Here is a 137,671-nt window from a genome sequence, read left to right as displayed (position 1 = left end):
GCGTGGGGTGGGGCCCTAGGGGCCACCTCCTCTAGGGGGTGGGTGGCTGGGATTCATCCCCCTCACCTGGAGCACTCAGCCCCAGCGCCCCTCCCGCGCCGTCAGGGCCTCCTTCACCACCTCTGGGATTCCAGGCTCCTGGGAGCCGCCCCAGAGCCACCCCATTTGGCTTCTGCTGTCCCCACCAACCGCCCTGCTCTGGATCGGGGTGGTCCACAGGGTGGCCATGGAGGATGCCTTCTCGCCTGGGGCCCAGCAGCCTCAGTTCCCACGGCAGCCTACAGAGCAACATCATGGCTTTCTGGCATTCCGGAGGGGCCAGGACACGGCTGACTCAGCAGCCCCTCCCTGTGGTAACGCATCTCTCGGCTTTAAGGGGCTGGGGTCTCCACCCAGTCTCCTAGTGCTCAGCTCTCTCAGGCCACGGCATCTGAAGGCCAGAATCCGCAAACATCAGCCTGGGGCCGAGCTGCAGGGCTCCCCCGTTTCTCTCCCACCATCTGCCCCTTGACGGCTGGATGGCCAAGTGGAACACAGCATCCACCCGCCCGAGTGGCTACAGGATTTGGGATTTGGGGAACAGAAGCAGGACTTGAAGGAGAGAGACAGAGGGCAGCCCTACGCCCAGGAGACCGGAGGCCAGCATGACTCTGAGTTCCTTGCAGCCTGAGTCCTGGCTCGCCCTTGGTTATGGTCCACCAGGGTCTCAGAGGTCTCCTGGCCGAACAGAGGTGTGAACGGGGGGGGGGGGGGGTGCCCCTGGAGGGGCCTCCTGGGCCAGCTACAGACAGCTGGCTCCTACCCCCAGCCAGATCCCCTGGAGGAGAACAGGGAACCCGATGCAGGGAAGGGGCTGCCGGAAACCCTGGGAGGGTAGGACCTCACTTGGCCTGGCCCAGCCAGGGAGCAAGGCAGATGGGATGCCAGGCTCTGGGAACCAGGCTGAGAAAACCAGGACAGAAAATGCTCCAGGGGAGCTCCCCGGCCTGGCTGGGACGATGGCTTTTCCATGCCCCTGCAGACCTGGAGCAAGTGCCTGGTGGCTGTGCTGGGGCCATGGAGGGGCGGCTGGCCCTGCAAACCGTGGGGAGCTACCGCTGGTGGCGGTCAAAGAGAGGGTCCGTGTTGCCGGAGGGTTCATGGGGTGGCAAGCAAGGGGGAAAAGGGCCCACAGACCGGGGCCCAGCTTTCCCGCAGCATCACCTGTCAGTTCAGCCGAGGGAGCTGCTCGGGAGTCTTCTCCAGGGGCCCAGAGGCTGACCCAGTGGCCTGCACAGCCTAGGGAGTACCGGGTCTTATGGCTTTGGGACCTGTGGCACAGGTTGGTTTTGGTCTTTTGGGCTCGGTGGCGGGGGGTGGTTTGTTAAGAGATCATTTAAATCCCCCGCCCCATTTCCAGGAGATCATTTAAATCCCCCGCCCCATTTCCAGGAGATGATAGCATCCACCTTCTTCCTCAAACAATCCAGAACGTGCTGAGGAGAAGCTCGAGGTCTCTTCAGTGAGTGGGAGGAGAAGGAAGGACACGTGTGAGAGGACCCGGAAACTCAGGACCCTCAGCTGACCTGGGTCACCTGCTGCCTGGCTCCTGGCCAGCAGTTTGACCCTCCTGCCTTCCAGAGGTTTCCCCGGCAGAGTGGGGGAGGGGTGGGTGGCTTTCCTGAATACCGAGGGGAGAGAGGGGAGAGAGGTCTGGCGAGCCAGCACCGGCCCCCCTGCCAGCTCCCCGGGACCAGCCCCCTGCTGCCGATGGGCCGGATCCCTGCTGACTCCCTGCGGCCTGCAACTGGCACTGGCAGGTCAGAGCTGTCCCCGAAGGCTGACGGAGCCCGGGGCCCACCGCACCAGTCCCGCCGGGGGGCCAGAGCCATGGCAGGAAGGAGCAGATGCAGACGACGTGGGGCTCAGGGCCTGCCCCCTCCCCACTCCAGCCACGAGCCCCTCACACGGTCACCCCCTCACATGCACACCCCTGCATAAGCTTCAGCAGACCCGTGGTGGGGGGGCACATGTCCCCTCTCTCTGCTTGGCACTCAAGAGGAGATTACATGCTGTCGGAGGGTCGGTGCGGCCCGGGAGGGTGGCAAGAAGCAGCTGGGAATGTAGCCTGTTGTTTGAAGCTGGTCCCTGAGGGCTTTGGTGGACAGAGGAAGGGGGGGGGGTACCCTGTGCTGCCTGTCCCCCTCCCAACCCTCTGCATCCACATAGTCCTAGGGCTTTGGCAGGGGTAGACGGTGCTGTGCACACCAGAGTTCAGGTCGGGTTGCTCAGTGGGGCCAGACACCCTGGGCTGAGGCCTCGGGACAGTGTCCGGCGTCTGCAACTTGGCAGCGGCGGGCCACACATCTGCAAGCAAGCTCCCAGCGTGCACCAGACCTTAAGCTCTGCTCCCGCCGCCCTTGGCCTGGCTTGAATGCCTGGCACAGCCCCTCCATGTTCTCAGAGGCTGCCAATGCGTCGTGTTTGGCGCTGACCGGGAGCAGTCCCGCTCGGAGGACTGCGCTGCCTTTCAGAGGGCGAGACAAGGAAGGCCCTATGGGTCTGGCAGCGCGGGCTCCGGGAAGCCCAGCCTTTTCCCTTGCTCACACCTGTGGGCACCAGGCTGGAGGCCTCACAGCCATGACCACTTCTTTCCTCTGCTCAGAGGGGGAGGGGTCCAGCAAGCTCCAAGCACGCTTCGATGGTGCTCGAGGCCCGCCGTGAAGTCCTCCGGGACACCCCCCAGGTCCACTGTCCAGCCAGCCCCCTCCTCCCTGGGCGACTCTCCCCGCTGCATCTGCTGCCAGCTCCCGGAGTGGAAATGAGGCTCTGCTGGGAAGCCTGCCCAGCCCCGACCCTGCCAGCCTGTCCGCGGCCCGGGCCCAGCCAGGAGCCGGCGGCGGGAGAGCCGGCCTCACCTTGTCCTCAGCCTCTGTCATAGGGCCCCGGGTGGAGGACCCCCAAGCCCTCAGCTTTAGGCCTCCCACCACAAGTGAGCCCCTGCGGGAGCCCGGGCCGCAGCTCCGAGTCTCTGTGGCCCCCAGACACAGTGACATCAGGCACAGCTGATCTGAGCTGATTTATCTCCTCTACAGCCCCCGTCCCCCTGGGACAGGTCCTGGGAGCCCATGTGGAGCCGCCATGGCCAGCTTCCCTGGCCATCCTCTAGTCTGGCGGGAGGGCCAGATATGGGGGCTGAGATTCCCTGCAGAGACCCCTCCCCCCCAGCCCTCCCCAGCCCTGACAGGCCGGAAGAGGCCTGCTTTTGTCCACCTCGCCCCACAGCCCCCCTGTGCCTGGCCAGACCACCCCAGCCACCCCCACCTGTCCAGGTGAACTGGGGCTCCCGAGGCCGTCCAAGTCTCCCACTGGGCGGTCCAGCCCTGACTCATCCCGCCTGTGAGGTAGCGGCTTTGGCAGGGGTGCCAGGCAAGAAGGGAGCAGGCTCCTCCCCCTCTCCCATCCCATCTTGCTCTCCTGCCTCCGTCCTCCCCTTCCTGTTCTCTCCCGCCACTCCTCCTCCTCCCAGCTCTGGGCGTCCAGTGGCTCCCAGGCTAGGGCCCCAAGCAGCGGCCCAGGCCTACCCTGCTCTGCCCTGGAGGTCGCAGAACCAGGGGAAGAAAGAGGGACACACTGCCCAGGTAGGCAAGCACAGGCCCTCCTCCCTACTCGGTCCCGTGACCTTCTGGGGCTCCCCTGGGTCCTGCCTGGCCAGTCCGGGGCTGGCAGAACCTGGGGTATGATCATGGGGTGTTGGGGCTTGAAGGAGCTAGGCAGACTGGGTGCTCCCCCCGGACATGGGGGTCCTTACTTTACTGTGTGACCTGGGACAGGCACGCAGCTTCTCTGAGCTCCTCACTGCGGGCCACACTAAGGAGGGCTGTTGGGAGCTGCTAGGGGCGCTCTGGGGTTGGCCGTTCAGCTGAGTCCACTGAACCATGTCCTGGGTCCGTGACCTGCACCAGCCAAGCACACCGCAGCCCTGGGTGCCAGAAAGGCTGCTGCATGCTCTCCTGCTCTGTCCTCGGGAACGGTGGGAGCCAGGGCAAGCTCCATGACCCACCGAGGGGGTGCCCGAGTGTGAAAGGGGGCGGCAAGACTGGGCTGGACGGGAACCCGGAGCATAGAGCAGTTGTACCCAGACCCAGAAGTGGTGCTAGACCCCTGGCCAGGTCGGGCAGCAGCCAGCCCAGCCTCACACCAGCACACCAGCTGGGCTGGCCCAGGAATGCAGCAGGCAGGGGCTTCCACTCGCCGGGGACCCCTTCCATGTTTCCACCCAGCAGGGAGGCTCAGGGGTCACCCAGGCCCACTGAAGCCCCTCACCGCTCCTCCGCTCTCCAAAATGGGCCCCAAGTGAGGAGGGTCCCCCTGGGGCGGGGCCCCGTGTGGGTCTGCAGGGAGCCCCTGGAACCTGGCCAGTCTCACCGCCCACAGATGCCCCCAGAACAACCCCAGACACCAGAGTCTGGGAGGGAAGCAGGGCAGGCCCACTTGTGCCTGTGTAACAACCAGGGAGATCAGGCTGCTGGGACTGTCCCGGGAGGTCTGGGGAGGTGAGGCTGGTGGGACCTTCCCACAGGGGGCCGCTGCATGGGAGAAGGAAGGAGGTGGGTGAAGACGGGCACCTGGGGCAGGTTTGGGCAGGACAGCTTCCCCCTCACGCCCACCCCGCTGCCCAGCCTGGGGGAGCCTTCAGACAAGCCTGAGCCCGCCTGCCACCTTGGCAGGAGCCTGGTCCCCTCTGGGGGCCTCTCCAGGGGGCTGGGCCACGGGCAGAAGGCAGGCAGGAGCTGAAGTGCGAGCCCTGGGGCTCTGCAGGCCAAGCCAGGTGAAGTGCTGGGGGCCAGGAGAAGGTGCCGCGGCCCTGGGGAGCAACAGGGAGGGTGGCAGAGCCCTGCTCCCTCCCCTCAATGACTTTGCCTCTCTCTCCCCCCACCGCACCACCTCCGCGGCTAGCCCGAGCCTCAGCCCCGCGTGCCCAGCCTGGTGTCTTGGCCTCTTGACTTTTCTTCGAAAAATGTGGGTGTGTTGCAAGGGGGAGCTCAGGAAGGGAAGGAAGTGACTCACGGTGGTCTAGCTCAGTGCTGACTGCGCCCACATCATCCTGAGCCACAACTGAAAGCCAAATTCTTCAAGGCCAGTATGGGGCAAAGAGTTAGTTGCCTTTCTGTCCTCCGTCCGCCTCCTCCCCTCCGTTCGTTCCCCTCACTGACCAACCCACCCTGGGGCAGACTGCCAGCTGACTCAGTGGTGTGTGGGGGACAGCGGGGGAGAGGGCCAGCGCTGCCAACTCACCGACTGGCAAGACGATGCATCGCCCATGAAAGCCAGCATCCTGCCTGGGATCAGAGGAGAGCAGAAGGAGGGGTCCCTGCCTGCCCACATCCACTCTCTCTGCTGCCCCCTTTCCCGCCGCTCCTACCTTGAGGTCCATGGAACCTAGGCTGCTGCCGTTTGGAGGTTTGCCGGGACAGGGCCCGGAGAGCAAGTACGAGTGCCGAGTGCCAGCTGGGCCCTCCTGACAGCCCTTTCCTCCTCCCAGGCATGCCCACCATGCTGCCCCTGTGGCTCCTGGCATCCTTGCTGGCCGTGAGCCAGAGCCTGCCCTTCGAGCAGAAGGGTTTCTGGGACTTCACCCTGGATGACGGGCTGCCCATGCTGAATGATGAGGAGGCTTCAGGTGCTGAGACCACGTCAGGGGTCCCGGACCTGGACTCCCTCACGCCCACCTTCAGCGCCATGTGTCCCTTCGGCTGCCACTGCCACCTGCGGGTTGTTCAGTGCTCTGACCTGGGTCAGTCCCGGGACCAGGGGGAAGGGGGGCATGAAGGCGCAGGCCCAGCCTGAGTGTTCCATCGTCCTATGGGAGGAGCCTGAGAGGGTGGGGTCCGGGATGGGGTGAGCCCACACCGGCGTGGGGGTCCTTGTTTCCACATGGAATGGTGTCCAGCTGTCTGGCTGCAGGCAGGTGGGGAGTGAGAACGGCCTTGCTCTGTGGCAGAGCCCCTGCGTGTGTGTCTGTGTGCGTGTGTGTGAGTGTGTGTCCCCGTGCTCAGAGTCACTCACGCGGGCGACGGTGGCCCTGGCCCCCAGGTCTGAAGGCTGTGCCCAAGGAGATCTCACCCGACACGACGCTGCTGGACCTGCAGAACAATGACATCTCCGAACTTCGCAGGGATGATTTCAAAGGCCTCCAGCACCTCTATGTAAGCCCGGCCCGGCCCTGAGGGGCTTCGAGGAGGTGGACCGTCTTCCCCTAATGAGTTGGGTGCTTACGGGTGTGTGCACGCATGTGTGCAGTGTGAGAGGGGCCTGGGGGCTCATGGAGTCCTGAGAGAAGTCTGCACAGCTGCAGGTCCCAGGTCGCCCTCGAGGATGCCAGCAGCCGTCGCAGCCATAAGCCCAGGGCAGAATTGCTCAGCCCAGTTCCCTTCGCAGCTGAAAACTTTCCGTTGTATCAGGGCATCGCAGCGACCCGAGAGGGACAGATTTCGTCATAGCCGGGGTGCAAGTAGGGAAGTTGAGGCTCAGAGAAGGGGGGTGCCGTGCAAGGCAGGAATGGTACAGCCGGGCCTGGGGGACCTCCTCGAGGCTGCACTGGCAGCTCCCCACTGATCGCCAGCCCAGGGTGGGTAGGCAAGAGAGAAAGTGAGAGAAAGTGAGGAGGGCGGGGCATGGGGGGGGCACGGGCACCTTCACTCGCCACACCCTCCCTGTCCCAGGCTCTCGTCCTGGTGAACAACAAGATCTCCAAGATCCACGAGAAGGCCTTCGGCCCCCTGCGGAAGCTGCAGAAGCTCTACATCTCCAAGAACCACCTGGTGGAGATCCCTCCCAACCTGCCCAGCTCCCTGGTGGAGCTCCGGATCCATGACAACCGCATCCGCAAGGTTCCCAAGGGCGTGTTCAGCGGGCTGCGCCACATGAACTGCATAGGTGAGTGCAGCCAGCAGGGGGCACTCGCACAGGGCCTCTTGCAGCTGGGGTGGCTCCGGGCCCCGAGGCAAGCCTGGTGGGCCTCACAGACCATTCTGGGAGCCTACCCCGGGGCTGTCTCAGCAAGATGAAGAGAAACCTGGGGACCATAGAGAGAGGGAAGGAAAAGGGCCAGCCAGCCGGGGACCATCCGGGACCCAGCCAGAGGAGCTGAGCAGGCTGGGGTGGAGCCCCACCTTGACCTCTGGCTCCCCTCCCTTTCCTACTGCTTCCCCTATCCCCGGAGGCCTTGCCCCTACCTCCCAGCACCCTTGGGAGGTAATGGTCTCGAACAGTCAGGAGTCTGCAGTCAGCCCAGTAAGGTAGCTTTCAGGGCCAAACTGGGGAACCAGGGCCCATCGGGCCAGCCCAGGCCAGGAAGCTCACAGGACCTGGGGCTGGGCGGGTGGCCGCCCAGATCCGGCACAGGGGCTGAGCAGGGCCTCTCTCCTAGAGATGGGCGGGAACCCCCTGGAAAACAGTGGCTTTGAGCCTGGAGCCTTCGATGGCCTAAAACTCAACTATCTTCGCATCTCTGAGGCCAAGCTCACCGGCATCCCCAAAGGTAGGAAGGTGGCCCCTTTACCCCACACTGCCAGGCCTCCAAGGCACAGATGGGCACAGATGGGGGGCGGGGTGCTGGAGACGTCTGGAACCATCAGTCAACTCAGGGAGGGCTTTGGTAGTCCTGTGCTCATGTCTGCCCCGCCCCCACCTACAGACCAGCCCACACACGTGGCCTCCCCTCTTGCACTCCATCAGAGCACCCTCTCTTCTTGGCAGACCTCCCCGAGACCCTGAATGAGCTGCATCTGGACCACAACAGAATCCAGGCCATCGAGCTGGAGGATCTGCTCCGATACTCCAAGCTGTACAGGTGCGCTGGGGGTCCAAGCAGGGTGCACTGGCCCCTGCTCTTTTTGCCTCTAGCCCTTTGGTGCATCTCACCTGCCCTCTGCAGGTTGGGCCTGGGCCACAACCAGATCCGCATGATCGAGAACGGCAGCCTAAGCTTCCTGCCCACCCTGCGGGAGCTGCACTTGGACAACAACAAGCTGTCCAAGGTGCCCTCTGGCCTTCCGGACCTCAAGCTCCTCCAGGTGAGTGTGTCAGCCCCCCGCGCCAGCTGCTGTGGTCTGGCCAGCTCCTCCCGCTCTCTCTGCCTCCACCTCTGCATCTGGAAAGAAGCAACTGCAAGGATCCGTGCCGAGGAAGGAGGGAAGGCGAGCGGGGACTCCACTGTGGATGGCAGATAGAGCAGGGCGTGGGCGGAGAGGTGTGAGGCGTGAGCAGGAGTCGGCCTGGTAGAGATTGTAGCTCAAGCGCTCCTAGGCGGGTTGGACACCAGAAAGGCGTGGCAGAGCCTGGGAGGTCAGGGGACAGTCTGGCCATGGGAAGTGGACAGATTAGTGGCAAGATAGGTTCAGCTCCGGGCAGGAAATAGACTGATGCGGGAGGTGCAGGGTCTTGCCTGGGGTCCTTTCAGGGACCCCTGTCCCTGGCTTGCCTTCCCTTCTCTTCCTCGGCCCATTCACACTCTCCAGGACACCTGCCATTCTCACAGGCTGTGCAGCCAGAGCCAAGTCCCAGACCGGCCCTGCCCGGGTGAGGGCGTGGGAGACGGGTCAGCCCAGAAGCAGCCGCAGGGAGGCCCAGGCCCGGCTAAGCGCGCCCTCTAGCGGCCGGTGTCCTCTCTGCCTCTAGAGGGCGCAGTTGCAGCGTGAGCGCCTCACCACCGTCACGGCGTTCCCTGCTTCCCCTGTCCCCCCCGCTAGAGAGGGGCTTCAGGAAGTTAAGGGCTGCTAAAAAGCAAGCACCCCTGGGGACTGGAAGGAAGAGGAGGCCATCTGCTGGCTCTTTCTCCTCTCACACCTACGGGTCTCTGGAGGGAGAGGCTGCTGCCCAGAGCCAGGCCCGGAGTTTGGGAAACTCAGAGAGAGGGCCAGAGGCCAACCATGAGCCCCAGGAGCCATATTCCCTGCACGGAGACTCACACCCCCAGGCCCCTCACTTCCCACCCACCACACACCACGTCTGGGTCCCTCGTCCCAGCCCCCGGTCACACACCAGCACCCGAAAATCCCCCCAACACCCACCTGACACCCATACCCAGGCCTTGGTTTGCTGCCTCCAGCCTTGGAGGAGACACATTCTGGCCCTCAAAAGGGCAAGCCCTACAATGAAAGCACCCCCAAGGGGTTGCCAGGCGGGACCCAGCTGGGCGGGAGGGCCCAAGCCCTCTGATATCTACCCTCAACTTGGTCCAACCAGGCTGGACCAGATTCCAAGCGCCGTGGTGGTGGGGGGGTGAATCCTCCGCCCTGGCACTGGGCCTGAGCCACGTCCCTCTGCCCCCAGGTGGTCTATCTGCACACCAACAACATCACCAAGGTGGGCGTCAATGACTTCTGCCCCGTGGGCTTCGGAGTCAAGCGGGCCTACTACAATGGCATCAGCCTCTTTAATAACCCTGTGCCCTACTGGGAGGTGCAGCCGGCCACTTTCCGCTGCGTCACTGACCGCCTGGCCATCCAGTTCGGCAACTACAAAAAGTAGGAGCAGCCAGCAGCCGCCGTGGTGGCCTGGGCGGGGTCTCTAGAGAGCCCAGTGGACGTCCTGACGGGGAGGGCAGAGCGAAGGAGCAAAGCCAGTGCCCAGCTGCACCCACTCCAGCCCCGCCCTCGATCCTGGACCCCAGCTCCCTGCCTCCCAATGCCCTCATCCTGGCTCCCAAGCATGCAGATGGGGCACAAGACCCAGCCTCCATCATATGTCTCCGGCTTCAGAGCTGTCCCTGTCTCCGCACCCCCAGCATAGCCACTCAGAGGCACCCTCATAAAGCTCTCTTCCCACTCACCATGAAATCAAACTGCCCGAGGCTCCAGCCCAAGAGAAACGGTCCCTGGGTCAAGGGGCCGGGAAGGGGCTAACAAGGATGGAGACAGACCACCCCACCTGCCTGGGACACATTCCTCCTCGTGTACTTGCAGCTTCCAGCCATCCTTGGCCTGGCCTGCTACCCTGGGCCTCCCATGCTCCCCTCCAACCCTTCTGCAAGACCATGGCCCATTCATCCGGGCCTCCTTGCTCTACTGGCCTCTAGACCAGTATTTGCTTCTCTGGCACTCCGGCTCTTTCTCCCCCTCTCTCTGTCTCCATCTCTCCTCTCTCACATCTCTGAGCTGGGTCGGTGTCTGTCTCGACGGGCTTCTGCCCAGCCCCTACCCAGGCAAGCTAGGGGACAGAGGGCAGCTGCCTCCCAGCCTGCCCTGCCCAGGCCTTGCGCCCAAGTCTGGACAGTTCTGGAGGGGACCAGCTGCTGGAGGTGACGCACCCCGCATACACCTCATAGTCTGAAGGGGAGCATTGGCCCTGGCAAGGTCCTGGCATCCTACTGGAGCCCCAGCCAACTGTCCTTGTCCCTTCTGCCCCCCCATGACAGCTAGTTCTCCCCTCCCTTCGCCTTCCGGCCCCCTAGTACGGTGGGGCTGCTTCTGAGGTCGGTTTTTGTCTTTCAATTAAAGAAACACTGTGCAGTATGGCTCTGTGTGCTGCCGCTCGCGGGGTGGCCCTGGGGACCGGGCGGAGAGGGGAGAGCCACAATGGGCCATGGTGGCTGGCTCTCAGGCTCTGCCCCTCCGTGCCCACTCCGAGCTGCGGGCTTCCTCTCTGTTGCTCTCCCTGCCCGCAGGCAAGAGTCCTCAGTGCCTCCAGACCTGACACTGGGAAAGAGGGCCCCTTCCGCTTCTTTCGAGGTGCTTCCATTGCCCTAGTTGTCCTTAGACGGGGCTCCAAAAGCAGGCCCGGCTGAGGGAGACTCTGCCCTTCCAGAGCAGAGCATTTGCCAAGCGCCTGCCATCTTCAGAGCCCCAGATTAGACCGTCACTCTGAGATCCCAGGGGCCCTGCCAGCCTATCCTGATGGGATTTGGGGGCTCAGAACCATGAGAGATCCAGGCGGTTATCAAAAATTGTGCACAGCACCCAAGTCAGCACCAGGGGGCGCCCACCTGGCAGGACAGGACTCAGAGACCAGGCAGCAAGCTGGACTTGCCCACCCTCGCTGGCCTGGCCTGGGCCCCACGCAGAGCCTCCCCCACAGCGGATCCCAGTAGGTGCCGGCAGAGCCAGGCCGAGGTTGCCACGCTCTGTCACTGGCTCCCAGGAAAGCATCCGGGATGGAGCCTGAGAAGCCTACCCTCTGGGGAGACAGGTCTGGCCCAGAAAGGGCAGCATGGGCCTAGGAGGAACCGTCTCCAGAGCAGCGTGCCCTCCGACGGCAAGGCCAGCAGACGGACGTGGTGGCAGGCTAGTGCCTGCTGCTCGTCCTCCGTTCCCCACAAGGGGCCCTGGCCTCAGGCAGTGGGGGCCGAGGCTTTCCCGGGCAGCCAGGGGCCGCCGATGAAAATAGAGCAGGCAGGGCCCATGAGGAGTGCCAACCCAGGAGAGAAGGAGCTCAGAGGCTCCACGTGCTGGCTCCGAGCACAGAGCTGCATGCCCTTCCGCCTGGCCTGGCACCAGGGTGCCCGGCGTCCCTGAGTTTCCCCTTTTGGGGACAGGAGGCGCCACTCAGCATGGTGGCCCCGTGACAGAATGTCAGCCGTCGGCATCATAGCACTATTCTGGGCCATGTGCTCCACAGCCCAGCAATCTCTGCTGAGCTGGGCAGGCTCGGGGCAAGGGCACTGGCCAGGGGCCAGGAGACTGGGCCTCGTCAAGTCCCCTCACTGGCTGGGAAGAGGGACAGCCAGAACTGGGGCCTGGAGGACACAGAGACACGGAGTCCTCAGGCCATTTGTCTGTGGGCCGGTCTGGGGCACTGAACTGTGTCAGGCAGGTGCCACGCAGCCCCCAGAGAACTCCATCTTCCCTCCCAGCCTTGTGGGTCACCCAGCACAATAGGGGACAGTGCACCCTGCAGGCAGGACCCACACTCTGCCCAGACCGGAGGCCCCCGAGGCACCCAGGGGACAACTTGGGCTCTGCGGCAGGAGCCCAGGGCTGTGAACAGGGCCACACCACAGAAGAGCTCATGAGTCCTGGTTGGAAAATGGTCCACGCCCACAGCAGGGGGCACAGACATGGTCTCACTCCGCTGTCAAGTGTGCTGCAAACTATTAGATGATGGCGACAATGACCATACCCAAGCTGGGACTGCTTGGGCTCAGGAATAAAAGCCAGGGCACCATGCAGGTGATCCGGCCTGGTGCCCCAAGAGGGCCCTCCTCGTGGAGCTCGGAGCCTGGCTGCAGTCTCGGGGAGACATGGGGTGAGCTGCAGGCAGATGGAGGGGCTCAGGGGGCCCAGGTACAGAGCCTCCGCTGTGCCCCCAAAGCCACAGCAACCGAGGGAGGAGGAGCCAGCTTCCAGCCTCTAGACTGGGGGACAGATTGGACGTGGGGTGACAGGCAGCAGGCAGGCTGAGGGTGTGGCAGCCCCCCCTCCCCGGCCTGAGGCCCCTGGAGGAAGAGGAAGGGGCCGCAAGGAACAGGACCTGAGGGTCAGGAGACCCCAGAAGCTCTGGGGGTGTGGACGCAGCTCAGAGGACGCGTCTAAGAGAGAGAGAGAGCCAGAGCAGGCACAGGTGCGCGAGCACACACACAGGCGCACACACAGGTGCACACACACGCGCACACACACAGGCCCTGAAAGTCACGGGAGCAGCTCACTCAGGGAGGGCTGTCCTACGGGGGAGTGGCTGCCAAGGAGACACGGGGCTGGGGTGGGGGTACATTTCCAAGTACTTACTGCAGGTCAGGTGCCTTCTGGCCGTAGAGGGGGCCCAGCTGGAGCCTAAGCCGAATCCATTGCTTCGGTTTAGACAAGTTAGGGCTTGTCGGAGGGGCGGCCCGCCAGGCGTCCCCAGACCATGGCTGGGGAGGGGGGCAGGGCACCTCAGAAGGTCAACCCCTCCTTGAAGGGCCCCAAGGGGCAGCTGGAGGGGCTGCTCTGAGAACTTGTTCATTCACTTCTGGTCCCCCACCCTGGGGTCTCCAGGCCCCCTCCCCGTGGGCTCTGGGCTCTGGTCTCGGGAGGGCGGGGGCTGTGGGAAGAGGCAAAGCACGGAGCCACCACGGCCCGCGGCCCTGGAGAGCCGGGGCAGCCCTGACACTGGGGGGCCCGGGGGCCTGCTGCTAGCCCGGGAGACCAGAGCCTGGTGGCAGGAGCGGTCATGCCCAAAAGGCCATCTCGCCCTTGCCAGACCTGAGCTGCTCCTGAAAAGGAGAGAGGAACTGGGGTAGAAGCTATTGAGACCGAGTGCCTGCAAGGTCCTGGGGGAGGTCTGGGGGCGCCCGGGACTTGTTGGGGGCCAGGTCAGGGGCTGATAGGAGTTTCCTGGAAAATCAAGGTGTCAGCAGGACCGTGCTCCCTCCAAAAACTCAAGGGGAAGCTCCTTCCCACTTCTCCCAGCTTCTGGTGGCTCCGGTCCTTCCTCGCTTCTGGCTACCCCTCCGGACGCCGCCTGTCTTCACACGGCTTCCGTGTGTGTGTGTGTGTGTGTGTGTGTGTGTGTGTGTGATCTCTTTCTGCCTCTCTCTTATAAGGACACTTGTCACTGCATTTAGGGCCTACCCAGATAATCTGGGATGATCTCTCCACGTCAGGATCCTTAACTTAATCCCACGTGTGTGCGGGGCATTTCAGCCTGCCGCAGGTGTTGGCTGATCCGGAGGCCCCAGCATGACGGTGGCCCCCAAGGCCTTAGAGGAAGGGAGAAGGAAGGATCTATGCTCTCAGTCGGGGAGACAGTGGACACTCAGAAAAGAGAGGGCCCTGGGGATGGGCCAGAAGTTCCCCTACTTCAAGGCTGGGCTGAGGAATTCCTGTCCCCAGAGGAGACTGTGACAGCCACACCAAAAGTAGCAGGAGGGAGACCAGGCAGGGGGGAGGGGAGGCCGCTGCTGAGCCCAGGAAGAGGGGTGTGGTGAAGTGGTGCCAGTCAGTCGCTGAAGAAAGCAGGCGGCAGTGGGGGAGGGGGAGCACTGGAGGCAGGTGACAAGGCGGGGGTGGTCAGTAGGAAGAGGGAGTGTGGGTTCCTCTTATGCAGTGAGTGGGCAGGCTGGAGGGAGACGGGCCTGAGGGCGGGCCTCTTGTTCTGGGCTTTGTTTCTTGGGCCAAGAGCACCTTTGAGACGTCCCGGGTGGAGGCAGCTGACCATGTAAGAGTCAGGGGCACCGACCAAGGCCTGGGGCTCCTGAGGGGGCAGGAAAGGGTAACAGCACAGTGGGGACTAGGTGTGGGGCTGGAGGAAAGGAACAGAAGAGGGTTCAGGGAAGCAGGGAGGTCTGGGCCGCTCAGCCAAACACCTTCTCCTGCCGCACCCCGGCCGGCCCGAGTTGCGAGTTGCAGGCCTCCCTGAAGCTGCCCCATTAGCATTTTCAGTACAGGACACAGGCCTTGATGTAGGGAAGAACTTTCTAGAACTTTCTCCCCACCTACCTATGTGCAGATGGAAAAACCAAGAGGGGCTGGCCAAGGAGCAGAGACCATTGATGACAGTGGGAGAGTTTCCCTGGCACCCAGGCTCCCTCACTTCCCAGGTCTGAGACCTCCCTCTTGGCCTCAGGCCACAAGGCTGGGGACCAACAGTTTTGAACCACAGGAAGGGGGCCATCCCCTGTCCTGGCTCATTAGCTCTTTGGGGATTGCCATTTGCCAGAGACTGGGCATTTTCAGGACATCCCGTGGAGCTGTGGTCCAGTCCCTTCAGCTCTCCTGAAGGCCACATACCTTGTTCCTTGGCCAGCTGACTTTGGCCACAGTGGGCCTCATCACAAAGGCGTGTGGCACAGCCAACTCTGGCCTGGGCTAGCCCTTGGCAGTACCCCTAGGAAAGAGATGAAGGGGTGGCGGTGAGTGTTCCTTGCCTCTGACTTTTCTCCCCTTGACTCGTTTCTTCCCTCTGGGTGTTCAAGGGCAACTCCAGCAAGAGGTGGGAGCCAGACAGACTTCACGTGATGGTGCCAATGCCCCCACGTGGGCAGCCATCGGCGATCAGTAGGTTCCCTGATCCCTGAAGGAAGGTGGTGATCCCGTCCCAAGGGAGTCCCGGCTCTTCTCTTCGGCCACTCCCGGACCTGCGCGTGTGAGCCTCTCCCCTCCCTCTAAGCACCCATTTCTTCCCCGCTTCTCTCCTCCCCGGGCTGCCAACACATGTCTGCCCAGAGGCTGACCAATAACTGCACGTTTGCCAGCAGCCAGGGACCTCAGGCCAGGGACCAAAGGACACGCCACCAGGCTGGACTGCAGGAAGCCTGCCACACCGGGCGCGGGGACCCAGCTTGCACCTGCGGGGTAGAGGAGGCCAGAGGCTCTCGGGCGGTGTTCCCACCCTCACCCACCACTCTCCCCCTTGGCAGATGCCCCGGGAGGGGGGCCGGCAGCCCAGCGGCACGATGGGCTTCAGGTGGGGTCCGGGGTCGCTCCGAGTGTGGGGCGGCAGGAAGAGCAACTCCAAGACGCTGGGAGGCTCCGCGGGCAACGCTGAGCTCGAGAACAGAAGCTTCGGCTCTGCGGCTGTGGGGCCAAGGGAGCCAGACTCGCTGCTGCCGGCCGCACCCGCTGGGGCAACCCCCCACCTGTGGGGACACCTGCAAACCCACAGGAGAAATGCACAAGTCGTGTGAGCGAGCGTGTGAGCGTGTGTGAGAATGAGAGTGTAACAACATGGGCGGACAACGGCGTGAGAGCTCGGAGCGTGAGTGTGCGCGCACAACTCAACCGGCGCGCGTGGGCACGAGTGTGCGTGTATGTAAATAATTGTGCATGAGTGTGAAAGCGGTCGAATGCGGTCGACTAAGTATACGAGTGTGTACAAGTGTGCGAGCATGACAGCATGTGACTCTATGTGAATCGTTGGGTGTGAATGTCTGCACGTTGGCACCAGTACGTGTGACTGACCTGTGAGCGTGTAGCGCGTCAGCGAGAAGCGTGGGCTAGATGAATACGGTCTTGTGTGCGATTGAGCACATATGCAAACTCTGGGGAGCTATGACAGTCCCCTGGCCCAGGGCAGACCCTTCGAGTCCTATAGGTCTCTGTCACAACAAGCACCTCCTCCTGGAAGGCTTCCTCGAGCCCCGCCCCCCCCCCCCCCCCCCGCCGGGCACCATCTTTCGCTCCCCCATCAATATTCCCTGAGGGCCCTTACCCCACTTTTCTGACCGCACATTCACTCTGCCCACCAGCTCCCTGTTCTGTGGCCCCTACTGTGTCCCCAGTGCCCAGCACGGCCCTTGCACACAGGACACCCTGGGACTCTGCTTGTCCGAGGCAAGAAAGAATTTGTGGCTATGTCCAAGTGTCTTCTTGCGCTCTGAGCCCTGCCTGCTCCGAGGTGCTGAGGCCTACTGTGGGCCTGTCACTTCTCTTTCCTACGCTCAGCCCTCTGGGGATTCTGATGCCCTCAGATGGTGGCAAAGGCCTCCTCTGAGTTTGGAGAGGAACTGGGAACTTGGGAACTGGGAAGCTTGGGACCCTAAAGACCGGTGACACGGGCCAGCCAGCTTGCCCCTGGCTGCAGGGTGTCCATGGGCACACTCGGTGTCTGCCCGTGGATGTGCAATGTGTGCTGGTGCGTATGGTCTTCCCTACATCGGGGCTTGTCTGTGTCTGTCTCCACTGGTGCCTGGAACGTCTGTGTCCCTGTGCGTCTGTCTCGGGTGTCCACCTGTGTGCAGTAGCTCTGCGTCCTGTGTAATGGTGTTTATGTGATAACCTTTTGGGGTCACAACTTTGAAAATCTGCCACAAGCTCCAGTTTCCTCCCCAAAGACGCTTTTAGTTGTCAGACTCCCAATAGCAGGGTTAGCTAACCCCCTGGGAAACCTCAGGCGCCCAAGAAGCCCTCGCTACCAATCAGCAACCCCGCTCCGCACTCCACCTGACTGGGAGGGAGAGGACCCCGAGGACAGGGGTCTTGAGAGGGAGCGGCAGTCCCAGTCCGGGTGCCCCAGTCACATGCTCACCGCTCTTTCCCTGCACTCCCAGGTGCCAGGGCCCGCACGTTTCCAGCCAAGCCCACCTCTCATCCGCTAGCGCCCTCCGGGGGCACTGGCAGACCCGGAAGGACAGGCACCCCCGCGCATCCCAGGGGACAGAAGGGCGCGCTCCAGGAGCGTGGCTCTGGAGCCCCGCGGACCCCGCGCGGCGCGCCGCCCCCCGCGCCCGCTCCCTCCTCCCTTCTCCTCCTCCCCCCCCCCCCCCCCCCCGCCTCCTTCCCCTCCCTCCCTCCTCCCTCCCTCCGCGCTCAGAGCTGCGGCTGGAGCCGAGCGCGCCGCGTCGCCCGCCGCCGCCGGTGCGGAGCGTGAGGAGCACTCGGCCGCAGCTCTCGCCTGCCGCGGAGGGTCGCGCCCGGCGCCTCCGGCCAGGTCGCCCTGTGCCCGGGCCTTTCCGTCCTTGGAGCGGATCGCTGCCCGCCAGGCGCCCGTCTGCAGCGACAGCAGCCGCTGGAGCCGAGGCCGCGGCGTCGGCCGTGCCCGGGACCGGGTAAGTGGTGCCTGGGGCGCGCAGGCAGGGGCGGGCGGGGCGGGCGGCCCAGCAGGTGGCGCGGCCGGCAGGTGGGGGGACGCGGGTCCCCGCCCACCGCACCTGCGCCCCGCGTCCGGCCTGCGTGTCCTTGCGGCGCCGCGCGTCACCCCGGGAGCCCTGGGCTGGCGGGCAGCGCCCCGCACCCCGCGCCCCGCATCCCGCGCGCGCACGCGCATCTCCGCCGGTGGGGGTGGTGGGAAGGCCGCCGGGGGCTGCGGGCGGGGTCCTGGGCGGGCAGAGCCTGGCCTCCCGGGCCTGGGCTAGAGCCAGGTTGCGCTGTGCACCTTCCCAGAGTCTCTCGACACCCCCTCCCCCCGCCCCGCGCCCTCGCACTGTGTCATCTTCCCCCAACACACTGAGAAACCCTCACGCGTTCCTACACTGTCCCCCGCACGCCCACACAGCTGCCCAGCAGACCCTGCCACCTGCCCGGGCAGCGCCAACAACAAGCCTCCCAGGCCACACTTGGGTAACTCCTTTTCCATCCCTCCACGCACAGCTGTCCTCCCCCTCCTCACCTGTGTGACCTTGGCCAGATGGCTTCTATTGGGCCTCAGTGTTCTCTGGGTTTAGGATTCTGGAATTTGGAGGCTGGTGCGGCATCTCCCAAAGGAGGGAGCCCTGGGTCTCCGCCTTGGACGGGCAGAGTCTGTCTTTAGGACCTGGTCCCTTTCCTTCTGCTGGTCCCTGCGGGCTTAGCAGCTGGCCCTCTGAGGAGGGGTGGCAGACAGGACAGAGGCATGTAGGGAGTCTTGGGGTGGGGGCTGGGAAGAATGTGTGGAAACAGTACCTCAAGGGGCAGGGCAGGACCAGCACCCCTCAACGAGGAGCTTGGCTCTCCCCGGGGACAGGCAAGTGAGTGTGCCCCCTCGGTATTTCAAAGATGAGGTCATTGAGCTTCGGACCTAAAGTGGGTTCCCGCTGGCCACAGGGACGAGTTCAGCCTTGACCCTGGCCAACCTAATCTCCCCTGGCTCCCAGCCTGTAAGGCAAACCTCCCCCCCGTTCACCCACTAGCTCTGTGTCCCCTTCATTGCCATCACCCTTCAGTAGTCCGTGAGCATTATAAGGCAGAGAGCCCTTGAGTGCCCAGCATAGGCCTGACTCCAAGTGGATACAGGTTTCTGTGTGGCACGTTCACGACCTTGACCTCACTGAATCTGCAGAATCACCGGATGAGAGAGGCAAGGCTGGGCTCTTTGTTCCCATTTCTCAGTTGGGGTAATTGAGGCCTCGAGAGAAAGGACTTGGCCCTACCTTGACTGGATGGATGGATGGATGGATGGATGGGGACACGGCCAGGAGCCTGGTGGGGCAGAGCACCTCCCACATGTCCCAGCACCATTCTGAGCAGGTCCCTGGAGCCCCCTCCTCCCCCCACCCCCGGCTGAATCTCTCTATCCACATCACATGTAAGGTGTGCTTTCACAGTCGAGGAAACCAAGGCCATGTGGCTGGGAAGCAGGGAGCTGGGAGCCCCGACCAGAACTGGCCCACAGAGGAGAGGGTTGGGGGGCTGCCAGGGCCTTAGGCTGGCAGAGTGTGTGCGGGTGAGCTGGCCCCTGGAGAGCGAGCCAGTTGGAAGGGGCTGGACAGCTTCGGTCCCAGGGCATTGATTGTCCCTGCTGTTGGCCTGGAGGAGAGGGACGGCCAAGGACACAGCTAGTCTTGATCAAATCAACCTGGTCCCTGCCCAGTGCTGCCAGGTGGTTCTAGCAAAGGGGCAGGCAGTTCTGGCACAGAAGTGTGTGTGTGTTGGGGGGGGGGGGAACGCAGGCAGATGGAACTGGGGTGGCGTGGGAGGGGGCTTTGCGCAGAGCCAGAAGGAAAGCCACTCCTTGGGGAAGGAAGCCCCCAAGGTTAAGAGCGCCCTGGGGAGAGAGCTACAAACAGCAGGGGTGCGGCAGCAGGACCCTGGCGGGCAAAGGTGGCTGGAAGGGGGCGTCTTGGCCTAACCAGGAGCTCAATTTGGGTGCCAGCTCTGGGCTTGATGGTCTTTGTGACCTTGGCCAAGTCCCTTCTCTGCTCCAGGCCTGGGGAGGGTAGGGGTGGGTCTCCGAGAGTCCGCTGACATTTCAGGATTCTAAGCTGGAGCTTCAGAGGTTGAATCATTTGCGAGCGAGTGGGGAGAGGCCAGGCCCTGAGTCAGTGAGCACTCTCCGTCCCCGAACATCTTCTCCCAGCCCAGGAAGGCAGCCAAGGGTGCTGGGGTCAGCTTTGGTCCCTCTCCCTCCCCCAGCGTGGCTTATAGAGGGGGCCCCTCCTGATCCCGGTGGATAGGACAAGAGTGCCCTGGTGGGTCGCTGGGGGCTCTGAGAGCTGGTGCCCTTGAAGCCGGCAAAGCCAGGCCTGGCTTCCTCCTCCCGCTTACAGACCAAGTTGTCGGCACGCATGGGGGCTATGCCCATGGCACACCCTCCTTCCAGTTTTAAACTGAGGGCTGCTGTCTCCAGCAGAGGTTACGAGCACATCCGATTATCAGCAGTAACGGCAGTAATACAGACGGCACTCGCCTTGGGCCAGCCGCTCTTCTTCCCAGGGCTTTGCAACACTCCCTCGCGTCACTGAAACAGCAACCCAGCGAAGCAAGGGCCGTTACTATCCCCATTTTACAGATGAGTGGACTGAGGCCCAGGGAGGTTAGGCAACTTGCCCAAGGTCATGCAGCCAGCAGGTGGCAAAATCGAGATGGGAAGGCAGGCCAGTAGTCGTACACGTGAGCTGAATATCGAGGGCACCTCTAGCCCGGGGGAGACCCTGCAGCTCCGGAGCTGAGCCAGCTGGGCCCCCATCTGCCCACTGAGAGAAATGGACAAACCATGGATTTACAGCGATCCAAAGCAAGTTGGGGGGGTGATCTACTCTTCAGTAAGTCTGCGTGGCCCCTCCAGGTCGCCTCTACGAAGGCACAGTCTCGGTGTGCATAAATGGCAGCTGACAGACGGGGACCTGGGCTGTGGCAGCAAATGTAGATGCTCAAATCTGACGGCAGGCCGCCCGAGAGCGTCATCACTGCCGTCTCCGAGTTGGGCCCAGGAGCCAGGCTCTGGTTGTACCTTTGCTGGGCAGGGCGGGCAGAGACCTGGAACGTGCACATGTCTCCTCCGCAAACCCGTCATTTCCCAGAAGGCTCGTCACTGCTCCTCTCTTCCCTGCCCTGCCTGGCTGGAAAGCCCTCCCCTGCCTGTGCGCCTTCTGTTGGGTGGGAGGTGCTGGAAGGTGGCCTGGGGTACCGCCTGGAGAGCGGGATCTGAGCCCACACGTCACCAGGATGGAGGGAAAGGGGAACTCAGATGCAGGAGGGAAGGCTGGGCATCCTGCATTGCCAAGGTTGGGAAGGGGATGAGGTCAAGGGCCAATGGCTGAGGTCGTGGCAGAGCCCACCAGAGCTCCAGGATGAAGTGGTCCAGGTGGGAGGATAGTGCTGGAGAGTTCTCCTGATTCCCACCTCGCTGGACTGGCAGGGGGCTTGGAGCACAAGAGGTTTCCAGAGACTTGGGCTGAAAGCAGAGGTGGGTGGGCGGGGTGCTAGGTCAGTGTTATTGGAGAGCGCCTGATGTGAAGTGGTCCTGAGCCTTGGGGTCTGTAGGCGGGTCCCTCGGTAAAAGGAAGCCCCTTTTATCCAAACGAGTACCAATCTCGAGGCACCGTGTGGGGCTTCGCAGTCCAACACGGTACCACTCACCACAAGGGGTAATTTCATTAAAATTCAGCAAAATTTAAAATTCAGTTTCTCGGCCTCACTAGCCACACTTCAAGTGCTCAGTAGACACACGCGGCTATTGTGTCAGACAGGGTAGATTGAGAACATTTCCATCATTCCAGAAGGTTCCGTCACATAGCGCCCCTTCAGAGCTAGGGCAGACTCCAGGCCTCACCCAGACCCTGAGCTCTCTGCCCTGCCTGTCCCCCCACGGCTCCTTGAAAGGGAGTGGGCCAGTGGGTATGGATGGCTCTGGGCAGCCTGTCTGTTCCCTGGACAGGTTGGGGGCCTCTGCCACCACTGCCAAGGGCTGGCGCAGGTGCCCCCACAAACATGGTGAGAGAGCAGACCTCCACGAGGCCCTGGCACACACTGGCTTGGGGCCAATGTGGATCTGGTCCCGCTCCATTCTGATTACGCTCCTGCCATGTGCCTCAGGCTCGCTCACCTGGAACACGCCGGTGGGGCCGTGCAGCTCTGCACAGATGGGTGAGGTTCTTGGGTTTAAAACAACAACAGCAAAAATAACGTTGACTTCCTTCCATTTAAAAATAATGCTCTTAACATGAAGATTCATAAAACACGGAGAAGTAGAAGATGGAGGAACCCCCCCATTCCATCCCCATCTCATTTCTTTGCAGAGTCCATTTCTTTTCACATCACTGTAATTACACCACGGGCAAGATTGTGTGATCTATTTTTTCCTTCACAGAAGCACTTTCTTTACTAATATAATCCCTTCCTAAATGATCTTGTTCAAAACGGATATAGTTTAATTTTTTTTTTTAAGATTTTGAAAGCAGTGAAGTGCTTATTGCAAAACTCAAGACAGAACTTGGCCTGGGCAAAGAAGGGACTCCAAATTTATCCAGCAGCCGGGACGTACCGAGGCAGTCCTCGGGGCTGTCATTACCATTTTTAATGGCCGAATAATATTCTCTCAAGAGATGACCATTTGCTTAACTCTTTGGCTATCTGCGAAGACCCAGGCAATCAGACCCGCTTTGGGGTCATACGTGAGGCTCTGCCGAGCATCTTGGTGGGTGATATTCATCCTGTCCCGAGGAGCGAGCGCCCAGACAGAAGCTCGTTCTGCCAAGCTGTTCTCCAGAAGGGCTCTTTAGTACATCCGAAAGACTGACTCACGGAAGCCTTGCCAGCGTTACATGTTATAAGCAAACAGCCGGGCAGGAGTATCTGGGGCCAAAATTTCTGCTTCAGTGTCTGTTTCTTTAATTGCTCATCAGAGTGAGCAATCCCTCCCCACGTTTATTTCGTTGTCCCTCTCTCTCACTCTCTCACTCTCTCTCTCTCTCTCTCTCTCTCTCTCTCTCTCTCTTCTAGTGACCTGTCTTTTCTCACCTTTGTTTGTTGAGACACTAGGGTTTTTCTTGCAGGTTTAGACAAACTTTACTCGTGAGCGATATTGACAACGTAGCATACTTGTTGCAAGTGATTTTGAAAATTCTTTGTTCTTTGCCTTTGATTTTTTTTTTCGTGTATGAGATAAATACTTTCTGTGTCACCCATTTTTGTGATTTCTTCCATTACTTCCGGGCCCACAAAATCCCTTACAAAAATCTGAGAGCCATCCATTTCTTGGTTTGCCCCGCATGTGTGCGTGCGTGTGCTGCTGTGTGATCTCTCCTTAGTCGAGATGGGTTCTGATGTGGGGTAGGGCCTATTTCTGAGCTGCCCATCTCGTTCCATGGACCTGTCTGTGGGCTCACACCTTGCATCTTTTAATACCTGACCTACAGGTCACACCTTAGCAATCTTAAAGCAGAGCAAACCTCCTTTTCTCTCCACAGACACTGTGGGTCTCCCTAACAGACACACACAGTGCGGGCAGGAGAGCGTGCTCAGAAGCAAAGGCTCACAGATGAGGATGGCCAGACAGCCCAGGAGCACCAGAGCCTCCTGATTAAGAAACAAAAACAGAGCTGGCAAGCCGGGAACCGGGGAGCTGTGGGAATTGCCGCCCTCGCCGGGGCTGCCGGGACTCGGGACCCAGACGGTCTTTGGGCTACTCTTCGGGAGTCATGTCTCTGGCTTGCCCCCAAGGCAGGAGTATTCCAAAGAGCCACGGCAGTCCGTTTTCCCCTCAGTGGCCTGGGAACACCAGCAGTCCCTGAACCATCCCGACCCTGGGCATCCACGGACGCTGCCGTTTGGGCGCAAACCCTGAACCGGGGTCGAGACGCGTGGAGCGTCGGCTCTCTGCCGACCCGCCGTCTGCACGATCGATCGCTGACACGGGCCTGATGGTGGCGTGGGTTGTGACCGGACACGGAGGACCCTTCTCCACAGTCAACCAGCCCGGCAGAAAGCGCTCAGTGCCCTGGGTGCGCAGCGTGGGGAAGTGTTGGGGCGAGTGAGTTCCGGGCCACGTTCAAGCCTCCACCTGCCACGCCAGGTCCAGGGGACCTTCCCTGACACCCTCCCCTTAACGGGCTTCAGGTCTGGTCCTCCTGGGAGAACTCAGGGGCCGAATTTCCCATCTTGGTTTGGAGCCACAAGCCTAGGAGGGAGGCTCTCAGTCTAGACATAGGCAGTCTGGGCTCCTCGGGCTGCTGAGGTCCCTGAGCCCTGCCCCGTGAGTGGGGTCACCTCCGCGGTCAGAGGAAGGCTCGAACCTGATTAGCCCAACACCTGCAGTGGGACAGGAGCATAGGGCACAGGCACGGGCACAAGCCGGGGCAGGGTGCCCCCCACCCCATCTGGTTCCTCCTTCCCACGACCCCCGGGTTTTTGCCAATGGGTGGGGGTGTGGGGTATGCTGGGGGGAAACTCAGGCCCCACCACGTTCTTGTCACAGTAGAGGTGTCCCAGCATGAGAAGGGCCCTGCAGGATCTTCGTGGAGTCCTCGCAGGCCTTTGCAGGCAATGCCTTCTGGCTTTGTGTGCTGGGGTCCTCCGCCAGAAACAGACTTTCAGTCTCTGGCCGGGCTTGATCTTTCAGGAGATGACAGCCAGGCCCTTGGTGACCTTCAGGTCCTGCCAGAGTCGCCAGTCAGGGCTGGTAAGGTGGCCTTGCAGATAGCCCTCCCCGTCCGTCACTCTCCTCTACCAGCGCCTTTGGCTGCAGGTGCTCCTCCAAAGTTAGCCTGGAAAGATGGTGCGAGCGTATTGGTGTCCGGGTCCTAGACGGCCAGCTCGACTCCGCTCCCATCTTTAGTCTGAGCACGGCTTCTCTGCTTCATCCAGCACCCTTGCCACTCCCCTCCCGAAGGAATGGCCAAGGCCAAAGTCTTTCCTAAGTGCTTGGAGTGACCTGCACCTAAGCTCCCCATATGGTGACAGTCCTGGCCAGCCCTTCCTGCATGTCCTGTTGGCTCTATGAACCTGACTGGAGCCTCCAGCCCAGTCAGGTCCTACAAGGGTGGAGCCCAAGTTTGCCCCCCACATCCCCCATCCCCCATCCCCCACTGGCGCCTGGTCTTCCAGACTCTCGCTGGCCACAGGGAAGTGGGTCTCCTTCCCTGACGGTCCTCCTGGCCCCTGACCTTGACCCAGTGAGTCTCCCCAAGACTGTCTTCCCAAGGGCTTCAGCCTATTTCCAGAAAACAGATCCTCTCCCTGCCAGGACCCACAGTGGGGCCCCTGTGGAGCCTGTCCCCAGGAGGGACGTGTGTGTTTCCCGGTCGTCTCCTTGTTTAGTCACCCCTGGGCCTGCAGTGACCCGTGGCCGTCAGCTGCCCATAATTCCAGTGGTTTGCAGCTGGCTTAGGGGATTGGAAGCTGGTGGGGGGCAAACTATGTGGTAGCACAGACGGAGTTGGGGAGACTTGGGCAAGGATTGGGATTAGGGACCCCCTATTCTATCCCTGTGTCCTCTATGAAAGCCAGGAGGACGGAGTTCTGCTACCTCCGAGACCCCACTTGGAGTTGGAGGCATGCCCCAGAGGCCAGCCACAGTGTTCCTGGGTCTCCGCCCACCTGCCCCTCCTGAGGCCACAGGCCAGGCCCCCCCTCTGTGCTCTGCGCTCTGCGGGGCAGGCCCGGGACCCACCAGCTGCTCACGGGATAGAGCCGGAGGGGTGTAGGCCACCATGAGCCAGACCATGGGTATGGGGGGAAGGGGTGCCGGCTCAGGCTCCCTGCTGCAATGCAGTCCCCTCCTGAGCGGCTGTAATTGGATAATTAGTGTCATTATGCTTCCTGCCCGTCAGCTCTCGGCTCCTGCTCTCTAGCACTCTCCTTCTCCAGCTCTCGCCTTCTCTGGCAGGAAACAAATGACTGCCTTCCCCAGGCAGAGTTGCGACCCCTGTAATGACTCTTCAAGGCCCCAGCTGGAAAGGGCCCTCTGAGAGCCACCCGTGGGGGAGTGTAGACTTCCCTTGAGAAGCAGCCTGGGGCGCTGGTGGTCCCCACGGCGTCCAGCACTCTCCAGGAAGGATTCATGGCCCTGGCCAGCTTGAAGTTGACCCCAGAAATGGGGAAGCCTCCAAGCATCTCCCAGTGCCAGCCCCTGACCAAGCAGAATGTTCTGGCCTGGCTAGTGGAGTCCGGTTTGGACCTATGAATTCTGGGATCTAGGTGGGCTCAGAGAGAGCTCAGGGCTTTGGGCAGGTGGAGGGCAGGGGGCGTGGCAGAGGGAGGACTGGATAAAAGGCATCCCCTATCTCATCTTCTTTCTGGGGAAGCAGGCACCCAGGGGACCTTGCCGGGTGTGCGGGTGTGGTGGCACCCTGTCCCCAGAGCTCACAGCAACCCAGCCAGCAGGAAGAAGAATCCAGATGCGAGAGTGGAGACCCAGGGAGGCCGAGTGCCTTGGGCCGGCAGGGACAGCCAGCCCTGACTCCGGTGGCCTCACTCCCGAGCCCTGAGGTTTATGGGGACAGATTTCCTGTCTCGCCACTTCGTTGAACTCTTTTAATTGGTTCTAATCATGTGTTCATTGCTTTTCTGGGGTTTCCTGGGCAGTCAGTTGGCAGAGGAGCAGTGTAGAATTCTCTGGAGCCAGACCACTTGAGTTCATGTTGGCTTCTGCTCCTTGCTGGCTGTGTGACCTTGAGTGAGCTCAACCTCTCTGTGCCTCAGCAGCCTCAGCCCTAAAGCAGGGCCAGTAGCACTGAACAAATTGGTTACAGCGTAACTCCGTCCAGCATGGAGAACAAGGTTTCGTGCCGCCCAGGTGCTTGGCATTGCCTGTGACCAGACTGTTATACTGTCTCTTTCAATCCTCTCACGGCTCTGTGTGCTGCCTTAGCTAGAACTTCCAGGACAGTGTCTTCCCGCTGAGCAGGTGAGAGGGAACCCCGCTCTGGGTCCCAGGGAGCCCACAGAAGTGTGGACCTGTCTTGGGTCGTGGAGACTTCAGGGAGGCATGGCGGTGGTGAGGCAAGCAGCTGGTGACATTCCTTCCCTTTAAGGACACAACACTGCCATTGGCCCTATCGCCCTTCTGTCCCATGTGTGGTCCCAAGTGTAGTCCAAAAGGAAGCTGCGTCCCTGTCCCTTTGCTTGAATCCCATCGGCCAGGACCTAGTGTCACATGTAGTAGCACCCGAGTTGGACGAGTGTAGTCATTTTGCTGGATGACAAGATGCCTGATTAAAAATTAAAATACAACGTTGGCAAAGAGGTGCAGAAATCGGGGAATGTCTAGCAAGTCTCTGCCACAAGGTCCTGGGGGTTCGTTGGCGCTTCCTAAAGCCATCTCGCACAGACAGAATGCAGACGTGGAGGCCAGGCCTTCCCCAGGTGTTCTGGCTCTCTTCTGGTCTCTCCTGAGGACAGGGTGGGCTCAGTACCTCTAGAAAATTCACGTGGAGAGTGGGGCCGCACTTCTTCTGGCTAGAAGAGCTGGTGGTGGTGGCCACAAGTGAGCCCAGCTGCACAGCTTCTCTGCGTCTCTGCCACCTAATGGGAGGACCACAGAGCTGCGGCAGGATGTGGATGGTGTCAGAGGTCACCGAGCGCAAAGGGAGGGGTAGGGCAAGCGTGGAATGGTCCGCTAGGGTTTCCATTTCAGATAGTGGGATGCCTGCCATCACCGGACCCAGAGCAAGAAGGGCCGTGAGACCCGCTCAGTTTTTTGATTGTGGTTAAATACAGAGCCCATCCAACGTGCCCCCTTGGCCACGCGCAAGCACACAGGTCCGCGGCACGAAGCGCATTCCTACGTCGTGCGGCGCGGTCGTCCCCACCGTCCTTCCCCAGAACCTTCCCATCTTCCCGGACTGACGCTCGGCCCCCGCTGGACACCGGCGCCCCCTCGGTGTCCCCCAGCCCCCCGGCGCCCGCCGTCCCGCGCCCCGTCTCTGTGCGCCCGACTGCTCCGGGCGCCGGGTCGGACCGGACTCCCGCGGCACCTGCCCTTTTGCGTCCGGCAGAGGAATCGCTCCCGGGCTCACTCCGGTCACGGCCGGTGTCCGAGCTCCTGCCTTCTGAACACGGAAGAATGTTCCGCTGCGTGGAGAGACCCCGTTTGGCTTCTGCGTTCATCCCTCGATGAGCCCTCGGGGCCCTTGGGGCTGCTACTGGGACTCGTGCTGCGACGAGCGGGGGTGCGCATCTCGCCCCAGACCCTGCTTTCACTTCTTTTAGGTACAGACCCGGACATGGAATTGCTGGCTCCGATGCCAAGTGTCTCGTTCTTTGAGGAATTGCTATACCGCCTTCCTTCCCAGCTGCAGCACTTTACATTGTCCACTGGGGCTTGTTGGAACTGGAGAATTCTGGGCCCCCCCGGGAGCCGCTGAAGGCAGGCGGATGTGTGGCATCAAAGCCGGCTGGGCCCTGGGATCCCCAGGCTGAGGGCTTTGTAGACTCCCAGTGCCACCCGCTCCTGACTATGATGCTCGGACTGGGACTGAGCATTTTTTAAAGGCCCCTGGGGCAAAGGGGGCCCCTCCACATCTGGCACCCACTGCTGTAGATTCAAGTCCTGGGCCATGAGCTAGCCAGGGTACTGTAGAAGTTCGCCCACCTGTAGGCAGGGGCTAAATCATGGAGGTTTCTCTGGCTTCCAGAATCCTCTTTGGCTCAGCCCGAATTAACAAGGACTTCCAATGGATGTAATCTGTACATCTGTCTTTCTCCTGGCCTCAGACGGTCCTTTGAGTCTGGACTAGGCACTGGATGGGAAACATCCTTTGCCCTTGCTGGCAGCCCCCAGGGAGTCCCCGAGGTGGCCCTCTGGCCTGGCTATGGCCTGACAGCCCCTCCCTAGGGGCAGCCCTGCAAGTGCAGGGGGCCATGGAGGTGGAGCGGCAGTGAACTGGGTATGGGCAGGCATGTGTGCGTGAGTTCATGAGTTCAGGAGTTCGGGGAGAGGGTGCCCCGGGGCTGGCGGGGAGTGGGGGAGGGGGGCTGGCCCTTTTCTGCCCTTACTGTTTTTTCCCAAAGCTGTTCCCCGTGAGAGCTCCTTGGCGTGCGTACAGATTGTACCAGGAACAAGGGGGAGGAAGGAACGGGGGGGGGGGGGAACTGTCCCTTTAAATCTGTTTTCTCTGTTTTATTTCCTTCTTTCTACCCATCCTCCTCCCTGGGCTGTGAGGGCTCAGGAGCTGCAGTGACGGTGCCTCTGAAATATTAATGAGGCTCTTCTCTGCCTCAGCTCCCCCCCTCCCCGCACGGGCTCCCTCACTGCTCTGCTGAATGCAGGCCTCATCGTGGGAGCCCTCCTCTCCCCTACCAGGTGCCCAGCCGAGGTGTGTCATGCACAGGGAAGGGGCGGAGCCAGGCAGTAGGGAGAGGGCCTGGCCAGGGCAGGGGGGCGGCATGAGAAGGGGTGCCCAGCCGCATCTTCACCTGCCTGAGATTAAAACCAGGCCCAGGAGAGGGCAGGGCTCTGCCACTGGCATTTCCAGGGGGCCCCTGCACCCACTCCTCACCTCCCCACTAGGGGCCCGCAGCCCACATCTGGGCCAGCCTCCGGTTGGTTGGTGGGGGGAGGCTTTTGCTCTTTTTTTTCAAGAAATCCCCACAGCAAGTCACGTTGCTGAGCCATGGATCCTTCTGGAAGGCATCCCTTCTCGGTGGATCTGTCAGGAGCTAGCAACGGGCAGTGTGCCTCAAGGAGGGCCGGGGTGGAGGGCGCGTGGCCACGTGGGCCCTCAGGCCCACATCTCTCGCCCTCTGACCCCACCTCAGATGTGACTTGGCTCTGCTGGCTTGCATTGGGCAAGCACAAGGAGAATGTTCTTGTCACCAGTTTGCTGACCCCAGGGCTGAGGGCACTGTGACTTGGGAGTGACGCACATGCTGGGACTTCCCGGCTTCCAGTTGGTGCTGCCAGCCATGCTGCGCCCATCCTGGGGACACATGCCCACTCGGACCCCAGTGACTGCACACTGGTGGCAGTGAGCACTGGCTTCCAGGCGGACCGGGCTGCCACCTTTGGCAACAGGCTGAATTCTATTGCGTTGCCCCCTGTGACTCATGGGATTTCATTCCCCATTCCTTGTCCCTTCCATAAAGGTGAGGGTGGGCTGCCCACATGGAGGAGGCGGCTGGGTAGAACATGGGACCAGGCTCCCTGGGGGAGCACAAGTCTTCTCTCTCCTGGCAGCCAAGGGGCTTAGTTGCTACCAGTGACATGACTCTCCTCAGGAACACGGCGAGGAAGGGCCAGCAGGTTTGGGATCGTTGAGCCTCCCTGAGCCTCAGTATCCACATCTGTGAAATGGAAAGCTGTGTTCTTGCCCCCTTGCTTATGAGTTGCATAAAGACTCGTGGGTTTCCCATCAGATCCATGAGAGTCTTGGGGCCTGGGGACAGGCGGCGTCAGGGTGGCAGCTGTGTGACAGGCCTGAAAGTCACAGGGCAGGAGGGAGGCAGGCCAGGGAACCTGCCGCAGATCCGTACACTAGCCTTGTGCCAGGAGCGAGCAAATTTCAGGAGGCACGAGGCCGTCTCTGTGGAGGGTTGCAACTCAATTAAGCCAATTAAGGTCTGGAAGATGAAAGAGTACCAAAATGGTACGTTCCCTTCGCTTTTGTGCCTACAAACCGTTCTAGGCAGCCAGCCCAGGCCAGAAAGTCTCTGTCAGGCCTGCAGAACTGATAGGACCAGTCACTTCTGTTCTTGGCCATTCCAGTGATGGCTACTGTCCTTATTCAGAATGAGGGAGGCAATTGCCCAGGCTTAAAGAGAACCCAGAATAGTATATGCCATTTGGTCTCCACACCAGCCAACAGTCACACAAGACAGACTTTGATTTAACTGATGGCTCCTGTCTGCCCTGTTGCCTATAGAGTGAATGAAGACGAGGAATATTAGCATAAGCACGGTGTTCCCCGAGAGGGGACCCCCACGCCCAGACCTGGGTGGAGCCCCTGGGCACACGGAGAGTGACCTGCTGGGGGCCAAGGCATTCCTGAGCCTCGTCCCTCTCTTGTGCTCTTCAGGATGGCGATCCCCCATAAAAGGCCCCTGTTCACTGACTCCTCCAGGGCCCGTCCCTGCCTAGGGCTGACCGTGTAATAGACTTCCTGCCGGTTCAATAACTGCCTGTCTCAAAAAGCTTGCGACCCCAAGAGCAGGGAAGACACGCTCACAGGTTACTGCGATGCTGAGCAGAATGGGATAGGGACAGTGGCCGGATTACAGACTCATCAGCGATCGGTTTTGGCAGAGGCTCTGTGGAGAATGTTCTGTTTGCACTGCCGCTCAGATTTGTCTGTCAGAGGTCGTCAGGTAGAGCGGGGCCAGAAGGCCGTGCAGGGCAGGGTGCGTCCGGAGCGCAGGGGGCTGGCTGGGCCGCGCACTGGGGCAGGGCGGGTGGTGCCACGGGTATGCCAGTGTGAGGCCCCGGCGGAAACAGGGTGTGGGGCTTTCCAGAAGCCAGTGCAGCTTGGAGGCAGCGAGAGTGGCAGTGCGGGAGCCAGGAGAAGCAGTGACTCAGAGCAGGGTGGTGACAAACCGTCCGACAGGAGGGAAACCGATGAGGTGGGAGATGGAGGGGTCGGGGGGGCTGGGGGCGAGTGGGTGGGGTGCCAGGGGATACCGAAACTCAGAGGGGCAGCAGCGCCAGCTGAGAGGAAGTGGTAAGGGCAGGAGCGCCCTGCGTCCCACAGAAGGTCAGGCTTCGCCTCCCTGCCTGGTTCCCTTACCATGAGTCACCACAGGCCCCGTAGGCCCAGTGATGACAGCACAGCAATTCGGAGCAGTTCAAGGACCCTGCGGGACTGTCTGGGCCACTGCTGTTGCTTAACCGAGGGCAGGGCCGCGCTGGGACCACGGTAGGGCCCAGGAGGGGAGGACAGAACTCACCTTCGGGGAGCCCTGTTTGTGGGAGGGGTAGGGGAGGAGAGGGCTGTGCCTCGGGCATGAGCAGGTGATGATGGTGTGAGCTCCACCCGCATCTGCCCCTGAGCCCACCCACCTCCGGATCTTTTCCTCTGTCACCCCCCGGAGCCCTCGAATGCCATCTGGGTGGGGCTGGGCACCCTCCAACCGAGTCTTCTCCAAGTGGGTATAGAGGTCAGAAAGCTAAAAGGGTTCCAAAAAGGAACAAAATCATTCATCTGGCTTCGCTTCTCGAAAGAACCCCAGGGAGTCCCTAGGCAGCTCTGTGGGGCCACGCAGGCACCTAGCTGGCCCCTGGGGCCTTGGGGCCCGAGTGGAAGGTGTAGAATGTAGGCCAGTGGCCTCCCTGTCAGATGCATTGGAGCCTGGGGTGAGCGTGGCCATTGCCTCAGCCTGGGAGGGGGCGCCCACCTCCTGGGCTGACAGCATTGGGACTCGGCTCGGGGACAATTGCCGCACATTCTTGCTAAATGCCCCCCTACCCCCAGCCCTGCCTGGACTCACACCTCACACAGCCCATTGGTTGGTCTTCTCCCAGCGGCCCTGTTGGACTGGGGCCTTCTTCCAGAGCGACCTGTGCCTCTTGGTGGGCTGAAACCAGTGCCTGCACAGATGAACCAGACCCTGTCCCCTCCGCTGGGGATGCGGACCCAGCACTGCTAGTTCCCCCAGGTCGTCGCGTTGGGAAGGGAGAGACATGGCAGCGGCGCCCGCGCTCAGAGAAAGGTGTGCCCAGCAGGAGCACTGTCCCGGCTTCTGCCCCTCCAGTCTGTCCCTACCTGGCAGCCCTGTGCTCTGTGATGGCCCATGTTACTGGTGGCCCCACGGGATCTGCAACCCCCGGCTCCCTCCGACCTGTCCCTTTACCTGCCTTCTCGCTAGCATCGGGCTCTCTTCTCTCAATGTGCGCCTTCCACGAGGCCTTCCCTGGCCACCGCCTCCCCTGCAGTGAAACCATTTTCTTTGTCAGCTCCTTCCTCCGCTGGGGACCCGTGTCCCAAGCAGAGAGCACAAGAATCCATTCAGTCCTGTCACCTCTCGGTCCCCAGACAGACGGCCAGTGCAGGCGCATAGTAGATGCTCAGTAAGGATTTGTCAGATGGCAAACCGGAAGGACGGGCTGTGGGAAGATGCACGGGACTGGAGAGGACCGTGTGTTCTCTTGTCTGCCATTTTGTTCCCACATCTTCTGGCCATGAAGGCTGCTCCATGGGGAGAGCCTGGAGGATTAACACTTAGGTGCCCAAACTTAAAGAATGTTGACCACTGTGTCATTTTCTGGGCTGCCTCTCTGCGTCCCAGACCTCACAGGTAGGTGCTTTTTCTTGACAACACAGAGCCAGTGTCTAAGGGAACTGAGGCCCCCATGTGTCCTGAGGCTCCTCGGGGCTATAGGCATATGGAAATGGTCCTATGAGTCCGTCATTGGCGGGGCAGAAGGCTATGGAGGGGAGCAGATGGCTGCGTGCTGTGGAGTCACCGGTGACCTGTGGCTGCTTCCCACTTTCTCCTATGTGCCCTGTCCACCTTCTCCCTATTCCTATGTGTCCTCTCCTCCTTCTCCCTATTCCCCCTCTCCCCTCCCACTCCTGCCCTCCTTCTCCCTCCTTACTCCTCTCTCCAGGCCACCCCACCTTTCTGACCCCAGCCCACCAGGCACCGTCAGGGCAGCAGAGACACCCTGCACACTAAGCCTTGACCTGGCTCCCAGCTGGCCCTGTCCATGGCGGCTTGGCCTGCTTCCCAGACCCCGCGCAGCCCCAAGCCTGAAACCATGAGCCACAGAGGCTGAGCCAGAAGACCGCTGCCACCACCATTGTAGGGGATTTCTACCTGCCATGGTGGGCCAGTCCTAATCAGGCGAGAGCAGGGAGTGTGAAAGCTTTCACTCAGGATGGGGCAGAGACATGGGGAGAATTGTGGCACGGATAACCCCCCCACAACTGTGCTACCGTTCAACCCCAACACATCACTTCTGCTTCAGTGGGGATTCCTAGAGGGATTCAGAGGTGGCTGCAGACCGCTTCTGGGAGATACTAAGGCTTCCTCCTGCCCCACCTAGGCAAGTCCTCCTGCCTTGGGTGCTCATGCCGGGAAAGACTAGGGGTTGGCCTGCCAGGTGGGCCTGGCAGGGCATGAGGGCCACCAGCCCAGCCTCGGAGGTGAATTTTGCAATCAGCAACTCATGGCTCAGGCTGAGTGCAGATCTGCAGAGAATTCTGGAAGAGTGGACCTCAGTTTTGTCTCAACTTCACCCCTGGCTTCTCACCTCTCTCCAGGTGTCCGTGTTCAGCCACGTCCCCACCACAGCTCCCTCCACAACACTTCACCCAGACCTTAGGACGCCTGGTGGCCGCCTGCCCCTAGCCAAGGCTGTGCCTGTGACGAGGTCGGCACAACAGGCAGGATGGGCGACCTGGCCAACAGTTCCATCGAGTTCCACCCCAAGCCCCAGCAACAGCGGGAGGCCCCCCAAGCAGGTGGCTTTGGGTGTACCCTGGCTGAGCTGCGTTCCCTCATGGAGCTCCGAGGGGCTGAGGCGCTGCAGAAGGTCCAAGAAGCCTACGGGGATGTCAGTGGGCTTTGCAGGAGGCTGAAGACCTCGCCCACAGAGGGTAAGACTGCCAGCAGAGCCCCAGCGCAGGCCGCGTGTGTGCCAGGGACATAGGGTCATGGCCATCTGACACCCCCGCCCCTGTCTTCAAGGGGCATCCTGAAGATGTTCCATATCCCCTCTCCAGGGCAGGCCTGGCCAAGGTGGCGCTCCTGACCCTGACTGTGCCCTCCCGTAGCAACCGTGCCCTACCCCCACCCCCAGCAAGAGATGCTCTGTGTGGGACGAGGAGGTCATCCTCTGCGCACCGGGGGTCCTCGAGGAGCTGTGGCCTGAGCCCCTCCGTAATCAGCAGCTCCTTGCTCTCGCCTCTTTGGATTAAACAGCACGGTGTCGGCATGAGCATGCGGGCTGGGCCCCCAGCTGGAACCCCAGAAGCTCTTCTGAAATGGGGTGGGACAGCCTCCCAGCGCAGAGGAGGAGGAAGACAGGGCCCCTGTCTGTATGTCCCAGGTGCCCTGTGTGCTCAGCCCTATGTCCAGTTAAGTGGCACAGGAGGAGGCAAGTGTGTAGGGGGATCTCTCTGGAAAGCAAGCGAAGCCGAGTGCTGAGCACAGTGGCCACAGAAAAGCAAGCCTGGGGCAGTATGGATCTGAGGGGAGCTCCTGCAGGGAGTTTAAGGAGGCTGAGGAACCTCCTCTAGAAGGTTCCAGAGGCAGAGGCTCAGTGGCCATCTTGGGTCCCTGCCGCTGCCCTGGAGCCCTTTCCCCCCTGCTCTGGAGGCCAAGCTCTGGCCTGCCCCGCACCAGCCTTTCCCAGCCCTGCCTCCTGCGTCTGCCAGGAGGCTGGGACCCCCAGGAGCCAGGTTTGGCCCCCGACTCCAGCAGTTCCAGTGCTTTTCTGCTAGGGCACTCCCAGCCCAGTGCCAGGCCTGCTTGCCGACCCTGATCGATCGCGGCTGTCACACCTTTGTGTACCCCAGGCCCTGGTCATCATCCTCGTCCCCTGCCCCCTGGCCCTATCCATCTGTGGGGCCACATGGGCTGGAGCAGGGGGCAGAGATGGCCCACCCAGGACATGGTGGGCCCAAGGGCCAGGCGAGAGGGTTCCCTCCCAGCCAGGCCAGGAACTCCCAGCCTCTGGCCTCCCCAGGGCCGCCTGGATCTCTCTTGCTTGTGCTCTAAAAGGACCCAGCCTGGTGTGTTGTGTTACCGGGGCAGATGGCTTGGCTCAGGGCCAGAGGGATCTCTCTCCTTCCCTCTTCCTTACCCCTCCCAACAGGGATTTGGGGCTAGGGGGGAGGCTGGGGTGGAGGGCCATTTAGCCACAAGGGCTATGGCCTCTCCCAGATAAAAGGAAGCAGATGGGCTTCAGCTGGCAGCTCTTTCCTCTGCCTGTCAGGCCTTGTTAAATATTTAAAATGTCAAGGCCCCTGGGAACCTGCCTGATTCTGCCACAGCACTCTCCGGAGCTTGCCCGGTGCCTGTGGAGGGGCAGGCATGGAGAAGGGCAAGCGCCCAGGTGGGCGGCCTGGCCGCAGCAGAGGGATCCAGCCGGGCCTGATCTCCACCACGAAGCATGGTCACTGTGAAGACTACCCCTCCCATCCCCAAGCCCGGGAGCCCAGCCCCCACCGCACCTGCTGCCTTGGCCCCGGAATGCTCCTCCAGATGTCCCTACTCCTGCCCAGACACAGTGGCCTCGGCTTTGGGCCCCTCCCAAAACGACATCCCCAGGCCCCCACATCAATCCCCTGTCAAGGTGTACAGGCAGATTGGTGCTTTGGGGAAGGCGGTGAGTCTAGGGAGGTGCGTGGTGTACTGGGGGAGGAGATTCCGGCTGCTCCTGGCCATAAGCACATCAATGGACTCAACCTTTGTTACTATCCAAGAGGATTCCAGAAGCCAGGGAACCTGGGTCTTGGGCCAAGTTCAGTGGTAAGCCCCCTAGAGGGGCCCGGGTCCCAACCCTTCCCCTGTCTGGACTTTACCAGCAGTCATGGAAAAGAGAGGGCAGATTATGCAGGAACCACACGATGTGGGCCTAATCCAATTCCAATGGCATCTGGCCTCAGCTCTGGGTAGGGCGCTCATCTGTGTCCATGCCAACCAGCCAGCCCCCGCCCCAGTGCTCTGGCCCTGGGCCACCGCTGGGGGCCTGCTGGTCAGACACATGCTTAGAATGAGAGGGGCTGCGCCTGCCTTCTGGTGCCCACGTGAGCACCTGAGCAGCTGCCGGGACCCCTGAGCCCGGCAGGAAGACCACGCCTTGGGCTGGTGTAGAGCAAGGGAGAGAGAAGCATTGGTGGAGCATCAAGGGCAGCTCAAGGCCAAGGAACAGGCTGACGGTGGGAGGGAGAGAGGGAGGGAGGGGGAGGGAGGAAGCACTGGAGCAAGCTTGCTCCGGAGGAAGGCGCCCCAAGGTCCTGGCTTCTGTACGGGACAAGCCATGTCGGGCAAGGTAGGCAGGATGCAGACTTACAGGGCCATGGGGCCCCGTGCCCTTTTTCAGGCTGGGATCGTGGATATCCTAGGGGCCTAGGAGAGCCAGGTTCATAGTGCCTCCCTAGTACTTACCCTACGTGTCATATGTCTTGTAGCTTAAAGATGCAGGCCTCAGTCAGGAGTGGGGCCCAGGCCCTCAGCTAGGACCCCAGCCCCTAGGAGCCAAGGTCCTGAGCTTCCTCCAGACACCCCGCTGGAAAGTTGCAGAAACTTGAGCCCCAGCAGGGCCCAGGCACAATGAGGCCCCAGGGAGAAGGGCAGGGACAGCTGCGGCTCTGCTAGGTGAGGGGCACAGTGTGTGATCGTTGCCAGCTAGGGAGATGCCAGGCTCTTGTCAGGCCTTGTGCCTCAGTGGGGTCCCACCCTGTCCCTCCCCCAAAGCCCTATGTCCCCGCCCAGTGGACACCCACTGTCCTTCCACTTAGCCCTTCCTTGCTCTCAAGTCACCTGGGGGCCAGGTCCTGTGTGCCTTCCCAAGCCAGCTGGGAGCACCTCATAGGGTGGCACCCCCACCCCCATCTGCCCTGCCGGTTGCTCCCTGCCCTCTCAGGAGGCCAAAGGGGGCGCAACTCCTCAGGACTGGGAACTGTAAGCAACCATCTGTCCACTAGGTGTCAGTGTGGGGCTGGACACTTGGGGGGCAGGCCCGGGGGACTGGATCCCATCTGCTTACCTAAGGGGAAGGTGGCCTAGTGGGTATCTGGCCTTGGGAGGAGGTGACCTGGATGTCAGTCCCACATGGAAGTTTTTGGTAGCTCTAGAGGCAGAGAGGCCCAGAAGACTCAGTGCAGGCCTGGGTAGAAAGTGGAGTGTCCCAAGAATGAAAAGTAAGGTAAGGGCCAGCTTCCAGATGCCAGAGTTCGCCCCTTTGCGGGTGTTGATTCTGAGTCCTCCGTCCCAGCCCCAACGCAGTAGCTTGTCTGGGATGTGGAGGGGCCTCCCAGCGCTCTGAAAGTCTAGACCAGGCCCCTGTCAGCCCCTCAAGCCCTCCTCCACCATGCACTATCTGCTCCGGCCACAAGGAGTCCCCACTGGGACTGGCTTTGTCATCCTTGACCCTCCTTGTCCTCCGTCCTCAGCCTGGTGGCCAGTGGAAACCGTGGCATCAGCACGAATCACTAACAGTCCCATTAGCCTTATAGATGTTCCCACTTGCCACATGTGCAGTCCCATAGGAGGCAGTAGGTGCTCTGAGTTGCGGGACACGGTGAAGGGCAGGGATGGGATGTGCCGTGGGTGCCAGGAACAGAAACAGACAAGGTCTTTGGGCGGCTGGAGCCCACCCTCCCCCAGATCGGGTCAGACGATAAACGCTCTGTGTCCAGCACACGTAGTTTGGCTGTGCCCCCACTCTGGGTGGCTTAGCCTCTGTGAGGCTCCTGCCATCCTGGCCTGGGGTTGAGTGCCCAGGACAGCACAGGACTCCTGGGTTGCCAATAAAAGCTCCGACTCATGGGTACGAGGCCCTTTCTTCTTCTGAACCCTGGAGGGTTGGTATGAATACGTCGGCCCACTCACAGCACCCCCGGCCCCTCCAGCCCAGTCTCTTACCAAGCCTTGCACCCCTTGGAAAGCCTTGGCTGTTCCCATCCCAGGCCCAGCTGGGTCCCCTCTGTCTGCTCCCCATGTTGGCTGTCATTGTCCCTTCTGAAGGGACCCAACATACCCCATCCACACCCCTGGGCCTGTGGGGGGAGGATCTGGCCCTCGGGCCCACTAGGGGCCCCACACCATTGTGTGTTGTGTCCGGGAAGCTGGACATACGTGCCCTCGGAGTTTGTGGAAAGGCCTGCGGCACCAGGCCAGGGCCGGTCCGCCTTCCAGGAGCTCTCGGGCAGGGGCCAGGGCTGGGCGCTCTGGGCAAGCGGGGCAGGAATGGGCAGGGCCTGCGTGCTGCTGGTCTCAGCCATCCTTCTTCCGAGTCCCTGCTCTGCATTCCTGCACCCCCCAGGCCTGGCCAACAACGCCAGCGACTTGGAGAAGCGCAGGCAGATCTACGGGCAGAACTTCATCCCCCCCAAGCAACCCAAGACCTTCCTGCAGCTGGTGTGGGAGGCGCTGCAGGACGTGACCCTGATCATCCTGGAAGTGGCCGCCGTCGTCTCCTTGGGTCTTTCCTTCTACGCACCACCAGGAGAGGAGAGCGAAGGTGAGAGGGGAGGGGGGGGCCCACGGGAGGGCAGGGCTGGGACTTGAGCCGAGGGACCAGAGCATGACTGTCCCGGCACCCCATCCTTCCCTGCCGTCCTCGGGCACAGCATGCGGGAACGTGTCAGCCGGGGCGGAAGATGAAGGGGAGGCTGAGGCCGGCTGGATCGAGGGAGCCGCCATCCTGCTGTCGGTCAGCTGCGTGGTGCTGGTCACGGCCTTCAACGACTGGAGCAAGGAGAGGCAGTTCCGGGGCCTGCAGAGCCGCATCGAGCAGGAGCAGCGGTTCTCCGTCATCCGGGACGGCCAGCTGCTGCAGGTCCCTGTGGCTGCCCTGGTGGTGGGGGACATCGCACAGGTCAAGTACGGTGAGTGCCTCCGCGGCGGGCCTTCCCCCGCCCACCCCCCACCCCCTGCCAAGGAGCACGTGGGCCTTCGCCTGTGGGGGCACAGGGGCTGAAGGTGGGAGTTCAAGCCGGAGGGCCGGACGACGGGGCTGGGTTGGGTGAGTCTTCCCCAGAAAGGAGGAGACTGAGAGAAGCGGGCCCCACGCACTGGGCTCGAGAACCCCCTGAGGCAGGGGGGGAGGCAGCAGGGAGGGGGCCTCCTGGATCCACACGCAGCCTGTGGTTCCGGCTGCCCGGCCGGCCCTAGGAGACCTGCTGCCGGCCGACGGCGTGCTCATCCAAGGCAACGACCTCAAGATCGACGAGAGCGCCCTGACCGGCGAGTCGGATCACGTGCGCAAATCAGCGGACAAGGACCCTATGCTGCTGTCAGGTGAGGCCTCCGGGCACTGGCCAGGCCACCTCCTGGACCAGCTCGGTGCTGCACGGCCTTGGAGGCCGCCTGGGCCGGCCACCCGCTCAACCGGGGCCTCCTAAGTAGCCCTTCTGGTCGAAGAGACTGAAGATTTTGCCCTGTCCCCAAAAGGGGCCAGAGCAGACTGCGGGAGGCATGATGGGGACAGCTCCAGCCACTGGGACAGGAAGGGGGTGCCCCCAGCCCTGAAGAGCCCCTGATCTCCCGACCACAGCCCCCAGAGGCGAGGCCTGGCTCTGGGTCAGCACAGTGCTGTGGTCCTCCCCCGCCCAAACACTCAAGAAGAGCCAGTGGGGGTAGTGTCCCCTTTCCAGAAGGTTTGGGCTTAGCCCAGGGTTTATCCCAGCGGCAAATGCAGTGTGAAGCAGCACCGAGAGGCTGGAGGCCCCAGATGGGCCCTAAGAGAACCTCATCTTGGGCCTCTGGGCAAAGCAGCTGCTCCTTTGGGGCCTCCAGGTCCCCTCCGAGCCAGGAATGAGGCTTCAGCCTAGTCTTAGGGTCAACATAGCCCCCAGGGGCCTCCAAACACTGAGTCCCTGCTTCTGGGATTCCTGCGAGAGAACTGTAGGTGTTCAGCATGCCTCCTACCGGCAGAGTAAATCTCTGTCCTGGTTCCCCTGTGTTGCCAGGTACTCATGTCATGGAAGGTTCTGGAAGAATGGTGGTGACTGCCGTTGGTGTGAACTCCCAGACAGGCATCATCTTTACCTTGCTTGGAGCTGGTGGAGAGGAAGAGGAGAAGAAGGATAAGAAAGGTAAGGAAGCGGTGACCTCCAGTTCCCGGTGCCAGCAGGGGCTGGCCCTCTGTCTCTGCAGCCTGCTCTTTCTTCTTTTATATCTTGCTGGCCTAATCCCCTACTCCAGCTCCAGGGAGAGCCAGCCCTCAGGGGTGGGAGGTGATACCCGCTCTTCTGATTCCTTTCGGGGACCCCTCTCCTGGGGTCATTGTCCCAGAGCCAGCAGGTCGGCAGGGCCCCCAGTTCTGTGTAAGGGCAGCTATTCCCCGAAGGCTTTGGGAAGTGTGTGCCAGGGTGGGGGAAGTGCCCTGGCTGGGCGGGGATGGGGTTGGAGGGACAGGGGCTAGCCACCTTGGCTTGGGAGGGCACCACCAGTAAGGTGCTAAGGGACCCCACCAACATGGCAGCCAGGGAAAGGGGGGGTCATACGGCCAGAGGTAGAAGGTTCCCAAGCAGAATGGACTGGACTCCCCAGAAGCACATGGCCATCCTGCTGCCTCCTCTTGCCACTGCTATGTGCCCCAGGCATGGCTGTCCTCAGTGCCACCGCCACGCCAGAGTCCCAGCCCCAGAGTCGGGACGCCACCATCGTCTTTGATTAGGACTGGAACCAGCTCACAACTCACCTTGCTCTAACCTGGGTCTTCCCTCGGGCTGCTCCTGCAGTCAAACCAGGTGGGGAGCGGAATTTTCTAGATGTGTGCCTCGGAGAGAATTCACTCGGGCCCACAAGAAGTACGAAGAACCCGCACATGTGTGGGGAGAGCACGTCTGGAAGCCTGCGGCCACCAGGCCCGCTCAGTCAGTCAGGGCCCCCAGAACCAGAAAACAGGCAACAAAGGGGCAAGTCAGCAAGGAAGGATGTGCTGGTGTCCCCAGCCCTAGCCTGCCCTGCTCCTGGAGGCAGTGAGAGAGGAGACAGATGACCAGCCATTGCCCAGAAGCTTCCATGGGCCCTGCCCACCTTTGCCACACCAAGCCTCTTCTCCCTGCAGGGCTCAGCCTAGTTGCCGCCCACGGTGAGCTCACTAGGGTGCCTCGGCAGGCAGGCGGGTAGGGCAGTCAGCCCTGGGCCTCCGCTGGGGCTGGGCTGGAGTCCCCACCCTCCCTCCCGGGAAGCCGAGCTCCCTGCCTGGGGTCCCTCCATTGACACCATGATGGCTTGTTGGCGGGGTGCTCCTTCTCCCCTCCTTCATGGGCTCCCCCCCGCCAGCTCTGGCCGTCAAATGTCGGTGGTCTTCAGGGCTGAGTTCTGGGCCCCTCCTCACCAACCTTGACTAAACCACCCCAGGGACCCCAGGGACCCCCAGCTCCCGCCCTGGCTCTGGTTCCTCTGCCCCCTCTCCGTCAGCTCCCCTAGGCCAAGCACCTTCACCAGCATGCTTCCTGGAGGACGGGAACCCTGAGGGGGGCCCAGGAGGGGAGCAGAGCTAGCCAGGGTCTGGGGAGGGGCGGCAGCACCCACAATTCCCCATCAAGGTCTCCGCCCAAGGCTGAGCCACTGCAGCGGCTACTCCCGGTGCGTTTCCCTGGGTTTCCCGCGCTCTCACCCTCGCTGCCTCTCGACTGTGTCTGTCAGGCCTGTGCTCCAGACCCACCTGCTTCCCTCCGACCAGCTTCTTGCCTTCGGCCTTGACCCCTAGCCACCCTTCTGCTTGGGATGTCCTCCTGCCCCTCCTCCCCTCCCTTGGCTTCTGTCTTCCTCTTCCTGTAGTGCACTAGGACACCCCCTCCCTCCTCTAGAGGCCTCCCTGGGTCCTGTCTGCAGCCTCGGACCTTTCGGCGGGCCCTCACGGCCCCAGAGTTTGCAACAACGACACCTCACTGCGCTGTATGGTCACCGTGTGTCTACAGGCATCTCCTCTGCCCCCCGAAATCTTCCCTTTGGAATGTCGCCACCCTCACAGAGGGCCCAACCTACAATGCCGCAGCCCAGCTGGGTGCGGGCAAACTCCCCACCAGCACTCTCCATCTTGGCCTTGGAAGCCACTCACTGCCCCAGTCCCAAGCACCCAGCTGCGGGCTTTGCGGCGGCCACCCCGCAGGTTCATGGACGGCCACCCCCGCAGGTGCACGTGGGACCCAGCGCGTCCCACAGCATGTCGCTTCCTCCAGGGCTAGGTGCCCAGCACCCAGGTGCCGGGCGGGCACCTGAAGCTGGCAGATTTCTAGAGTCTCGCTGCTTTGTCCCTCCAAAGCCCTCATAGGGCTAGCCGCTGGGACCCCTAGGTAAAGCGCTCGAGCTGCTTCTTGCGGCAAGTGCACATCGAAGCTTGGGGTCCTGCTCAAGGTGACAGAGCTGGGACGAGACAGCTGGCAGCTCCAGCTCCACATGGTGGTAGGCTTTCTAGAAGCCTCCCATTGCCGGGTCACACATGGCCCACAGTTTGTCCGGGGCTGGCACGGGGGGAGGGGTGCGTTCACTGGAGGGCTGGGGCCTCAGTCAGGAAGCCCCGAGTGTGGCGCCCATTTGCCGAGAGGTGGTGATGGGGCATCAGAGGATAATAGGGGGCCCGGAGCCTTCTCCACTCTCTCCCCGCTTTCCACCGTGCTCTCTGGCCTCACTGTCTGTGTCCTCGTGCCCCGCCGTCCCGTGTGCATGTGCTAGGACCACATGGATGTTCTCAAGGCTTCGTGTGTGTCGTTCCTCTTCTGTTGTAGGCAAGCAGCAGGACGGGGCGATGGAGAGCAGCCAGACCAAAGGTAACGCGCGCCCTGCGCACAGGGTGGGGCGGCGGAGGGTGTGGCCCAGGGTGGGGGGCTCCCCCGCTTCAGTTCCGGGAGCAGCACCCGCAGAGCACTTGAGTGAGGCCAGAAACCCACGGGAATCACCTGCGAGCTGGCTTCCTGGCCAGGCGACTGAGGCTTAGGCCTATGGGCGTCCCAATTCAGCCGGACCTTTGAGGCAGGGTGACGGGTGGCCATCCGATGCCCACTTTCCCTTCAGCCTGGTAGGCGCTGAGACTCCGCGACGGGCCGGGGGTTGTCCACGGTCAGGCGCAGGTACTGGGGAAGCCAAGGTAGCCGAAGCAAGATCACAGTTCAGAGATACAGACCCAGGGGCAAGACTCCGGTGCCCTGTGGGACCCGGGGACCCAGAGACCAAGACAGGGTCCGACAAGGAACCTGGAGTTCAGAGGAGAGCTGAGGCTGGGTCGGGGTGGGGGGCAGCCTGGCGGCCACGATCCCAGGCCGGGTTGGAGAGGGGCCGTTGCTGGCCGGGGACTGAGTGAGTATCAGTGAGGCCGTGGGCTCTGGCTTGAGGCTCCTGGGGAAAGCAGTCCGTGGTGAGGGGTCTCAGGCCGCCATGGGGAGAAGGCACGGGTGGGAAGACCGGAAGCATTACGGAGCAGCTAGCGGCGTGACACGGCGGGTGATGTGTGACATGGAGGTGGGAGAACAGACACCAGTGGGCTAGTGGGTCAGCTCAAGGTTCTGGAACGTTCCCTGGGCCCCAGGCCCTTGCTGTCAGGTATCAAGATTTGGGGCCTTATGGGACTGGCCACCATGTCTGTATGCCCAAGTTCCTCGTGCTTGTGTCTGTCTTCTTTCCCCTGGGAGGTCCCCGGAGAACCGCATCTGCCCCGGCAAGGACAGCGCCGGAGCCTCCCACCCCGGTCAGGAGGGCCTGGGCTGCTGGGGACAGGAGGGAGAGGAGAGAGCCCCTGGGCTATGTCATACTCAGAAAATAGAGAACCCCCCCCAACCCTGTTTCCTCTCGGGGAGCGCGGCTTTCCTTTATAGCTGCCCACCCCCCCAACCCTAACTTCGGCTGTGGGCTTCCTCCGTGTGCAGCTAAGAAGCAAGATGGGGCGGTTGCCATGGAAATGCAGCCCCTGAAGAGCGCAGAGGGCGGGGAGATGGAGGAACGGGAGAAGAAGAAAGCCAGCGTGCCCAAGAAGGAGAAGTCGGTCCTGCAGGGCAAGCTCACCAAGCTGGCCGTGCAGATCGGGAAAGCAGGTGCGGCCACCGCGGGGTGCGAGCGAGGCGGGGCCGCGGAGAGCAAGTGGGAGCGGGAAAGGGCTGTTAGGGGTCCTGTGGGCCAGGCCGTCGGGGGACCCGCCAGGGCCAGCCGTGGCCATCAGGGTCTATAGCAGCCCCCAGTCAGAGAGTGTGGGCTCCAGACCTCCACACGGCTGGGCCGCAGGAGGGGTGCATCAGCCGGAGCTGACAGCCTCCCTTACGCCTCCCTCGCTCTTGCTCTCTCCCTCCCTCACCCCGCTCACTCCCCATCCCAACCCCACCTCCTGTGGCCCCTGTGGCCCCTGTGGCCCCTGCGCCCCCGCCCCCGCAGGACTGGTGATGTCCGCCATCACTGTCATCATCCTGGTCCTCTACTTCGTGATTGAGACCTTCGTCGTGGACGGCCGGGCGTGGCTGGCCGAGTGCACGCCCGTCTACGTGCAGTACTTCGTGAAGTTTTTCATTATTGGCGTCACGGTGCTGGTCGTGGCCGTCCCGGAGGGCCTGCCTCTGGCTGTCACCATCTCCTTAGCTTACTCCGTCAAGGTAATAATAATAAACGCAATTGCAATGAGAACCTCTTGATGCGCGGATACAGACCCAGAAAGCGGACTTGGAAGCCATTCAGCAGCTTGGTGTGACATGGGCTGGAGAAAGTTTGGGATCAGTCAGGGGAAAGGGAGGTGCTGGAAAGCGGGCAGGCAGTGGGATGGACCTGACATCAGTGGGATGAGGGCAGGCACTTGAGGGTGCAGGTGTCACTTGCAGAAGAAGAGGGCTGAGGACACGGGGAGACAGTGGGTGGGAGATGGCACAGACTGGGGATGATCTGAGAGGGTTAGGGTTAGGGTTAGAGGGTTTGTCCTGGGCAGCAGGGAGGCCCCACTTGTGCTCTGGGGAGAGCGGCTTCCCAGGGTTGACTGCTTGGCCTATCTGATGAGAGTCCTCCCAGCCTGAACCAGTCCAAGCAGCCCACCAGCCCAGCAGCAAGGACATGGAGCAGCTGCCTGAGCCCCCCCCCCCCACACCCGGGCTGTCAGTGCCACACGGAAAGCCAGTAGGGCAGAACAGAGTCACACATGACATGCTGACAACCTCTTGCTCCCGTACCCCATGGGCCAATGTTCCTGAGGCCAGCAGGCTACCCAAGCCCCTATCTATGCCCTTCACAGAAAATGATGAGGGACAACAACCTGGTCCGCCACCTGGATGCCTGTGAGACCATGGGCAATGCCACTGCCATCTGCTCAGACAAGACGGGCACACTCACCACCAACCGTATGACCGTGGTCCAGTCCTACCTTGGGGACACCCACTACAAAGAAGTTCCAGCCCCCAGTACCCTGACCCCCAAGATCCTCGACCTGCTGGTCCACGCCATCTCCATCAACAGTGCCTACACCACCAAAATACTAGTGAGCAGGGAGCGAGCAGCCGGCTGGGCCAAGCTGGGGTGGGATGGAGGAAGGGGGCCAGGCCCGAAATTGCAGCAAGAGCTGTCCCCAGAGCCTCCCTCGGCTCTCCGGAGAACCTGTGGCAGAGCTACAGTGGTCTCTGGGATGTTGCTTGGCCTCCACCTCATTTCTGGACTCCTGTTCTGGCTGCTGGGCAAAACATGCAGCATCTAGAAACCCCTTCCAAGCCCAGTGCCTGGTGGGAAGCCTGCCCATCTAGTCCCCGTGGAAGCCGTCCTCAGCTCCCTGCCACACAAGGTGTCCCTAGAGACAACAAGGCGGCCGCAGCCAGGCGGGGGGGCTCCCTAGGGGCGGCGGGGAGGGTAGACTCGGGCCCCCTTGCGCCATGCACCTCCTCCTTGCCTCGTAGCCTCCAGAGAAAGAAGGCGCCCTCCCACGCCAAGTGGGCAACAAGACGGAGTGTGCTCTGCTGGGCTTTGTCCTGGACCTGAAGCGGGACTTCCAGCCTGTACGGGAGCAGATTCCGGAAGATAAGCTTTACAAAGTCTACACCTTCAACTCCGTGCGCAAGTCCATGAGCACGGTCATCCGCATGCCCGATGGCGGCTTCCGCCTCTTCAGCAAGGGCGCCTCGGAGATCCTGCTGAAAAAGTGAGCGGGCGCCGAGGGCCAACCTAGGGCCGGGCACCCCACGGGCTGGCGGCCAGCCCCACGATGCGGGCTGCCGGGGTCGCTATCACGGTAAAGTGGACAGAACGTCAGATCGGCCGCTTTAATCGCTTTCCCAAATATAGAGTATATTCCCAGAGTCGTGCGCTGTCATGGCGCTTGCGGGACGTTCCCATCACCCCCCAAAGGAAACCCTGTCCCCCTCAAACAGCCACTCCCACCTCCCCTCCCCAGCCTCTGAGAGCCGCTCATCTCCTTTCTCTGTGGATATGCCTGTCGTGGACACTCACTACCATGAACAGGGGTGGACACGTTTTTGTGTGCATATGTGTTTGCAGGGCCTATTCCCAGGACGGGAAGCGCTGGGTCCTGTGGGAACAGAGTTTTACCTTCTCAGGAGCCACCGACATGTGTTATTCTCTGTTCATAATTATCATCACTGTTATCGTTATTGCAGCCTGTGCTTGTGTCTGCACTTCCCTGACGGCCGGTGATGCTGGCACCTTTCCATGGCCGTTTGGAGAAAAAGCTATTCCTCTGCTCATCTTTGAGCAGAGCATCTTTGTTGTTTCATTGTTTATGGGTTTTTTATGTTGAGCTGCAAGAGCTCTCGATTATGCCGGACACTCGGTCCGTAACACGCCTGGTTTGTAAATATCCACTCTCACCCCGGAGGCTGTCCCTTCACTCTGCCAATTGGATTTTTTTTCCCTTTTTACCCTCTTGATTCATCCCCAGATTCACCAGTATCTTCCAGCGATGAACTTCAGTTTATCTCTTTATTTCTTGTGTCGCTTGCATAGGGTTTCTGTTAGAGGTAATGGAAATGTTCTAAAATTGGTCCTGGTGACGGTGGCACAGCTCTGTGACTTATAGCCCAATAAAGCCTCCAAGTACCCCAACCCCCATACTCCACCCTTCTTGTCGAGTCCCGTGCTAAGACTCAAATGTTCTCCCTCAAAAGTCTGCCCAGGCACAGACTCCGCAGGGGCAAAGGCCACCTCCTCCCTGAAGCCATCTGTCCACATCCCAGGGGCAAAGGCCTCAACCTTCTCTCCGTGCTTCCCTTCTTCTCGGGCTAAAAGCCTGGTTTCTGTAGTTGGGCCCTGGCTCTGCTCTTTGCTGGCATGTGAACGTCAAGTCACTCCCCTGCCAGAGCCTCCGTTCCCTCCTACACGGAGACGACACGAATACTTCCCTCTGTCCTGGGAATGTTGTGAGACTTCCACGAGTGAAGTCCTCGCCTACCCACATCTGTGAGTTTCTGGGTCCTGGGACTGCCGGGACCAAGAACCACAAACCTGACGGCTTAAAAACAGAGAAACCTGTTTTCTTTCTTTCTTTCTTTTTTTAAGATTTTATTTATTTATTTGACAGAGAAAGACACAATGAGAGAGGGAACACAAGCAAAGGAATGGGAGAGGGAGAAGCGGACTTCCCACTGAGCAGGGAGCCTGATGCAGGGCTCCATCCCAGGACCCAAAGGCAGACGCTTAACAACTGAGCCACCCAGGCTCCTGAGAAACCCGTTTTCTCACAGTTCTGGGCTCCAGAAGCCAAGGGAGGGTCCTTCCTTGTCTCTTGCAGCTTCTGGCAATGGCCAGCAGTCAGGGAGTCCTTTGGCCTATAGCTTTGTCGCCCCCATCTCTGCCCGTGTCTTCCCGTTGCCTTGTCCTCTGTCTTGATGTGTCCTCTTCTCTTTTTATAAGGACACCAGTGATGGGATTAAGGGCCCAGTATAAACCAGTATGACCTCATTCTAACTCTGCAACAACCGTATTCCCAAATCAAGTCCCATCCTGAGGTTCTGGAAAGAACGTGAAGCGGCTGGGATGGGGGGATGGTGGACACGGGGCCCCGCAGAAGCAGAATGCCTCCCTCCCGGAGTAGCCTCCCTGCCACGCAGGATGGAGGACTCAGACTCCAGCTCCCCGCGCCTCACTCGCACCAACTCGCATTGCTGTGTCCCCGCCCCAGGTGCACCAACATCTTAAATAGCAACGGTGAGTTGCGCGGCTTTCGCCCTCGGGACCGGGACGACATGGTGAAGAAGATCATCGAGCCCATGGCTTGCGATGGCCTCCGCACCATATGTATTGCCTACCGGGACTTCTCTGCCACTCAGGAGCCCGACTGGGACAATGAAAACGAGGTCGTGGGCGACCTTACCTGCATAGCTGTCGTGGGCATCGAGGACCCTGTGCGGCCCGAGGTAGCCACCCACTCGTTCGCGAGCAGCCTAGGTTGTTGGACGGGTGGAGGGGCAGCCCTTTTTCCCGTCGGGCCTCCACAGCACGGCCTCGTTCTCCTGCCTTCCCTGCTACACACTACTTCCTGTTGGAGTCCAGAAAGGTCAGGAAAGGTGGGCCAGGGCAGGGCCTCGGGGTTCTCCAGATCAGACGTCCCTGGCACACACGATCTCCCTCACCGTCGGGCCCTCGCCCCCACCTGGGGCCTCGTGCTCTGCCTCCACCAGGTGAGAGAAAGCGCCATAGAACCTTGACGGCTGTGACCCCCGAGGACTGATGGGCTGGAGGGAGTGGCGAGGGAGAGGGAAGGGTCAGGCCCCACTCCCAGGGCTCTGGTTCGGAGACGCGGGTGGATGGCCGAGCCATCACTGGGCTGGGAGTCCGAGGGGACACAGGTTTGAGGGGCAGGGGCAGTCCTCGGTCAAGGACTTGGTTGGGGCCGAGTGAGGCTCAGGACTTCCCCATGGAGACGTCAAGTGGGAGTGGAGTGCTCAAAGCAGAAGGAAGGTCCTGGCAGGAGAGAGATTCCAGAAGCATCCTTATGTGAGGACACAGCTAGGGCAGATGGGGGCAGGAGCCTTCAAAGGGACATGGAGGAAGGGTCTAGGCCGGAAGCTGACCTGTGTAGACGTCTTTACCAAGAGCTCTTCTACAGAGGGAACAGAGAAACCGGGCAGCAGCTGAACAAGCCGTAGAGCAAAGGAACAGTGGGGAGGCCTGTTGCTCCATAAAGACGGGAGATCCCCGGAGTGGATCTTCCCACAGGAAGAGGGTGAGGCAGGGAGGGGCCACCCTGATCCCACTGATTAGCCTGGAAACATGAACGTGCATGAGCCACCCTTAAGGCTGCTGACACTAGCAAGGAGAATCTTCTGGGCCCTCCTTCAGGAGACAGTCTGCATTCACACACTGGCTCGGGTACCAAAGACCGTCGATTCAAAAGTCAGTGCGTGCTACATCCGGACGGTGGCCGCGGGCCGTTGGTGATGGTGCACCCCTGTGTTCCGAGGAGACTGGAAGCCTGCCTGGGAGGAAGCAGCACCCAGAGGGACAGGTCTAGCTAAGGGGGACAGTGTGGCAAGCAGCCTAGGAGAGCACGGGGACAGGAAGAAACTGAGGCACAGAGGAGGAGGCCTGTGTCCGCACAGAGCTGCGTTGCCCTTCGCAGACCTGGCGGCCTTTCCCTTCCAAACAGAGCTGCCCGCCACCGCCCCCCCACACCCCTGCATGGCTGCAGGCCCCTGGCTGGCGTTCGGTGCTGCTCCTAGGGGGCTGGGTGTCAGAATGTGCCACAGACCCCAGAGGTCAGTGTTCCCGTACTCCCAGGACCCTGACCGCCACCCCTAGCCGGCGCCCCTCCTCTTGCTCCATGTCCACTAACGAGTAGGGACAGTACCTTATCCTGTGAGGCCTATGGCTCTAAACGCCTCAGGGTTTATATTGGGTGAAGGAGCAGAGTGGAAGGGGGACAAGTGAGAGGGGCCCAGAGTGTGGCCACGAGCCAGCTGATAGACAGGAGCCTGCCCCAAGTCAGGATCCCAAAGGGACAGGCCTGCCATCAGCTTGCCATCTGGCAGGGAGGCTGGGGACACAGGTTCCTTTCTAATTCTTCCAGAGCTGACGGGGCTCAGCAGCTCTGGGTCTCCATTTCACACGACTCCAAAGGCACCCCTTACTGGAGGCATCGGGGCCTGGGGCCCAGCCCAATGGAGGAAGCACCCAGGGGTAGGGGGGTTGCTGAGAGAATGAAGAAGGCGCCCGGCCCGGTGTGGACCCGGCGGGAAAGCAGACAAGCCCCTTTTCCCTTCAGAGGGACCATGGTTGGGCAAGGGGGCTGCACATCTGGGAAGAGAGGGGACAGTCCAGACACAGGCCACACCCACCTCTCTTGTCGCTTCCAGGTCCCCGAAGCTATCCGCAAATGCCAGCGTGCTGGCATTACAGTCCGCATGGTGACTGGGGACAACATCAACACAGCCCGAGCCATTGCGGCCAAGTGTGGCATCATCCAGCCCGGGGAGGACTTCCTGTGCCTGGAGGGGAAGGAATTCAACCGGCGCATCCGCAACGAGAAGGGCGAGGTAGTTCCCGACCCCGCTGCCCTCCCCACTCAGTCCAGGGTTCTGGCGACCTCTCCCCCAACCTCTGCTCAGCACCCCCAATCCAGGCATTGCAACGTCTATGTGCTTCCCTCTCCCAGATAGAACAGGAGCGTCTGGACAAGGTGTGGCCCAAGCTGAGGGTCCTCGCCCGATCATCTCCCACCGACAAACATACTCTGGTCAAAGGTAATGAGCTTGCCCATGCTGGCCCGCCGCTGCCCCTCCCCCGCCTGGGGTGCCATGCCCCTGGCTGGCTGTGGTCCGCCCCCAGACTCCCAACGCCCGGCTCCAGGGCCTGCCTAGGAAGTGGGGTCCCGGGCTACGGACGTGCTGAATCTCAGTCTCCGTGTCAGGGAAGTGGGGGTAATGACGGCTGACATGCCAGGGCCCACCCCTTGGCTTCTCCGGGCTAACAGCATGAGTGGAAGACGCCAGTAGAGGATGGCCTCTCATTGTAACAGATGGGGAAACTGAGGCCCAGGAGAGGGAGACAATTCTCCAAGCCACAGAGGGCTGAGCCCCTGTCCTCCACCTAGTCCCACCCCCAGGTACCACCTCGCTGCTCAAGGTCCAGGGAGTTCACCACAAAGGTGGCCAAAGCACGGAGGACTGGGGGCACTTGGCCCAGTCACAGTCTCGAAGGGTTTCCCGAGTCAACCAGGAATCAAGCAGCATTGGTTGACTGGTTCCAGTCCCCAGGCAGGAACCCAGGGCACAGACGCCCCGCTCTACATTCCAGGGATCATCGACAGCAACACTGGCGAGCAGCGGCAGGTGGTGGCCGTGACCGGGGATGGCACCAACGATGGGCCAGCTCTCAAAAAGGCAGACGTGGGCTTTGCCATGGTAAGCCACCCAGCACTGACCTGGCGCAGCACACCAGGTAGGGCCTCGCGTCTCTCTGCAAATCCCAGCCCTGCTGCTCAGGTGGCCGGCCCCGGCCCCGCAGCCTTCTACAGCGAGCTGTGCAGAAATCCAGCGGCCCCTTTCCCCACCACTAAAGAGCACCTGTGCTCTGCCACGCTGACGGTAGCCCACCGTGGACAGGCACTAGGGACCCAGGCCAGTCCTTCCCAGAGTCTGGGGCCCAGAAGGTGGCCAAACCGCCACCTGCTGGCACCGTGAGCCCCGAGCTGTGTGGCCGAAGGCACCCCCGCCCAGGCCTCCTGGAGCTCCTTCTGTAGCGACCTGCCGCTTGGGGTAGGACTAGAACATCTGTTTCCAGCTGGTGGGGAGCCTTGTTTGGAAGCCAAGTCAGGCGGCAGGCTCTGGTGGGTTGAGTGATCATGGGGGCTGGGGAAGGGGCCCATGGACACTGTGTGTGCAAACCCCCCCCAGGGCATCGCAGGGACTGACGTGGCCAAGGAGGCCTCAGACATCATCCTGACTGATGACAACTTCACCAGCATCGTCAAGGCCGTCATGTGGGGTCGCAACGTCTATGACAGCATCTCCAAGTTCCTGCAGTTCCAGCTGACCGTCAACGTGGTGGCTGTGATCGTGGCCTTCACGGGTGCCTGCATTACTCAGGTGGGCACTGGGGACCGCTGTGCCCAAGGAGGATCCTGGGCTCTCCCTCCCACAAGCCCAGGGGGCCTGCAGGAGGCAGCCGGTTTCCCGGACCCCTCCTGCCTTGTGCACCTGGAGCCCGGCGTGGAGATGGAGCCCGGGAGACCCCACCCTCAGGAGTGTGGCCGATGAGGGCCTGCCAGGGGGCTCGCTGCGAGAGCCGGGACTTTCCTTTGTTGCACACTTTTTTTTTCTGTAATTGCAATAAAAATCACATACCGAAAAGTTCACCATTTGAGGGTAGACACACTTCGGTCGCATTTCATACATTCACCGTGGGTCCTGAACATTTTCATCGCCCCTGAAAAGACCCCAACCCCAGTAGCCGCCACTCCCCTTCCCCCAGTCCCGGGCCCCCTTGGAACTACTTTCTCACTTTACAGACTTGCCCATTCTGGAACATTCCATTCAGATGGAATCAAATAACATGTGGTCTTTTGTGTCCGGCACCTCTCGCTCAGCATCGTGTTTCCAAGGTCCATCCATGGCACAGCGCGGAGCGGCACTTTGTTCTTTTCAATGGCAGAATAAAGCGCCATTGTTTGGAGAGAGCGTGTTTTGTTTGTCCCTTCCTCCATCAGTGGGCATTCGGGTCATTTCCACCTTTTGGTGACTATGAATAACGTTACCATGAATATGCGTGTACAGGGCTTTGTGTGGACCTTTTGCTTCTCCCAGAGGGTGAGTGCTGCTCCCACGGGAACTCCGTGTTTGATCCGTTGGAGGAGCCTCTTCCCCATTTTCTCTCTCTCTTTTTTAAGATTTTATTTATTTGACAGAGAGACTCAGCAAGAGAGGAAACAGAAGCAGGGGGAGTGGTGAGGGAGAAGCAGGCTCCCCGCCAAGCAGGGAGCCCGACACAGGACTCGATCCCAGGACCCTGGGATCATGACCCAAGCCGCAGGCAGATGCTTAACGACGGAGCCACCCAGGCACCCCTCTTCCCTGTGTTCCACAGTCCAATTCTCCCCATTAGTGAGTGTCCGGAATTTGTCTCCCTTTGAAAGTTTCTTTTAATGGAGATAAAATTCACATCACATACCAGGCGCTGTAACAGCCACTTGGAAGTACGTGGTTCAGTGACACTCGGTGCATTCGCGGTGCCATGCCCACCAAAGCTGATATGCCCTCTCCTTTCCCCCAGCTCCTGACATCCACTCACCTGCTCTCTGGCTCTGTGGATCTGTCACTTCTGGAAGTTTCGTAGGAATGGAATCACAGTATGTGTCCCTCCTGTGAGGCTTATTTCTAACCGACTCGGAGGTGATGAGAAGGAAGGTGCAGGGCAGACCCCCTGGGTGTAGGAGCTCAGGAGAGCACCCATTGCAGTCTGGGGCAACACACCCCAGAACCGGGCTTGTGAACATCCCACTGACTGTCGGGAGCCCACTTCCTGGGTCACTGCTACCACGTGGGAGAAAGGAGACTGGCAATATTTTAAGAGCAGGAATCGAAAACGTGTTATGTACCGTAACAACAGGGGTGGGGATGTCACAGTTTTCTGGGAAGGTCGGACTCGCTGCACTTCGTGCCAGTGACACGGCCCCCAAGCTGAGTGTCTGCCTGGGAGCCGTGGGTCCACGTGAGGGTGACTGCCTCCTCTCCACAGGACTCTCCTCTCAAAGCCGTGCAGATGCTGTGGGTGAACTTGATCATGGACACGTTTGCCTCTCTGGCCCTGGCGACGGAGCCACCCACCGAGGCGCTGCTGCTGCGGAAACCGTATGGCCGGGACAAGCCCCTGATCTCTCGCACCATGATGAAGAACATCCTGGGCCACGCGGTGTACCAGCTCGCCATCATCTTCACGCTGCTGTTCGTCGGTAAGTCCGCCCCAGGGCGTCGCGTCTGGTGGTGCGAGGGACGGATGATCACCAGGAACCCAGGTCCCCCTGAGGACCCCTCCCTGCCGTCGCTCTCTGCGTGTGCTCCGGCGAGGGGTCACAGGCCCCCCGAGCCTCTGAGGAACCGTCCACGGCTCCATAGAGCAGACAGCGCGTCTCAACCTTCACCCATCCGTGCACGCATCCCACGACCATTTCTCCAGGGGACAATGACAGCTAGAAGCTGTGGGAAGAAGAGCATCAGGAGAAAAGAGAGGTGGCAGGAGATGGAGGGAAGAGGAGGGATAGGAGACAGAGCGGCAGCAGGAGGTGAAGCAGAGCAAGGAAGACAGAGAAGAGGAAGGAGAGGCCGGAGCAAAGGAGGGAGTGGGGCAAGAGGAGGCGGAGAGCCAAAGGGAGAGGATGGATGGGGACGAGCAGGAGGAGGAAGCCGAAGGGGGATACAGGAAGGTAGGGGAAGACGGAGAGAGGAGAAGGGGGAGGAGGACTGAGGGTCAGGAAGCAAGAAGGGGGCAAGGGCAGGAAGAGAGGGTCATCCGGGGAGTCACCAATGGCTGCTCGGCAGCTGCTGCTCTATCTGGCAGTTTCCGTCTTTCGCACTAGGGCGGGGTCTGTCGGTCTATCTGTTCGTGGTCCCTCTCCCTTATGTCAGGGCACTCCGGTGAGCCACCAGGGCCGCCCTCCAGGACAGTGCTTGCTGAGGGACAGGAGTCACAGTGGGGCGGGACCACAAATGTCTGGGTCAGGGCTGGGGAAAATGTTCCTGTCAGTGGGCTGTTCTCTGACTTCTTGGGAGCAGAAGCCTCTTGCGCCCTGCCTGAGGGCCTCTGCCTGGCTGTCCAGGCTTAGGGACAGGGCCGAGGAGGGCCAGCCCACAGCCTCGGATGCCTCCCCAGCCCACAGCCAACTCAAGCGGGCATGCACGGTTTGTCTTGGCGTTTTCGTTCTGCCCCGCGCTTTCTGCAGCAGAGCCATGGGCCGGGCCTTGGCTGCGAGCTCGCGCTGCAGGGTGAGAGTCCAGACTTTCCCTCGGCTCGTGCCCGGCACAGAGCCCCCCGCCCCAGCATCCCTCAGGTGGCACCGGCTGGGAGCCTTGTCTGCTCGGGGCTCAGCTCCTGCCACATACCCATTGGCTTGCAGGAGAGCTCTTCTTCGACATCGACAGCGGAAGGAATGCACCCCTGCACTCGCCGCCCTCGGAGCACTACACCATCATCTTCAACACCTTCGTCATGATGCAGCTCTTCAACGAGATCAACGCCCGAAAGATCCACGGCGAGCGCAATGTCTTTCACGGCATCTTCAGCAACCCCATCTTCTGCACCATCGTCCTCGGCACCTTTGCGATTCAGGTAGGAGGAGCGACCCCACTCTTAGAGCAGATGGGAGAGCAGGGGACCGTGCCCCGCCCCAGCTAGCGGCCTGCCACTCCCGCTCAGAGGCGCCTCTGCCCCTCCTGCTTTCCCAGCCCCTGCCAGCATTGCCTGTGACCGCATATCCTCTCTCCCCACTTTCAAAACATCGTGGCACAGCCAACCCTTCCGGAGAAGCCTAGCATTCAAAAATGGGGGGTATTAATAGAAAACATGAGGTCTAGTGATGGCAACAGGCCAGGATAGTCCCCATGGCTGGGTCCAACCAGGGGAGCCCCCAGTCAGTCAGGAGACAGAGGGGGAGCTAGGAGCCTTTACTGTGGTTTCTAGAGGAGAAACTTACATGGGGCAAGCTGGCTGAGGATAAGTAATTTCTGGGAAACACTTGGGGTTCAGGTGGTCTGGGTCCTGGCCCTGAGTAATTAAAGCAGGAGCAGTAGCCTGGACAGGATAGTACAGTGACGGGGCTGCTCGGAGTGTAGGCTCTGGATTGGTTAGTGTATTTTGATGAAACTCATCCCAGGGAGGGAGGTTCTTCCCCAGGAAGGCGAAACAAGGCAGGAGGAGGCCCAGGCAAGACAAGCTGGGCAGATGTGAAAGCCTCAAGTTTCTAGACGATGGAAATATGGTCCCTGAGGGCTGTAGGACGAGCCTCCTTACCTGTGCCAGGCTAACCCTAACCCTAATCCTACCTCTAACCCTAACCCCAACCCTAACCATAACCCTCTAACCCTAACCCATTAACCCAAACCGATACATTAATCCCAACCCTAACCCTAACGCTCTAACACTAACCCACTAACCCTAACGCAAACATTAACTCCAACTCAACCCCTAACCCGAACCTTCTAACACTAACCCGCTAACCCTAACCTTAACCCTAACGCAAACCCGAACCCCAACCCTAACCTTAAACCGAACCCCAACCCTAACCCTAACCCTCTAACCCTAACACCAACCCTAACCCTAAACCTAACCCTCTAACCCTAACCCCTAACCCAAACCCAAACCCTAACCCCAACCCTAACCCTAACCCTCTAACACTAACCCCCTAACGCTAACGCAAACCCTAACCCCAACTCTAACCCTAACCCTAACCCTCTAACACTAACTCCCTAACCCTAACCCTAACCCTAACGCAAACCCTAACCCCAACCTTAACCCTAACCCCAACGCCAACCCTAACCCCAACCCTAACCCTAACCCTAACCCTCTAACCCTAACCCCATAACCCTAACCCTAACCCTAACCCTCCCATCCCACCCCTGCAGATTGTCATCGTCCAGTTCGGCGGAAAGCCCTTCAGCTGCTCCCCCCTGTCCACGGAGCAGTGGCTCTGGTGCCTGTTCGTTGGTGTCGGGGAGCTGGTCTGGGGACAGGTGAGTATCTGCTTTGTCCTCCTTTCCCAGCCCCAACCGTTACCTGTCTCCCCCGCAGCACCAGTGGTGGCCACGATGTGGGGGGTCGGGGTGCCCTGAGGCCCATGCTTGGGAAAGCAGTCGGTGTGTTCAGGGTCGGCAGCACCGCAGAACAGGACCCAGGCAGATGACGGTGTCAGCAGAGAAAAGACAAAAAAAAAAAAAAAGTCATCCACCTCTCCCCCTTTCGTGAGAGAAGCCAAACATTGTCGCCTAACCTGGGGGGGCTTGGGAAGTCCCCATACAGCTGGAAGTAAGCAACACCCAGCTGCATCCTCCAAGGGGCAAAGAGGAAACTGAAGACAGGCTTTGAGAGGATGGAAATCAAGAGTCAGACACCTCAAGGCCTTGGCAGTTAAAGCCGTGAGAAAAAGATTGCGTTAGGAAGAGACAGCCCCGGCCACAGGCACACGAGAGGCCTCCGGGAGCTCTGCGGCTCTAGAACATCGGTGTAGGAGGTCAAGCCCATGACCCACTTTGCCCTGTGTCTCCGTCACCTCGGACACAACAAAACGGCACAGATGGGGCTCCAACAGCTGTGGAGGCTGGAAGTCCAAGATCGAGAGACCGGGCGGGAGCTTCCAGGCCCCCGGGCCGGGCCATTGCTCCCGCAGCCGGAGGTGACAGCCCGCCCCGGGCCCCCCTACCAGGGAAGCCTCCCTGAGCATCGCTGTCGGGGGACTTGAGCGCGGGGTCGGTCCCATCAGCCTGGAGCTCCTGAGGGGCTGACCTTGGTCTCCGCACACCCCCCGTCCCCCCGGGGCCCGAAGCTGAGCGTGTGGCCCAGCCCAGCCCCAGGCAGACTCTGGGAGTCTCTGGAGAAGGTATTTGGCCCCAGGCAAAGCTGGTCCAGGCATGCAGCCTCAGGGCGCAAAAAAAGGACGTGTGTGTGTGTGTGTGTGTGTGTGTGTGTGTGTGTGTGTCCCCGCCGCACTCTGCCTGCAGGGAAGAGAGTCTGAAGAAGCCATGCAGCATAGACACTGGCCTCAATCTCTGTCACGAGGAGGTGGGCGGTCTGGGTCCCTTGCTGGCCCCAGCAGAGCTCCCACCGTGAAGGGGCCAGCCCCGCTCTGACAGCCTCCTGTCTCTGCTGTCCCTCACCTCTCGTCCCCCAGGTCATCGCCACCATCCCCACCAGCCAGCTCACGTGCCTGAAGGAAGCAGGGCACGGGCCTGGGAAGGACGAGATGACTGACGAGGAGCTGGCCGAAGGCGAGGAGGAGATCGACCACGCTGAGCGGGAGCTGCGCAGAGGCCAAATCCTCTGGTTCCGCGGCCTCAATCGAATCCAGACGCAGGTAAGCCGCCGCCGCGTCACTGGCTGCTCTGCCTTTCCCACCTGGAGAGGGCGGCAAGCAAGCTAGAGGCACAGAGTGGGGGAGACGAGCCCCCTACCAGCAGGGAAACCCTTGGGTCTTGCTGCCACGGGGACAAGGGCCATCCCCAGGTGCGCCTGCTGGCGGGCACGGGGCTGTGACGGCCTATCTCTGCCACCTCCCTCAGAGCCCAGGGAACCCTCCCTGTGCTGGGGACAGGCGTCAGCTAAAGGTGTGTGTTGTGACCAGTCGCTTCTTCTTAGAGGGCACAGACCGCCCACTGTCTGCGTAGCTGTAGCTGCTGGGCCTTGCCTGGTTTGCTGGAAACAGCCCAGCCACAGGGAGGTGACGTTTTTGGGAGGAGACAGCTGCCGGTTACAAAGAGTCTTTGTAGACACAGACTGGGGCCTTGCTGTGCGTCTCAGTGGCCACGCATCAGAACTGGTGCAGCCCAAGGCCTCGGGAAAGTCAGACGGTCACAAGGACCACTTGGCCACGGGCAACCTCCAAGGCTTCACGAGCAAACCCTTCCTGGCTAGCCTTCTTGCCAGAATATTCTGTCCTTGCTGGCTTTTTACATCCTTTGCACACACTCACTGATGATCCCACCGCAGCCTGGCCTCTGCCCACAGCGTCCCAGAGGCAGTGGTGGCCAAGACCTACAAGACCTGCTCCTAGCTCCCGCACGCCGACCATCCCTCCGTCCTGCGTCAAGGCTTCTTCCCAGCGTCCTTCCCTAAGTGCAGCCCTGCTCTCTCTGGTGCCTTGCTGTCCCCTCCGTCCCCCTGTCTGCTCCTTAGCCTCGCATGCTGAAAACCCCACAGACCTGGGGCCACTGGACCCCACAGAGGAGGAAAGAAGAGCCCCACTGTCTCTGCCTCCCGAGCTCCCAGGGACACCTGTCACTCTCTGCCACTCCCATGCCTCCCAAAGCCCCACCTCCGGTCTTTCTCCGTATTCCGTCCAGGACCCCCAACCTCATGCCCCAGACCTAGGCGCAATTGCTTTTCCTCCCCGGGAGTCCCACCAGCGGGAAGAACACGGCCGTGTGCTGAGCCCCGCCCTCCCCGGATTCCCGCAGGGGCCGCTGGGCCTGGGACATGGCCTGAGAGCGCACCTCTCTCCAGATCTGCCTCCAGCCGGGCACGCAGGCTCGTCGCAGAGAACCTTTTACACAATTTGCCCGAAGTGCCCTGCATAGCCGGTGCCTACCCTGCCTGGGGTCTGACGCCGCTGCGTACGAGCTTGCCAGTTGTTGCCGTACCATCCCCGGAAGCCTCATGGAGCTCAGGCTCAGCACCCCCCGCCACTTCTTTTCTCCCGAGGGCCCAGCCTCGGCTTCCACCACAGGCTCTCAGCCTCCCACTGCTTCGCCAGCCTCTGTTCTGCTCGCCCCTCCAATGACCCCATCCACACCACGGCCCTTGTAGCCTCTCGTCGTGTCTTAAGGATCAAGTCCAGAGTTCTGGCCGTGGCCTCTTTACTTCATCCCACCCTCCCTGTGGCCCTGTCACCCCTGCTGCTTTTCCAGACGCGCATTCACTCCGCCTCTGTGCCGGTCACCCATTGGCCCGGGGCTCCCCAGCTCTCCCTGTGTTCCTTTGGGGTGTCTCCTCCTCCCGCAGCAGCACATTGTGAAGCCTTCTCAGAGTCCGCCCCTCCCGCCCCCGGGGCTCTCGGCCCAGGGCTCTGGAGTCAGGGAGGAGCCGAGTCCTCTGGGGAACTTTCCAAAGCTCCCAGCGCTTTGGGATATAGTAGGGGCACGTAAGGTGGCCTCCAAAGAGTCCATGTGGAAGGAGCTGCCCAGAGACGCAGGGCCTTCTCGCCAGCTCTCGGGCTCGTTCCTCTTCGCGTCGCGAACCCCTAGGCCAGCGTGGCCAGGGAAGACTGTCTCAGGTCCGAATGGAACGCTGAGCGCCCAGGGGAGGGGCGGGAATAACTTCCTTGCCAGATGGCCAGGTGTCCCCTCACTGCCTCACACCCGACTGTGAGTCCCTGCCCACCCCATCCTGGCCCTATGGGCTCTTGTCTGTCATGCCCCGGTCCAGCTGCGGAGCTAAGAGCCAGCGTGAGGCAGCTGAGGCGGGGCGTGGAGCATCACCGCCCAGGCTGGTGGTCGCTTTTCCAGCCGCTGAGATAGCAGCCCTGCCCAGGGTGAGGCAGCGGGAGGTGGGTCGGCGGGGGCCCGCCAGCTGTGTGTCAGTGTCTTCCGTGTGCCTGGGGGCTCTCGGGCTGCCTGGCTAGTGGAGCAGGTCTCCTCACTCAGAGTCTTGGAGTTCCGGGTCGTTCTGATTATCACCGCCCATATAGACACTGGCTAGTCAGGTCACCACTTTGTACACGATGAAGGGGGGCCCAGAGAGACGGGGCCTCACCCCAGGTCACCCAGTGAGCGCCTCTGTCCCCTGATCCACTAGCATAAATTCATGCTCCTCAAGAACGCTGAACCAATTAGCTACTTTTGCTAATTTAAGAGCATCTATTCTTTTTGATTCAAAATACCTACTTGAAAAACAGAAATAAAGTCCCCCAGCTCGTTTGTGTACCCCAAGCCAAGGGAGTTGCCCTAGATTTCTGGATTTTGCGAACAACAGAGTTGCTCCCCAGACTGTGGCGGCCGGCACAGCTTTTCATGTTGCTAAGTAAAGGCATTCTGTATAACCTGCCACCTGCTGTCCCCATCCTTTCATACTAACCTAGCAATACGCCAAAGAGTTGGGTGGGGGGCATTCCCAAATAAAAAAGAGTCCTTAAAAGCGAGCACATGGAGCTTGTCGAAGCGGTCACAACGCGGTCTACTTCCTGTTCCATTATGAACCAGTGAGAAACTTCAGCAGCAACTGAAATTTTGTGGGGTGGGGAGCAATTTTGAGGTATTTTGACTGATACTATCATCCCATCGGGACACCGGGAGGAGAGGCCAAATCAGGGGCAGGAAAAGCATCTTTTCCTTCCCTTGTTGCCTTTGCTGCCATTAGGAATGCCCTCTCAAGACAGAGTTTAGAGACCTTTTGGCCATCCAGGGAGAAGAGGCCCACCCCTCAAAGAGAGGGTGGCAGGCGGCACGGGTCCTCTTCCTCCAGAGCATTGGGGCACAGAAGACACTGTGCCAGACCCCCGTGGCCGCTCAGTGCGCCTTATGCATGGGTCTCGGTGGGGCTCGGCAGCGACAGAGGGCGAAAGTCTTTTCCACCGCGTGTCTCGGAGTCAAAACGATGCACATGTTCCTTTGGGTTGGGGCGAGGGAAGTCCGAGCACTCGAGCTGCCTGCTTCCACGAAGCCTGGCCCCGTGTCAGACCCCGGCTGAAACTAGCGGTCCCACAAAGGCGAGAGTAGGTGGCCAGCATGCATCAGGAGCCAGAATTGCTTTGCTGCTCATGTCATTCTGTGAACCATATGGCACTTTCCAGAAGTCAGATCCACCTTCTAAGGTCAAAAGATTCCCCCCCCCGCCACCCCCCCTACCGCACCGCCAACTGCATCCCTACAAGGCATTCCCAAAGAGGAAGCCAAAAGTGTGCCATGTCCCACAGCCTGGGCACACAGTCGTCTCCAAGGAGGAAACATTCAGCCACAGGTCTGACTCACCTCCCAGAGCTCCAGGCCAGTGAGAGATGGGGTCAGGAAGTCAGAAGACACTGGGACTCCTCGCGAGTTCGCCACATGGTTCTCAGCACCCATAGACCCAGTTCCCTTTCGACACCTGGGAAACTTCAAGGGCAGGGGACAAAGCAAAAGCCATCTTTGCTCACAGGACCCTCCGATCGCTCTGCTCCCCTTCCTGCCATACCTGATACGACAGAGCAGGTGCTTTTGCAGAATCTCCCAGCTCTCTTTTTAAGTCCCTTCTTCCCCTGAGGCTGCCCACCGGGGAGCTCCCTTGGTCACTTGGAAGGGGCGACGGCCACAACTCCGCACGAGGCAGGGCAGGCCAGCATAGTGAGAAGCAGTGGACTGTTGCTTGGAGTGCTGTCTACCGAGGAGGGGCTGGGGAAGGCTCCCCGTCCCCACACTCTCGGTGAGCACAGCCGCAGGGACACTCGTCCTAACAGGAGGGAGTGTGCCCTATTCTTCCAGTCTGTTGGGTGGACGTGTCCTGAGCTAGGGGAATGGAGTGTCGCCAGACACACGTGCTTGTTGACAAGTGGCTTGCAGTGAGCACAGGGTGACCGCAAACGGCTCACCGGGACACCGGGGTGGGGGGCTGGAGAGCCTTCAGGGGCCACAGTGCAAACGGTGTCCCTGGTGCTCAGCAAGGCCTCCCTCTCTTGGTGGCGACACAGAGGCCGGCCTCAGCCTTGACCACGGCCCCATCAGAAGCACTGGCAGCTCCCAGGGAGCGGGGTGACCTAGATGAGGCTTCTCCGTCCCCACGTGCCCCCCCGTGCCCCCCCGCGCCCCCCCCTCACCCAGCCCCACCCCCTGCGGTCGCCGGGACAGCAGTGCAAGCCAAACTTTATCTCGTTTTCTCTCCCACAGATGGAGGTAGTGAGTACCTTCAAGAGAAGCGGTTCATTTCAGGGCGCCGTGCGCCGGCGGTCTTCGGTCCTCGGCCAGCTCCATGACGTAACCAATCTTTCTGCCCCTACTCACGTAATTCTCTCCGCCGCCCATCCCACCAGTGCCGCTGGGAGTGAGTCTTGAGTCCCCTTTTCTCTCATAAATGGCATCTCTGGGGAGAAAAAGCCTCCCCGCCTCTTGCCTCTCTTCTCTCCGGTCTTGCGGCCTCCGCTCACGGTCACGGTGCTTCCCTCCGCGCCACCTGGTCCGTCCCGCCCCGACGGCGCGTCTCTCCGAAGCCATGTTGTTCCCTTACGAAACGGAGTGACTCCATGGCACTGCTGGACCTTCCGTTCTTTCCTTTGTTTGGTTTTTTGGTTTCATTCAGTGCTCCTTCTGTCCTTGGTTTTCTTTTCTCGAACTTGTCTGCATTTGCCGATGGTTCTTCACGAACTCGGGCCACTTCTGGTGGTGTCTGCTGTTGGGGAGGGGCCTTGGCTGGGGTTCCGTGGAGCAGAAGGGAGGCCCACGGGCTCAGGGCTGCCTCGCAGGGCCGGAGAGGGAGGCAGAACACTCCAGGCCGCCTGCTCGGGACGAACATGGCAGCTTCTAGAACCCCCCTTGAGGCTGGTCTCCAAAGGCAGTAGACCAGATGCGGGCTTCGGGAGGCCAGGACCTCACGTCCCCGGGTGGGCTTGGTGGCGGCCAGTTGCTTCTGCCTTCGCCCTGAGCCCGTGGTACGAGAGATGTCTCTGGCACATTTCCACTTGTTTCCCGAAACACCCTTGCTCTTTCCTGAACAGGCCTCAGGATTGGAAGGTCTTAGCCTGATCCGGTCCACGTTCTCTCTCCTCCTTCGTCCGAGAAGCAGGGAGAAGTAGCTTCCCTTCTCTGTTCTGATGAAAACTTTCCACCATGTTGGTCACATTTTAAAGGGAACCCAAGGGCTGTCCTAAGAGAGGTAGAAACTTCCATGACTGTTCACATCTTTTTGCGAAGAGTAAAGGACGACTACCAGTGCCCCGAACCCGCCACCCTATGGCTTCCCTAGCAAGCGAGAATGCAGGGAACGGTGTGGGCCTTGCTCCCTCCCAGGGCCTCCTGCTTCTTGTAAAGATCAGACAGTAACCCTTCCAGTATGAGCCCAGAGCCCCCTCTGGGATGGTTCAACGCTTTCCTTTCCTTCCAGTGAGAGCCGGCACCTTCCACCTCTCAGCTCCGTGAACACAGCCGTTAACTGTGCCTTTTTCCCTCACCAGACTCTGGGATTTTCTTTTTGCTTGATTTCTTCTCTTTCCCTTTTTTGCTTTTGTCTTGTCTTTACCCCCCCCCCTTTTTTTATTTTTCTTCCTCTTTTCTTTTTCATTTTCTTTTTTTAGGAACTGGTGAGAGGTCCCCCGTGGGGCCCTCCTCTTGCTTGTACTGTCGTTTCAGGCCACTCTGCCCCTTCAGGAAGGGACGTGGGCCACACCCACCCCCGCCGGACCTCCTGTCCCCTGCGGAAACAGCATGTAGATGCGCACACACCCACCCCTTCCCCGGGCCGCAGACCGCACACACCTCCAGCTGCCTTGCACACTCACTGGGCCTCCCCACCTGGGCCACAGATCCTGACCATCTGCCATCACCGATCGGCTGGAAAGCTCTGGCCTTGTCCCAGAGGGGTCTTGCCACCACTCCACCCAGGGGGTCTGTGGGAGGTTCAGCGACAGGCAATTGAGGACGGAAGTGCCCCTCGGTCTCTCGCGAGCCCCTCAGCTAGGGCCTGGCTGAGGCAGCAGCACCTTCCTTCCTGGAAATGAAGGGACAAGGGGGGCGTGAGTCTGCCCAAGGGGCACAGAGCGACCTGCCCCGTCCCTCCCTCTCCCTTGACTTTTTCCACACGTTTCTTTGCCATCTCTCTCTGCACCTCCTGTCTGTCTGTCTGTCTGTCTGTGCATCTGTCTGTTGACTCGAGAAGGGAGGCAACTGACAGAGCCCCCACTCCTCGTGCCCCTCAGGCCTTCTCCACTCCAGGGCCTGCCCGGGCCTCCCCTCCGGGAACCTGGCGAGGCCCGCTATCTCTTGGCTCCCTCGGAATTCCTTGGCCTTCCTCCTCTTTCTCTTCCTAGCACCTTCCTTCCTTCTGCAGCCACCCTCCTTCCCACTTTGGGGAGCCCCGCAGTGCGTGGCAAGAACAGCTCGAGAGACACCACCCTTCCCGCTGGTCATGAGCGTCTCCAGGAGGATAGAGCTAGTGCCTGACCAGAAAAGGGGCCACTGTCCCATCCGCTGTCCCACCTGTGAGGAACAGATGACAGGGCCCCGGTGAGAGGAAGGTGTCTGAGAAAGGCACTGGTGTGGCAGCAAGGGGGTCCCAAGGTCCCAACGCACAGGGCCAGCCTCAGGGCTCATCCCATTTGAGTGGCAGCAACTCAGAAAGGACCCCCCTCCCCCCAACACACACACACACACACACACACACACAGTGGAGGAAATTGTTGGTTGGGGACATGCCTGCTTCCGGAAGCCACCAACCCAAACCACTTCCTGCCAGCATCACTGTGGGGCAGATGGTTTGGAACTCCAAACTGCTCCACCATCCAAGCAGTGAGGACCTAGAAAAATCATTCAGCCCAGCGCCCTCATCGTACAAAACAGGAGAAGGCCTGGCACAGGGGGCCGGGGAGCCGCTGGCCCTCACCCTCTCTTGGACCTGACCAGAAGGAAGGCAAGGTGCAGATCGCAACAGAGCCCCGAGCCGAGCCACGAGGCAGCTTGGTAGAGGGTGCAGTGGTGACAGGCCACGAGGTTTTCCCAAGGAAAACCCCAGCTCTTTGGAGAAGGCTCCTATCCTCTTCGCCCCCAGTCCAGCCAGTCTGGCCCTCACCCACATGCTGGAGCAAATCTCTCCAACACACCAGGGCCTCTGGTCTGACATCACTCATACCAGGACCGCCGGGCTCTCCGGGTGGAGGGCGGAGAGCAGACACGGAGCCCCAGGGCCAGAGGGAGCCGTAATGCTGCTCACCTGCATAGGTCCCTGCTGTGGCACCAATGCTAAGAGGTGGCAGGAGGACATCCTCAGAGCCGGAGGGAAAGGAGAGCTCCCAGAGGGGTGACCAGGGAGGGTTAGAGAGGAGAGGTCCTTGGGGCTCGGCACACCCACACTCACACCCGCCCACCCTTTCCAGCCGAACCCCGACCCCCACAAGGCTTCGCACACCCACATGTCTTTGCTCGTCCTGGATTTGGGAGCCTCACACCTAGGGACCTTGCAGCCCCAGGATGGCTCGCTCAGCCTTTCCATTCTCAGCTGGGGTGTCGCACCTGCCCCTCACGGCCATCACCTCCTGGCGTGGGACCTCAGCTTATCCTCCAGAGGCCAGGCCCTGTGAGCGGCTCACTTAATCAGCACTCTGGTCTCGTGATAACTAACAGGGAGCGTGATCCTGTCCACCCCCCTCACCCCCGCTGCCCCTGCTACTAGAGCTGCGAGAAAGGTGTGGCCTGAGATGGGGTACTGTGTTCCCTCAGGTTTATCCCCAAGCAGCAAGCTGGGTGCCAGATCGCTGCCTCCTGGGGGGTGAGCGGAGACACACACAGTCCTGCCCCAGCACCCCCTCCTGAGCCATGCTTCCATAGCCTGCTCCCCCCAGCTTGCCTCAGGGGCTCCCCCATCTCATCAGGGCCCTCCTGCCACTGGCCTGGGCCCCCGTATTGGAACAGAGAGGGCTCCTGAACCAGCCAGGTGACAGGGCCCGGGGCGGGCAGCGAGTTTGGTCAGATGCGGCCAGAAGGGCTACCTCTGGGCCGCTGAGCTCTGACCGCACCAGAAACAAATCATAGCCATTGCTCTATTTTAATCGCCTTCTGCATCCAGAAAGCCTTCCATCCAACTTGGCAAAGCCGATGCCAGGTAAGCCCCGACAGTCTCCTTGGGCACCCAGTCCCGGAGCCCAGGGCAGCGGGCTCTGCACACACCGGCAGGGCAGCCGCTCCCGGAATTAAACCAGCGCCGTGGAGGAAGGAGCCTTGCACAGCCAAGGCAGTCTTGCTCGCCGGCGCTGGCATCTTTCTTGGGAAGCTCGATTGATTTCCAGCCAGGCCTCTCCACTTGTGTTCCCGAGGACAGCGCGGGCGCTGCTTGTCAGTGATCTGACAGCGTTGTTTCCGCGTTGAGAAGGGCATGAGCCCTGCCTGGCCCGAGCCTTCCTGCAACCGTGGGCCCTACAACAGAGAAGGGCCTTCTGGCTAATTCCCAAAGCACATGCTGGCTCACTGCCTACGGTAGACCCCAGAACCCCTGCTCCGAGCCCCACCCGGTAGGTACTTCTAAGCCCACTCCCAGGGTGGCAGCCAGAGCCCAGGAAGCTCAGGCCTTACTCACGGGCCCCACAGCAGGACGTGGCCGGGACGAAATGCAAGGCCGGCCACCTGAGAGGCCCAGGACTCAGCCCATGCCTGGTTCTGCCCAGGGCCACAGAATGTTGCGATCAGCAGAGGAGCCTGGGCTCTCCCGGTCCTGGCACAGGTGCCAGGATGGGAGGTGATCTCTGCAGAGCTTGCCGGCTGTTAGCATTCGTGACTTGCTGACAGGCACAGAGTCCGCGCTTCGCTGGTCTGAGGTTCGAGCCCTCCCTCAGTGCAAGGGCCAGCTCTGGACTTGGCGTTTTTACATTTCCTAATTCCATGGTGAGGAAAGGGAAGCTTCCTCTTGGATTGTGGGTCTGTCTTTGCATACCTCTTTGTGTTGCGATCAAGCCCTGAGCCAATCTCGTGCCCACAGGGATGATTTGGGACCTGGGAACCCCAAAGTTCCCCTGGCTCTCCCCAGCTGCTATGTTCAGAATTTGCTGTAAACCCAAAGCCTGAAGGCCAGGAGAGCAGAAGGTCCCCTCCCTCCCACAGAAGATTCTGGATTAGTGGCTGGTACAGAGACAGGAGAGGGCTTGGAGGGAGCAGCAGTGAGACAGAAGCAGAGGGTGGGAAGCCTGGGGACCTCTCCCCACCCCGAGCCTGCGGGTCTCCCGGCACTGAGAAGAAGAGGCCAAAAGGTTGTCAAGCACAGTTGCTGTTGTTTCTGTTGTCATCATGGTTCAGGAGACTTGGCTTTTCTTTTTCTCTTCTTTTCTTTGCCTTCCCTTTTTGCATTTCTTTACTTGGGTGGGTGGTCCCTGGGTCCTTCCCTCGCCTCCCGGTTGTCACACCCCCTCCCCACCCTCATCAGCGCCTGCCTTGCTAGAGCCGAAGTGGAGCACAACCGCTTGTAGCCGTGACCTTCAGCCCCTCTGCCCTTGCCCCACGCACCGCTCAGGAGCACAGGCATCCCTTCTGCTTTGGCTCTGGGCCGCTGGAGTGGGGCTGTGGCTTCGAAGCCTCACCCACCCTGTCCCCGCTGACGGAGCTCAGGGCTCCGGGGAAGGCTGGCCAGCACTCACCTGTGAGGGCAGAGGGCGGACAGCAAAGAACGGAGAAGTAAGCTCGTGTTAAGTGTAGATGGTCACAAGCCGCAGAAGAGAAGAAAGCAGAGCAAAAGAAAGGTGTTTTAGAGAAAGGTTGTCTGGGACAAAGGATCGAGGTGTGAGCCGAGTTCTGAGGACAGAGAAAAAGTTCACATGGGACACTCTGGCAGACGCACAGTCTAGACAGGGGAAAGGGCAGCTGTGACGCGGCTGGGGGAGGCTCGAGCTAACTGGCCGGAGGCACTTTGGGCAGCCGCCCGCTGAGCTCTTGCCGGCTGCAGGCACTGTGCTGGGTGCTGGGAGCTGGGGAGGTCAGCGAATGGGACAGACTCCAGTTTTGGGGGCCTATGGAAAGGAGACAGAGGAGAGAATAATGGCGTGGGGCAGGGGTGAACTGAAGGTGAGCCACAGCGCGAGATGGGAGGGCTGAGACTGTGAACAGAATAGGCGAGGGGGAGCCGTGAGGCTCAGGGGCAAGGAGACGGAACTGCTCGTGCAAAGGCCCTGAGGCAGAGGTGTGCAGGTGGTGTTTCGTATTCAGTATTCTCTACAGTCTGGAAGCCAAGGCCTGGGGCAGTAGAGAGGAATGAGCAAGAAGATGGCCTGAGGCAGGCCCTGACTTTGCGTGAGACACCTCTATGAGGCAGGCCCTGACTATGCGGGAGACACCTCTAGGAAGGGTTTAGACCCCTCCCCAGGGTGCGACAAGTTCTGGCTTTTGTCTGAAAGGATTGCTTGGGCTGCTCTGCAGAGAATCGACTGCAGAGGTAAAGGGCAGGGGCAGGGAGACCAGGGAGAAGGCGTAGGGTGGAGGGTGAAGGGAAGGTGGCCAGCAGAGCCCCAAGTCTGGAGATAGAGGTGTGGGACTCACTAGCAGACAGATGGTAGTTAAGACCTTGGCTGACCAGATCAGTTAGGAAATGTGTGGGTGTAGAGGAAGGAGAGAAAATGTCCAAAGATGAGCCCTGGGGCCCTCAGATGTGAGGAGATGGGGAGAGGGCAGAGAACCATCTGAGCCGGGAAGCAGGGGTGTGGCCCGAAGAGCACTGCACTCCCAGATGGGGAGGTCGCTCGGGAGAGGGGGTCAGGAAAGAACCAGCCATTGTAGGCAGCTAGAGGGGACTATGGCCCCAGGAGAGTCTCTTTTAAGATAAGACAAATGAGTAAGCTAGGCAAGGGAGGGGACAACACCCTTGAGTGGGTGCAGGGGTGAGGTGCCAGGCAGTGCAGGAGCAAGCAGGGCTGCCTTTCAGACATCGGGAAATGCGGGGTACAACGGGCCTCTGTCGGATCCTCCTCGGCTCTCCCAGACACCTTGGCTACAACCCGAGGGAGGCATCTTTATTGGAAAGTGCTTTTCCTGTCTTTCTTTTACTCTTAAGTTATCTGACAGTAAAATGGACTTTTTTGGCGGGGGGGGGGGCTCGGTTCGGTGCATTCCTGTACTGCACGGAGTGGACCCAGGGCAGCCCCATCGCCTGCTGGAATGCTTGGAGGCCCCCACCTGAGCCAGGTTAGGGAGGGTGGGTGTGATTCAACAGTCAGGAGGGAGGCTGCGAGGGACCCCGAAGATGTGCGCCACGCAGGCGGGAGCCAGGGAGGACTGCGAGAGCAGGCAGTCGGGGTCTCTGCCCTTGGGGGTTGTGAGAGGCAGAGAGGCCCTGTTGTGAAGAGGGTGGGGACCTGGGGGCCATGGGACCTGCTGAGGCAGGGCTCTGGGGTCGGGAATCGAGGCGCCTCTGTGGTTTGGCCAGAGCCCTGCACGAGACTGGGAAGACCAGGGCTGACCTTCAGCCTCCCGCAAACTGATAGACCTGTCTGCCATCCAAGGGACATGCGGGACAGCAGGGCATGCAGGGAAAGGGTGCAGCTGGCTGCAGACATAGGGGGTACGAAGGGTGTGTATATATGCTGGCCCTGACAGCCTGGAGGGTGGCAAGGTCCCTTGGGAAGTGGCAGAGATGGAGAGATGGCCCAAGGGACTCCCCCTGCAGCTTGAGGAGGCGCTCCTTCCGCTCAGCCTTGGTCACTCTTTTGCTGGGACCCCCTGAACTCTGCCGTGGGGTTGTTCCGAAGCCCCCCGTGTGTGAGCTTGGGTCTCTGGGGCAGGCCTCTCTTCTCGAAACATTTGCCGGTTCTCACCAAACCCATCCCAGGAGGTCACGGTGCCCTTCAGGGTCGGGTGGCCTGAACGCACCCCATCAAACTCCCAATACCAAGCAATCTGTTAACAGCCCGAGGCTTGAATGCGGGAAAGTGGGACCCGAAAGAGACTTGGGATGACACAGGTCTGCGTGAGCAGCCCTGGGCCCCGCTTTGGGGACTGAGCGACGGAGCGACAGCTGTGCCATGCTCTGTCTCTGTCGACAGGACCAGACCGGTGACGAGACAGTGATTAAAGTGAGTCTGATTATACTTGGGAGGAGCACCCTGAGGGAACATTCCAGAGCTGCAGAAGCTGGAGAGGGAATGGCTGGCTGCCCTTTTTGGACAAGGACTTTGGAGTTCAGCCAGGCACAGGGCGTCCTGAAGATGGGTCTGACTTTATGACCCAGGTCCAAAGGAGGGGACAGGCTCAGCTAGAGGAAAAGGTGTAGCTGGGATCATCAGATCACTGCTGCCAAACTTACCACAAAGGCACCCAGGGTCAAGGGCAGCAGGATCTGGCTTGCTGTCCTTTCTGTGGCTTGAGGTGCGCTGCCGACAGCTGGAGCAGGTTTTCCACCACCGGCGCGCCAGCTGCTACAAACGTCCCGGGAGCCCCCCCTTCCCCCGTGCTGGCCCCAGAAAAGGCCCAAATAATGAGGCCACATCTGCAATGACAAAAGAATTCTCTTCCATTAAAAATATGAACGATTCTTACGTCAACTTCTGGGTTACCCCCTTTCTCAGAAGCCAGTCTGGGAGAGTTGAGAAACTGAGGGCGAATCTTTGGCCATCTGTAATCCAGAAGGTGTGACTTCACCGAATTCAGAGACAGCCAGATGTAAGATTTGGAGTTAGGAAGTCCAGTTTCACGGAGCCCTCTGGCTGACTTTCTGCACTCACAGGGCTGCGAGGCTCACGGGGCTTAAACTGATTTCGCAGCGCTGTGCTTGGCGGCGCAAGGACAACTCCAGGACCCAGGCCCTGGAAGGTCCAAAGGGATTCATTGTCAGCGGTGTGATTCATGGTCTAAATGTCACCATTTAGGTGACAGCTTTTAGGGGGCAGCAAATTTCTCTTATAAAGGCCAGGTCTCTGTCGCAACGACCCAGCTCTGCCCAGGGATCAAGAACTGCATTGCAGAGACAATGCAGAAAGGAAAGGGGGTGGCTGTGGGGCTGAGAGCCTGTGTTAGCCCGTGGGCCACAGTTGGCCAACACCTAGTCGAAACCAAGAAAGCCAAGTCCTAGAACCTTTGACGTGGAAATGACTGTGGGACTGATGCTATGTCCACCCACTCACACAGGGAAGAGCCGGCTTGGCTGCTGGCTCACGCGGGGCCCAGCAGAGGCCTTCCCTTCGACTTGAGCTTCTGGAACCAAGAGGGAGCCCAAGTGGAGGGGGACCAGGGAGGGAACGAAGGGAGGCCTCAGCTCTGTGACTCGTAGACCTGGGAGCAAGATCCGGCCGGAGTGGGGGAGGGGGAAGGGGCTCGAGTTCGGCTTGGGACAAGGGCCACCGTAGCCAGGGACCAGGGCACTGTGGGAAGCTCTTCCCTGTGGAGAGTTATGCTGAGGTGACATCTGTCAATGCCAGTGGAGCAGCCAGGAAGCGAGATCTAGAGAAGAGGGAGAACATGGCAGATTCCAGGGACCAAAAGAAGTTATGTGGCTTAGAAATGGAAGAGGAGGAGGACAGTGCAGGGTGAGAAAGGCTGGAGGGGCAACGAGCGCCAGCTTGCAAAATGCCTGTGATGGCAGGACACGCGGAGGCCAAAGTGTCTGCGGAGGGAAATGACAACCAGCCAGAGGCGCCCAGCCACAGGCAGGGGCCTGTCGGAGGCATGAGGCATGGTTGCGTTGGATCAGGGCATCCAAGCAGGACGGGCTTGGTGGGTGCAGTCGAAAGTGGAGCCATTTTCAGTGGAGGCGGTCGGGGCTGGGAGACGGGCCAGGGTGAATGAACCAGTGCTGGGGCTCTGGGGCGCCATGAGACAGAGGAAGGAGAAGTGGGGGAGACAGGGCCTGAGCACCCAGTGACATAGGAGTAGGGCCAGCAGTGGCAACTCAGGGAAACCGGGAAGAGTTTCCAGAAGGAGTGTCTGTCAGATGTGTTGGGTGCCCCTGAGAAATCAAGTAAGACGAAGACACAGAAGTCGCCCCTGAACATAGCAGCAGAGACTGATGGCCATATGGGTCTGGGCACGATGGGGGCTGGTGACAGGCACGAGAGCCAGAGGGACAGAGAAGAGGTCTATGGAGAAGCCAGGAAGGGAGACCCGCTTGGGAGAGGCCAGTCAAGTGCCCACAGACTGGAGACTTTCTCTTATCAGAAAGTTCTGGGGACTTTCTGGTAGGAGGAAGGGGAGGTAACGGCCCAGAGTCTCACACACTGATCGCTCTCGAGCTCCAAAATACGCGCCTGGGTCGGCCCAGAGAAAGCCACTGCCACTTGCCCTGCATGTGGATCAGATGACGAGACGCGGACGCAGTCCCGGGAGCCCTTAGCGCGACCAGGCAGAGCGGCCCCCGTTGCTCCGTTCGGGTGGAAGGACCACTGCCGTGGGTGGGACTTGCCAGCACCAGCGCCACTGACCGTCCTTCCCGCCTTCTCTCCTTCCCGCCCGGCTGCCTCCCTTCCCTCCTTCCTCCCTTCCTGTCTTGCTCCCGCGCTCCCTCCCTGCTCCCACCTCCCGCTCCAGATCCGGGTGGTGAAAGCGTTCCGTAGCTCGCTCTACGAAGGCCTGGAGAAACCGGAATCCAAGACCTCCATTCATAACTTCATGGCGACGCCCGAGTTTCTGATCAATGACTACACCCACAACATCCCGCTCATCGATGACACGGACGTGGACGAGAACGAGGAGCGCCTGCGGGCCCCCCCGCCCCCGGCCCCCAACCAGAACAACAACGCCATAGACAGCGGCATCTACCTGACCACGCACGGCACCAAGTCAGCTACCTCGTCAGCGTTTTCCTCCAGACCCGGGAGCCCGCTCCACAGCGTGGAGACGTCCCTCTAGGGAACTGCTCTTAGCGCACCGCACACGCGCGCGCGCGGCCGGCCGGCGGGGGCCTGCGAGGAGGGCACGGCCAAGGCGGCTGCGGGGTGCTGCGGGGTGCTCGCGCGGCCCTCGCGGGGGGCCGCTGCACCCGAGGCGTCCTACCTGGCACTGAGGAGGAGGAGGGAGAAACTAGAGCGTGAGCAGAGCTGCGTTTCCCGTTTTTCTATCGAAGCATTTTTTTTAAACGAACACTACAGTTCCACCAGACATTCGCCGTTGCGGCTGTGCGCTGGGGCGGGGGGCTGTGCTTGGCACCCACCCGAGAGCGAGCGGACCCACAGGTTCGCACAGGAGGCCCGGCCAGCCCCCCGCCTCCCCGCCGGGAGCCCCCGGCAAACGGACCTGCACCACCGAGCGCCCTCCCCCAGGACACACGTGCGGTCTGTATGTGTGCGCGTGTGTGCGTCACCGCGTGTGTGCGTATACACAGATACGTACATATATGACCCGATGCATATTTAAAGAATAAGGAGCTATTTATCAGCATGATATTTCCATTCCTCTTATCAGGTGTTTTCATTTTGAAATTTCATTATTTACTGTGGCAAGGTTTTTTCAGGGAACGGGACTGCGAGAGTATCTTTTCGGTTGCTTGGCCCCCCCCACCGCTGCCCCCCACCTTCTGCCCAGCCTCTGTGCTCCAACCTGGTCCTCCCTCCTGCACGGTTCCTGGGAGTGTTGCTGTGCAGATTCCTGAGAAGGTCGGGGAGAGAGACGCGAGACCAGGACGGTGAGAATTGGAACTTCTGCGCGTTGAGACCCCTGCCTATGGGGGCGGGCCCCTTTCGGTGGAATTTTTTATTTAAAAGGAAAATACCAAAGTATTGATGAGAATGATCCCCTCCGGTAGGTGGAAAGGGGAGTTTTGCTTCCTGTGCCCTTGAGTTTCAACTCCAAGTCCTGAATTCTGGCTGGCGGGCCTTCTTTGTCCACGCCCCAGCTGCCGCCCCCTCGGGAGAACCCGGAACCCAGAGCAGCCCCAGGACAGCCAGGTCCAGAGGTGGGGTGGGGGTGGGGAGAGCACCAAGAGTCAGGCAGAAAGTGGAAGAGGAAGAGGTACTGTCCAAACCCAAGAGGAGCTGATGCAACTGCACCCAAGAAGTTGGGCTGAGGGGTTTGTCGAGTGACTGGGGCCGGTTCTCAGTCACCACCTGCCAAAGCACTCACTGAAGGACAACTGTGACCCACGCAGGCGTGGCTCTGTGTGTGCAGCCACCCACGGGGACATGGGGGAAGCCGACGTGGGAGCAGAGACCCTGGGGGCCCCTGTGGCTCAGCCCCACGAGCCCAGAAGGCTGAGGAGGTGAGCTTCGCCGCGCTGGCCGAGCACCCTGTCTGCAGGCGGGAGAGCTGGGCCTGGGCTCCCCAGACGGTTCCCTCGGGGACCTCTCCCTGCCGTATGGGCACTCCTGGTGCCAAGCCTCAGTTTCCCCTGAATGCACACTAACCAGGGAGGGAAATGCAGAAAACGCAGAGGGTCCTTTACCTGCCGAACGCGGCTGTCTCGTGTTTTGCCCAGAGGTGATTGAGGCCCAACCTGTGCCTCACACTTGGGCCAGAGCTGAGCAGGAGTAGTCAAATCTCAGGCAAAGGAGTTCCAGTTAGACGAGAAAATCCCACTTAAAATGCCAGCTACAGATAACTTAAAGCCATCCCTTTATTCCAAAGGGCACATTGAGAATGTTACCCATTTGTAAATTGTTCCCTAATGTCCTTGTTCAAACAACAAAAAGGGCAACTCAATCTGTTGAGGGTCTGTGTGTTCTTAAACTAGAAATAAAATTGGAAATCTTTCAACTGAAAAAGATAAGGGGCATATGCTCTGCTCATGGGCTTCTGTTCATTCCCTCTTGGAGACACCTCGGAAGAACGAACGGTCAGCATAGACCATCCGCCCTCACTGCTGCTGTACAAAGTTGCCTCCTGTGTGTGTCCATTGTTTAGTCCCTAGGTTGCCTTTCCTCGGAGTGTGGGGTTCAGAAAAGGGGCGCTATGACCTCCGATTGTTGCTCTGGCTAAGGGACCTGTCTTGTGAGGAAGCCCCCCTCTATTGAGCATATGATATGGAATGGCTTGGTCAGCTGTGTTCAGTTAAATATGTTTTACATTCTTACCTGCCTGTTATAAAGATGAACAAAAAGTATCCTAATGAGGAAGACCGGATGCATAATAATTTAAAGTCTGTACTTGAATTTCCTAATTTAAAGAATAGACCAAAATTTCTGTGTATTAAAAAAAAAAAAAGAAAGAAAGAAAGAAAGAAAGGCTCCTACAGTCCCAGTTTGGGTAACATGTGTGATTTATTAGTTGGTGAATTCTCGTTTGCAATGAAAAGGAGGTGTCTTCATCTGCTTCGCCACCACTGAGATGAGCCCCAGGGATGGTAGAGCTCTCGGCCGGGTGTGCAGTCCCGGTCCAACCCTTCTGGAAGGAAGAAAGGGCTCGCCTGCCCTGTGGGGGGTCAGAGGCACTGTTAGCGAAGGTTTGCATGGCAGTGCTCTGTCTGGACCCAGAGGGGCCTCACCTGAAGGTCCAGGCCAGCGTCCTCCAAGGAAGGTGAGGGCAGGGGCCACCAACCCAAACGCACATTTTTTTTTTCTTTTGACTGCTGCAAAATACATACACCATAAAAGTCACGCTCCAATTTTAAGCAATGACATGAAGTACTTTCACGGTGCTGTGCAGTCATCCCTCTTCCCCATCCGTCTGCAGAACACTTTTATCTCCCCAAACTGAAATCTGCTCACATTGGACACTAATCCCATGTCCTGTGCCCCGCCCCCACAGCCCCTGGTGCCCTCTGGCCTTTCTGTCTCTTGGGGTCTGACTGCTCTCAGAAAGCCACAGCAGTGCAGGCAGATAGTAACTGAAACTGGCTGATGTCACTCAGCACCATGTCCTCAAGCTTCATGTGTGTTTGTAGCCTGTGTCAGAATTTCCTGCCTTTTTAAAGCTGAAGAACATTCCATTGTATGGCTAGACCATATTTTCTTTATCCACTCATCCACCAGGGGACACCTGGATTGTTTCTACCTTTGGGCTACTGTGAATCACGCTGCCGCGAACACGGGTGTACAAATACCTGGTTGAGTCCCTGCTTTGGGGTCTCCATCCAGAAGTGCAATTACTGGGTCATCTGGTAATGCTAGGTTTAATTTTTTGAGGAGCTGCCACACTGTTTTCCAAAGCGGCTGCACCATTTGCAACCCTTTGAAACCGCCCCCCCCCACCAGCAGCGCACAAAGGGTGTAATCAGAATTCCTCTTTAAGCCAAAGCCAGGGAAAGAAAACCCATTATTTCTGTCATTCACTTGCTCACCGGGTCATTCCCCTCTCCATCCCTTCGCACGCCTGCAGGCCTGCAGCGGCAGAGGAGGGGGGGGCAACTGTGCCCTGCAACCCAGCCCCTCCACTCTGCCAGCAGAACCACAAAGGCAGCTCTGGTCCAAAACTTGCAAATGACCACCACGGCGACCGGGCCAAGACTGCCCACATCGTCTGTGCCTGTTTCCATTTCACCTCCACACATCACCCCTTCAAACTTGGCAACACCAGTGGATGCCTTTTCCAGGGAAGCTGCCAAGAAAGGAGAAAAATGGCTTCTAAGTTCCCTCCCAACCACCAGAGCCCATATGTCTAAAAAAGGCAGAAAGACCAGTAACAGCAAACAGCAGACAAACAAAAAGCAAAGAGCCCTTGCTTCACAGAGGTAGGAGTCCACCTTGAACCGAAAGGCCGAGCAAGTCTAGATGGGGGCTCCATGCCTTGGGCAGGGAGCTGGCACCTTACAGAGGGTGTTGCGCACCCCCCACATTGCTAATTTCTGCCGTGGGAGACAACTGGGCAGCACTACAGCACCCATCCCTGCACAAAGCTGGCCGACAGTTCACCACCCAGGAGCACCCCTGGGAGCAAAGGTGCAGCCCGGGAGTCTGAGGAAGGGCCGGTAGGAGTTGACAATGGTGGTGGTGGGGGCGGCGGGGGGTGCAGAGCGGGGGGCCTAAAATAACAAGACCATCACCCACCCCCATGCTCCGGGGGCCAGAAGGCAGGACTCCAGGTGCGGGCAGGCTGGCCCTCCCCCTCCCGAAGGCTCTGGGGGCTGATCCTTCCTTGAGTCTTTCAGCGGCTGCTGTCGCCACCATCCTTGGCCTGCCCTGGCTGGTGGGCGCCACTCCTCCTGCCGTCACGAGCCCGCTGCCTCCTGCCTCCGCGCGGGCCACCGCCGCATCTCACAAGGACACCAGTTGTCTCGGATGCAGACCCAGCCTACTCCCATAGGATCTCACCTCACACTGACAATAGCTACAGAAAGCCTATTCTCAAACAAGGACCCACCCCCACGTTCCAGGAGTTGGGACAGAGACACATCCATTCGGGGAAACCATTCACTCAACTGTGGCTGGAAAGGAAGAGACCAGCCAAGTCCCTCACAGAACCCGGATTGCCCCCCTCTTTCCACCCGTTTGATGGGCCAGGCAAGGCTCGGCCATTTATCACTTTACAGTAATTAAGATGTGCTCTGGATTAAGAAGCTCCTGGAAGCTTTGGGTTTTAGGGAATCTCATCACCATCCCTCACTGCTGACCAGGGCCTTTCCTCCATCTCCCTCCCGATGACGATGACGCAGAAGGGGGAGCTCCCGGCCCCAGCTGCATCAGGGAAACAGAGACGACCCCCACGGGGTAAGCGCTGACAGGACAGGCCCAGAGGCCAGCAAGTCCCACCGAAAAGCACGACAGGCACAGGGGCGGGTTAAGGGATTTTAAAATAGCAATCAGAAAAAAATAAAATAAAAAATGAAGTGAGTGATCAGCAATCCCAGTCTGGGATCATTTGGTCCAACCTGCTCTATATACAAAGTGGGAAACTGAGTCCCATAGAAAGAAAAGAAGGGTCCTGCTATGCAGTCATCATAAAAGGAAACCTAGAGCTACGGGATCTCCAGAGGCTGCCCCGAACCCCAGACCAGAGCCTTCGGAGCCAAGTTTTCCCGGTTCGGAAACAGGGCCCTCAAGCCGGGGGTGGGGATGTTCACCAAATCCCAAGAGAGCTTTAGCCAGCCATCTCCCCTTCTTTCTGGTAAGTCCTGGGACAGGGGTGGGGAGCAAACAGACGGGAACAAGAGCAGATGGAGAGAACTCTCCAGAGGGTTCTCCCATACCCTCCATCCAGCCCTCCCACCAGGACAGGGCACTCTGCTTTCTGAGAGCTGAGCAAATGACCTCGCATCAAGTGTGTGGGGGCCGGCTGCCTCTGGAGGCTCAACCTTAAGAGAGCCGAAGAAATGGAAGCTTCTGTAAGAGCCTGTGATCTGGTCAGGGGAGAGAAGACAGAGAATCCAAAAGCGAAGCATCTGTTGCCCTATTCCATTCAGACCAGCAACAGGAACTGGCCAAGGGCAGCGCCGGGTCAGAGCGGGACAGGCAAGGCTGGGGTCCAGGGGTCGACGCCGGGGCCCAGCCTGTGGGGAGGAAGCGCACGAGGCAGACGAGGTCCTCTTTAAACAGCAGAAGACAGAAAGGAGCAGTGACAGCGAGAGCTGCTCCCGGAGAGAGGCCTAACTCCTCGCCCCGTGCTCCGCACTCAGAGCCCCGGCTCCGAGCACCAGCCTTGTCCTCAGAGCGCTCCCGGCTGCGCTGGGCGGACAGATATGGAAAGGACACAGTAGAAGAGTGGACATTTACTCCGATCTTTCATCCTGAAGACAAAGACGACGGTTGCTAGGTAAACTCAAGCAAGCCCTGCTGCCTGACTTGTGGCTGGTACGGGACACCTCCGTGTGTCTCCTCCACTGGAGGCGAGCATTCGGCGGCAGCCGGCTGGACCCCAGCATTCCGGCCAGCTCCCACAACGACCTAGGCTGCTCTGTTTCTCTAAAGCACCCAAAAGCCAGGTCTTCTGGAAGAACTGCCCTTTGAGTGGGTCAGGAGTGTGTCGTGGCTCTCCACGTTCTCCAGGCTCTCCGTCCAGACTCCCTGGCGTCACACTTAAGAATAAACTATCAAGTACTTTCTAGTTACATTTTGGTCAGGTCTGGGTTTGGGGAACCCAAGGGATGCTCCCCAGTCCCTCTCTCCAAAACTGATGCTCACTCACTGAATGGGCCGGGCGCCAAGTTCTGCAGATGTCCCAGTGGCGGACTGAGGACACGGGGACTCCTTCGGGAACGTCACCAGGATATGAGCACACACTTGGGACACCAGGGCCTCAGAAAGCAGTGGAGGCTCAAGGGGCAATTCCATCCAGGGAGAGCACTTCTGGGGAAACTGAGGCTGGAGAGCCCCCAGAGCAGCCTGGGCCACAGAGCAAAGAGAGGGCGTCTCCGACGATTTGTATCATCTTTTATTATACAAAATAAAATTCCATCTGTGTTGCACATTCATACTTCCTATAAATCTGGCTTTTAAAAATCCCCAAGGGTACAGTCTCGTCTGTTCTTTGATTTTGCTTCCAATGACATCACACCTCAACTGCAGTCACCGTCCTCTCAAAGGACAGAAGCAGACACGGATGCCTGGGGGGCCCTTCCCCTGGTGCACCCCGGCCTGCCCGCAGGAGGCACAGTGCCCATCACCGTCTGGACCACAGCTGCCGGGGACAGTCAGCATGAGAATCAGAGTGGCAGCAGGTCATCGCCTTCACCAGCCCGTCTCCAGCAGCATAAAACCAGTCCCCCCAGCTGGTCTTCTGGGGACCAGCCGTCACAGCGACGTGGTGATGCCGTCCCCAGGCAGCCGAGCATCCCGGGCTTCTTTGGGCAGGCCTGGACCAGGGCCTTAGGGGATCTCTGTGTCCATGGTATAAATCTGAATGAGATCAGACACAATGTTATCAATGATTGGCTTGGTAAGGTCGTCACTAAACACCTAGAAAGGAGAAGGAAAACAGGTTCCGATTAGACTCCCTCTGTGAGAAACAAGGTAGGTACCCGCCACTAATCGCCAAACCGCACTGCACAGGGGATGGCACAGAGGCTTGGCGATCAGAGATGACGGCAGCTCTCCACGAAGCCCGTCCGCTTCCAGCCTTGCTGACCACAAAGCAGAGACCACTCCAGATGGAAAAGGCCTCGGGGATCATCTGCCCAGACAGGACAGGGGGCTGGTGACAGAGCTGGGCCAGGGGTTCATTTCCAGAAGTAAACAGGCTAAACCACTGAACTGCACTCCACCCCAGGCCGGCCCTGGAGCACACCTGCACCTGTTCCACAGCCTAGACCAGCCAGGCTCCTGACTGTGCTGTGGGGCTTATAGAATCATCAGGTGAACCCCTCGGGGCCCAAACCAAGAGGGGTGTGCAGCTCAGGGTGAACACCACATGTTCCCAAGGAAGTTCTGGTCCCTGCCGAGCCCCAGGGAAAGGACCTCTGGCCCCCGGGATGTCCTGCCCCATGAGAGGGTCTCAGTCCCCCTGGGGCGGAGCTGGGCCACACCTCTTAGCTTCACCTCCGGGGAGGGGGCAGGAGGGCAGAGATGAGCATCCGAGGTCAGCCAAACAGGAGCTCCAGGCCCATGGGACCGACCCCACACTCAAGTCCCCTGACAGCACCGCTCAGGAAGGCTTCCCTGGTGGTGGGGCCCGGGGCAGGCTGTCACCCCAGGCCGCAGGAGAAAGGGCCCGGCCCATGCCCCAGCCGGCCAGGGGCCCGGAAGCTCCCGCCTGGTCTGTCCCGGCCCCCGCCCTACGCTCCTTGCATCCTTGCCGATTCCAACTGTGCGCTTCCGCTGTCACTGACCACAACGGCCGTGACCAGGAGCCGCTGTACGGCTCTTCTGAGTTCTGCGAGCCCTCCTAGTGAAGCATCGAGCCTGCGGGTGCTCTCGGGGGCCCCTGATGACATGGGAAATAAAAAGCAAAACAAGGAGATCTCGGTTAGATGCTGTGGCCTCTTGGGCCCAGGGGTTGCTGCCTGGGGAACCAAGGTACCGGTAGGGTCAAGACCTTGGGTCAAGCCAGGGCAAAAACTAGACTTGAGCCCACCCCTCCCACAGCCACCAAAGAAATCCGGGGCCCTCCATAAGCTACTGCCACAGGTAGGGAACTGTGGCCCGAAAATCCCAAACCCTGGCCATGAAGATCGGCCCTCCTGCCCCAGACTCTAAGTGGAGAATCAATGCTTCCCAAAATACGGGCTTGGGCTTGCTTGCCAAGGTTCACTCCTTATGTGTTCCTGGGGACCTCAAGCCAAGAAAAGACTTAAAAAGTAGTCCCAGGCCAAAAAGTGGAAGCAATCCGAGAGTCCACCCTGGAGGAATGCAGTCACAACGTGGCCCACCCGTACCACGGAACAGTGCTCAGCCTCCAGAAGGACAGACATTCTGACCCCTGCTCCAGAGTCAGTGCCTCGTCCACCCGGAGGCCCCACACAGCTTGGCAAAAAGGCCTGCCCCTCTCACCCTCGAGTACCCGCAGGCTTCTGGTGAGATGCACTCACGCTCTCCTCCCACGGCTCCTGACCACTATGGCAAAGCCCCAGCCCCCAGGAGACAAGGGACAACAGAGAGGTGGTTGCTGCAGGGAGTGGCGAGCAATGAGGAGAGCGAACGAGGAGGACAAGTATCTCCCAACTCAGACATCAGCATCCAGGGCCAGGCAGGCGGGCAGACGTTGTGGCGGGGGCGGGAGGGTGAGGGAGGCGTCATCCAGAGCCATTTCTCATAAGGCAACTGGTCCTTGCACATCACAAGCCCAAAAGGCCCCCCGATTTTGGATGCTCCTGGTGCATATGGCCCGGAGCCAGGCGGAAAAGGTGAAGAGCTGAGTGGAAACGAGTTTGCCCCCCATCCCTTCCCAGTCTTAACAATCACTTGTAAGCCGGTGCTGCCCAGAAAGCAGGCCTACTGTGGCTGCCTGCGGTGGCTGCCTGCGGTGGCTGCCTCCCAGCACCTCCCCTGCTGAGGGCAGGGAGTGGGAGGCAGAGGCGGTGAGAGGGTGACCAGGGTCGCTCAGGAGCAGGGGAAAGGAAAGGAGAGCAGAAAGGCAGACACACAGAGGAGAGCCGGACAATGGGAAAGAGGGATGAAATCGCAGATCCAAGCGGCCAAGCTGGCAGGGGCTGCCATGCCCCCCCCACGCCCCCGGAGAGCAGGGCCGGGACACTAGAGTCACACGATGTGGAAGTCCCCGAGAAACCCCAGCACGGAGCACTGCTTTCTGTCTACGCAGACCCCTTTCAACCCCATGCTGTCAGAGCACGTGTGTCTCACCTGAGACCAGGGCCACGGACATGTCTGCTCAAAGACACACGAGCACCCACTATGTGCCGGGTCTAGACACAGGGCCTAGGGCGGCTGATAAAGCAGACCAGATCCCTGACCTCCTGGCGCTTGCTACCTTGGGTAGCTGCAGGGGCCGGACAGACAGCGAAGGGTAAGAGAACGAACTGCGGCAGGAGCCGGGTCCCCGCAGAGGGCCCGCGGCGGGAGGACACCAGGAAAGGGGGTCCACCATGGGAGCCACCAGCTGCAGGAAGGGCGGGGGCGCCGGGAGCAGACCTAGGAGGGCCCCCCCTCTCTTCGGGAAACAGAGGATACCTTTTAGAAGACTTCTGGCCACTGGTGGTTGGCCGCGGAGGGCGGGCGCCCAAGGAGGAGAAACCCTCAGAGACCCTCCTCCAGGGCCAGGCAGACTACGAGGTGTTCCACGCAAGGATGAGCAAACTAGCCTCGGGTCTGGCACGGGGAAGGGAAAACCAAAAAGGGTCTCAAAATTCCTCTGTGAGACACTGGGGCCTCGTCAGGGAAGCTGGAGGGCCGCCCTTCCCCCAGACTTGTGTTCGACCAGCCGTGCCGTGGGCTCAGCAGGTCCGGGGGAAGCCGGCCCACCTCGTGACCTTCAGCCTCGCCGTCTGCCATCCAGCCGTCCACCCGCCGGTCCATCTTCTGTCATCCATCTGTCTGCCCGCCCCTCTATCCTTCTGCCGGCTACTGATCCATCTACTGTCTATCTGCCCGTCCATGCCGAGCCCATCTTTTCAGAGAATCCCCTATACGTCTTCTGATGTGAATCCAAGTTTATGAAACCTCAGATCTGTGGCAAGCTCCCGCTCCATTCAACAGAAGTGCTTGGCTGAACAGCCGGGGCTGACCCCCACCCTGGGACACTCGGTAAGGTCTGGAGACATCTCTGATGGTCACGACCGGGGCGTCTACCGGGCCGCACAGGATGGTGCCGCCATGGAACACGACCCAGCCCCAGACGTCCACGGCGCCAAGGGGGAGAGCCCCTGCCTTAGACAATCATGACGGGGTGTGTTCAAGCTTCAGTATTGCTAAGCAGCCCGTATCTTCCTTCCCGGACAGTGCCTACAAAGAAACACGGACGAGTCCTCAGGCGAAGGAAAGGGGGACACACCAGCAGACTGAGCGGTCACCTCACCTGCCACCACGGCTTCTCGGCCTCGGCCTCGGCGGGCACCTCCACCCCATAGGCCTGCAGGGCCAGGTGGAGCACTGCCACGGCTATGTGCTGAGCCCGGAAGCGGAGGCACAGCCGCCCGTGGTAGCTGTCCCGCAGCAGGGCCCAGGCAGTGACGGAAATGGGGGTCCGCTGCCAGCTGTAACGGTTCAGCCAGTTCTTGAGGGAAACCAGGTAGTGGAGCAGGTACTGCAAAGACACACCAGTCAGCCGATGGGCCTCTGGGGCTCCGGCCCCCAGGACACCTGACTCCTTGCTGGGAGGCACTGTGCCCCCACCCGACCGCCCACCAGCCGCTCTGCCCCGAAGCTGCCTCAATGGGAATCAAACGCAGACCAGATCGAGTCGTCTCTCTGTTCAAGCCCTCCAACAGCTCCCTGGGTCCCTTAGAAAAAAGTCCCAGTGCCTTCCACTGGCCTCCAAGCCCTGTGCCACCCCGCCTTCCCACCGTGCTTAAACAGGCCAAGCTCGCTAACCCCTCCGGCCTTGGCATTCGTGGCTCCCTCTGCCTGAAATGGTCTCTCCCTCCGGCCCCGGGCCCGGGCGCCCACCCACGCTCAACTCCTGGCCCAGCTCCTGGATCTTGCACGAGCCTCTCGCAATGGCCACCCCTACCACGGTCCCTCTCCGTCACCTGGCCCTGCTCTAGCCGTCAGAAACCATTCTGCGTGTCCCCTTGCCCAACTCAACGTAAGCTCCGGAAACAGCGTCCTCGTCTTCCAAACAGAATGCGGCGCCCGTGTGCCCAGCCTCAGGCCAGGGGCTGCCAGGGGACAGGACGCCTGCTTTCCGGACTAAGACTGGCGACCATGCTTTCCGGGAGTGCTGGGCTGCAGACTCAGAGCGGCTTTTCAGCTCAGCTATCTGTGCCCTTCTGGGAAGAGAGCCGCTTTGCTGAACCGCCCCACCTACAAACACAGGCCTGAACACACACACGCGACCCCAGCCTGCCAGGAAGGGGGGGCTCATCGGCTCCCGGAGACCCCGTCCCGACCTGACGTGAGCGGAAGGGCGCTAGGCTCGGGCAACACTGAACCCCACTCCCCCACCCGACAGCCCCCTTGGCAGGTGCTGTTCCTCCCCAGACCCGGAGCCCAGCCGGCTCCTGCCTTCCCCTGCATCAGGCGACCGACCCACCGACCGACCGGAAACACGACTATTTTAAATCTCTACCGGGGTTTCCGGGATTAGAAAGGCCGTCTAGAAGGCCGGGGTGGGACTGTAAGGAGCTGTGGTGATGGGAGTCGCTCTGGAGTTCCGCTGTGGCCGCGGATATATGCAGGGGCATACGGAATGAAACTGTGCAAGCGACCACCCAGCCACCCCGAGAGTCCCCAGCAGGGCAGTGGGGCTGCCCCAGTGCCGACACCCCTGCCGGCACACTGGAGTTCTGCGAAATGCTTCCACCCGGGGAGGCTGCACAGAGTGTCCGTTCTGGGCAGGATCTCTGCGCTATTCCCTCCGACTGCCTGCACACCTACAATCACCTCAGTGCAATTCAGTGCATGTCCCCAACCCATGTCCCAACCCCCACATCCTGCCCTGCAGGCCACCCTCCCAAGCTGCCCACATGGGGGCCTGGAGCCCCCAAAGTGTCACATCCAAGTGCTCCGAGGGTCTCACATATCCCTTCTGCTGCTGTCAGAACCCGTTCTACTGGGGCTTCCGCGCTCCTAGCGGTTAAAAGTGCACCCGCCTAACTCTGTAACTCTCTGACTCAGCTCTTCTCGTGGGTCTCGAAGCACAGCTGGGTGGCATGTGAGCTCTGAGGCAAGAGGAGCGGCTCTTGGGGACACGAACCCTGGGGCATCACGAAAGCAGCCCCGCTTCCCCGTGGCTCCGCTGAGCACACCATCTGCGTGGGGTCACGGGACCAGCAAGGGCTGCAGAGTCACACGGGTCCCAGCTCGTGGCCTCAGCCAAGTGGGCCGAAAGGCAGAAGCTGAAATGAGAGCTGCCGGAGGAAACCCGGGGAGCGGGGACAGGAGGGGCCGCGCAAGCCAGTCACAGCGCTCAGGCAGGAGCCCCAGTGTCTGGCTGCGACTCTGCTCTTCCTCTCGTGGCCCACAGGTTCGGGAGCGTTCGGTGGGGGCAGTCTCGGGATAAGGAACGAAAAGGCTCGTGTCCCTAGAAACGGTTGCCACTCCCCGCCGGCAGGTACCTTGTGCGGGTGCTGGAAGGAGACCTGGAAACGCAGGACTCTCAGCATGAGGAGCTCGCACTGCACTATGCTGTCCCGCAGAGCCCAGAAGCGGGAGTCCAGCTCCAGCGGCTCGCCGCCCGGGTGGAAATACCTGCACGGAGAGACAGCGGCGTTTGCGGCGGCCAGGGACGTGCCCCCAGGGAGCCCCCCAAATCCCCTAGCGTCCAGACCCAAACCCCAGGGCTCTGCCGTGGATGGGGCTGTTCTACAGACGGGTTTAGAAGTCACTCTGCATCTACGGGCCTACGACAGAGGACAAAAACAGCAACCAGCAGAGCAAAGAAGCCGGCTTCTCGTTTCAGCCCTCACGGGCTGTCCCGTATCACTCAGCAACATGCCCAGCGTCAAGACGAGCTCTTTGTGACTGCTCCAGGAGAAGCGGAGGCTCCAACACCCTGAACTATTGCGCTTCTCGTCACAGTCAGCTGGCATCAGACGCGGGGTTTACCGCGCGGGGTTTACCGCCCGGGATGGCTACGCCCAGGACTCCTACTCTGGGCCCAAGGAAGGTCCTAAAATGTGTCATGGGGTCGCTATACACAGAAGAATAAATGTAGTTCAGCTTTATGTTCCCAGACTGTCTTTCCTTTGTTCCAGATCCTTCTGTCCTTATTTACGCCATACATATCCCACCTCCGCATGATCACCGAGATTTAAGAGAACAGGATTCACACTCAAGTGATCAAAATTCTCTGCCAATGACTCAGCTTTCCTAGTTTCTCAATCCTTCTGCAACTTCCCCACAGAACCCCACCCAGGTGTTCATGTCTGATTAGCGGTCCAGACAATTTCCCCTCTACCAGCCCCCCCCCCCCCGGGGGACCTGGCGATTACAGGTGGACTCCTGCGGCTCGCCCTTGGTTCCCTCTCCAGTTTCTCTCTTAGGCTTTCATGGTACACTATGAACCTGTCATGCTTAGGGGGCAGGGAGGGCTCTTTCTGTTACCTGTTGATTAAAAGAGAAGCAGCACAGAACAGTTTACTTTCCTAGTGATTAGTTTCTAGAAAGGTTACGCCATACTGCTAGTCAGTAACTTTTTACAAACTGCTGGGCCCCCTGGGTCTCAGTGCAGCCTGGCCGGACCCCCATATCCTTCTCCAGTAGGAACACAGCTGCTTGGACCCATGGGGGCTGCCCACAGAGCACCATTCCCATACCAGCAAGAGATGCTTGTTAGCGATTCTGACTTGGTTTCCCACACCATCTTAATAAAGTAATTGCCCAACTGGGTCCACACCCTCCCCTGCCTGGGAAGGTCCTACGGGTCCCACAGAACACAACTGGTTCTATCCATCCTGCCCAAAACTCCAGACGAATCTTGACACATCTCTCCAATCTCCCTATGTTCTAGCCATGCTCCCCTCCCCAGGACCCCAGCTCCCCTACACCCTTTGGGCTTTTGAGACATCCCTTAACCCAGCCCCGGCTTCTCGTCCACTCACCCCATTTGTGACACAGGAACGCCGCCTGCCTTTGCTGCCAGCGCTTCTCACCCTGGCTCAGGACCACCCTGGTGCTTCCTTCTGAGCTTGACCGCTGTCACTGGAGGTCAGGGCTCAGCGGGACCCTTCTCTGCCCTCCCACTTGGGTGAATACCAGTGAGTCCTCCCACAGGGCCTGGCCCGGAAGCTGTTACCTGTTGGACACGTTGATGATGTCCCGAGTGCGCAGGTGCTGTTCCTCCACTTTGCCGGCCAAATAAAGGGAAGACATGGCGACCAAGTAGGGGTCATAGGTGTCCAGGTTGATCTCGCAGAAGAACTTATGGTAAATGGTACAAGCAGTGGCGATGGGAATGGACTGCATCCCTAGCTTGACTCCTACCAAGAGAAAGCAAGCGGGGGAGGAGCTCAGGCCGGGCTCACCCTCTGCAGGAACAGGGCCGCAGCTGCGGGGCGGGGCCCTGCTGGACCAGACTCGAGACCAGGAGCCCGGAACCCGGCTGGCCGCGGCTGCTGGGTCTTGCACTGGGTCCTCTATCTGACAGGTTTCAAGCCAGGCCTCTCCGATTCTACGGGGCTGACAAGCCGCTGGGGTTCGTGCTCCAATGCAGGTCCCCTCCAGCAGCACTGCAGACCCCACACTTCTGTCAAGCCCTCCCAGTCACACCTGGCATGTCAGCCTCTGCACAACATTCTGGAAAGAACCACACGCTGTTGTGGGTCTGTTCCTGCCTCAGAAACCATTTAACCAGAAGTCACCCTCACTCCCACAGCTCACGGAACGAAAATCCTGCCAAGAAGACAGCAGGGGAAAGGCCTCTGAGCCTCGAACGGACGCCACAGAGTCCCAGGGTTACAACTAAAGATTATACTCGGCCCCGTTTCCTTGCCTGCAGGTTGGAAAGGGCAAGGAAAACAAGCAGGGGGACTGCCAAAGGCAACTGCAGGCAGAGCAGGAAAAAAGCGAAACCTACAGCCCCCGGCAGGTACCAGGGAAGAAGAGCGACACACAGAAAAGGGAACAACTCAAAAACCAGAACACGTGGTGGTTTGATTTAGGGGTTAAAACCCACGGCTCGGCCCACCCCATCTCAGCTCTGGACGGCTCCTAGGGAAATCCCTGCACTAGGTAACAGAACCCATATAAATTCACAGTAACCAGGGTTAACAAGAGAAGATTAAATGACATCCAACAGACTGAAAGAAGGTGGGGGACAACCAACATTCATTAAGATTACAGTCAATAGGGGCGCCTGGGTGGCTCAGTGGGTTAAAGCCTCTGCTGTCAGCTCAGGTCATGATCCCAGGGTCCTGGGATCGAGCATCAGCTCCCTACTCAGCAGGGAGCCTGCTTCCCCCTCTCTGCCTGCCTCTCTGCCTACTTGTGATCTCTGTCAAATAAATAAATAAAATCTTTAAAAAAAAAGATTACAGTCAATATCCTCTCCCCACGGTGCCTTAGTTCCCTAGGGCTACTGCAGTGAATTACCACAAATGACACGTACTGTTTCTCTTACAGTCTTTGTGGTCAGAAGTGTGAAATGGGTCTTACGGGGCTAAATTCAAGGTGCGGGCAGGGTGGGTTCCTTCCGGAGCCTCCAGGGTAGAATGCTTCCTTGCCCTTCCTAGCTTCCAGGCATCCTGCAGTCTTTGCTTGTAGCCTCTGCCCCCTTGTCAAAGTCAGGGGGAGCATCTTCTAACTCTGCTTCCCTCAGTCCACGGCCTTCCACTCTGCCAGTCACTCCTACCTCTAAGGATGTGATAGGTGAGATTATCCTGGGCCCAGTGAATAATCTAGGGTAGTTTTCCCATATCAAGATGCTAATCCCAGCTGCAAAATCTCCTTTGCTGCATGGGAGCATGAAGTCACGGGGTCAGAGAGTCACAGGGTCACAGGTTCGGGGGATTAGGATGGGGCCACCTTTGGAGGACACGTGTTTGGCCCCACACAGAGAGCAGGGGCATACACAACACATTTTATAAAGAAGTCCTTGGAGAGCGGTACCTGGAGGAGCTTTTAGCACGTCAAGGTTTAAACTTCAGTTACATAGTCAGTTCGTACACGAGACTCTTCAGTCCCGAGACGTCAGATACGGAGTCATAGCTGCACATGACCCTCCAAGCCCTGTTTCATGTAGCAAGTCCTCAAAGGGCAGCAGGCTGCCCTGGTTTACACGGACCCTCCAAGCGGATGCATGGACCTCGTGCTACTTCCTGGAAATTAAATGTACACATCCCTGGGCTTAATGGTCCTGCATCATTTCCCCCAGACGGCTGACTTGGACTTGAAAGCCCACTCGCCCGAAGCCCGCTGGCACAGACTGTGCACAAAGTAACAAAGATCAAAAGTAACCGGCCGCCCCCAGCAGATACTATTGCCAGAGAGAGATACAGTGTTTCCACGGGATCCGATTCGCTTCATTGTCTCGCCTTGGAAGCAGGGGCACCCAACACCTCCGTGAACACAGCCTGGAAAGGGTTTTCAGAACCCGAGCGGCACTCCACCTGGGTCCTCGCTGGGACGGGACCTTGCCGACAGGGCCCGTCACGAGCCTCACCAACGGCGGCCCCCTAAAGGCTCCGCGACACCAAGGGCGCAGGGAGACAGATGTGCCTGCAGGCGCGAGGGCGGGGGGGGGGGACAGCAAGCCGCGGGCGCTGGGATTCGACCACCTTGTCGCTCGCGCCAGCCCCTGTCCACGTCCTCTCCTTGGGCCCGCGCGCCCGTCCGCGAGGTGGCAGTGACCGTGTGTGTCCTCCTCGCAGCTCAAAGCCCAGCACACAGGGCGCGGCGGGAAGCAGGGGCCTGCACCCCTGAGCCGGGCCTCTCCCCGCCCCCACCCTGTCCAGCCGCGCCCGCTGCCCGTCCTGCGCGTCCCCTGCTCCGGGAAGGGGGTTCCCGCAAGGCCGGGCCTCTCCCCAGCGCGGTTACCTGCCTCCATGATGAACCTCGTCACTCGGAAGTGCACCCTCGCCTCGGGTGCCGGCCGCCCCTCGGCACCCCGCGCCGTGCACCCCACTCCGCAACTGTCCAGGCCAACGGCCTCCATGAGGCCCCGCCCCGCGGCCCCGGACCCCCCGCCGGAAGGAAAAGGGGCCCCAGCGCGCGGCCACCGGCTCCGGGGGTCCTCGCGGCGGGCGCGGCCAGCCGCCCAGCCCCGCCGCCCCGCCGCCCCGCCCCAGCCCGCGCCGCCCCGCCTCCCAGCTCCCTGCCCGGGGTTGGCGGGCGGCGGGGGGGGGGGGGGCGGGGGGCGAATGACTCCGCGGCTCCGCGCAGGCGCCGGCGCCGGCGCAGACGCGGACGCCGCCGGGCGGCGGCTGGCTGGCGGCCGCCCTGCCCCCGAACGGCGCGCGCCCCGCCCTTGAGAACCGCAGGCCCGTCCCTGGGGGGCTTACGGCCGCCCCCGAGAGCCGCCGGCCCCGGTACCCCGCGGCCGGAACTGGCTGGGCTGCGTCGCGAGGTCACGGGCACCCCCGGGCATCGTAGCGGCAAGTCCCTGCGGTCCCACTCGGACGTCGCTCCAGGCGGGTGGCCCAGCGCGCGTTAGGACGGGACGGCCGGTGGGGACTGCCAGCCCCCGGGGCGAGGGGCGCTTGCCTGTGAGTGGTCTGCGACTCCCAGCGGGAGAAATCCTGTGGCTCAGTGCCCGCGTTCGCATCTGCCACGTCTGCAGACAGGTGGACGAGCCCCGGAGGACATGTGCGAAGAGCGAGTGTGTTGTGGGGTCCTGCCTCTGGGATTTTCTTCTGCATCCCTTGGTTACCTGGCTTGTGCTCACCTTCCCAGGCTGACGCACACTAGGAGCTTAAATGAATGAATGTTGTTGAACATCCAGCTCACGATGCCATCGCACGCTTCGTCCGTGCGTTTTCCGCAAGCAGGGTATCCCACGTCGGGCGTTAGGGATATAGAGCACCAGAGGGACTCCCAAACTAACGACCCAGTCATCGGGGTCATTCCGGTATCATCAGATGGTTGCTATGATTTGAGAGAGCTGGGAACTTTGAGAGGAAAAGGCCACTGCTCCCAAGCTCATCCGCCAGGGTGACTGGACCCCAGTGAGGGTCCTGATGGCTCTACCTCCTGACCCACCCAGGACAACCTTGTCTCCTTCCTCCACTCCCCCATCCCTCTCCCAACCCAACCCCCCCCCAAGTCTTTTTCTCTACGCCAGCCATGGTGGTTGGCTTCCTGTGCCCACTGTAACAAAACCACGAAGCGAGGGACTGAAAACAACAGGAACTCATCCTCCCACAGCTCTGGAGGCCTGAAGTCTAACATCCAAGTGTAGGCAGGGCCGCACTCTCTGCAGGGGACAATGCTTCCTTGCCTGTTCCAGCTGCTGGTGGCCACAGGTGTTCCTCGGCTCATGGCCATGTCACTGCAGACCTCTGCTGTCACATGGCCTTCTGTGTGTCTCTGCGTCTCCCCTGTTATTTGCCTCTGCATTTAGAGCCAGTGAGGAAATTCAGGGTGATCTCAGCTTGCACCCTTCACTTGATCACATCTGGCAAAGACCCTTCGCCGATCCCAGCTTCCAGGGATCACAACCTAGGGGCCCCGAGTCTGGCCCGGAACACCAGCCACCAGCCAGAGCGAGCCTCCTAAAATGTAAGCTTAACGGGCTCAGCGCTGCCTCCCATCTCCCAGAACCCCTTACACTCAGAAGAAGGCTGAGGCCTTAGTCTAACGTGCCAGTTCTCAGGGAGTCACCCTGTCAACTGACAAGCCGCAGATCCCACCACTGTGCCACTCCTGGCAACAGGAGTGCAACTCCCTGGAAGTTATAACTCCCCGCCTAACCGTCTTCACACAAGCTCTGCCCAGTGAAGGGAATCCTGCCCCAAACCCCTCTCCCCGACTCCCTCTGTCTGAGGCAAGGCCCAGGCCCTCTGGGCTGAGTACCTGTGCGTGTGTGGGTGTGTGTGTGTGCGTGCTTGCCCACATGTACCCATGTGCCTATGTGTAAAGGGACTCGGGGCCCCGAGGCCCCTGTGCTGCTAACACCTGTCATGCCTTGAGCACTCTGTCACTGCTGTCCCCCAGCCGAGGCTGAAACCCAGAGCACCAGCCTAAAGGGGCACACCACACGCACACCCCTCCCCACACTCACATGCAGATGTACACACACATCAGGCAATCCCCCCCACCACATGCGCACACATCCACACGCCCAAGTTGTCTCACTCACTCTTCCCTCCGGACCCTGGCCCAGTGGCCTGCCTGTCATCTCTCCACCTCCTGTGTTTGCGGGTTAAACAGCACAGCTTGAATTCCCCTCCCCCCCCCACCTTTTGTAGTGTGAAGAATCTGGGCTCAGCAAGTAACAGGCGCCCATAAACGTGAGTCAAGGGAATGACTCAATGAACACATTAATTTTTAAAACCCTGGGTCACAGGGCACCCTCCCGGCAAGCAGCCTGGACACGGTGGTTGACAAATGAATAATTCACTAGCCACCATTGGGAGCCAGCAAACCTCTAGGCAGGGCTTCCTCTCCCACCATCAAGCCACACCCACGGCATGGGCCCTCCCTTCCTGTCACCCCTCCCAAAGGTGGCATCCCACCGCCCCCCCACCGCCCCCAACCATCCCCTGACCTTGCCCGGGGATTATCTCCAGGCCCTGTACAGGGAAGATGATCAATACAGGAGGTGCGGACAATCCTATCGGAAGAGGATTCTATGGTATTTGCCAAGGTCGCCTTATCTAACCTTTACTGGGCGCCTCCGCACTGAGTACAGCCTGGCCTCCTCCTCACCTAATGAGTGAGGGAGTGAGCCGGACTCAGGCCGAAGCTCAAAGGATGAAGCAGAGAATGGGGAGGGGCCTTGGGGGTACAGAGGAAAGGCTGCGCCCAGGCAGGGCCACTGGAAAGCCTGACTGGTCTTCAAGGACAGGGGAGGATTTCCAAAGTGCTCACCCTGCCCACCTCCTCCCCAGTGGCCTTCGCCCTAGGGTGGTCATGAGGAGCCCCTTCATCCAAGTCCAGTCCTGTTGCGGGTCCTTGGAACCTGAGAACCTCACTCCACTGTCACTCCACCTTTCCCACCTTTCCCCAGCTCTCCACAAACACTTTCCGGGCCTCCGATCTCTCCCCACTGGCTGTCCCAACCGCCTCCCTCAGAATCCACCTCCCCATTTCCCCTGCCCTCTGCCCCCCCACCCTTCTCGACTAGACAGCTGTGAAGCCACATGTGTCCTGAACTCCACAGCCTGCTGCCTGCCTGGCCCTTGCCCCCCGCGCCCGGCCCCCACTGGGTGAGACTGTCCCCCTCGTACACCACCCTCCTCGTAGCCCACTCGGGCTACTGGAGCAAAACACCACAGGCTAGGTGATAGAGAGACAACAGACAGCTCTTTCTCAAATGTCAGGAGGCTGGAAATCCAAGATCAGAGTGTCAGCATGGGTGGACTCTGGTGAGAACCCTCTCGCAGTTTGCAGAAAGCCAAGTTCTCACTGTGCCTCACGCGGGGGAACGGGCACATGAGCTCTCCGGGGTCTCTTTGACAAGGGTACTGGCTCCATTCCCGAGGCCCCGCCCTCAGGACCTGATCTGGTGGCCCCACCCAGGGCATCAGGGTCACGCCTTGTGAGCTCGGAGGAGGGGCACGTTCAAATTTGGGGTGGGAGGTCAATCCTGTTTCTGAAGAGTGACCACGACATGCTCCTTCCTGCCCCAAACACCTTCCTCTGGAGGATTCCTCACCCCCGCTCTCCTGGCCCCCTGCCTCCTTGCCTGCATTAGTGGGGCTCGGGCCTGGTGCTGGGGTGAAGCAGACAGGGTCTCCCTTCTGGAGCCTTGCCCTCCTCCCCCACCCCACATGCTCCAGACAAAGCCACCTTTGTGAAACCAAAGCCTGACTGGGGCCCTGCCTTCGCCGAGCCTGCCGGAGCCACACTACCTGGACAGCGCTCTGTTTACTGGGCGGGTCAGGGCTCAGCCTGACTAAGGAAGGTGGGAGTTGCCGGACCAGTGGAGACACTGTGGGGATTATAGCTTTTGGTTAATCTACTACTACCTGAGATGATTTCCTTTGTCAAAGTTTTGAGTAAAAACAAGCTCAGTAAAGAGAAAGATTGAGCAAGCTCTGAACACCCCCGAGGGCTTGCGTGTGACCGACGCAAGGGTTGGAAAACCCACCCGCCGCTAGATACGCACGGACAGGCGCTACAAATCCAGAGACAGAATGTAGATCCGTGGCTGCCACTGGCTGGCTGGGGGATGGGCAAGTGATGGAAGTGGCTGCTCAAAGGGAAGTGATCAGAATGTTCTGGAACTGGATTGTGGTGAGAGTTGCACTAGACAGTTTCAATGGGTGGGTTTTATGGTGTGTGAATTATATCTCAATAAAGCTGCAATAAAAAAAAAAGGTCATGGACAATTGTGCCATCAAGGACAAAACCCCCCATGGGGAGAAGGGATTTCATAAAGAAGAGCCAGAAGGCTGGCCAGTGAAGAGAGTGGTGGAGGGACCACTAGCCGTTTACGTAGCCGGGGAGTTCTTCAGAGCGCTAAGGCTCCACGTGGACGACTCACAAATCCATGGAGCAGAAGCTGAGAAGCCAGCGGGACAGCGACAGCGGGACAGCGACAGCGGGACAGCGACAGCGGGACAGCGACAGCGGGACAGCGACAGCGAGGCTGGCAACGCTGTGCTAGAGAAAGGCCTGGGCCGCCTGGGTCTCGAGAAGACAGGGAGAACAACTCAGCTGCGTAAATAGCTCGGCGGGGAAAGCTTGAACGGACTGCTGGAGATGCGGGACACCCAGTCTAGGGGTGCGGGCGGAGAGCCCTGCTCTAATTCTGCACACGGGAGGCCCTCCTGCCAGACTGGAGGTTGATGGGGACATCCTGACCCACGTCCGTCTCATGGGTGGCCTCCCTGACCTGTGGGCCACTTGAAGACAGAAGCCGGGACTACAGTGATGGGGCCACAAGCCCGGGGATGCCTGGGGCCCCCAGAAGCTAGGAGACGGAGGAGGATCCTCTCCTAGAGCCTCCGGAGGGAGGACAGCCCTCCAGACACCTTGATTTCAGATGTCTGGCCTCCAGAAGCACGAGAGAAGAGCTATCTGTTGTTAAAGCCACCCAGTTTGTGGTCATTTGTTAATGGCAGCCGCAGGAACCTCATAAGGGGGCGGGGTGTCAGAGAGTGGGTGGTTGAGACGTCCCCTGATATCTGCTAATAAACTCGAGACTGTGAGAACAGGGAGGCCACTCATAACCCTGTGGAAGGGAAGAAGGCCTGGGGAGGCATAATTCATCCCAGGGCATGGAGAAATAAAACAGAGGGAAAGAATGCAGATGAAGAAATCCAATCCAAGAAGGTCGGGTGGCTTCTCAAGGTCACCCCGCGCAGGGATGTCCTTCCAAATGTGGGGCTTTTAGCTCCTGGCACAGCGATTATTATTACTCCTCATTATCCCAAATGCCCCCCACCAAGGTTGGAAAGGGAAGTCCTCACCAGTTTTGTTGTCTGTGCCAGCCCCTCCTGCCTGCGTACTACGTCATCAGACCCCACACCTCCCGAACTCTAGCCCTCTTGCTGTATCCCCCAGACCCTCTCGGGGTTACTGCGCACAGAGCCTTTCCTGCGGCTGGGATCACCAAGGCTTGCGGCCAGAACCACCGCCTTCCTCACTCTCCACCTGGCTTCCCCACTCCCATATCTTGGGCCATGGGACCAGCACGACCCAGACTTTCAACCATGTGCCCACCATCATTTGACCAACTCCGTCTCCAGGTTCAAAGTCCACAGGGAGACTCTGATTGGATGAGCCTAGTTAATGAACACTTGCTCTGAAACAGGAAGCCACCTTTGGTCCCCAGGGGGCAGTCCAGTGTATGTACTGGTTCCTGTGGAGGGGACTGTGTGAAGCGAGTCAGTCCAGGAGCCCAGGGACATCCATTTGGCAGGACCGCTCCACGAGCTCCACGAGCGCCTGAGTGCTTCGCTTTAACCCTTTTTTAAACCTTCCTTAAACCTAGAAGAGGACTCAGCAAAGGAAAGTGGAGTCACTCAGAGATCTTGGGTCTGCTGCGTGTTTACTGGGCAAGGAAGTCAAGCCCTCAGCTCTTGGCAGGCAGTGGATAGAGAAAGTCTTAATGGCTACATGAAGAAGTAGCTGTGGAAATCCCTTATCTACGGATACAGAGGCAGCTACTGGAAGAGTTACACTGTTAAGAAAAGGCAACCAAATGATAACTAAAGAGTGTCTGCCGTGGAGAGGGGGCGATAAAACTCTCTATTCACAGATGACATAATCGTGTATAAAGAAAAGCCAAATAAATCCACCAAAAAAAAACAACAAAAAAACTGTCAGAGCTAATAAACAAGTTCAGCAAAATTGCAGAATTCTAGACCAATATACAAAAACTGCCTGTATTTCTGTACACTATGAGGGAACAATCCAGAATGAAATTAACAGTTCTATTTATAATGGCATCAAGGGACGCCTGGGTGGCTCAGTTGGTTAAGCGGCTGCCTTCGGCTCAGGTCGTGATCCCAGCGTCCTGGGATCGAGTCCCACATCGGGCTCCTTGCTTGGCGGGGAGCCTGCTTCTCCCTCTGCCTCTGTCTGCCTGTGCTTGCTCTCGCTTCTCTATGACAAATAAATAAAATAAAAATCTTTAAAAAAAAATATAGGGGCGCCTGGGTGGCTCAGTGGGTTAAGCCACTGCCTTCGGCTCAGGTCATGATCTCAGGGTCCTGGGATCGAGTCCCTCATCGGGCTCTCTGCTCGACAGGGAGCCTGCTTCCTCCCCTCTCTCTCTGCCTGCCTCTCTGCCTACTTGTAATCTCTCTCTGTCAAATAAATAAATAAAATCTTTTTAAAAAAATAAAAAAATAAATAATATATATAATGGCATCAAAAAGAAAAAAATACCCAGGAATAAGCATCACAAAAGAAGGGCAAGTCTTGTACAACCGTATACTATTGAAAGACATTAAAGATCTGTGTAAATAAAAACACATCTTTTATTTATGGATCAAAAGACCTATTGTTACAATGACAATACTTTCCAAAATGATCTACACGTTCCACACTATCCCTATCAAAATTCCAGCTGGCTTTTTCTTTCTTTCTTTCTTTCTTTTTTTTTTTTTTTTTTTTTTGGAGAAATTGACAAGCCAATCCTAAAATTTGTATGGGAATTCAAGGGACCCAGAATAGCTAACACGATCTTCAAAAAGAACAAAGTGGGAGGACTCACACTTCCTGATTTTAAAACTTACCACAAAGCTACAGGAATCAAGACTGCACGAAGACAGACACACAGATCAATGGAATAGAATCGAGAGCCCAGAAATATATTCTATTTATAGCTACTGCTACGGCCAGCTGAGATTCAACAAGACTGGCAAGATAGCTACATGCAAATGAATGAAGTTGGACCACCCCCACCCCCCACACCCCACACCATATACAAAAATTAACTCAAAATGGATTGTAAACCTAAATGTAGGAGTTCGAACTTTTTGGAAGCCCCGGTGGCTCAGTCATTAAGTGTGTGCCTTCGGTTCAGGTCCTGATCCCAGGGGCCTGGGATGGAGTCCCACGTTGGGCTCCTTGCTCAGCAGGGAGCCTGCTTCTGCCTCTGCCTGCTGTTCTCCCTGCTTGTTCTCTCTCCCTTGCTCGCTCGCTCTCTGGCAAATAAATAAGTAAAATCTTTAAAAAAAAAAAAAAGAGAGTTGAAACTATAGAACTCCTTTAAAAAAAAAAACAAAACCTAGGCATAAATCTTCATGACCTTGAATGAGGCAATGGTTTCCTAACTGTGGTACCAATAATACAAGCAACATAGTAAAAAATAAATTGGAATAAACAGCTCTGTGATGCAAAAGACACCACCGAAAAAGTGAAGAGACGATCCATAAAACGGAAGAACTTATCTGCAAATCATGTAGCCAATAAGTGACTTGTACCTAGAATATATAAAGAACCATTACAACTCAATAAGAAAAACACAAATTACCCAATTAAAAGGGGCAACAGGTCTGAAAAGACACTTCTCTGAAGACCGTCCACCATGTGCCATGAGTTTATGAAAAAATGCTCAGCATCACTGGACATTAGGGAAATGCAAATCAAAATCCCAAGATACTACTTCCTACCCACAAAGGTACCTATAACTAAAAGGACTCCTGACAAATAACAACAAGAAGAAGAATGAATGTCGTCGAGGACATGGAGAAGTCGTCGCCTCGCGCATTGCTGGTGGGAATGTAAATGGTGCCGTCACTACGGATAAGTTTGGCAGTTCCTCAAAAAGTTAAATATAGAGTTATCATATGGCACAGCAATTTCACTCCTAAGTATACACCCAAAAGAAATGAAAGCATATGGCCACACAAAATCTTACCCATGAGTGCTCATAGCAGATTTATTCATGACCGCTAAAAAGTGAAAAGAACCCATATGTCCGTCAACAGATGCTCGGACACGCACAGGGCGGTGCCTCCAGACGATGGAGTACTATTCGGTCGTGAAAAGGAGAGAAGCATGAACAGACGTTACAACACAGGTGAACTCTGGAAACATTATACTTGGTCAAAGAAGCCAAACGCCAAATCACACACTGTATGATTCCATTTGTCGGAAAGGCCAGAAAAGGCAAATCCATAGAGGCAGAAAGGGGAGTCCTGTCACCACTGGGGGACGCTGGGAGAAGGGTCCACACAGGGCCCTCTACTGTCTTTGGAACTTCCCGTGACTCTATAATAATTTCGAGACAAAACCAAAATACAACAAAGATGTCAAGTGGGCCGGCTCTCATCTAGAGGCTCCCGAAGATTCTGCATTCAGGTTGTTGGCAGAACCTAGCTCCTTGAGGCCTCTCGGTCTTCCAGCCAGCAGCGGTGGCCGGCATTCTTCTCACTATCTTTGACTCTTTCTGACTCCCGTCTGGTCTCAGCTGCGAAAGTTCAGCGTGTCAGGGTTCCTGTGACGACATCGCGCCCAGCCTGTAATCTAGGCTAATATTCTTATATTCGGGTCAGCTGGGTTAGTAGCCTTAATTACCCCTACAAAGTCCCCTTGGCCATGCAACGTGACGTATTCACGGGCATAACATCAGAGGGCAAAGGTCACAAGGGCCAAAACTATGCCTCCCTCAAGTGGATTATTTAAAGCCATTGAGCTGTATGGCGACAGCTGGTAGCTCCCCGCGCTGAGCACAGTATAGCGCACAGAGATGCTGACCCACTGTATTGTACGCAGAAAACCAATGTGTCACGTTGTGTGCCGGCGATACTGAAATTAAAAATAAGTAAATAAAATAAAGATTTTCAAAAGAAGTACATGGGGACGCCTGGGTGGCTCAGTGGGTTAAGCCTAAGCCGCTGCCTTCAGCTCGGGTCATGATCTCAGGGTCCTGGGATCGAGTCCCGCATCGGGCTCTCTGCTCCGCAGGGAGCCTGCTTCCTCCTCTCTCTCTCTGCCTGCCTCTCTGCCTACTTGTGATCTCTTGTCTGTCAAATAAATAAATAAAATCTTTAAAAAAAAAAAAAGAGAAGTACATGAAAGAATGCTATTTGGGATGTGAGCCCCCAGAATGGGTGAGGAGTCGGATGTTGGGAAGGAGGAAGGGGGGCATCAAAGAGTTGTTCCCAGTTTGGGGCAACCCAAGGGGAAAGGCCCGGGCAGACAAGGAGAGAAAGTGGAGTCACCCAAGAGAGCAGGACAGGAGGAGAATGGCTGGGTAGGGTCCAGCTGTGATCCCCTCCCGGGGTGCTTTCCTCACCCTGCGATTTTCTCCTCGCACCCAGCTTCGGAGGGCCAGTCTCCCATCTGTCTCCTTCATCTCCAAAGACCTCCCTCCTAGGTCAAAGCTGGAAGGAATCCCAGTTGAGTCGAGGTGGCAGCCCGCCCCTCCGAGCCCCGTGTGCTGGCTGAAGCCTACCACTAGGGGGCAGAGGAGTCTACACCAAAAGCCAGACGACTGGCGTGTGTGCGGGTGTGTGCGGGTGTGTGCGGGTGTGTGCGGACGCGTGCCCGCGCTCTTGAGCTCCCGCTCCTCGCTGGGTGGAAGGGACTCAGCTCAACTCAGCTCACTGCCCCACCACGTCAGAGCTTCCTCCCCGCAGCCAGGTGGCTCCAAGAGTCGCCTCTGCTGACAGCCCCAGAGCAGTGTCTCAGTATAGAGAGCGATCGGTGAGGGGCAGCCCAGCGGGCTCCGTCCCACCCCAGTGACCTCCAAAGCACCCATCTTCCCCTCCTCTGCCTGAAGAAGGGATCTAAGTGTGGGTAGAAATGGAGTCTTGCGGCAGCACCAATGGCCTAGAAGGTGGGGCCAGGAGTTTTGTCCCCTTCAGAGAAAGAAGGGGAGCGTGTCACTTATCCAGCCCCCTCGAGCTCAGCCCCAGCGGCCTGGACGCCAGCTCTCCAGAATTGAAATTCACAGCAAAATGCAGAACTAGTGAATAACTGGGCTCAGGTCCCAGAAATAGGCTGCCCTTTCTGCGGGGTGACGGGAAGATCCTCCCAGCTTCCCGTTGCCATGGTTTCCACTCTGCTACCAGGCAGCGGCTCCGCGGAAGCCATTTCCTGCAACCGGGATGCAGGCGCAGCTGCCGGCGGCCAAGAGAGCGGGTGGGGGAAACCCCGGTCCCAGAGACCCTCCCAGGCGGGGAGTAAATGTCGGGGCATCACATACTCCTTGAGCACACCGACCGAGAGGCCTTGAAGAGAGACAGCACGGGGAAAAAAATATATAAAAATGTTAAAGTTAACATGCGCTCTGGCAGAATGAGCGCTGGTTTGGGCGGAGGACACGCGTCCTGGGGACAGGGGAGCCCGTGGGCTCTTCAGGCCGGAGAAACATAGCAAGAGGGGAGAGCCCTTAGGTCACCTTACCCACAGTAGAGTGTCTTGGGGTGCCCAGCCTGCACAGCGCAACAGACTGAGGTCCGCCTCTGTTAATGCTCTGACATTTGGAGTCGGGAAATTGCTAGTAGGTCTGAGCCAGGGCCCCCAAGGGCTGCAGCTCCCCCGCTGAGCCAGGCCTGTTTTCCAAGGGCCCAGGCCTGTCCACCCCAGGCAGCCTGACACCCTCCCAGAAGAGCGGACAAAGATCTGAGCCCCTCTGGTCCCCAGACCCACAGGGGGCCCCATGCTGACTCAGGGACCCTCTCACCTCTGCCCCCAGTTTGTCCTGGAACCACAGCCCCGTGACTTTCTGTCTACACTGAATGTCTCCCCACCCTGCCAACCACTCCCCCCAGCCTCAGTTACAAGAAATGTCTCCTGGGGCTGCAGGTCATCCTGGCTTGGCTTTTGGAAAATAGAGAGTCCTTTGGACGTGTGGCCCGACTGCTCCCAGGCCTCCACCCTGGCTGCCTTCTGGGAGAGGCCCCTGGCCCTCTAGGCTGCAAGGCTCCTTCCTGCTCCGCCCCAGGGCAGCCCCAGCTTGGGGGAACAGGGCACGCAGACTCCCCACAACAGGGGTTGCACCCGGGCCTGCAGCCCTACCCCTCCCCTGGCACTTCCAGGGACCCCACCAACCATTCCAGACCTTTCCACAGGCGCAGCTCAGGACTGGCTTTGTTCACGCTAGCCAGGTGCGTCTGGCGCCTCCCCCGACTCCCCACTCCTTCACCCCTGACCATTAACTTCTCTGGTTCTTTTGGGTGATTAAAATTCAGCCCAGATTCACATCCTATTCAAAACCCCCCTCCCCATCCCCAGGACTGGAATGGACCGGAACAGAGACAGGGTGCTCTGACTTCCCCTTCCCTCCCAACCCTCACCCCTCCTGGGCTGAGGCAGGCAAGGCCTTGTCTCCAGCCCAAGGTCAAAGGGGGGGAGGGCACTCCGTCTCTTCGCCTGCGGCTCCTGCCAAGGGGGTCCCAGAGTGGGCTCAGCCCCCTCTTTGCTAAGGATTCTTTAATGCTGGCAAGCCCCGTCCTCTTCAGGCCCCAGCCATGTCCCCAGCCCCCACCCCAGGTGAGTGTCCTCTGCAAGGACAACTGCCCCAGCAGCCCTCCCAGTCTCAGCCCCCTGGCCCCAGGCTTCCTGCCCGCAGGGTGGAGTGGAGCCGGGGTACGGGTGCCCCATCCTTTCCTTGCCAGCGCACACCCTCAGTGGCTCCTGGCCCAGCCGGGCAGCTCCTCCAGCAAGCCTCCAGCGTCCAGAAACCCCCACGGGCAGATGCAGGCACTCACCCATGAGTCCAGTGTGCACCCCATTCCCAGGGCCGGAAGCCCAGCTCCCCCTGGAATTTTTGCTCCCCATACCCCACTTCCTGCTTGGAAGGCAGCCCGGAAGTGGGTCTTCGAAGACAGCAAAGGGCCCTTCTCCTTAGGTGACACTCTGAGCCTCATCCTTATTGGGCTGGGGATCACCCTCCCCCCATCAAGCCATCGGGAACTTCTGTGGGAAGGACAGCACAGGAGGTCTTGCCCCATAAAGATGGTGGAGGCTCATGGCGAGTGAGAGCTTGAGGAAGGCTTCCAGGGTAGAGTAGTAAAGGAAGAGAAGGATCTAGAGACCACAGGAAGGCAGCCAGGGCTGCAGTGGAAGCTACCCAGAGGCTGGAGAGAAACTCCCCCGGCCCCTCACCCCCCAACTCCGCCCTGACCCAAGCCCACCCCCTGCCCGCGGCCTTCGGGTTCATCAAAGGGGCTCTGTATCTGTATCCTGGGCCTTATTTTTTCCAACTTCTTGGCATTTTAAGGATTTAAAAAAAAAAAAAAAAACAAAGGAGGAAAACCAAGCATTCCTCTCAGGGCAGCTCACTTGAACCTGTTTCTCCTCCAGGCCTCCACGCGAACAGGAAATGGACGAACTCCTCCTCCGAAGGACACACCGTTCTCGCCCCGTTTACGGAGGAGGAGGAGGCTGGTGTGACTTGTCCCGGTCAAGGGCCAGTAACAGCAGAGTCATGGGGTCCAGAGGCCAGGAGAAGCCAGGAAGATACCCGGCGAGCGCGTTTGGCCCCCACAAGGACTCTTTTGCCTTTTGGTATAAAGATCTTTTCCTTTGTTTTGTTCTCGCCTAAGTCTATTGTATGAACATATTGTACGGTTTGTGTTTCACAGTCCTGTTTTCTTTGTGAGCTTGACTAGCTGTCCCACTTGTCCCTTCAGTGGGCAAAGCTGGTGGCGTGGTGGCTGGGGGTGGCCTTGCGGGGCCGTGGCAGGGCCGCGGCCAGTGCCCCCCCCCATGTGGCCGGTGCTCCAGGCACAGCCAGAGGGAGGCCACGCTGAGACCCGGGGCTACTGGGCAGCTCTAGAAAACCCCACAGTGCGGAGACACTTTTGCCGCTGGATGTGCAGCTTGGGTCAGGAGAGCGGGGACGCCCTGACCCAGCGCCAAAGCCACCCTTGGAAACACACCACAGAGATAGAAGAGCCCTTGGTGAATGGGATTCAAGTGCTGCATTTTTTTTAATTGGGCAAATTGATCATTAAAGGGCTGCTTAAGCTGCACTTACTGTGAGAATAAGAGGCGAAAATAAATGCCTTCATTTGAATTCCGAATCCTGGCTTGGAGGTGACCAGGTAATTAGACCAACTGGTCACGAGGCAAACTGGCTGTGGGTGGCCTGGATGGGAAGCGGATCCGGTTGCGGAGGTAACCTTGAGTCTTCTCTCCTCCAGGAGTGGGGGTGCTGGGCCTTGCTGAAGAGTGTGAATATTCCTTGCACTTGACCCCAGAGGCCCAGGCAAGGAGGCCAATCCGGGGCTGGAACAGGACCCAGAAAGTGGGCGCTGGTTAGTTACGGAGTCAGGATGGGGGCAGGAGGCCTCCAGCCCCCGAGGCGAGGCTGGGGCGATCAGCAGGTGGGAAGCATTTGAGGTGCCCCTGCTGTCAGCTGCCGTGACCCAGACCGAGGGTCAGAGCACCAGGCCCGCACCCCCAGACTGAGGCACCAGAGCCCGAGGGCTATTTCTGAGGTCTCTGCACGTAATGCGGCCGAACTCTCCAGGTTAAACATTGTTCCTGTTACCCACTGAGAAAACACAGAAGACGTGTAAGTGTGAGGAAAAGTGTTTTCTTCATAACCCCTGTGTGCTCCCACCCCCCCACCCCCCGCTCGGAAAAAAGAAAGGTGACATTACCAGCGAAGGACCTTGAGTGTCCCTCCCCATGCCCTGTCCCCCACTACCCCGACACCCCTTTCAGAGGTGGCCTCTTCCCTGAATTGTGCTTTTCCTTGTAGCCTCGCCACCTTCGTATGTGCCCCCAATGTCCCCAAATGAAACACATGGTTTCATTTGGCCCGATTCGAACTTGACACCGAGGAATGACGAGCGATGGCACCGGCGCCCAGGGCCACCTGCAGGATCTAAGTCTTCTTGCGGTTCCCCGGATTGCCTACACCGGACGCTGACAGACAACAGCAGTTACCTGCTGAAAAGCCTCCCCTTCCTCCACTGAGCTGCAGCGCCAGCTCTGTCGGAAACGTCATAAGGGACTTTCTGCTCGTGTTTTTTCTGCTTCCGCATTCTCCCTTCTGGCCCTCTGGTCTATTTGCCCATCGTTTTGCCAATAGTGCATCGTCTTAAATGCAGTACCTGTAGAATAATTCTTACAATAATTCCTTTTTAGGAGCATTTTAACTCTCCTTGACCATTTGTTCCTGCATAGAAATTTGAGAAACACCTTGTCAAGCTCTACTTAAAAATGGCATTTAAATTACAATTGCATTCAATCTATAAATCAAATGGAAGGGAATTGACATGTTCAAAACATTGATTTTTTTTGAGAATTCTGGGTAACCAAGATAATGGCAAAACCCTCAACATAGCTTCCAAACAAAAATCAATTGAAAAAAAAAAAAAAACAAGAACAAATAAAACCACACGAAACCCATGGCCTCAGCATCACTAGAAGACGGAGAGCATCTGAACTTCAAATTACCTACAATAAATAAAATCACAAATTTGCAGGGTATTATGCAAAAATGAAATACCAATGGAAATAAATGGACAAAGATTTTAAAAAGAAAAGGAAATGAATACTGAACTCTAGAGAATAGGGGTGGGAAGAAGGCTGGAATGAACCTGGAATTAGAGGTGTCACTATGAACCCACAGAGATGGATGGATGGATGGATGATGGACAGATAGATAAATACATAAACAGAAATGTATGGAAGCATACATACATGTATGTATTTTACTGCTACATTTATTAATAAATAAATGTGCACGTGTATGCATATATGTATGGTTGTGTGTGATTTTCCAAAAGGTTTCTTTTTTTAAGGTTTTATTTATTTATTTGACAGAGAGACAGAGATCACAAGTAGGCAGAGAGGCAGGCAGAGAGAGAGAGGAGGAAGCAGGCTCCCCGCTGAGCAGAGAGCCCGATGCGGGGCTTGATTCCAGGACCCTGAGACCATGACCTGAGCTGAAGGCAGAGGCTTAACCCACTGAGCCACCCAGGTGCCCCCCAAAAGTTTTCTAAGTGCAACTACTCATTCAGATTGACCTAGGGATCCTAGGATAAATGACTGATTCTAGGAATAGGGGACAGGGAAAGTGTGGGGGAGCTTAGAACATCTTGTTCTTCCAGAGGATAAGGAATCTCTGAGTCTCCATTGATATAAATAAGTAAGTTAATGGGGAGAAAAGCAGCTCTTCCTCGTAGGAGAAAGCCAAATGATAAAGGTAGAAGGAATGATGGAAAATCACCATTTGGCAACCAAGATAGCAATGATTGATGGATTCAAGCAAAACTGATCAATGCATGAAAAAAGTAGTGGGTGAAAGTTTGATGAGGAACTAGATATATAAATGATCTTCAAATGCCTCTGCACAAAAGGAAAATAATAGCAACCAAAGCTACTATCACCAGTAAGAGAACAAACCACCACTGTGTGCCTCTAGATCGAGGATACATCACTTCTCTGGCATTCCTATCTAAAGTGCAAAACCTGAATCTAATGGTGAGAAAACATCAGGCAAAACCAAACAGATGGACACTCTGCAAAATAACGGCCCCGTGCCCTTGAAAAATGTCAATGTCATAAAACACAAAGACCGAAGAGCTGCTCCAGATTACAGGAGACCCAAGAGAATATGACAACTGAATGTCATGCGCAACCAGAGGTGTTCCTTTTCGGGAAATGACATTATTGGGACAATTGGCAAACCGTGGATCAGGTCCGTAGATTATGGTATTGTATCAGTGTTCATTTCCTGATTTGGGTAACTATACCGTGGTTCAATAAGAGCATGTTCCTTGTTCTTAGGAAATACACACTGAAGTTTTTAGAGATCAAGGAGCATAATGTCTCAACTGATTTGAAAGGTTCGGAAAATAAGTGTGGGCATGTGGGGGGGGCGCGTGGGGGTGTGTGTGAGGGTATACATATAGAGAGGCGAGAAGAAAACAAACTTCATAAAACATCAACATTTGGGGAATCTGTACGAAGGGTATAGAAGAAATCCATCTACTACGCTTTTTTTTTAGCAGCTAAATTGAGATATAATTCACATGCCATACACTTTATCCACTGGGACTATCCCTAGGAGTGAAATTGCTGGGTCATACGGACACTGTGTACTTAACATTCTGAGAAACTGCCAAGCTCTTCCAAAGCAGCTGTACCACTTACATGTTCATCAGCAACGTATGACGATTTCAATTTCTCTAGATCTTCACCAGTATGTTTTGTAGGTCTTTTTGATTCCAGCCATTCTAGTGGGTGTGGAATAAAATCTCATGATGATTTTGATTTCCATTTCCCTAATGACTAATAATGTTGAGCATCTTTTGATGTGCCCATTAGCTCATGAGATCTTCTATGGAGACACACCTCTTCCAGTCCTCCGCCCGTTGTTAGAACTGAGTCATGTGTCTTTTTATTATGGAGTTGTAAGTTTTCTTTATATATTCTAGATACAAGTCCCATATCTGATACACGATTTCCAAATGTTTTCCCTCATTCTGTGGATTGTCTTTTCCTTTTTTTGATAGTATCGTTTGCAGCCATTTATCCAGTTTGTCTTTTGTCGCTTGTGCTTTTGGCTTCATATCTAAGAAAACATGGTCTGATTCAGGCTCATGAAGATTTTACAACCATTTTTCCTCTAAGAGTTGCATAATCTTAGTTCTTACATTTAGGCTTCTGATGTGTTTTGTTTTGTTTTGTTTTGAAGACTGTATTTATTTATTTGACAGAGAGAGATCACAAGCAGGCAGAGAGGCAGGCAGAGAGAGAGGGGGGGGAAGCAGGCTCCCTGCTGAGCACAGAGCCCGATGTGGGGCTCGATCCCAGGACCCTGAGATCATGACCTGAGCCAAAGGCAGAGGCTTTAACCCACTGAGCCACCCAGGCGCACCGTCTGATCTGTTTTGAGCTACTTTTTGTGTGTGGTGGAAGGTAGGGGTTTGACTTCATTCTTTCGCATGTGGATACACAGTTGTCCCAGCACTATTTGTTGAAAAGACTGTTCTTTCTCCCATTGAATGGTTTTGGCACCTCCTGTTGAAAAACTAATTGACCATAAATGTCAAGGTTTATTTCTAGACCCTCAATACCATTACACTAATTTCTAAATCTATCCCTATGCCAGTTGCGCACAGTCTCGATTCCTGTAGCTTTGTACTAAGTTTTGAAATGGGGAAGTATGAGTCTTCCAACTTTGTTCTTCTTTCTAAACATCGTTTCGGCTATTCTGGATCCCTGGCATTTCCATGTGAATTTTAGGATTGGCCGACCAGTTTCTGCAAATACACCAGCTGGAATTTTGACTGGCACTGCATTGAATCTGTAGATAAGTTTGGACAGTGTTGCCATCTTAATATTAATAATCTGATTCATGAACATGGGGTGTCTTTCTGCTTATTTAGATCTTCCTTAATATCTTTCAACAATGTGGTATTGTACAAGCCTTGCCATTCTGTATATTGGCTTTATTTCTGCAACCTCGTTGGATGCATTTATTAGTTCTAATCAGTTTTTAGTGGATTCCTTCGGATTTCCTGTATGAGATCAGGTCATCTGTTTAATAGAGATAGCTCTGCTTCTTCCTTTCCAATCTGGATAGATTTTACTTCTTTTTCTTGCATAATTTCCCTGATTACAATGTCCAGTACGTTGTTAACTGGAAGTGACAAGAGCAAACATCTTTGTTTTGTTCTTGTCTGTAGGGAGCAAGTTTCCAGTCTCTCACTATTAAATATGATGTTATCCATGGGTTTTCCATTCATGCCTTTTATCAGATTGGAGATGTTCCCTTCTCTATTTCTACTATTCTTGTAGTATTTTATAAATTTAAAATTATGTTTAAGAAAGTTAAAAGGAAGGAGCACCTGGGTGGCTTGGTGGGCTAAGTGTCTGCCCTCGGCTCAGGTCAGGATCTCAGGGTCCTGGGATCAAGCTCCTCATCGGGCTCCCTGCTCAGCGGGGAGTCTGCTTCCCCCTTCTCTCTGCCTGCCTCTCTGCCTATTTGTGATCTCTCTTTGTGTGTCAAATAAATAAAATCTTTAAAAATAAAACAAAGAAAGAAAGTTAAAAGGAGGGAGGCCTGGCTGGTTCAGTTGATTAAACATCTGACTCTTGATCTCAGCTCAGGTCTTGATCTCAGGATCGTGGGTTCAAGTCCCAAATTGGGCTCCAGCATGGAGCCTACTTTAAAAAATTTAAATTTTAAAAATAAAGTTAAAAAGAAAGAAATTATGTGTTCCTGGGACTCCTGGGTGGCTCAGTCAGTTGAGCATCTGCCTTTGGCTCAGGTCGTGATCCCAGGGGCCTGGGATCAAGTCCCGCATCAGGCTCCCTGCTCCACAGAGAGGGAAGCTTCTGCTCTGCCTGCCGCTTCCCCTGCCTGTGCTGTCCCTCTCTCTCTCTCTGACAAATAATAAAATTATTTTTAAAAAAGAAATTATGTGTTCCAATCCATGAACATAGCATATATTTTTATTGTTTTTTATTTTTCCTTCACTGTCTTTCAAACTATTTTAAGTTTCTACATAATGGCTTTGTGTGTCTTTATTAGATTCAGTCCTGGATGGTCATATATTTTGTGCTGTTATAAATGTTATCTTTTCATTTTTAAATTATGTCTCTGTTAATTTTATATGTTGATTTGTATCCAAAAATGTACTAATTTTTCTTATTAATTTGAATAATTTATCTTTAGATTTGGGTTTTTTTTTTTTTACATAAACCTTTACATCATCTGCAAATTATTTCTCAGTCTTTTCTTTTTACTTGCCTTGCCTTACCGCACTGGCCAGGTACTCAAGTACAGTGCCAAGTAGAACTGGTATTAACCAGTCCCCTGATCTTGTACCTGAGCTCAAATATAAAGCTTTCAATATTTCACAATTAAGGAATTTGTGTTTTAGTTTTACCCTGATGTATTTCTCTTCACTTATTCTGCAGTTTCTAAACCTTCCTTAATTCTGTGGTCTGAGTTTTTCCCCATTTTTGGAAATCTGTCAGTCATCATATCTTTTTTTAAGATTTTATTATTTATTTATTTATTGAGAGAGAGAGAGAGAGTATAAGGGGGAAGGAAGGAGGGGCAGAGGGAGAGAGAGAAGCAAATTTCCCACTAAGTGGGGAACGTGACATGAGGCTCGATTCCAGGACCCTGAGATCATGACCTGAGCCAAAGGCAGAGACTTAACTGACTGAGCCACCCAGGCGCCCCACCATCACGTCCTTTAATATTGCTTAGACCCCATTTTTTTTTCTTTCCTTGTCTTCTGGGACTCGATTTACACATATGTTACATTCTACCATATCCTCCTTGTCTCCTTCTCTTTTTAAAAAAATTTTTCCATCCCTTTGTCTCTTCCCACTTCATTCTCAGTAGTTTCTTCTGATTTACCTTCCAGTCCAACACTCTCTTCAGCTGCACATACGCTGCTATTATGCCTATCCATTCATTTCTTAATTTTGGTTGCAGTCATTTTTAGTTCTAGAATTTTCAAATGGCTCTTTTTTATAGTTTTCATCTTCTGCCATAATTATCAATATTGCCATTTATATCTTTGAACACTGTGTACCTAGCTATTTGAAAGTTTATACTTGATAATTCCTATGGCTGGAGCCACCGTGGGTCCTTTTCTGTTGTCTGTTATCATCGTTGGTTTTCATTCCTATTGCCTTCTCTCCTCATCTGCCTACGTGTTTTTATTGTTTGCTGAACATTGTAATTGATTTAAAAAAATGTTTGTAGCAATAACTTGAAGGTGAGGGTAAAGTCCTCTTCTACCAGACAAGATTCCACTTGGCTTTGTAAGCTTCTGAACAAAATGTGGTTTCTCTGAGCAATGTAGGGTCATCTTAATCCAGTTTCAGGGACTGAGAGGCTAAAAAGCTAATGAAAATCCTAGGAGACTCTCTATTTCTGGATCACCTTACTCCTAGGGAACAGCTTTTTAGGGTCTCAACTAAAACAAGGAAGATTCAGCAGGGTGTTTCTTCGGCAGGTCCTGGGTTCTAATGCCAGCCCCATGGAGCTGTCGACAGCCCATTCTAGACTCTGCAGACACACTCAGAGGATAATCAGCTCTAAACTCTGGCTTCACCTTCTTCGGTTCCTGTTCTTTTTTGCATCCTGGCCTGGAAACTCCTCATCCTCTTTTATGTCAGGTAAGTGACTTTTCTATTTTTTCATCTTTTCTAATTGTCCTCATCAGGAAGTAGGCATGAATTAACTAATTCATCATTACCAGAAATGGAAGTCCATTGAATTTCTAAACTCTGTTTTATTTTTCACTTTTAGGGGTATTATTTTTTTCCACATATATTGGGCTGCTTTTGTAGAATTCTGCCCTTTGTTACGTTTTCAATCTTTTTTATTTCCCTGAACATATTAAACATGCTTCTTTTATCCTCTGTGTCTGATAATCCCACCATTGGAAGTCTTTGGGGGTTTTATTCTGTTGTCGCTCCCTCATGGGGCTCTGTTCCCTTTTACAGTTGATTTTTTTTTAAAGATTTTATTTATTTATTTGACAGACAGAGATCACAAGTAGGCAGAGAGGCAGGCAGAGAGAGAGAGAGAGAGAAGGAAGCAGGCTCCCCGCTGAGCAGAGAGCCCGATGTGGGACTCGATCCCAGGACCCTGAGATCATGACCTGAGCTGAAGGCAGAGGCTTAACCTACTGAGCCACCCAGGCCCCCGTACAGTTGATTTTTTTTAAAGATTTTATTTATTTATTCGGGAGAGTGTGTAAGCAAGTGAAGAGACAGAGAGAGAGCACGAGCAGGGGAGAGAGAGAAGCAGACACCCCTTGAGCAGGGAGCACAGTGTGGGACTCTATTGCAGGACTCCAGGATCATGACCTGAGCCGAAGGCAGATCCTTAACTGATTGAGCCACTCAGGTGCACGTCCGCCTTTTTTCACTTGTGTGTTCAGATTTTCGGACTGGCTGTTTTTATTCCTTAGAAATTCATAGTGGGAACACCTTGAAACCTACATTGAAGGTGGACTCCTTCTGAGAGCATTTGCGTGGGCTTCTGGTGATTTTCTGGAGGCCCTGCAACCCAGAACCATTTTAAACTAAATTCTCAGTTGAAGGACTTTACGGACTACCCGGGTGTTCCAATTCCAGCCGCAAATCCACGCGGCACTCACTTGCAAGCACGAATGTGCAGAGCACATACTCTCCCCTCCCTCTCACGCCAGGTTTGGAAATAAGCCACTGTCCTTGCAGGCTGGTGGACAGAGGGGCGGTGGTCAATGTCTCTAGTTCACCTCTCCAACGATGACTTAACCTTTTATGTCCCACCTTCATGCAGCGGGGTGGGGGAGGTGGATGAAGGTTTCCTATTTTGCAAGACTTGGGCTTTGTGGCCTGTCCCCACAGTCCATAAGGCCATGAAAACTGAAGCTTAAGGTCACCAGGGTCCACAAATGCCCTCAGGGTAAAAGTTGGCCTCAGTGCTCTATTTACCTCTCTGGGTTCCTGTCTTGACTTAATTTTTGGACCCTGGGATTCCTAACTTTTTCACCGTCTCACTGGTGCATTTAAAAAGATGATTTTAACATCTTTTCCTCAGCAGTTTTGGTTATTTTCAACACAAAGGTCGTTCAGAGCGTGTAGGTTATAATACTGAAGGAAACAAATCAATGTGTATCTTTTGAAATGTCACAAAACTTACGTGCACACTAACATAAAAAAGTTCCTTCTCGGTTTTCTCACTGCAGCATTCTGGGAATGCTCATCAAAGATGAATCTTTCTCTCAGTCTTGGTTTTGTTGTCGATACTGAGGGGTGACCTGGTAGGTTTGTTTTGTTTTGTTTTTCCGTAGACATTTTGGCAATACCAGTTACACACTTACCTACTAGCTGTGTCATTAAATGGCTGTTCCCCCACAAGATAATATCAGAGACCTCATCTGTTTTGTTTTTCCCTCTGTCCACTGGGATTAGGTTTAGGGATACACATGAGAAAAAAAACTAATAATAGTGGGGACTTAACCGAAGAAGACCTTTATTTGTCTTGTGTGTTAGCGAAGTCCAGAGGATAGTCCACAAAATCATTAGGGTTCAAAGGTCCTTCCAGATCATTCCAGTTTGCTAATATCTAGGGTGATGGCCTTTACCGCCTTGATCCAAGATGGCAGCTAGTGCTCCAGCCGTCACATCAGAACAAAGATGAGGCAGGGAATAGAGCAAAGAGTGAATAAGAGGAACAAGAAGAATACCAGCATCTCTGAAAGCAGTTTTCCAGAAGGTGCTATATAAGACTTCCAGTTAAGTCTCACTGGCCAGAACTGGTCATGTGGTGGCTGCAACTAGCCTTAATTCAGGCAGGCATGGGCCTAGCTAAGAATCTGTCACCCACGAAGAATGGGCGAACCCAGGGGAAACAGTGAGGGATCTCCTTCATAATCATGACATCCAGGGAGCCTGGCCCAGTGTTTGGCACATGGCCAGTACCTTGCATGTGTTGACCTAATGAAGGAGGGAGGGAGGGAAGGAGGGAGTCTCGCAGACCTATCAAGAGTAGGTACTTCTCAGTAATGACAAACAAACAACTGGAAACCAGTCACCACCCACTGCGCAGGCCCAGTTGAGTCAGTTATGCTAGGCCGGCCTCTCAGAGCACTATGCAGGTGGATAAATGGGTCCAAGAGAACTCCTATACCTCCTGCAAAGCCCCAGGATGTAAGCATATATCCACGTGCGAGGTACGGCACAGCATGTAATAGTATCTGTATAAGAAATAGGAGGATATAGGGGCACCTGGGTGGCTCAGTGGGTTAAGCCTCTGCCTTTGGCTCAGGTCATGATCTCAGGGTCCTGGGATCGAGCCCCGCATCGGGCTCTCTGCTCAGGGAGCCTGCTTCCCCCCCACTCTCTGCCTGCCTCTCTGCCTACTTGTGATCTCTGTCTGTCAAATAAATAAAATCTTAAAAAAAAGAAATAGGAGGATATAAATATACAAGTATTGTTTCATGAAAAATTGTTTCTATAATTGAAAAAAATTAAAAAGGAGACCAAATCATTCCCTAAGCGTGAAAAACAAACAGAAACAGACGGACAGTTTTGGCATAACCATGCAAAAAAGAAGTATTTCAAGTGTCTCAAAAACATGGAGTTTTCAACATACATACCTAACGGGTTACATGTTAAGGAGAAGAAGAGCTACGAGGACATGTGGCTTCCGCAGTGTCGAGGTGTCTCTCTGCCACCTCCCTCCAGCAGGAGCCGGACCGGGCCGGCGCGTGCGCAGTGAGCCCCGGGCGCTCTGCTATGGCGGGAAGTGCGGGGGGCCTCAGGCCACGAGCGCCACATCGGGGGACCTGGGAGCCCCCTTGCAGGAACTCCCCCAGGCCACAGATGGATCCATCTGAGCCTCAAAAGGCAGAAATGATGGCAATAGCAGATGCATATTCAATACGGAAAAGTCCAGGCATTGCTAGGGGACCGAGTCATTGCTCTGAAGGGGAGTCAACAGAAGGCTCGTGCGTCTATGCCGCCAGTCCCGGATTGCTTGTGCTTCATGACAACCGAATAGTTGGTGAGGGAAATTTCTTCCATTACTGAATTTCAAGTAGGAAATGCACGGAGAATGATCAAATCAGAAAACCACCCTTTTGTAACCCCGTGATGAAGGACTTGGCTTTTCCAGCAAGTAGATGGCACAGAAAAGACACACGAGGTCTCCCCAGCCCAGGCCGAGGTGGACCCTGCTGGCATTCCTACCTGAACAAACCACCGTGAAAAGGCTTCTTTGAAACAATCAAGAAAAGTGTGTATTAGGGAACGTTAACGACTTGTTTCTAATTTCAGTCATTAGATGAGATCAGGATATTGCAGCGTTGTTTTTAGAAGCCCGCATCTATGGGCAATCCACAGGTAAGTGTTTCTGTGTGACATGACATGATGTTGAGCATTTATTTTTAAATGCTCTGGACTAAAAGCAATGTGGGGTCCTGGAAGGGGTCTGGAACAAAAAAGGAGAAAAAGTGGTGAGATGTGAATGAAGTCTGGCCTTGAGTCACGTGAGGGTGAGGCGTACCCGGAAATTCTGGGTAGCATCTCCATAGCATCTCCAGAGAGGTAAAATTATTCCACGGTCAAGAGCTCATTGTTTCAAGAAATACTGCATGGAAAAGGGGGGTGGGCTGTAAATGAACCAGATGGGCAAAATCCAGCAGTAAAAAGGCAAACAATGTACTTAGAAAAACTGACAAAAAACCATTTCACCGAAAAGGCCACGTGAGGGGCAAACAGGGGCGTGAAAAGGTGCTCGACTTCACCGGCCTCAGGGAAACGCAGATCAGAAGCACAAGACGAAATCCCAAGAGCAAGCTCATCCCCTGTGGCCGCATTTCAGAGACGCGCGCGTGCACACGAGGGCACAGCCGCGGACGACAGGGGCGGCTCCGGGCTGACCCGGCTGTCCTCGCCTGGACATGCGAGGCGCCGCCGCTCGCGGCAACTGCCTGCGAATCAAATGATTTCCGAAGGGTCGATTCCGAAAAATACTCCAGGAAACATGGGTTAGAGATGAGAGCCAGCAGCAAATTGCCGATAACGGCTGACGCTGGGGCCAAAGTGAGATTCTACCTTTGTTGCAGGTTGACAGTTTCCATGATAAACAGTTTTCTTAAGAAATGTCTGTTGAATGAAGAAATGAAGGATTAATGAATAACCCCTGTCTAAACCCGGGCTGCTACCGATAATGGGAACGAGACTCCGGGAGGGAGAGGCCCGCTCAAGGCCGCACGGAGCGGCAGAGGCCACGCCGGTCCTCAGCACTGGGGCTCCTGCCCGCCAGCCGGCCTCGCTCTTTTTAGATATATTTTCTTAAACCTTACACGAGCAGTACAGAAACACATGCTCATTGTTTTCATAAAAAATGAATAAATAAGGAAAGGAAAATTGACCATAAGCTAAGGTCTCCAAGAGGGGGTGAGGGAAACAGAGCTGCCCTGTGGTGGGGGCCGGGCTGGAGGGCTCAGCAGAGGGAGCTTCCTGCGGGGATGGGGGCCCAGGCAGCCGGACAGCCCGCGGCCAGTCGGAGCACTCTGCCACGAGAGATTTTGGTTAAGAAGAAATTACTAGAATGTCGGGCGTGTTTGAATGTCTTGAGAGAACATTTACACACCAGGACACGACTCGGGTTGAATTAGCGATAAGTGCCCGGGAAGCTAAGCAAACAGTCAGCCGAAGGACAATTATTAACTCCTGGGAAAACAAAATGCTGTGCGGAGAAGAAAAGTAACCATGGCTTGCATGGCTTGACTGTGAGCGGCACTGATGTCGCTGCATAATGTTCAAGGATGGGGAGATCGGAGGGGGCGGGGAGAACCGAGCCGGGGCAGGGGACGCGCGGGAAGCCTGGAGCGCGGGTGCTGGACAGGCATCCAGTTGGGCAACCTCGGGAACAAAGGTCTGGTGGTGGGACAGAGGGAAGCCTGCAGACCAGCTCTCAGGATGTAGCTGGTCCCTCTTCCAAAATGCTCCTGGGCTCGAAGGAGCCTCTCTTTGCTCTGCACCTGCTCCCCCCACCGCCGCCACACACACACACACACACCCTCCGGCCTCTTCTGGAGCTGAGGAAACAGAACCCCCCGCCCCACCTGTGCTGCTTGCCCCTCGCTTCATCCTGTCTCTCCCGAGGAGACGACTCCCAGCCGGCTGCATGTTGGACAACCACTAGGTGACACGGCGGAGGGGGACGCTCAGCTCCCTGGGGCCAGAGCGGGGAAACGGAGGCAGAGCCTGTGGCTTTGGTGGCCAGCCCCTTCCAGCCTTTGGTGGAGAACAGAGTAGAGCCCAGCCATGGAGCCGCTGGGGCCACCCGAGAACCCCCATGAGACATTGTCCTCAGAGGTGGGGTGCCTGAGCCGACAGCACACCGTGCGAGGGGTGAGCAGGGGTCCCCCGGGAGAGAACGTCCACAGCCTGGACCCTGTGAATGTGACCTTATTAGGACAAAGGGCCTTTGCAGATGTGATGAAATGAAGGATCTGGAAATGAGATCTTTCTGGATCACCTGGGTGGACCTGGAATCCAATGACCAGTGGCCTTGGAAGAGACAGGAGAGGACTAGAGAGAAAATCGTGTAAAGACAGAGGCAGGGGGACGCCTGGGCGGCTCAGTTGGTTGAGCAGCTGCCTTCGGCTCAGGTCATGGTCCCGGCGTCCTGGGATCGAGTCCCGCATCGGGCTCCTTGCTCGGCGGGGAGCCTGCTTCTCCCTCTGCCTCTGCCTGCCATTCTGTCTGCCTGTGCTCGCTCTCCCCCCGCCTCTGATAAATAAATAAAATCTTAAAAAAAAAAAAAAAAAAGACAGAGGCAGGGACTGGAGCGGCATCTCCAAACCCGAGGACACCCGGAACCCCAGGAACTGGAAGAGGCAGGAAGGGTCTTCTGTTCGAGCCTCCAGAGGCCCTCCGATGCTTTGATTTCAGACTTCTCCCCTCCCCAGAACCATGAGGGAAGGCATTTCCACTGTTTTAGGCAACCCCCCGACCGCCCCTCCAATCATGGTGACCTGTTAGGGCAGCGCCAGGACATTCCTACAGGGAGAGAGAGATCTGCTTCTGACCTGCGAGCCAAGGGCTGGCAGCCTCCCCGCTCCCTCAGTGGCCCAGTGCGGCTCGGCTGCTCCCCCTCACTCACCGGGGCCCAGGCGGCTCCCCTCCAGCCACCACCTTCTTGCTCACAGACCTCTCCCCACCCAACCGCCACCCACCCCTCCTGTGACACAGCTCTGGCCAAGGCCAAACCCAGTGGTCCTCACTGGCTTCACTCCTCGCAGCGCCTGACCTTGTCCATGACCCTCCTCCCCGCAGGCCTGACAGCCCACCTGTCCATCCACCTGTCTGCGGCCTCAGCTCTATGGTCTCTGGCATATGCTGGGGATGGGGCAACAGAGGACACCGGGGACAGGGTGACAGGTTTATTCTCCGAGAAGTCCTCAGGGTTGCATGCAGACGTGGGGGGGGATGGCACCGTGGACAGGAGGAGCACACAGAACATTCCTTCCTTCTGACACACAAGGTGGGGAGAGCCGTGAGGCTTCCCGTACAGGAGCCGAGGGCTAGCCTGAGCCCCACTCCCTCCCCTCAGGGGCAGGCAGGCCTAGAAGGGCTGAATGGATGAAGAGGCCCAAAGCCCCCGCATCCTTCTCCCTCTTTGGAAGTGGGAGGGTTGGCCGGGGATCAGGGACTTGGCTGACAGCGTCCCAGGGGCAAAGGGGCCCTGCTCAAATCTGCAAAGCTCCATGCCACAGTCCAGTCTCGGGGGCCCCCTCCCAGGGCACTGGCCTCTGAGCCACTGCCTACCAGGCACGGAGGCCACAAGCTAAGGGGCCCGGCCCAGCAGGCGTCTGCCCCCTAAGGAAGGCAGAGGAGCACGGCTGTTCGGGGAAACATGTGAGGAGGACCTGGGGCGAAGAGTGGGGCGCTGACAGGGTTGAGGGTTTGCTTTCCTCCTCCGCGCCTGGCGCCCAGCTGGCCCGCTCAGCTCCCTTCGCTCCTTGTCTGAGCTGGGCTCAGGGAGGAGGGTCGGGCAAGGTACCCGAGGCCCAGGGGGAGCAGGGGTGTCTCAGCACCCTGGGGACCCCCGGCCAGGCCAGAGACTCCCTCCTAGGGGCAGGACAGCCGCTAGACGCCCACTCTGCAGCAGGGAAGGGACCCAGAGAAAAAGTTCAGTGTGAAGCCACACAGCCAACGGGACGTGAGTGAGCCCCCCGGGAGGGAGAGGTCGAAGCCAGCAGTGGGCCGACTTTGCAGGGAGCAGCCCCCCCCCACCACGGAATGGTGCCTGCAGCCCGCGGACACAGGCCCCAGAGCCACAGTGGCCGTCATGTGGGCAGAAGGAGACTTCCTCCCGAAAGTCCGTGGACATGTCAGTCGGTGCCAAGAGCACAGGGCTCCATCTCTCTTCCCATCTGCCCCCCACACTGGAGCTGGGGGAGCCTGGTACCTTCTCGGAAAGAGGCGGGCGCAGATGGTGCCTGACTCAGAACCTTGGCCCACACCCCCGCCAACCAACGTGGGCGGTAGCCCCTCAACCGGGGGCCCACAGCAGGGCCCTAACCCAGGCTCAGGCTGCTGCACGGGGGTGCCCAGGAGCTCTGAGGTGGTAAATCAGCCCCTGGTCCCCCCACGGGACCAGGTCAAAAGCCAGTGTGGGTGGGAGGTATCTGCAAGGGCCCAACAGGGGAAGCATGGTTCTGGGGCGGGGTCCTGGGGGGCGGGCAGGCCCAGACAGCAACAGCCCTGGGCATTTGCCCACACAGGGAGGCAGAGTCAAGGGGAAGCAAGGTCGAAACCAGAAGAGAAGGAATGTGCGTCACCGTGGTGCAAAGGTCAGGATCCTCAAGGGGTGGGCAGGAAGGAGGCAGGGTGTGCTGCTCCTGGGGCCTTCTCCCCAACCACCGGCAACTCCCTGTGCCTAGCCCAGGCTCGCAGTGACCCCCAGACCCGTGGGCCCACAGCCCACCTCCCTTCTCACGGGAATGCCCCAGGAAGGCCTGAAGTCCTCCAGCCCGCAAGGGAAGGATCCTTCACGCACCTTCAGCAGCCAAGCACTCCGCCAAGCATCCGAGCCCACCCGCGATGCCCAGGGCGCCTCTGCCTGATCCGCGTCTAATTCAGCTCCGGCTGCGATTGCTTCCTCCCGGGCTCGGTCACTTCTCTCCACACCTGGCAGATGTAGGCTTGGGGGTTTGTGGAACACTCTGCCCTTTCCCTCGAGCAGTACCCTGAGCAGCTGAGCGAAGACGGGAGACACACATGTACATCCACTTTTGCCTTTGCATCCATGGGGGAAAATCATCTGATCGCCGTGGCAGACAGGCAAGGAGGTGGGGCCCGGCAGCCCCGAGACTCTCTGCACAGCCAGATCTTGGAAGAGGACCACTCCAAGGGACCTGCCGAATGATAACCATCCCACTGGCCTGGGAGGGTGGCTGGTCCCAGGGCTGAGCTTCTCAGCTGAGGACTGAGCTGCCAGGGCCCGCAGTACCCCGCCTGACCTTGCCCGCCCTCCCCTCACGCACCCCTTGGAAGGTACAGAGAGCCAGAGGCTGGCATAAGAGGGGGCAAAGTCAGCCAGCTAAGAAGGGCCCTTGTCAGGAGTGACAGGCAATGCACCTTCAAGGACAAAAATCTGCTCTCCGCTCAAGCAGAGGCAAAGGCTCTTAGTGACTAGCTGGCACTCAGGAACCATCCTCCACATCTTGAACAAAGGCGGCAGCTCCTGCCAGCTCCCTTCCCCCAGCCCCCTCTCTGATACGGCAGCCCGGGGCCCTGTGTCTGGCTCTGCTACACCTCCAACCTCATTTTACTCCCAGTAACACACATGCACGCACGCCCCAGGGCAAGAGCGTGCAGGTCCAGTGTGGGTGGGAGGTTAACTGAACAGGTTAAGCGTTTCCATGCCTCCATGCTCCGGGCCACGCCGTTCCCTCTGCTCCCCCTGGTGAATTCCTGCTTCAAGACTCCACTCTGAGGCTCACCGTCTATGGCACTTCCCCTCCATCCTGCCCGATCTGGATTTTGCAGGTCACTTGTTGAAAGCCGTCTACTTCCTCCTGGGTCCCCAGCCATCACCTCAGTAACTCTAGAATATTCCTGGAAGCCAATCGAGTCCATTCATCCATTATTCTACAAGCATGCACTGGCGCCTCTGCCCGAAAGACAAGCTCTCGGTCAACATGACTATCAAGTGCCACATTGGGAAGCATGTTTAGAAAAAGCTATCCTTTACAGCAAGGTTTAAAGAAATGCCATAAATTACGAATAGACTAAGGACCTTGTTTTAACGTCAGCTAGGAACCACTCGTTGCTTCTGAGATGTGGGTCCTTCTTGGAGGTGGAATGAGCAAAAACCTCTTTGTGGAACTTCAAGTTTTCCTATCAAAACCCTCATCCCCATCCATGCTTTTATGTTGGGATTCCAAGCAGGTGGGAATGTTCACCAGGGTCTTCCCTTCTTTGCCATGGAGAAGGGCAGGCTGCTCCCCCTACAACTACAACTGAGTCCCCAAAATTCATTTGCATAAAACATCAAACCAAAATATTCATTTCAAGAATGACAAAAACACGTGCATGTCCATTTAGTACAGGCTGCATAAACTGGTAGGGCTGGAAGGAGAAAGAGACAGACCCATGATTATAGTTAGAGACCTCAACAATTAACAAAACAACCAAAGAGAACATCAGGAAGGCTCTAGAAGGACACAAAAACACTGGCAACAAAAAGGATCTGAAGAACCCTTGCAAACGGCTCGACCCAACACCAACAGAGAGCCATCCTGAGCAAGCAGCCACGGTCCACGTGCGAACACAGACCATACCCCAGGCCGCGAGGCAAACTTCGCCAAACTGCAAAGGAATCATAGAGTGTGTTCTCCAAGCGTGATAGACTCAAACTAGAAATCAATAACAGAAAGGTCACAGAAAAATCTCCAGACTCTCAGAAGCTAAATAACACATTTTTGAACAATCCAGCGAACGAGGAGGAAATCCAAAGAGAAATTTGTGAAGATACTGAAATAAATTAAAATAAAACTACAACATGGCAAATTTTGCGACATGCAGCTAAAGTAGTACTGAGGAGGGACATTCATAGCAAAAAAAGATTGACTGCTTCTCTCCCGAAAAAGAGATCAATTTTTCAGAGGTAGGACAAGGCATAGAGCAAGGGGTGGGCAGTTTGTCTTGGCTCAATCAACCAAGTATATCTGTCAGACCAAAAGCTTCCAAAATATACACTTTAGGGGCACCTGAGTGACACAGTCGGTTAAGCATCTGACTCTTGATTTTGGCTTAGGTCGTGATCTCAGGGTTATGGGATCAAGCCCCGTGTCAGGTTCTGCGCATCGGGGACCGGTGGTCTGCTGGAGATTTCCTCCCCTTGTCCCTCTGCCCCTCCCCCCAAATACATTTTGAAAATAAATCTTAGAAATATACACTTTATCCCCACCCCACCCTGAAATACACACTTAAAGTAAAATTATAATACGGCTACATCAGGAAGCAGGGAGACTTTAGACACCTTAGGTTTTACTGAATCTAGATTTTAAAATCAGAAGAGTTGTCTTGAGCCCTGTGCAGGCCTACCTCGAACTGACCGAATTACTCGAAGCAACTCGGTCAAATGTGCTGAAGCTTAGTTTCTTCATCTGTAAAATGCTAGGATTATCCACCTCATAGGGATATTTTAGCTTTCAATGATACAACAGAGGAGAGAGCATTTTGGAAGACAGAAAGACTGTGTATTCGTTTGCCAGAGCTGTTCTAACAAGGTACCACTGACTGGAGGGCTTAGAACAGCAGACACTGACCGCCTCCCAGTTCTGGGCTGTTCTCCTTCTGAAGGCCTAGGCAAGGCTCTGGTCCAGGTATTTCCCCTAGCTGCTGGGGACATGCTGGTGATCTCTGGTGTCCTTGGCTTGTATAGTTCTGCCCCCCTCCAGCTTCCCGCAGTGTTTTCATATGAGCCTGTGTCCCGACGTCCCCAGTCATTCCGGATTACAGGCTCCCACCCACCGTGGGACGAGCAGACCTTTATTACATGGGCAACAACCCTATTTTCAAATCAGGTCACATTCACAGGTACAGGAGTTGGGGGGGGTGTACAATTCAACCCATAAGAAGCCCTATATTAATATTATCTTAGAACATTTTCATCTTTTGGATTATTGTCCCTTTTGTTGGCTACAGCTTATGCAGTCCAACTAAATCATAAGAAGTGTATACGCGCGCGCGCGCACACACACACACACACACACACATACACACACACACAGTATAGATATACACCCCCCTAGCCCCCTCCCCTGGGGACCTGCAGCCCCAGGAGTCAGCCGTGTTCTCCAAACACATCTCTGGGTCCGTCCTGTGGGATTCTGGGCAGTCACATGGACAACCACGCCTTGTCCCTAACGGGGGTGCGCTCTCTTTGTCTTCTCACTCCCGGGTGACGGGCACTCCCATGAGGGTTCAGTCTCTGCAGTAAGCGAGGCCTGCAGCCTCCTGGTCACAAAGGCGTCTTGGGGACCACTGATGGGACCACACAGTGGCTCACCTCCTCCTGCCCTACCTGCCTTTCCTCCTCAGCTTGTGCCCAGCAAGCGCACACTCAGACTTCTGAGCAGAAACAAAGACGAGGCTGGAGACAGCCAGCGGGTCTGGGCCTGCTGCCTGCAGCAGAAGCGGGATGGGCGGGCAGCAGAGGGGCCCGGGAGAAGGCTGCAGCAGAGGAGAGGTTTGGGGGCTGGGCCTCGCCCCAGGAATTCCGAGTCCTCACCTGGAGGCAGGACGAGGCCCCCAGGAGTGAAGAGGAGGGAAGCAGCCCCTGGGCAGGCATCGGTGCTGGGGAGCGACATGGGGGCCCCCATGTGGGCGCGGGGTCCGGTTCTCAATCCTCTCTGGACCCCCGGTGGGCCGGCCTAGAACCAGCCACAGAGTGGGGTGCTGTGAAGGTCTGTGCGTGGTTTCCCGGCCACGGCAACTCAACCATTTTCATTCAGGAGACACTCATGGAGCCTGCCGCACCCAGGCCCGATGCCAGGTGCACTGGCCTCCAGAGGCGTCTTCCGCAGCTCCCGGCCGGCCAGCAGGCCGGGCGCAGGGGACACAAGGGGAAGCCCTGTGACGTGTGACAGGGGCGCAGGATTACACCTGAGGGAGGTGTTCCCAGCTGAGGGGTCGAGGAGGGGGAGGAGGATGGGGAGGAGGAGGAGAAGGAGGTGGAGTCTAGGGCTCTGCAGGCAGCGAACACCCCGAACACCCCGTGTGCACTGGTGAGGGGAAGGCTGGGCTACCATCACTAGCGGCTTCTACAGGACCCTGGAGCCTCCTGATTGAGAAACGCAGAAACAAAGCTGGCAAGCCGGGAACGGGGGAGCTGTGGGAATCTCTGCCCTCGCGCGGGCTGCGGGGACTCGGGACTCAGAGGGTCTTTGGGCTTTCTTTGGGAGTCGGGTTGAAGTCACCCAGCAAGCCAAGCTTTTGGACCCACTTGCTCCCGGGGTCTACAAGCCATGCTTGAGCCCATCTGAGAGCCCCGCTGGGCACGACACGAGATGGCCACTGTCCTCCAAGCGCTCTCTCAACTCGCTGAGGTGGCTCCCCGGGTAAGGGCCACAGGGGTCTGGAGCTGGGAGGACACGGACGGCCTGAGCCAGACGGTCCCAGAGTACGGAAGAGGGTATGCCCTTGCCGGGCAAACGGGAGCCCGCAGTGGTGACAGGCAGTGCGCATGGCAGGCCAAGCCTTTGCCAGATGGCGGGGCGGCAGCCCTGGGCTCACAAAACACAGGTTCACGTCCGGGGAGCCTCAGAATGCGAGCTTATTTAGAGTAAGGGAGAGGGACACAAGATATTCTGGTACATTCTGGCCACCCCCAGAGGAGGCCAGTGGCCTACAGTATGTGGACTTTGTCCTCAAGGCCCCTCGGGGCTGCTGAGGGGGGTGGTGGAGGAGCGCATGATGCCATCCTCGTCCTCCGCATGGGGTGGACAGGTAGGGCTGTGCCTGGAATCTTCCAACGGAGGGGGCAGGGCCTGGCCAGCGACAAAAGGTGACACACTTGCAAGCTCTTTGGGTGGTAGACTCATCAGAAACTGTGCAGGGCAGTGGAGAGAGAGGGAACCAAACTCTGACGTCAGGATTTAGGTGACTCCAGTGGAGAGACGCTGCATCAGACACGTCATGGGGCACTCGGGTGGCAAAGGCCGGATGCCAGTTGGTGCTGTGGCTGTGGCCCCCGAGAGACAGTGTGATGTCACAGTCATCACCCGGGAGAAGAGCTGAGGTCATCCGGTGGGAACACATAGAAGGGAATGAGGGCCATGATGCCTGAGACAGACTTGGGACAAATGGCCAGGAGGAGAATGTTCGGACAGCACCGAAGGTCTGGCTAAGAGGGCACATCAGCAGGCCACCGATGGGGCAGACGTGGTGGGGGACAGGAGAGCATGGATGCAGGTGACTGCGCAGCTTTGACCAGGGAAGGGCCTTAGTGTGGGACGCTCTCACCGGACTGGGCTCCGGGGGACTGGTGCAGGGTGGAGTGGCCGCAGGGGACTGTAGGACGGAAGGTAGCCAGGAGCAAGGAAGGCATCATACGGGCTGCGTGGGGCTCCAAGTGTAGATGGGGACCATGTTAAGGATGAGGGCGGGCACAGCAGGAGAGAGGCCGTGAGCCCAGAGTCGGGACCCCAGGAGTGGACCTGCCAGCAGGGGCTGAGGAGTGAGGAGGAAAACCTCGCAGGTCCTGGAGTGTGACCAGAGGGGGTCAAATCGTGGGGGCGTCAAATCATGTCTGGAAGCCCCAACCTGGGGAAGCCAAGTGATGCCAACTGGGCCTAGACTCTGGGAGGCGGGTGTGGCCGAGCGCGCAGTGCCCCCAGGCCAGAGGTCCGGAGAGAGCCTGGTCACTGAGATGTGGGCCCCATGGGAAGACTGGGAGGGCCGACTGGGGGCCCAGGCAGAGGCAAGGCCGGTGTTGGGGGTGCTGGGGGCCAGTGCCGGGGGTGAGGCCCCAGGGACAGGAGCCATGGGGGAAGGGTAGGCTTGGCTAAGAAGGAGACGGCATTCTGGGCACCACATGTCCCTCTTCCTGAAGACGATTTCTGGATAATTCTATGCCTTATTATCTGCAGAGCCTGTATAGGCCGGCGGTGGATGGGGCCATCACTGAGAGCGAAGCACAGGACGTTTGCTCTGAAGATTGGGAAGTCGTCTTAGGCTTAGAGCCTCGGGGACCTCATCCTCGACACCCTCTTTCTCCTCTGGGGCTGCGGAGAATAGGGAGGCTAAGGTCACAGTCAGTCCCCGTGGCTCTTGCCGGCTCTCCCAACAGCAGGTCCCGAGAGCTACTCTTACAGGTTGACAAACTGGGCTCCGTGTTACCCTCACGGTCCCCCTCCATGACAGCCCCAACAGCTGCCCCCAGAGTGCGGGTACAGAGAGCAGAGGCTTCCACTGCTAGAAGACCAGTCTCGGGCCACTGCTGCAGGCCGATGGCAGCAGAGTCAAATGGGACCCCAGAGCGGCCCCGGCTAAACCCTGACTCTCATGGTCCGCACAGGCCCCGGCCTTTCTCTCTGCGATGATGATATGATGCTGGCCATGGAGTGGGGAGGAGAGGGCCCAGCTCGCAGGGACGGAGCCCTCACAGCGGCTGAGGTCCTTCTGTGCTTCCCGCAGGAAACAGCGAGCCCCGAGAGCAGACTCATCACACCACTGGGACACACAGTGACAGAGGGAGACTGAGCACCAGTACCCTATCATCGGCAAGGGACTCAGCGACCGATCACAGTCTCTCACCTGTACCCTATCATCATTGGGTACCGGGAGGACCAATGTGGAGGCTAGACTGCATGCCCGACCCTGAGCGAGGGCCCTCGGCTGGACCCTTCCCACCAGCAGCCTCTCTTGGGCCGCCCCTGGACCTCACCTCTGAGCAGATGCAAAGGATCCCTCTGGCATCCTCACCAGCAGGCGCTGGCCTTCCCCCTCCCTCCTCTTCCCCGTCCCTCTGCCCAGGGGCTGGCTGGAGGCTCAGCGGCCCCGTGGTCACACAGCAGCACATCTGCGCTGCTCCCTCTGCCCTGGGTGCTCTCGGGACTTGATCAGTCACCAACGTGGGAAGCAGGTACTGCGGGGAAACAGCGGCTCTCTAAATTTAGACCAGAAAAATCCCCACAGAGCTGGCAGAAATATCTTAGCCCTCCTTGTGGCAAACGTCTCAAGCAGGAAAGTGGGGAGTGGGCAGCAAGAGCCGGGGGGCTGTGTGGAGGAGGGGGCAGGCCAAGGGACGGTGACAGGGGAAAAGCCTCTCCTCCCGGCTGGGGCGAGCCTGCTCTAGGGGCCTGACTGGGTCACCCTGGAGCCACCATCCTCCCAGACCCTCTCCGCAGAAGGTTCTTTGCCAGTTCAGACCCCGTGGATGGTTCTCCAGGGCCCTTCTTTGCTCTGGCAGGGTAGCTGGCCGTGTTCCTGCCCACCCGCACCCCAAGCCATCAATGGCTGGGACTGGACTCAAGCCCCCAGGGCAGAGGCAGGCCCTTCCATGGAGGCTGCAGCCTTGGTGGGGGGGGACCTAGACCTTGTGTCTCTATGGAGAGGAGCAGAAGAGTGTTCGGTGTCGCCTGACCACAGAGAGACACAGCACCCAGCAAGCCTGGTGTCCAGCCTTGGTCTGGGTGCTGGGAGCCAACAGGGGCCCAGGCTGGGCCACGCACTGTTGAGAGGGGAAGGCGGAAGCAGCCAGTGGAAGCAGCCAGACTGTGCTCCGAATGCCGCGATGGGAGGAGGCAGATCCCAGAGGAGCAAGGTTGGGGGTGGGGACACATAGCACACTCGGGAACCCCCACCCCAGCCCCGCAGATTATCTTCTTCCCTGCGATGAGATGCTCTCGCTCGAGGGGCCCATTCCTGGTTGGGGGTACAGAGAGAACTGGCCAGAAAGGCAGACAGGCCACTCACAGAGGCCTCCCTTAGAAAAACTGGTTGGGGGGGCTTCTCCCTGCATGCTCTGGGTACCCCCAGGCTCCCCAGCCACTCTGGCTCCCCTCTCTTCTGCCCCAAGCCTTTTTTTTTTTTTTTTTTGCCCCAAGCCTCTTGGACAAGCCAGGAAGTCCTCTGCTTCCCCCTTCCCCTCCAGCCCGCCCCTCCACCATGGGAGCGGGGGGCTCCCCCCCACCCTGCTCCCCTCCTCTTCACACTCACCTCCCTGTGCCTGTCCACCAATGCGCTCTGTCCCCGGGGAAAAGGATTGTATCATCTGTAATGTGCATCTAGATGGCGTGCTGCTTCTCCGGAGGACAAGACAAGGAGAGGGAGCCTGCACAGCTGGCCGGAGGGGGTTTATAACCAGGTTATTGAACCTGAACCTGAGCCCTCCCAGAATGGGGGTGTTAACGGCTGCCGAGGTCACAGCCCCTCAGAAACCTCTCCCTCCTCTTGACTCACCCTCACCCTTCCGCCTGCAGGTGTGGCTTCTGAGAACGGCCACAGGACCATATAGTTCCAAATGTCTGGCCCTGGCCCTTTTGGGAGCTCCCACGGGCAGGTGGGGCACCCCAGAGCAGGGTCTACAATGCGCACTGGAAGACACAGACCTGGTTGCAAGACGGGTCTAGAAGGGCGCTGATGGGGGGCCTGGGACCCAGTGGAGGGGGTGGCAGAGGGATGGTGGCCTGTGGGGGTGCCAGGCGCCAAGTGCTGGAGCCCTCCAAACAGCGACAGGATCCCCACGCCAGGGCTGGATGACGTAGGCCTCTCCTTCAAGCTTTGCTTGCCTGGGAGGGTGCCCAGGAGTGGGGCCCGAGACACGTGTCTTGAGCCAAAGGACCGCCGTGTGCAGAGCACCAGAGCGGGCCAGCGGGCGGCGGCCCCCCAGGCGCGGGATCTGGGGTTGACCTGATCCCAGAGCCCAGAGCACCCCTAGAGAGCTCTCTGGCCCTCCATCTCGTGTAGGTAGGGTTGGCCATTCTTGGGGCACCCTGTCAGCGTGGCTGGGGGTTCTGGCGGATAAGGGGGCGGGGTGCGGAGGAGACAGTAAGGCCAGAGACGCAGGTGAGGAGCGCGCAGGAGCGCGTACGTGGGCTCCATGGCTTGGGAGATGGAGGCCCACCTTGATGCTAACACAATCGGCCCTCGAGTCCTCCTCAAGACAGCCGTGCATTTTCTCTCCCCGACAGGGTCCAGGCCAGGCTTTGTCAGCCAAGAGAAGTCTCTGGAGGTGAAGAGACAGTCCCCATTTCCCCAGCAGAGCAGACCTGCGCCTTTGGAGCTCCCGGACTGGCCTGGCCACTTGTGGGCGCCGTCACCCTCCAGCACTGGGTTCCACGGGAGAGCAGAGGCGTGAGCGGCAGCTTTGCAGGGCTGCGGGGCGGCATCATACAATCCAAACGGTCCCCCTCCAGTTTTCAGCCTGGAGTCACTCCAGCGCAGGGGGCTGACTGAGTGCCTTGGGCCATGGGCGCAGCCAGGTGGATCTTCCCCAAATGGGAGGAAGGGGGACGGGGCGGGGGTGGGGGGTGATGAAAGCCAGCCCCAACTTTTTCCCCTCTCCATGTGTTTTCATGTTTTGCCTGATACGATGGTCCTAGTGCCACAGAGCGCAGCTTTCCGCCTCTGGTGATTTGTCTGCCAAGGCCTCCCACGTGAGAGCAGCCAGCAGTGGCGGCCTGACAGAGAAGCTGCACAGGGTCCTTCCAGCAGCAGGGTCCACACACAGCCCCGGGGGCTCCCCTGTGCAGCCATGGGCCTGGCCCCGGTGCCCTGCCACTGATGAGGAGGTGAAAGCAGCAGCAGCCTCGGAGGCCCCCAGGGAAGGCCCGCCTGGAAGGCCCAGGGCCAGAGCAGCGAGCGGGTTCTCAGCGTGAGCCTCCACAGGGGAAGGGGCCAGGGGACAAGGCAGGTGAGCCTGGCTGGTAGCCGTAGGACCTTGCTTGGGCTCACATACCGTGCCCTGAAAGTGCAGCAAAGCTTGGAGGGCCTCCCCTCTCCCCAGCCGTACAGATGAGGAAACTGAGGCACCAGAGACAAAGCTGCCTCTCTCCCCTCTTTTCCAGGAAGTGACTCAGGAGAATTCAGCACTGCCGCAGGCGGGAGCCCTGCCGCCAGGCCGCCTCCATGGAGCTGCTGGCATCCCGGCTCAGCCTGCCTCCCTCCTGGTGTCGTCCCAGCCTGGCCTTGCCTAGCTCTGATGGCCCTGAGCAGATGCGCACTGGAGGCCCAGCCAGATGGTGGCCCCCAACGGCCCAGAGCGTTGTGTGGGTTCTCGGCATCCCTGTGCCACATTCCCGGGGCCCAAGTCACCCTTTACTCACCAGGGAGCCCCTCTGTGCTGCCCCTGCCTCCTCATCCCTGCGACAGCCAGTGAGGCCGAAGCCCAGTGAGTCCCCTATTTACACTCAGCGGGGTCTTCTGCCCCCAGCCGGGCTCTGCCGCTACACCACTGTGGCACTCCGGGAAGCCCCTGCCTCAGTCTCCCTAGCTAGCCCACGGAGCGGGGCCCTCCGCCTCCCAGACTGGTGTATGCACAAAATGAGGTCCTGAACAGAGATGCTCATGGCCTTTGCTGCAGAGGAAAGCAAAGTGGGCCTGGTGACAAGGCCCCCTCCCAGGCCCTCCCCCAGCGTCCTGGCCCCACCCCTTCCAGACACTGATGCTCAAACGCTATTATTATTAGCCAGAGTCTGAGACGGGAGAATGGGAGAAGGCAGTGCAGAGGGACCTGGGAGTGGGGGGTAGGGGGGATTTGTGGTTCTGCCAGATAAACCTTGGGCCCCATTCCTGTGTGACAGTAGGAGGTGGCCCTAGGGGCCAAGCTGTGCCCGCTCCTCCACGGGCCCCTTGGCTTCCCTGGCTGGAAGCAGAAGCCAGCGCAGACTCTTCGGAGCGGCCCTCCCCTAGCCCAGGTCCAGCCTAGGTTGGGTCTCCCACCCCACTCAGCTTGAGGCCCCCACGCGGCGGGGCTGTTGGGGTCCGGCGCTGCAGCCGGCGCCCGACAGAGGGTCGGTGGCGGGCGGAGCGCAGTCTTGCAGGTGGGAGGAAGGCGGCCGGGGGCGGGGAGGGTGGAGGGAGACGCTGGGCAGGCCGCGGTCCCTCCCCGCTCCCTCCCTGCGCGCCGCCGGCGACATTGCCCCTCCTGGGCAGGGGGCGGAGAAGACGGCGACGGGAGGGGAGGAGGCGGCGGCGGAGGCGGGATTTGGAGTTTCCCTCCGCAGCGGCGGCGGCGGTGGCGGCGGCGGCGGCGGCGGCCCCTCGGCTTCAGGCGAGGCCGCCGCCTGAGGCTCCGGTGGCGCTCGGCGGCAGCGGCGGTGGCGCTTCCCGCCGCCTGGGCTTCGGAAACTTCCCGGCTGCGACGCGGGGAGCCGGCGCAGGAAGCCGAGCGGATCGGGGGTGAGAGGAGGTGAGCGGAGGTGAGCGGAGCACGCGGCTCCCCGGCACCCACCCACCCCACCCCCACCCAGCCTGGCCGCCCCCTCCGACGTGAGCTCCTCCACCCTGCACCCCAAAGTCTTGCAGCGCGCGCCCCGCGGGGCCGACGCACGCGCCTCTGCGAGACCCACTGGATCCTGCCACCTCACGCCCCCCGCATCCCGCCCGTGCACCTCCCTGTCCTCTGCCACGCACATCCCCTGCCACTTGCATGCGCGTGCACAAACCACGCACCGCAGACCCGAGTCCCTGCAGTGTACGCAGCAGCAGCCCTTAACCCAGCACCCACCACTGCCCCAACTCAAGCGAGCACCCATCCCAGACCGGACCGTGCCATGCCTCCGTACACACCCAGGCGCGCGCGCGCGCGCACGCACACACACACACACACACACACACACGCACAGACGCGCGCACATACACGATACATCCCTGCTGTATCTGCACTAACATAGCTCCCCTCTCCATGCCACCACCGTCTCCAACTCCCCATGTGCTCATTACAGACACCCCACCCACGTTCCCAGCCCGGAGACACTGCGATCCACCTACCCCTGAGTGAAGCCCCAAAACTAACTCCTGTCCCAGCAGCTGACACTCCCCACGCCCCACAGCCTGGCCCAGTACCCAGGCACACAGCTCGTGCATCCCCAGCGTGCACGCTCATACACCCCAACTCCCATGCCCACCTGCTGGGTTTACATCCTCCAGCACCCTGCCCCAACTCCACTGCAAACAGCCCACAACGCCCCCAAGCACGTCTGCCAGTCCCTCCCACCACCACCCCCGACACCTGAAGCCTGGGCTCTAGAGGCTGCAGCATCTGGTGGCATCCCTTGGGTGGCAGGAGCTCACCAACCTGAGGCCCCCTGGGCGAATCGCTAAATAGACGAGTCTCCCCAGCGACAGGCTTGGCCTCTTCCCTAAGAGATAAAGAAGGCACTTGGGGTGCAAGGTACTGTACTTAGATGTGGGGCTTGGGTGGGGTGGGGGAGGGGAGGAAGGGCGAGGGGGCCCAACTGGGTCCAGAGAAATGCCAGTTGCCAGGCCCGCACATAGTAGGTCAGTTCCACGAGGACAGGAGTCCGCTGGGGTCCATGTGCCGGTCTGCTGTGCCAGGAGGGGAGGCCTGTGTGGGGTGTTGCTGTGCGTGTCTGTGGGGCGGGGGAATGTGTGTGACCCTCTGAGAGGAGAAGTGGGATCAGCACCCTCCTGGGCTCCCTCATGCAACAATTGGTTTCATTCATTCATGACTTCTTTGTTAACAAGCATTTCTTCCGCGAGCGCCGGGCGTCTGCCAGGCCCTGCACTGGGGGCTGGGGCCAGCTTGGGGCCGGGCGCACACCCGCTCCTGCCTTGGAGGAACTCCCAGTCCAGCGAGGAGACCGACCAGGAAAAGCAGAAAGCCATCCCCAGCGGAAAGTGGATTTGGTGGAAAAGATTTGTCGCTGGGAGTTGTGCTCCTGGCCATGTGACTGGGCCGCGACAGCCCGGAGGGAACCGTGCATTTCGGGGTGAGGGGTGAAGGGTGAGGCGGGGCGCGGCTCTCCGGAGGCTCCGGTGACCAGAGGGCGCATGCCGCGCGCGTGGGGTCTATGGGCTGCGGCGTCCCCGCGGCCTCCCAGGGGCACTGGCCAGGCGGGGCGGAGGCCGGAGGCCCCCCACCCCCCGCCCGGCGGGGCGCTGGAGCTGCAGGCTCAGCGCCCACCCTGCGGCGAGTGCGCGGGCTGGCTCCACCCGCCGTGTGGGCCTCGGCGAGGCCTGGGCGTGCAGCGCTACCTCCCCCGACCCAGCCCGCTCCGGGAGTGGGCGCGGGGCCGGGCCCGCGCCCAGAGCTGGCGCTGCAGGGGACCAAGAGCGGGCCGGCCGGCTGGGGGCGGGGGGCTTGGCTGCGCTCAGCCCTGCAGTGCGGAGGTGGCAACAGGTTCCAGTGTGTCCTGCTGCTGGCGCAGCTGACGCTGCTGGCGCGGGGCACCGAGTACTCATTTGCGAGACTGCATACTGCCCCCCACACCGGTTTCCCCCGGTAGGTGGGCTTGCCGGCGGAGGGAGCAAGGTGCAGGGCAGCCCCTTCAGGAGCCGGGACGGCAGGCTCCGGCACAACCCCACTGGGGTTGGGGGGTAGTTCTTGGAGGCGAGCTTCCTCTCTGTTCACCCGAGCTGAAGTTGCCTTACCTGCCCCTGTCATCTTCCCAGACAGGCATCCCTGGCCTCCTCCAGGGACCCCTCTCCAAAAAGCCTGACTGGGCACCTGGGAAGCCCCAAACTGCTGTTCTTAGGCACTGCGGCTTCAGGGAACTGAGGCCTGGAGCGCAGAGGAAGGAGACTACAGGAAGGCTGGCGGGGGCGGGGGGGGGGGCTCCCCTGAAAAAGGAGCAGAATCCGAACAGGGGGCAGAGGAGGGAGGCCTGGGCTGGGGGCAGGAGGACACAGCGCAGCTCCCAGGGGTGCCTGGATGCAGCCAGTGGGACTCATACCAGAGGCCAGGCCACAGTGGGCTGCGGCTAAAGAGGAGTCCCAGGCTGGCAGCCCCGGGGTCAGGGAGGGAAGGAAGGAGGGGGGTGCTGGAGGCCACTTGGAGGGCCTGGTTCTCTCCCTAGTATCCCTTCCTTAGTTTTCTCTTTTTACTCCGTGGTTCAGGAGAGGAGTCTTCATCAGTAGCACTGACCTTGATTATCCTGAACACTGACCTTCGGGTGGTTTTGTCATACATCTTGCCTTTTACTTAGTTTCCTGGGCTAGATTCCCAGAAGTGGCCAGAGGGTGTAGATTCCTTCGCAGCTCTGGACGCATAGGACCGATTAATTTCCAGAAGGGCCGGACCGATGGAGAATCCTCCGGCACCCAGCAACAGAGCAGCGGGCTGATTTCACAGCACCCTTGGCAGCACTGGGTGTACTCATTCTGAGAACGTTTTACCAATGCAACAGGTGGGGAGGGTCACCTTGCTTCTTAAATTTACCCGCATTCCATACCTGAGCTTGAACCTTTCCCCAACGGTCTGGTACCAGTTGCATTTCTTCCCTCAAGCGGTCTTTTCTGGTTCCTTTCTGGTTCCTTGACTGTTTTATCAGAGTCTTAACCTCTTGATTCATTTGTATGAGTTTTATCTTATCTGCTCTACATTTTCCTTCAACTCTGCTGTTTGCTTTCGATGGGTTTTAAGCAGGGAAGGGACACTTATCACACCCAGCATTATCTTGCTCAGTCTCTCTGTTTATTACTGACCTATCCCGCTAAACTGGGAGCACGGAGAAAGCAGGGACCCCGATGTCCTGTGCGTTTGCCAGCCTGTGTCCGTGGAAGGCGTAGAGGCCACTGGCCTGTGATGAACAAAGGTCTGGTGCAGGGCAGAGTGGGCTGAGGGGTGGTTGAGACTGGCAGGCCTCCCTGGAAGCGGGGGGAGAGGGCTTTGGAAGCTGGGACGGCACCCTGGTCAAGAGCTGTCCAGTGCAGGCCCTCAGCTAGTGCGGGGAGCAAAGGTGTAAGAGATCAATTTAAGTACAAAGTACCTGGCTCTTGACCAGGGAGGAGGCAGGGGGAGACGCCGGGGATAATTCCCAGGACAGAAGCGTGGTAAGAGCAGAGCACCCCAGTTTAGGACTGGAGGCTCAGAGCTCCTGGGTGCCTTGGGTGACGCCTGTGCAGGGGGGAAGCCCTGGGGTTCCCCAGAAGCTGTCATCTGCGCGCCTTGCCCTTGGGCAGAGTTCAGGTCCAGAAGACAGCAGCGGGTTTCTGGTCTTGCTTCCTCCTCCCCTCCATGATTTCAGTGGCATCCTGCAAAAGCCCAAGGTGGTAGGTGCTTCTGATGAGCCCATTGTACAGATGGGGTCACTGGAGTCGGAGCTGGAGAGGGAGTAGGGCTAGAGGCAGCTTCTGGGACAGGGGCTCTGGGCTCTTACTTAGACCTACCCCTCCCCCTGCCTCCGGCGGCCAACTGAGTGGCGCGGGGCAGAAGAACTGTGGCCGGTCCCCTACTGGGCCCCTGACCTGCCCTTGGCCTCTGCCCCGGCCCCTGTCCCGCTTGGGTGGAAGCCCCAGCTCAGCGCGCCACTTGGGGGCCCACCCGACCGCTTCGCTGGCACCCGTTGGCTCGCTGGCCCCCATGAGCCCGCCCCCACTGCCCCGCCCCTCCAAACGGCCACTCCACGTCCAAAGGCAGCGGCTTCCAAGGTGGAAACTGGGTCCCGCTGCCAGGAAGCAGCCTGCTTGAGAGCGGCGCGGGACTCGGGGCTTCCACGTGCGCGCCTGCCCTGCCAGCCCACCGTCTTCCCCGGAGACCGGGCCCCGGGCGCCCTTACCGGGGAACGGCGCCCGGCTTTGCGCGCTGGCCTTGGCTCGGACGTCCCCGCGCGGCCGCCCGCCGCCCGATCACGCTCCAGGTCTCTCTCCTGTTTTCCCCTCCCGGGGGCCACCAGGGCCGGGGCAGCTCCGAGAAGGCCGGCCGAGGCCCTTCCGCTCGGCGCCGCCTCTACTCCCCAGGTCCGCCTCTCACACGCGCACGTCCCCAAAGTCGGAGGCTCGAACTTGGGGAGCGATCGCAGGCAGGCCGAGCGAGACCCGCTGGAAGGGGGTGTGAAAGGAGGTGGCCGAACCCTTGGGCCGCCCCAGAAGGGCCCGATAGAGGACCCGCGACTCTCAAAGGGCCCGTTGGGCACCGGGCCTTCCTCTTCTGGGGGACCCCTCACACTTCCCGCAGCGGGCAGCAGCGCCGCGAGCCCGAGTGGCTGCCTGGGGCGTTTTCCGTGGGGGGCCCGAGGCGCAGAGAGGCGCCGCCTCGCTGCGGGCGGTGGAGGGGTGTCTCTACGGGACCCCGGGCGTCCGTCTGAAGGATGCGGGCGGGGCTTCGCGGCTCCGTACCCCCCGGGCGGCCGGGCGCGGAGAACGCGGGCTCACGCGGCGCGCCGGCCCTCTCTCCGCAGCGCCGGCGGTCCGACGTGCCCGGAGCCGCGAGCCCATGGAGGGCCTGGGCCGCTCGTGCCTGTGGCTGCGTCGGGAGCTGTCGCCCCAGCGGCCCCGGCTGCTGTTGCTGGACTGCCGAAGCCGCGAGCTGTACGAGTCGGCGCGCATCGGCGGGGCGCTGAGCGTGGCCCTGCCCGCGCTGCTGCTGCGCCGCCTGCGGCGGGGGAGCCTGTCGGTGCGCGCGCTCCTGCCCGGGCCGCCGCTGCAGCCGCCCCCGCCCGCCCCGGTGCTCCTGTACGACCAGGGCGGCGGCCGCCACCGGCGCGGGGAGGCGGAGGCCGAGGAGTGGGAGGCCGACTCGGTGCTGGGCACCCTGCTCCAGAAGCTGCGGGAGGAAGGCTACCTAGCGTACTACCTGCAGGGTAGGTGCGGGCGCAGGCACGGGGCACCCGGCCTGGGAAGGACCCTGGGACGCTGGGGAGGGGGGGGAGGGGCAGGGCCACCCTTCCCAGAGGATTCTTAGGTTAGTTGACCAGACTTATTTCCTCGAAAGTGGAGGTGCCGTCACATCCCCTGAGCACGACTTTGGGCAAGCCCTTCACCCTAGGGAGCCCCAGTTTCTGAGTCTGGAAAATGGGGAGAATCGGGCCCGCCCTGGCTTAGAGGATGCTCAAGAATGGAATACCAAGGGCAGGCTCCCAATTTCCTCGCCTGGGTTGAAGTCACCATCTGCTGCAGCTGCTCACCCACAAAGGAGGCAGGGGTCACAGGAGGCCAGCCGCTCTGCAAAGGCTGCAGAACCGGGAAGGGGAAAGTGAGAGAGAGAGAGAGAGAGAGAGAGAGAAGCAGTGAAGGCAGAAGAAGGCAGAGATGCATCCCATCATAGTCATGGCAGCACTGAGACAGGCCTCTTTGTCCCTTGATGAGCCAAACACACACCCAAAGGTCTAGTATAGGAACAGGGTTCCCATGAACCAGCAGAGCCAGCTCCGCACCTCCCCATGGCGGGGAGGGGGGCGGTGTGTGTCCCCAGACTATCGTCCCTTGCTGCATTCTGAAGTGTTGGGTCTCCAGGCCGCCACCCCCCCAGCCCAGGAAAATAGATACTATCTGTAGAACAAGGAGTTGCTCCCTTCTTGGAACTTTGAATTGATCCAGGTAGAACGTTGGACTCTCTCCCAGGCTCCAGCTCTTGGGGTGACCCTGGTTGTGTTGGATGGGAGGTGGCCGCCCATCTAGACTACGAGCCCTCGTGCTCACCTCAGCTTGGACCAGAGGCTGTAAAATCCCCTTGGGGGGGTGGAGCTCTGCCTAAGCCCAGAAGCTCCCAACCTCCAGCAGCAGCAGCCCAGTGGGTACTCGCTGTCTGAGGAACAGCCACCAGTGCCGAGCTAGGGTGGTCAGGCTGCCCATGGGGCAGCCCGCGGGGACACCAGCAAGGATCAGGCTGCAGAATCAAATTCCCTTTGGGAACATCTGCAAGCCACCTTGGGGGTTGGAGTTGTCCGGGGTTACTTCCCTATCCCGCCCCCCGCCGCCAGGGGTGTTTGGCCGCCCCAGTGGCCCACTCCCCAGGGAACTGTCCCCTTCTCCTCTCCCAGGTGGCTTCAGCAGATTCCAGGCGGAGTGTCCCCACCTGTGTGAGACCAGCCTCAGCAGCCGAGGTGGCCCCAGCACAGCCCTAGGGCCCAGCCCAGTGGTGGGGCTGGGTGGCCTCTGCCTGGGCTCTGACTGCTCTGATGCCGAATCTGAGCCGGACCGCGATGCCATGAGCTGTGGCCTGGATTCGGAGGGTGCCACACCCCCCCCAGCAGGGCTGCTGCCCTCCTTCCCTGTCCAGATCCTGCCCAACCTCTACCTGGGCAGCGCCCGGGATTCAGCCAACGTGGAGAGCCTGGCCCAGCTGGGCATCCGCTACATTCTCAACGTCACCCCCAACCTCCCGAACCTCTTCGAGAAGAATGGTGACTTTCACTACAAGCAGATCCCCATCTCAGACCACTGGAGCCAGAACTTGTCCCAGTTCTTTCCTGAGGCCATTGCATTCATCGGTGAGTCTGCTCTGCCCTCTTCT

General features: G+C 58.6%; 4 protein-coding genes across 11 annotated transcripts in view; 3 read left to right on the top strand and 1 right to left on the bottom strand.

The window, feature by feature from the left end:
- BGN (biglycan) overlaps positions 1-10,496 on the top strand; it is a 13,863-nt gene extending 3,367 nt beyond the window's left edge. The window contains exons 1-8 of one of the 2 annotated variants that reach the window (XM_044235158.1): positions 3,499-3,620; positions 5,525-5,776; positions 6,076-6,188; positions 6,705-6,918; positions 7,412-7,522; positions 7,741-7,834; positions 7,919-8,057; positions 9,316-10,496. In XM_044235158.1, coding sequence (XP_044091093.1) covers positions 5,527-5,776; positions 6,076-6,188; positions 6,705-6,918; positions 7,412-7,522; positions 7,741-7,834; positions 7,919-8,057; positions 9,316-9,513 — 1,119 coding nt within the window. In that variant the 5' untranslated portion in view covers positions 3,499-3,620; positions 5,525-5,526 and the 3' untranslated portion in view covers positions 9,514-10,496. Of the gene's footprint in view, positions 1-3,498; positions 3,621-5,524; positions 5,777-6,075; positions 6,189-6,704; positions 6,919-7,411; positions 7,523-7,740; positions 7,835-7,918; positions 8,058-9,315 lie in introns of those variants that run through there. The other variant, XM_044235159.1, reaches the window with a different exon arrangement.
- A 6,900-nt stretch (positions 10,497-17,396) lies between these two features.
- ATP2B3 (ATPase plasma membrane Ca2+ transporting 3) lies at positions 17,397-73,282 on the top strand. 4 transcript variants are annotated; one of them, XM_044235254.1, is made up of 22 exons: positions 17,397-17,443; positions 33,725-34,060; positions 38,455-38,652; positions 38,762-39,019; positions 39,306-39,431; positions 40,103-40,228; positions 42,872-42,913; positions 44,006-44,170; positions 44,505-44,719; positions 45,346-45,588; positions 45,998-46,239; positions 48,235-48,469; positions 50,408-50,587; positions 50,707-50,794; positions 51,348-51,454; positions 51,947-52,138; positions 53,787-54,000; positions 55,162-55,373; positions 56,666-56,773; positions 57,928-58,110; positions 62,609-62,722; positions 72,920-73,282. In XM_044235254.1, the coding sequence occupies exons 2-22, from the start codon at positions 33,853-33,855 to the stop codon at positions 73,238-73,240; spliced, it is 3,777 nt and encodes a 1,258-aa protein (XP_044091189.1). In that variant the 5' UTR covers positions 17,397-17,443; positions 33,725-33,852; the 3' UTR covers positions 73,241-73,282. The 4 variants fall into 4 exon arrangements, with proteins under 4 accessions (XP_044091189.1, XP_044091188.1, XP_044091186.1 ...); XM_044235253.1 differs by having other exon boundaries at positions 62,609-62,762; positions 72,920-73,043; XM_044235251.1 differs by lacking the exon at positions 62,609-62,722.
- Positions 73,283-79,609: 6,327 nt separating this feature from the next.
- On the bottom strand, positions 79,610-90,477 carry CCNQ (cyclin Q). Of its 2 annotated transcripts, none has more exons than XM_044234892.1 (5): positions 90,280-90,477; positions 87,542-87,725; positions 85,863-85,995; positions 83,663-83,890; positions 79,610-80,151 (listed from the first exon to the last, which is right to left on the bottom strand). In XM_044234892.1, exons 1-5 carry the CDS (start codon positions 90,395-90,397, stop codon positions 80,062-80,064), a joined length of 753 nt encoding a protein of 250 aa, XP_044090827.1. In that variant the 5' UTR covers positions 90,398-90,477; the 3' UTR covers positions 79,610-80,061. The 2 variants fall into 2 exon arrangements, with proteins under 2 accessions (XP_044090827.1, XP_044090828.1); XM_044234893.1 differs by having other exon boundaries at positions 79,610-80,091.
- A 40,128-nt stretch (positions 90,478-130,605) lies between these two features.
- The window catches only part of DUSP9 (dual specificity phosphatase 9), a 7,760-nt gene continuing 694 nt past the window's right edge, over positions 130,606-137,671 (top strand). The window contains exons 1-3 of one of the 3 annotated variants that reach the window (XM_044234363.1): positions 130,606-130,666; positions 135,618-136,019; positions 137,199-137,648. In XM_044234363.1, the coding sequence (XP_044090298.1) occupies positions 135,653-136,019; positions 137,199-137,648 (817 nt within the window). In that variant the 5' untranslated portion in view covers positions 130,606-130,666; positions 135,618-135,652. Of the gene's footprint in view, positions 130,667-131,586; positions 131,651-134,977; positions 135,078-135,617; positions 136,020-137,198; positions 137,649-137,671 lie in introns of those variants that run through there. The other 2 variants (XM_044234360.1, XM_044234362.1) reach the window with 2 other exon arrangements.

This window comes from Neovison vison, chromosome X (genome assembly GCF_020171115.1).
Source record: "Neovison vison isolate M4711 chromosome X, ASM_NN_V1, whole genome shotgun sequence".
Classification (NCBI taxonomy): domain Eukaryota; kingdom Metazoa; phylum Chordata; class Mammalia; order Carnivora; family Mustelidae; genus Neogale; species Neogale vison.
Note: the sequence above shows the minus strand (reverse complement) of the source record. Positions and strands in the feature narration are given on the sequence as shown.

Coding starts and splice junctions, on each gene's coding strand:
- ATP2B3 (XM_044235254.1), top strand. CDS start 33,853: ATGGGCGACCTGGCCAACAGTTCCATCGAGTTCCACCCCAAGCCCCAG. Junction 54,001..55,161: donor CTTCACGCTGCTGTTCGTCG/GTAAGTCCGCCC, acceptor ATTGGCTTGCAG/GAGAGCTCTTCTTCGACATC. Junction 56,774..57,927: donor GGGAGCTGGTCTGGGGACAG/GTGAGTATCTGC, acceptor CTCGTCCCCCAG/GTCATCGCCACCATCCCCAC.
- CCNQ (XM_044234892.1), bottom strand. CDS start 90,397: ATGGAGGCCGTTGGCCTGGACAGTTGCGGAGTGGGGTGCACGGCGCGG. Junction 87,726..90,279: donor GAGGTTCATCATGGAGGCAG/GTAACCGCGCTG, acceptor TTCTCTTGGTAG/GAGTCAAGCTAGGGATGCAG. Junction 85,996..87,541: donor ATCATCAACGTGTCCAACAG/GTAACAGCTTCC, acceptor CTCTCCGTGCAG/GTATTTCCACCCGGGCGGCG.